Genomic DNA, 144,179 nt, shown 5'->3' with positions numbered 1-144,179 from the left:
ACGCTGAATCTTCCACTTGTGTGGTGTCTGTCTGTGGGGGGGAAGTTATTTATCTGTACGATCGCTGGAGACGGCTCTCCCCGGAGACCTCTCCCCTTGTCCTCGGCCGACCCTCCCGGTCCGTCTAACATTGGTGGCCAGCGGCGCGATCCGAATCAACGCGTAATCGTACAGAGAGTAGCTCACCCCTCGACAAAACCACGATGTCAGCCAAAGATAGCGGTTCCACTGAAAAGTTCCAAATGGATAAGTTGGAAGAATATAGCCACCGCGAACTTAAACAATTCTGCATGGAACTAGGCATTGCTACCACCGGCCTGAGTACCAAAGACGATTTGAAGCGCGCCCTTGAGTCGTGGGCAGAAACTGGGGTCGCCGGATCACCCGACCAAAACAGTGTCGCACCAGAGGGGAACGCCACGGCTCCCGAGGAGCGGGGAACGGGCCTCTCGCAGGAGGAGATCCAAGAAAGAGAAAGAACCAGATTACATGAGTTGGAAATGGCACGACTCAAGATGGACGGTGAACTAAAGTTAGCCGAGCAGAAACTAAATCTAGAACATCTGCGGCTCCGAGAAGAACAAGAAGAAAAACAGAGACAGAGAGAGCTCGAGGAAAAAAGAATAACACTCGAACACGAGCGCAAACTGGCGGAAATAGAACTTCGGAAACAGAATAAAGAACCGGGGGTGCCTGAGCGACCGCACACCCCGGGAGCAACCGAGAAAAAAGTCCACATCCCCAAGGATGTTGTCCGAGAATATGTCCGAGAGGACGACATACAACAGTGGTTCAAAGCCTACGAGATCGCCATGACCTCCCACCGGATCGACCGGAGTGATTGGGGAGCCGGACTATGGGGGAGGTTCGTCAACGAAGGCCGCGATGCCCTATTGCAGCTCCCAGATCACCAGATGTCGTCCTACGACCACATGAAGGCTGCCCTCCTCACCCGCTACGGCCTCACGCCCGAGATGTACCGCCAGAGGTTCAGAGACTGCACCCGGATCCCGGGTACAACTTGGGTGGAGTACGTCAACTATTTCAGCCGAGCCTTCGAGGGTTGGATCAAGGGGAGCCATGTAACGACCTACGAGCAACTCTTTAACCTTATGGTATGGGAGCACCTGTCGAACAACTGTTTCGTCGAGCTCAGGCAACACCTCCTCGACAGTAAATTGACTGACCCCCGGCAAATCGCCGCCGAAGCTGACCGATGGGAAAGCACCCGAGTGGGCCGGAGAGGACCACACGAGCAAAACCGAAACAACCAAGGCCAGCACCGTCCCCGGGGAGGAGGAGGAGGCCAGGGGCGAGGGAGAGACACCACCCCGGCAACACCCGTGGCCAGCACCATGCCCCCGGCCGGCCGGGGCAACCCCCCGATGCGCCCGGGGTTCCGAGCCAACGTCACGTGCCACCGATGCCAGCGAGTCGGCCACTACGCCAATGACCCGAGCTGCCCGCAGAACCAAACACCAAAGCCCCGCCAGGTAGCTGCCGCCGCCCTGGGGGGAGAACGACTATCAGAGGAACAGGAAGAATATGAGCCGGCCCAGCAGGAGTGGGAACCGGCCGAAATGGTTCTAGCGTGCCTAGGGGGAAAAGACATGGTCCCGTGGGCTCCCCTACCCGCCAACACCCGGAAATATGGCCAGTGGGTGACCATTAATGGACGTCGGGCCGAGGCCTTACGTGACACAGGCGCCAGTGTGACGGCCGTCCGCTGTCACCTGGTGAAGCCCGAGCAGATCATTCCGAACATTCTCTGCCCCGTCCGCTCAGCCGACAATTCCGAAAGTCTGTGTCAAATGGCCTGCGTCCCCTTCGAGTGGGGAGGGGTCTCCGGCCTGTTGAAGGTGACGGTCCGGGATGATGCCCCCGTGGACTGCCTCCTGGGGAATGACCTTGAGAGTTCCCCGTGGGCCACCGTCGAAAGAAGAGAGCACCTGGGGATGCTGGGCCTCCCGGACTGGGCCTGCGTAACCACCCGGTCCATGGCCGCCCGTGCCGTCCCCCGATCAGAAGACCCAGAATGGCCAGCACCTCCGCCCCCGGTCGCCCCAGTAGAGGACAACGACGAGGCCAACCCCCCAGAACCAACGGCCGAAGGGGTCGCGCAACCCCCGGACCTTCCCGGCCTGGCTCAGTGGCGTCAAGAAGGGGGGCCCACCCAAGAACAGTTCCGCCAGGAGCAAAAGACCTGCCCCTCCCTCGAGGGACTCCGCCGGCAAGCCAGCGCCCAGAGCGCAGGGGACTCCACCGGAACTCATTGGGTCTATTGGGATAACGACCTGCTATACAGCGAACAAAGAATCGCAGAGCTAGGGGCCAGTCGAGTGCTGGTGGTACCTCTCCGCTTCAGAGACTTCCTACTAACTCTGGCCCACGATGTCCCCCTGGCTGGACACCTGGGCCAGGACAAAACCTACAGTCGCCTAGTGACTCACTTTTTCTGGCCGAAGATGCGGAACGACGTCCTTAACCACTGCCGGTCCTGCCATACGTGCCAGGCCAGTGGGAAGAGCGGCCGTAAGCTGAAAGCCCCTCTGCAACCCTTCCCAGTGGTCACCACCCCGTGCGAGAGGGTAGGAATAGACATTGTGGGGCCCCTGGACCCCCGCACGGCACAAGGACATAGGTTCATCCTGGTACTGGTGGACCACGCCACCCGCTACCCCGAGGCGGTGCCCCTACGAACTGTAACAGCTCCGGTGGTTGGCCGGGCCCTAATGGGGATCTTCTCCCGGGTGGGCTTCCCCCGAGAAGTCGTCAGCGACCGAGGCACGAACTTTATCTCAAAATATATGAAGTCCCTCTGGCAACAGTGCGGGGTCACCTACCGATTCACGACCCCCTATCACCCCCAAGGGAACGGACTAGTGGAGCGATTCAACCGCACCCTCAAGGGGATGATTGGGGGATTGGAAGAGCCCCTCCGTCGCCAGTGGGATGTACTACTCCCATGCCTCCTCTTCGCCTATCGAGAAGTTCCCCAGAAGTCCCTCGGCTTCAGCCCTTTCGAACTCCTGTACGGGCACCCTGTGTGAGGGCCCCTCAGCCTGGTCAAGGAAGGTTGGGAGATGGCCCCCCTAAAGACCCCTCCAGACGTCTTCAAGTACCTCCTGGCCCTACGCAATCAGACCCGGCGCTTCAGGGAGATGGCCAAGGCGAACCTCGAGGCCAGTCAGGAGGACATGAAAAAATGGTACGATCACAATGCCTCCTCCGTCGAGTTCGAACCTGGTCAACAAGTGTGGGTGATGTCCCCCACCGAACCATGTGCCTTACAAGATAAGTGGACGGGGCCCTTCAAAGTGGTCGAGCGCAAAAGCCCCGTCACTTACCTCATCGACATGGGGACCCCCCGGAACCCCCTCCGGGTCCTCCACACCAACAGACTTAAACCACACTTTGTGCGCTCAGAACTCAGCCTCCTGATGGCTACGGACAGTGGGGCGGAAGAAGACTCCGAACCCCTCCCAGATCTCCTGAGGACTCAGGAGAACGACGGTTCCGTGGACGGGGTCCGGCTCTCCGATGCCCTCACCCCAGAGCAACGCCAGGGCTGCCGGGACCTCCTGCTGCGGTTCGCTACACTGTTCTCACTCACCCCCGGGATCACCCCTTGGTGCTTGCACGACGTGGACACCGGGGACAGTCCCCCTATCCGACACCGGGCCTACCGCGTGCCAGATCGGGTACGGGCCTGCATCCAAGAGGAAGTGGCCAAAATGCTCACGATCGGGGTCATCGAGCCCTCGGACAGCCCCTGGGCCAGCCCGGTTGTACTGGTCCCCAAAGCCGCTGCCCCCGGCACCACACCTGAACTGAGATTCTGCGTCGACTACCGGGGCTTGAACGCTGTCACCCGGACCGACGCTCATCCTATCCCCCGAGCGGATGAATTGATCGACCGGCTGGGGGCCGCCCGCTACCTCAGCATCTTCGACCTAACAGCGGGCTACTGGCAGATCGGTCTCACACCCCGGGCTCAGGAACGGTCCACCTTCTCTACCCCCGATGGCCACTACCACTTCAAGGTCATGCCCTTCGGCATGAAGAATGCCCCCGCTACTTTTCAACGTCTAGTGAACCAGGTCTTGTCGGGGCTCGAAGAGTTCAGCGCCGCCTACCTGGACGATATCGCTGTGTACAGCCGCCACTGGTCCGACCACCTCCTCCACCTCCAAGAGGTCCTGCAGGCCCTCCAGCGGGCCGGCCTCACGATTAAGGCCGGCAAATGCCAAATTGGTCAAGGGTCCGTGACCTACCTCGGGCACCAGGTGGGAAGCGGGCTGGTGGCCCCGCTGCAACTTAAAATTGCTGCCATCCAGTCCTGGCAGCCCCCCGTCACCCAGACCGAGGTCCGAGCCTTCTTGGGGCTCACCGGCTACTACCGGCGGTTCGTGAGGGACTACGGCAGCATTGTGGGGCCCCTCACGGGTCTCACGTCCAAAAACCAGCCGAAGCGGATTAACTGGACCCCCGACTGTCAAGCGGCCTTCGAAGAGCTGAAGGCCGCCCTGTGCACCGCCCCTGTGCTCCAGGCCCCCGATTACAGTCGGGAATTCATTGTACAGACAGACGCCTCCGACCACGGCATCGGAGCGGTTCTTTCCCAACTAAACCCCGAGGGTCATGACCAGCCGGTGGCCTTCATCAGCAGACGTCTCCTGGCCCGAGAACAGCGCTGGAGCACAATCGAGAGGGAGGCCTTCGCAGTGGTGTGGGCCCTCAAAAAGCTCCGGCCCTATCTCTTCGGTACCCACTTCCGGGTACAAACCGACCACCGACCCCTGCAGTGGCTGATGCAGATGCGGGGGGAGAACCCAAAACTATTGCGCTGGTCCATCTCCCTGCAGGGAATGGACTTCACCGTGGAACATCGACCGGGCCAAGACCACGCCAACGCAGATGGCCTGTCACGCTTTTTCCGCCTCGACGAGGAGAGTCCCCAGGAAGATGGGTGACTCTCCCCGCCTTCAGCTGGGGGGGACGCATGTTGGACAGGCCACACGAAGGGCTTGCTCCCTCCCCGCACGACAGGGCCCAAGCCCCGGCCCGCCAGGCGTGACCCACAAGAATCACCCGCACCCCGTCCCCCGACGGAACTCCTGCCCCCGGACCTCCATGTATCACGGGACCGAGCCACCACCGGCTCCCCCAGCCGGATCAAGCCGCCATCTTGGGCCCTGCACCACGAGGCCGCGTGGCCTCCACCCGACCCTAGCCCTGGGCCTGGCCGGCCTCGACATCCCGGCACCACCATCCACCCAGGAGGTGAGCGGACCACTTGGCAGGTCAATGGGAGAACGAAGTGTCAAGGGCTCTCCCCCCGCCAGGTGCCGATCGCCTCCAGCTCCCCCAGGCACTGGCTCCACCCCCTGCTGGGTGTCTGGACACCTTCATCCCGGGCCCTCCGACCTCCAAGTGCGAGGGTCCGGACATCAAAGGGCGCCAGACCTATAACTAGGGCAGCTCCGGAGCAGGACAACAGTTGTATCCTGGAGTCGAGAGACACCGAGAGAACTCAGCCTTGACGGACTACTGGCGCTGCCGTAGCCCTACCTTATGAACTAACGTCCTGCCTGCTGGGGCTGCCGCGGCCTTCTGCAACATCCACCCTCGTCGGGACCTGCTGGCGCTGCCGCGGCCCGTTGTAACGACCATCTTCCCGGGACCTGCTGGCGCTGCCGCGGACCGTGTATCGACCATCTTCACCGGGACCTGCTGGCGCTGCCGCGGACCGTGTATCGACCCTCTTCACCGGGACCTGCTGGCGCTGCCGCGGCCCGTCCCAGCTAGAACACCGAGCTCGAGGATTGTGAGCCATCCACCATACCATCTCAACTACCAGACTGGTAACCAGACTGTCCCGCTACCCCCTTTCCCCACCTTGAGAGACTTGAATCGAGGGGACCCCTGAGTCCAGACCTCCTTGTACCATTTCATCGTACCGTAAGAAATTGACTATAAAGAACGCTGAATCTTCTCCTTGTGTGGTGTCTGTCTGTGGGGGGGAAGTTATTTATCTGTACGATCGCTGGAGACGGCTCTCCCCGGAGACCTCTCCCCTTGTCCTCGGCCGACCCTCCCGGTCCGTCTAACAGTAAGGGTTGCAGGAGTGATGGGCAACAGGTCCCCTATTGGTGGGGGTGGCAGTAGTGCTGGGCAACAGGTCCCCTATGGGTGGGGGTGGCAGTAGTGATGGGCAACATAAGCCCTATGGGTTGGGTTGGCAGTAGTGATAGGAAACAGGTCCCCTATGGGTGGGTTTGCAGAAGTGATGGGCAACAAAGTCCCTATGGTTGGGGGTGGCAGGAGTACTGGGCAACATAGTCTCTATGGGTGGGGGTGGCAGGAGTGATGGGTAACATAAGCCCTATGAGTAGGGGTGGCAGAAGTGATGGACGATAGGTCCCCTATGAGTGGGGGTGGCAGGAGGTGGTGGTAGGAGTGAGGGGCAACATAAGCCCTATAGGTGGGGGTGGCAGTAGTGATGGGCAACATAAGCCCTATGGGTGGGGGTGGCAGTAGTGCTGGGCAACAGGTCCCCTATGGGTGGGGGTGGCTCTAGTGCTGGGCAACAGGTCCCCTATGGGTGGGGGTGGCAATAGTGAATGGCAACAAAAGCCCTATGAGTGGGGGTGGCAGGAGTGATGGGCAACAGGTCCCCTATGAGTGGGGGTGGCAGGAGTGATGGGCAACAGGTCCCCTATGTGTGGGGTTGGTAGTAGTGCTGGGCAACATAAGCCCTATGAGTGGGGGTGGCAGGAGTGATGGGCAACATGTCCCCTATGAGTAGGGGTGGCAGGAGTGATGAGCAACAGGTCCCCTATGGGTGGGTTTGGCAGGAGTAATGGGCAGCATAAGCTCTATAGGTGGGGGTGGCAGAAGTGATGGGCAACATAAGCCCTATGGGTGGGGGTGGCAGTAGTGCTGGGTTACAGGTCCACTATGGGTGGGGGTGGCTCTAGTGCTGGGCAACAGGTCCCCTATGGGTGGGGGTGGCAATAGTGTTGGGCAACATAAGCCCTATGAGTGGGGGTGGCAGGAGTGATGGGCAACAGGTCCCCTCTGAGTGGGGGTGGTAGCAGTGATGGGCAACAGGTCCCCTATGTGTGGGGTTGGCAGTTGTGATGGGAAACATAAGCCCTATTAGGGGGTGGCAGGAGTGATGGGCAACAGTTCCCCTATGAGTGGGGGTGGCAGTAGTGCTGGACAACATAGTCCCTGTGGGTGGGGGTGGCAGTAGTGATGGGCAACAGGTCCCCTATGGGTAGGGTTGGCAGTAGTGCTGGGCAACATAAGCCCTATGAGTGGGGGTGGCAGGAGTGATGGGCAACATGTCCCCTATGAGTAGGGGTAGCAGGAGGTTTGTGTCCTTTTCGTCCAACATCATAGGGATTCTAAAGGTACTCAGGGTTTGTGGATTCCCCTGGAGGGGTCACAGAAATGAGCAAAAATACACCAATTTTTTTTTTTTCGGAAAAAACGGGCTGCAAATGAAAGCATCCGGGTTTTTCCCTGCAAATGTTATCAAAAAAGGGTTTGTGGGGTTGAAATCACCATTTTCCCAGCTTTTCGGGGATACCAGACTTTTGTCAGAAACCCAACATTTGTTACACAGTTTTGGCATTTTTCTGACACATAGCCTATTTTTGCTATTTTTTGTGCTTTTGACCTCCTTCCAGTTAATGGTAGAAATGGGTACAGAAGCAATAATGGATCCTGGAAAGCTATACATTTTAGAGAAGTAGACAAAATTCTGAATTCAGCAAGGGGTCATTTGTGTAGATCCATGAAGGTTTCTTTATAGAAAATAACAGTTAAATATAGGATGAATTTAAAATTAGTTGAAAAAAACTGACTTTTGTGTCAACGTTTTCACCTGTAACTTCTTATAATTATGACAGCTCTTTGAAAGCAATATACCATTACATCCGCTGGACATTACTGGTTGTGGGGATATATAGGACTTGTAGGTTCACCAAGAAACCGACGACCCCAGAGCCAAAAACTGAGCAGCAACTTGCAATGGTTTTTTATTATGTACGGGTATATAGTAATTATTCTGTAAAAATGTGTACATGGAAAAATCGGTATGAAAGACACTTATGTATTTCTGAAATGGGAACAAAATATAGAGTTTAGAAACAGTAGATTTTTTTTTTTTTGTAAATATTTTTTATTGAAATTTGAAACATAAAGCAACACACATTGGCATCAAGTTCAGCAGTATACCAACCCATTGAGAGTGAAACGAAACTTTCAGGACATTTTCGAAAAACAATGAGTTCTTTTCGGTTTCGCATGACAGTGTTCATCACATTCTGCAGACCAGTGATACATCGTCTAATAGTGGTCACTTAAGTCAGAGTCTGAAGTATCGGCCGGGGAGAAACAGTAGATATTTGCACATTTCAGAAATTGGGAATACTCATACTAGCATGAGAATTATCAGTCTTTTTTTAGAATGACTTTTTTACACAATATCTTTCATTTGGAAGGCAGAAATGCATCGAAAGTCAATAGATAATAACAGTTCCTATACATATCTGAATTACCCTAAGTCTCCTGATAAAAATGGTACCTCACTTGTGTGGGTAGGCATAGTGCCTGCAACAGGAAACGGCGCAAAACGCAACGTGGTCACAACTCAATATCGCCGTGAAAAATGACCCTTTTTTGGCAAAATGTCTAGCTGTAGTTTTTGAACCCTAGCTCTGCGGGCACCTTGGGAAACCTAGCAAACCTATACATTTTTGAAAACTAGACACCCAGGGGAATCCAGGATGGGGTAACTTGAATGCCTCCCACCAGGGTCTGTTACCCAGAATCCCTTGCAAACCTAAAAAATTGTCAAAAAAAACACATTTTCCCCACATTTTTGTGGTGGAAAGTTCCGGAATCTGCGTGCATCCACAAATTTCCACTCACCCCGCGTTACCCAAAGTCTTACGAGAAAAACGGTACCTCACTTGTGTGGGTCGGCCTAGTGCCCGCGACAGGAAACGGCACAAAACGCAATGTGGTCACACCTCAATTTCGCAGTGAAAAATTACCCTTTTTTGGCAAAATGTCTAGCTGCAGTTTTTGAACCCTTGCTCTGCGGGCACCTCAGGAAACCTAGCAAACCTATACATTTTTTAAAACTAGACACCCAGGGGAATACAGGATGGGGTGACTTGACTGCCTCCCACCAGGGTCTGTTACCCAGAATCCCTTGCAAACCTAAAAAATTGTAAAAGAAAACACATTTTCCCCACATTTCTGTGGTGGAAAGTTCTGGAATCTGTGTGCATCCACAAATTTTCACCCACCCCGCGTTCCCCAAAGTCTTACGAGAAAAACGATACCTCACTTGTGTGGGTCGGCCTAGTGCCCGCGACAGGAAACGGCTCAAAACGCAACGTGGTCACACCTCAATTTCGCAGTGAAAAATGACCCTTTTTTGGCAAAATGCCTAGCTGTAGTTTTTGAACCCTAGCTCTGCGGGCACCTTGGGAAACCTAGCAAACCTATACTTTTTGAAAACTAGACACCCAGGGGAATGCAGGATGGGGTGACTTGACTGCCTCCCACCAGGGTCTGTTACCCAGAATCCCTTGCAAACCTAAAAAATTGTCAAAAAAAACACATTTTCCCCACATTTCTGTGGTGGAAAGTTCCGGAATCTACGTGGATCCACAAATTTCCACCCACCCCGCATTTCCCAAAGTCTTACGAGGAAAACAGTACCTCACTTGTGTAGATCGGCCTAGTGCCCGCGACAGGAAACGGCGCAAAACGCAACCTGTTCACACCTCAATTTCGCAGTGAAAAATGACCCTTTTTTGGCAAAATGTCTAGCTGTAGTTTTTGAACCCTAGCTCTGTGGGCACCTTGGGAAACCTAGCAAACCTATACATTTTTGAAAACTAGACACCGAGGGGAATCCAGGATGTGGTGACTTGACTGCCTCCCACCAGGGTCTGTTACCCAGAATCCCTTGCAAACCTAAACAATTGTAAAAACAAAAACACATTTTCCCCACATTTCTGTGGTGGAAAGTTCCGGAATCTGCGTGGATCCACAAATTTCCACCCACCCCGCGTTCCCCAAAGTCTTATGAGAAAAACGGTACCTCACTTGTGTGGGTCGGCCTAGTGCCCGCGACAGGAAACGGCGCAAAACGCAACGTGGTCACACCTCAATTTCGCAGTGAAAAATAACCCTTTTTTGGCAAAAAGTCTAGCTGTAGTTTTTGAACCCTAGCTCTGCGGACACCTTGGGAAACCTACAAAACCCATACATTTCTGAAAACTAGACACCCAGAAGTTTCGAGGGAGATATGGCTTGCATGGATCCCCTAACGTTTCCTTACCCAGAATCCCCTGCAAACCTCAATTTTAGCTGAAAAAGTCACATAAACTCACGGGATTTCATGGTGATGTCTCTCTTGTGAATTCCAAAAAGTAATTTTATCCACAATGTCCTGCAAACCTCAAAATGTCTGTCACATTTTCCTTGCAATATTGTGCCGAAATTCTCACGCTGTAGAAACCAAAAACGAATTATGTCAAAACAATCTGGTTTTGCAAGGGGGTCAACTGTCACTACTCACACACCACCAGCCGAGCGCCAGTCCACACACACCGCCAGCCAAGCGCCAGTGCACGCACACCACCAGTCCACGCACACCGCCAGCCAAGTACCAGTCCACGCACAGCGCTAGTCAAGCACCATTCCACGCACACCGCCAACCAAGTGCCAGTCCATACACACCGCCATCACATTTAGGATTTTTTTAGACAAAAATAAAAACACAAATAAATCGCAAATAGATACAAATCTACAAACACAAAATCAGAAACTAAATACATTGCACTAACGCCAACCTTGAAACAGAATAACATTTTTCAAAGAATACAGACCAGGCAGTTCACTTTTTGAATGCTCCCCAAAAATATTTTGCGTGTGGTACGCTCTAAAACAAGCAGGGACACACAGCCCAGGTTTAGAAGGACAGTCGGGGCAGTACATACGAATCTCCTTCTGCGTACCTCTTCGCCAACAGACTACATCTCCTACAGGGAAAATCTTTTGAGGGTGTGGGAGGAATGAGATCAGGAAAGTAGCGATCTGTCAATCTAGCAACATCCTCCACCACTCCAAATCTAGGAACACTTGCCTGTTCCACAACAACAAGGCTAGCTATCACAGAGTGCTGAAACTGAAGAAATGTCAAGTTTGACGCAGGAGAACACTCCTTGAACACAATAAAAGCATTGAAATTTGCTAATTTCGGAGAAATGGATGTCCAACTTCTTATACCAAACATAAGCCTTCTGAATAGCAGAGTAAGGTTCCAACCTCTGATCTACTCTGTCAACACCTCCCATGTGCTTATTGTAGTCTAGAATGCACACAGGTTTGCGCACGTCAGCAACCTGACCCCAAACAGCCACAGGTGAAGTACTCTCATCATGGATGGTAGTCAGCATGTACACATCCCTCCTGTCCACAAATTTTACAGCTAGTAGTTCATCACTACGCAAGAAACTGCACTGCCCCCTTTTGCAAACAAGCTCTTTCGGATAACCTTTACGGGTAGAGCGGATTGTGCCATATGCAAAAGTGTCCACTTTATACAATTCCTTAAATGATTGCACAGCAGTATAGAAGTTATCAAGGTACAAATGGTGGCTTCTCTTAAACAGTCTTCTAGCAAGATCCCACACAATTTTCTCTGAAACTCCAAAAGTGGACGGACAACCTGGGGGGTCAATAGTAGAATCTCTACCAGTGTACACACGAAAATTAAAAACATATCCTGTCCTACTCTCAGACAACATATACAGCTTAATTCCATAGCGTGCCCTCTTGCTAGGGATGGACTGCCTAAAAAACAAACGGCCCTTGAACAAGACCAAAGACTCATCAATAGATATTTCGTTCCCTGGAGTATAGATCTCAGAAAATCGATCTACAAAGTGATCAAGAACGGGCCGAATCTTAAAAAGACGGTCACAGTCAGGGTGATCTCGTGGCAACGCCATAGAATTATCAACAAAATTCAGCATATGTAGCAAAAGTAAATACCGATTATGAGTCATAACTGCAGGATATATGGCAGTTGCCAACAAGGGGCTAGTAGACCAATACGAAGCCAAAGTTGGCTTCCTTAACACACCCATCAATAAAGTCAAACCCAAAAACTTCTTAATCTCTTCCCGATATGTGGGAGTCCACCGGGTAGCTCTAGACTGGGGCCAAAGTTTGTCACCGTTGTCCCTCAAAAACTGTTCAGCATACAAATTCGTCTGCTCAACAATCTCACCCAAAAATACATCATCCATAAACAACTGAAAAAACTGTATAGGCAAAAAGTGTTCACAATCCACTGTACACCCTGCATCACCGCTAAAGGCAGGCAACACCGGCTGCACCATGTTTGGATCAACCCAAAGTCCAGCACTTCCAGGAGGAAGCCTAGCAGCCTCAGACTGCAATCCAGATGCCTCTTGCACCATCGGCACAGCAGTTTCCTCCTCTAAGACAGGCACTTCATCCGCACTGAGAGTTGCTTCATCCACACCAAGAGTACCTTCATCTGCACTGAGAGTACCTTCATCATCCGATGATTCCATGTGGAGAGAAAACTCATTGCCAGAATCTTCCCCTCCCTCCTCTCCCTCAGACGCACTGTCAGTCTCATAATCATGCTCAGAGGAAGATTCAAGAAGCATACCGACCACCTGTTGAGCAGTCATTCTACGGCTAGCCATAATGCTTACTAAAAAAGGTAACTTGTCAAACAAGTCAACAACAACAAACACTTTGTAAAATAAGTAATAAACAACAAGCACCTTTATCAAAAACACATATATACTCCAAAACAATACCACTCACTTGCCAGAAGCAGCTAAACTACTCACCACCACCTACTCTGCACAGACACAGTATGGAGCAACAATATCCCACAAAAAAAAAAATTACACATAAGACTATGCAAAACACATCGCAAAGAATTTCATGCTCAAACCACTAACTAAATATGCTGCCATTATGACATCACTTACAAAATTAATTCAAACATTACAATATTACTCATTTGGAGTAAATACAACAAAAAAAAAATTCTTACCAAAACAATGCAACTACACAAAACTGCAGAACAACCACTGTCGAAACCGGAAACAGGAATCAAAAGCTTTAGACTAGAATAAAAAGGAGAAAAAAACATTAATGTCACATATGCATATAATGCTCTAGACCATCACGTACTGTGCAAAATCTTTTGCTTGATCCTCCCACTTTCAAGAAGGAAATATCGATGGCCCAATCCTTTACAGGCAACGCGGCGAGAATCTGAAACTCAGCCTCAGCTCCGGACCATCCCCTCTTCCCAGTCCTTCAAAACTGACCTCAAAGTTCTCCTCCTGCAAAGACACTTCCAAACTTAATTCACGCCCTCTCTATTGTCTGAAGGAAGTCTTTACATTATAGGAAATTATGATCTCCATGCCAATAGAAGTGCCTTCCCAGTGTGTTCCTGTGTTTTGAGTGTCTGCCATTTATTGCAGTATTTTACCTCTACTTGTATTTTGTACTCATTTGTAACATGCACACATCACTTTTTCCTCTTGTAACGTATCTTCTGCTACCTCTTTGATTTTGTTTGCACTTTAAAATATTTAAAAAATAATGTGGCCATGAGGGGAGCGACCCTTGCCTAAGGCGCCGCTCCCACAAACAACCCCAAACCTAAAAAAGGAAGAAAACAAACCTGGCGCTAGTGGCCATTCCTGCTGCACGATCGTGCAGCAGGAATGCATAAAAGAGACATTGGGGGCAGAGGCATGGCTAGAGCTTGTGGTGCCCGGGGCTATCTCTCAGATTGCCACCCCTGGGGAGGGGGGGTTGCTGGTGAAAAAAGACAGCGACCACTTGAAAGAGGTCTGAGAGACACGTAGTATCGCCGCTAATAGTTACCTCGATCATGCAAGTTACATGCACATACATGACACAGTCCAAGGCTACACAGTTGAATACACCGGTGACTGGCAGTACAAAAGAGAACACACAGACTGCATGATCTATCTGGGGGCTCAGAAAAACCACATGTGACATCCGTCAGTGAGCTGCGTGAATAATTACCTGGTAATCCCCTCAGCACAATGCAAACATGCACATACATGACACTGTTCAGGGATCTATCATCTACAGCTGACATTCAATGACCATTCATCATGGTCCCCCCATTAAAGCAGTGCACTTTGTGATCTGCATGGTAGATGTTCTTTGCAGCAGGCACATTAACCCTCTGTGCTACCTTTCCAGGAGTCAACCCTTCCACTAGACAAAACTCCATCTCTCTCTAGGAAGAACATTAATCACCAAAGTTATCATGACATTTTTATTGTTTCTGAAAATTGCTGGAGGCCAGGAAGGAGGCAGCAAGTTTTTTTCAAACCATAATATACTTGCAAACACTACGCACCCACCCAAAATAGGTACCCAGTGAGGTCACACCGTTCGCATCGCCCTAATCTGCTCAAGGTTCATGTGACCTCAGTGACAGAGTCACAGCGACTGGATCACTGTTGCTCTAGGGTGTGCTGCTTTGTAGGCCTGCCACAAGACTGGAGATGGAGTGTGGTGGACAGGCCTTCAAGGTTAACCCACAATAGACACCACTAGGGTACACCTGCTTGTGCTAAGACATCAAGCCTTCTAAGGTCTAGTGGGGCCTTCTACAGTCTAGCATGGGAATGTGCTCCCTCAGTAGAGTGGTCTGGTGGACTGGTCATGAAGGCTGAACCCGGTTCCCCAGTTCCAAATTCGACAGCTCTGGCCATAGTGCCACATCCTCTCCCCCACTGAACACCATACTTCCCCACTGAGAGAAACTCGCACTGCCTTCAGCTACAAACTAATTGTGCCCGCTATAAACACTTGGGTGTGGCTCAAGACAAATTATGCACTTGATAAGAGTAATATGCTGCCTAAAAAAAAGTAAAAGCAACCACTCATAGGGAATGCAAGATTAAGTAAAGCTGTGAAATGTAAGCAGAAACAACATGGTTACCTTAACGATCTCTCACTCACTATTCAGAAATCAGCGAGTGGTTTCACCTGAAAAGTTATGGACATGAGTAGAGGGCCCTGAAGGGAACCGTTTCAATGTCCATTGCTTATATCCTTACAAAACGTAAGCAGTATGGTATAAAATGACCACATCCATAAACACAGAGCCATGGTACACATTGTGTTTTCCAATCCAACCATCAACCAGGTACTGCAGTACCTCCAGGAATGGTACACTCTCCCAACCTGGGAACAACAATGCTGTTCAAAGAAAGAGGAGAAAACGAAAGTAGCGCTTCACTGGCAAACTCTGTGATGCTGGTGTATTTGGATGTAAATAAAACCAATCTAGCCACTTTGCAACCCCTCTGTCTTGCTTTATTTAGTTATGTAATTAATTGTCATATTTCTCTCCAACCCGCTGCACTTTGGAATAGAACAATGTGAGAAAAAGGGCATCTCTCGCAAGAGTGTGTTTCTTTTTTGGATCCATTTCACAGGGAAGCAACTACAATAACGACGAAACGAAACCGAGCCTTCTCTAAATACATTTGTCCTCCCCCCAACATTGTGCCCCCACCCTACCTAACCCACCGATCGCTGAAATCCCCCCTCTCCAGCCCCAAAACTCACCTTTCCTCTCCGATGCGCAGGAAGCAAATGGCTTCCTGCACCTCGGAGAACAAAGGGGAATCCTCCAATGATGTCAGCGCGGCTCGCGCACTAACGTCATTGATGACGCAGGGGTGGGGGACGGGGGGAGGCAGGGGAATGTCTTCCCCTGCCTTCCCAGTAAAAAGAAAAAAGATCTACCCCTCACGGGGGGAGCGCCAGCGCTTCCCCCGTGGGTGGGTGTCATGACGTGCTGGACTCGTCGTGGGCACGGCGCGACTGTGCTCCATGACGAGTCCAGCATGTCATGGGCACAGAAGGGGTTAACAGTAGTGTGTCATGCACCCACACATCTGGTAGCCCAGGGCAAAGATGTGGGATGAACACAGTACAACTCAGCAAGCATCAACAACAGGAACATATCAAGGGAACACTGCCTGTGTATGAAAAGGGATGTGGACACACATACACATGCTCACACAACACACACCATGGGCCCAGGCAATGTCATGGAACAACACACTTATTGAGGGGACTCAACTCCTATGGAAGCTCAGCTGTGCCAAACATAGTCCCAGCAGGTCTCAGTCATGTCAGCAGAACACTTGGTCAGTCAGCCATCAGTTACCACCCAATGAAGGCTCGGGTCACAACAGCCTGCGTACGGGAGTGTCCCTTAAGTCATCGGCACATACTCAATACATATGTCTAGCAAGTTGCACAGAGGACCCAGTTGCTCCTACTCCAATGATGCCCACATCGGCATATCCAGTGGAGATGAGCCCACAGTCAGGGAAATAGACAAATTGGACAATGGGAAGCACATCATATGTGCATGTGTGCAAGCCACAGATGTGACCATGCAAATGAAATGTTTACAGAGATGTTCACAAATTGTTAATCATGACACACCCAGTTAGCTGCAAAGGATGACATGTATACCGACCAGAATAGGATTCATATCTCATGGACCACATGGAGTACCTCACATCAACACCTCAGTATTCAACATTGGAAATCCAGCATTAGAACAGCAAGGTCATGGTAAACATCATCAACATAATGTACAGCTAAATCAAATACACAAGGATAAATACAATTGCTTTATTCAGCCAAATTTCAATGCAAATGTCCTTTCAAAACAAAGGCCAATGGCCAGTCCATATCCAAATGTCAACAATGTGATTTGAGTGACAACTGTCACACGTTGCTCGCCTGCACTGTTGAGGATAGGGGACATCCACTCGGAGGGGCATACATGGGGCAGGCTAGACAACGCAGGGACAGGATCAGGGATCAGCAGAAGGAGGCAGTGAAGGGATGGTGGATGCAGCAGAACCACTGGCAACTGCATTGGAGTTGTCTGACATAGTGGGCGCAGTCACAACTGTGGGGCTCAAGTCAGATGGGGTGGTTGCCGGCAGAACTGCAGTGGGCAGGTCAGATGGAGTGGACTGGGTCCATGGTAGCAGGATGGGGTTCGGGTGAGGTGGGAAGTACAGAGGGGGGGCCACGGTTCCCACATCAGTGGCACAAACAGTCTGACCGTGGGTGGTGGGGGTGGAAGAGCAAGTGGTATGGGGAGGGCTGGAGCATTTCAGGGATGGTGTAGCTGTTGGTGGGCGAACCTGGGGCAGGGTGTGGCAGGGGAACCTCTGGTGTGGTGGCCTGGGTGATAGAGGATGGAGTCTTTTTCATGGAGCAGCTGGGCGGGGGTGAGGTCTTGCTCCTACAGCTCCAGGGGGACTTGCGGCTGGGGGCCTCAGTCTGACTGTGCCTAGGGTCGGATGTCCGGGTGTGAGGGGCACTCCCCTCTGTGAGTGGGGACTTCCTCTTCCCCTTGTAAGCTGGATCTGCTGGGTCGGTGGGGAAGAGGCCAAAGCCACAGAGGAAGAGCTTCTTGGGAGATCGGGTTACAGGTGAGGCAATGGAAGGGGTCTTGGAGGGAGAGGTATCGGAGGACTGTGGAGTGGTTGTGGATGACTGTGTGTGTGTTTGCAAACCATCCCCTATGAGTGTGGTATCAGTCCCCTGAGGTTACTTGTGTGCACGTCTAGACCTTGGTTTGGGTGTTTGTGTGCTGCCCGTGTCTGTTGGTTAGGGTGAATGTGCTGTTGTGTGTGTGCTTGGAACAGGTAGGGTGCTAGGAATTGGGGGTGAGGCAGAGGTAGGAGGGCTGCGGGACTGTTGGGGGAGGGACACTGCTGCCATCATGGAGGAGGCCACGGACTGATTGGTCCTCTGTAGGGCAGACATGCCCAATGAAATGCCCTTAATGAATGACACCAGTTGTGTCAACAGACTGGTATGTGCATGGAGGACACTCAACATTGATGTCTGTCCTACATGGATCTGTCGAAGCAAGTCCACAGACTCCACACTCAGGGCAGCAGGGGACACAGGGGCAGGGGGTGAAGTGCCTGGCACAAAGGAGACATGCTCCCAAACACATGAGTCTCCACGGACCTCTGGGATGGAAGCCGATGGGAGGGTGGTGATGGTGCTGAGGACTCCTCGGTGTGGCTCCACTCGCCTTCCATGCCACTGGGTCCCTCCAACTCCTCACCTTCTGTCCCAGTCAGGCTCTGTGGCTCCTCCTAGTCCATGGAGCTGTCCCCTCCTGTGGCCATGGATGTATCTGGATAGAATTAGGAAAAAAAGAACAACATCAGTCACCTGCACTGACCGCACACACCACAGTGAGTACAGCACATCACAGGGCAAGCCCTGGCATCATCAGCTGAACACTGCTCAAAGTGCTCACACTGTTTATAATAAGCCAATTGTCAGTCTCACCATCAACCATGACACTCATATCCCTCCTGGACTTGCACCCATATGTCTGTTGCATGTTGGATGCTAATACCCCAATGTGCAGACATGCACCACCTACACATTTGTTTTACATGCAAGTGAACATGTAGGAGTATGTCACTATACACACATCACATCTCTTGCCACTGACTCAGTACAGGTGTCAGGATGAAGGGATGGCCAGAGTCTCATTTCACATGCTTGTGATGCATACCAGCAACACACACTATGATGTTCTCATGTCCTGATAGTCAATGCCACAATGGGGTGCATGGAGCACATTTGACCCCAATGCAGGATCACTCATAGCAAGTTAAATGCCATGGCACTGGCATGCCTGGAAAGTAAGTCATCACTGTCTCCTGTCACAGGGGCAGGGCATCCAGACAACAACAGTATGCAATGTGTCACAATCATACACAAGCAAACTCTGCAGCTGAGAAGTGCACTTGTCCATCCACTGCAAACAACATATCCCGGACCCAGATGACCCCACATCATACAAAACAGACATATGAGTCTCTGGAAACACAACTACCTGTGCATGAGCACATCATAGTCTGCTGTGCCTGAAACACAGCTGCCTGAAGTTCACAGTTGCATACACCATTGTGCACTGTCAAGTGATCACACACCTATATGTCGCACAGGTCTTGTCTCCTATAGTCACATCTCAGATGTCCTGCTGACCCTCAAACTCATGAACACCCCAGTTGTCCAGAAAAGTAAGCCACAGCACAATGACACAGAGGGTCTTACCTGAAGGCACATGTCACTAAGCACAACCTGTAAATTGATACACAGGAGTTTGATTACAGAGTGTTAGACCTGGCACCTTGGCGTGAGTTTCCCTTCCACTTTTTGATGGTGTGCCTCGATTGTTTTGCTGGTGTTGTCCGCTCAGGGCACTGCGCCACGGCTAATCCGTGCCGCAGTGCAAGTGCTCCCTAGGTAAAGTGTACCTGTAATTGATGTTCCTGATTGGTTTATTGGATTCACTGTCAGTCCCCAGTAAAGTGCACCAGGGGTGCCAGGGCTCGTGAATGCCAATGCTGCTGGTGGGCTTGCAGCGCTGGTTGCGCCACCCACGGAAGCGGTCTTGTAAAGTGTGTCTAGGGCCTGCCACCGCAGACCCTGTGCGCGGTCCGGGACCGTCGCGCTGACTGCGCAAGTGCCCCCACTTGCCAGTCCCTAAACCTTCCCTTACCTACATATTAGCCACCCCTCTGGTAGGCCCAAGGGCAGGGTGCATTGTAGGCATAAGGTAGGACATGCCCTGATGTGTGTGGCATGTCTTAGTAGTGAATTACAGCCATTTCCGTTCTTCACTATTGAAGGCTACCTGCTCTCCATAGGCCAGAATGGGCTGCTGGGATCCCGCCAACGCTGTGACCCCAGTGGACTCAGAGAGCATGGTAGAGTGTCAAGTTTGGTATGCCTGAACTCAGGATGATAAAATACTTCTTGTAGTCAAGTTTATTTTAATATCCTGGGTTTGTAAATACTACTTTTAGAAAGCTAGTATTTACTGACCTGACCATCTCAGTCCGCCTCTGCTGTGTGTATGTGTTCTGCCTGGCAACAGTAAGGAGCAGGGTTGGGGAATCCCCAGAGACAGGTTGGCTGCCAGGTGGTGGGTAGAGAGATTACACCTGGATGGGTGGGAGGAGTACACCTTGACTCTTGAATAGACCTGTGCTCTGCCACCACAAAGCCGGCGCCACCCCCTGTGGGGCGGCTGATGTCTCTGCCTTGCTGCTGAAAGGAAAGAGCAGAGTCACCATAACAAAGTGCTCCAGAACTGGACTGAGCCAGGCCTAGGCCCCCTGGCGCTAAAGAACAAAAGAATTGGTGTATAAAAGTAGGAGCCTGGCTCCTAAGAAATCAGAATCCTGTTTACCACAAAGAACCTCTGCCCGACTAGAAGGAGAAGGAGACGCTGGAGGAGCTGGCCTGCTGCCTGCCTTGCTGAGAAAGGAGAGGAAGAGACTTACTGAAAAGACTTTGCTACTTTGTGCTTGAACATTCTCCAAGGGCTTGATCTGAGCTTGCCCCCTGAACTGAACCCCAGGAACAGTGGGTTCTCTGTGCTTCTTGCTCATCCTCCAATTCGAGCCGTGTGGGCATCCCGCTGGAAAAGAGACTGCGCCCCTCATCGCCCCTCCTAGGGCCGTGACACTCAGAAGCTCGCCTGCCTCCAACCCGTGAGAGCCCCGCTCCGTCCCGAGCCGCTCTCTGTCCCCGGGCCAGGCCGCCTGCATCCCTGTCACCGCCTGCTACTGGAGCGCGCTGACCGCGCTATCACCCCTCCTGCCGGAAGCCGTCCGACGACTGTGATCCACGCCGGGTCATCCAGCTGCACTGACCGTGCCCTGTGACCCCGCTTCGCTATCCCCGGACATCTCAGGCCGCGCCGCCCCCGTTGTGGAGACCCCCCTGCACCGCCGTGCTAAAGGGTCGCTGGCCGCGCCTGCCTACTTGCCCACACCTGCTGATTGAGGACCCAAGAACACTTCCGAAGCTGAGAGTCGCACCGACCTGTGCCGACTCTCCACATCACGAAAGAAGTTCCAGTATCGGGCTCGGGGCCCGCAACGCCTTATTTCCCCGTTCGCAGGAGCCGATCGCTGTGAGTACTGGAACCACAAGTAACACTTGCAAGAGGCTACAAAGTCTCCATTTGAAGCTAAGAACAAAGAACATTTGCCTGCTTTACAACCTGGTGGCATAGCGAAAACGTTATTGGTCTTGTGATAATTCTGCTGAGATATATATACCTATTTTTACATAAAGAAGCGTATTTTTATATATATCCAAGTCTGGTGTCCGTTTCTGGGGGGATTGATGTATTTACTGTGTGTATGATTGTAAGTGCTTAACCAACAACGCCTGAGGAATCGCCTTGGCTGCTCACGCCACGCACCTAGAGGGTGAGCAAGGGTCATTCGCGAGGGGTTATCCTGCGCCCTGACGTGGAGGAGAGGGTTCCTGCTTGACACAAGGGCAACCTTGCGCCAACCAGAGATCCCCGACTCTAACATTGTTGGCAGCGGGTGGGATTTCGGATTTGCACTTGTAATTTGCATACAGTGAATTATTAATCACCAGATAGTGAGAGCAGACCAAGTAACGCAGCCACAGGTTTTCATTTTCTGAACTTTGTTGAGACATCTGCCATTACTGCAACCATGCCTGGCTCGCACTCCGCTGGAAGAGCACTCTCTGTGATTTCTGGAATAGATGAGGTAGATTGGGAGAGACTGGAAGGCTACACGATGGAGCAATTGAAAGGCTACAGTGTAAAATTCCGAGTTCCCCATGCTGGATTCAAGAGGAGAACCCAGTACGCCAAGGCGCTAAGAGCCTGGAGGGAGTCACGAGACCCACGGAATGCGGGGGACATCGTTCCACCCGACAACCTTGAGGAGCCCAGCAGAGTCCGGTCGCCAGAGGAGCTGGCAGACAGGGCAGCAGACAGGGCGCATGCAATGGAGATGGCAAAGTTGGCAGGACAAATGGAAATGGAAAAGCAGAAGTTGGCCCTGGAGGCACAACAACGCCAAATGGATCACGATATCAGATTGAAGGAGTTGGAGCTGAAGGCGAAAAGTTTGGACACCGCTCCTTCTGGTGGCAGCACTCCACCAGCGCAGGTAGAGTCCAAGGTGTACATCCCCAAAGATGTAGTAAAGGAGTATTTCAGAAAGGATGACATAGGGCAGTGGTTTAGGGCCTACGAGGTGGCCATGTCCTCACACCGGGTCCCTGAGAAAGACTGGGGAGCGGGGTTGTGGGGAAGGTTCCTTGCTGAAGGGCGGGACACACTGTTAGATTTGCCCTTAGAAGTCCAAACCTCATACCCCCATATGAAGGAAGCTTTAATGACCAGGTATGGGTTAACTCCGGAGCTATATCGACAGAGGTTCAGGGAGACCAAGAAGATCCCTGAGAGTACGTATGTGGAATATGTGACCTTTTTCTGCAGAGCGCTGGATGGTTGGGTGAAGGGTAGCAAAGTGAATGATTATCAAGGGCTGCTTGATTTAATTGCATGGGAGCACTTGTCCAGTCAATGTTTTCCTGAGCTACGCCAGCACCTGATAGATAGCAAGCTGTCCAACCCGAGGAAGCTTGCTGAGGAGGCGGACCGCTGGCTCAGCACCAGGGTCCACAAGGGTCAAGTGGGAGACTCCGCCAAAGGTGGGCAGGGTCCCCAGCAGAAGAGTGGGGGGGACAAGGGTAAACAGAAGGGGTTCCAAAAAGGCCCCCAAAGTAATTCCCAAGGGAACCAGCAGAAGGGTTCTCAGCCTCCCCCAACCCCGCAGCAGAACGGGGCCCCGACAGGTAGACCTGTTCCAAAGGGGCCCTTCAATTGTTATAAGTGTGGCGATCCGGGCCACATTGCCTCTGATCCTAAGTGTCGCCTGTTTGGTAAGACCGCACCCACTGGTGCTCCACCCCGGCAAGTAGCTAGTGTTAACTTTGGGGAGGAAGTAGCAGTCCAGGAGGGTGGGGGTCCCGGGCAGATGACCCTAGTCTCGCTAGGAGACAGTGAGATGGTCCCTGTAACCTACCTGCCCTCTAACACTAAGAAATATGGGCAGGTGGTGACCATCAATGGAAAGAAGGTTGAGGCTCTTAGAGATACAGGAGCCAGCGTGACCTCGGTGAGGCAACACCTGGTGTCTCAAGAGCAGATTGTACCCAATGCCTACTGTAGGGTTGTCAATGCTGACAACGTAGAAAGTCGTTGTCCAATGGCTCAAGTTCCCTTTGAGTGGGGGGAGGTCTCTGGTACTCTACAAGTCGCTGTGAGAACTGACATGCCTGTAGATTGTCTGCTAGGGAACGACCTGGAGAGTTCCCCTTGGGAAAAGGTGGAGAAGACCACGCATCTGAGGATGGTGGGTCTACCCGACTGGGCGTGCGTGACCACCCGGTCCATGGCAGCCAGTAGGGGTGTTGAGAGGGTCCTGGAGCCTGAGGGAGAGGTCCAGGAACCGGCCTTAGGGAGAAGGCGCAGGAGGCGCGGGAAACCGGCCCCCGAAGTTCCCACGGCCCAGGAGGAAGTAGACCCTGAGGGGGATGCTCTGGAGCCTACCGGGGAACAGATTGCCGAACTGGGAGATCTGCCTGAGCTGACCCATTGGCAGCAAGAAGGAGGTCCCTCCAGGGAGGAATTCTGCAGGGAGCAGAAAGAATGCCCTTCTCTCATGGGTATGCGGCAGCAGGCTGCAGACCAGGCCAATGGTGTTCAGGCCAAAACACACTACGTGTACTGGGAGAGTGACCTCCTGTATTCCGAGCCTAAGGCTGCTGAACCTGGGTCAGCCCGTGTGCTGGTGGTACCCCAGAAGTTCAGAACCTTCCTACTGGGGCTGGCTCATGATGTGCCGTTAGCAGGACATTTGGGGATGGACAAGACCTATGACAGGCTTGTCACCCACTTCTACTGGCCCCAAATGCATAAGAATTCCGATTCCTACTGCAGAACCTGTCAGACTTGCCAGGCAAGTGGTAAGAGCGGAGGGAAGCACAAGGCTCCTCTGCAACCTTTCCCTGTGGTCGGTACGCCATTCCAACGAGTGGGTATTGACATTGTGGGGCCTCTGGACCCCAAGACAGCCCTGGGCAACAGGTTCATCCTGGTCTTGGTGGACCATGCCACCCGGTACCCTGAAGCCATCCCTCTGAGGACAGTGACGGCCCCCGTGGTGGGACGGGCACTGATGGGAATTTTCTCCCGAGTGGGATTCCCTCTAGAGGTGGTGAGCGACAGGGGGACCAATTTCATATCCACATATATGAAATCCCTGTGGAAGGAGTGTGGGGTAACGTACAAGTTCACCACTCCTTACCATCCCCAAGGAAATGGGTTGGTTGAGAGATTCAACCGAACCCTCAAAGGCATGATCATGGGCCTGGACGGTCCGATGAGGCGTAAGTGGGACGTCCTCTTGCCATGCCTGCTCTTCGCTTACCGAGAGGTGCCACAGAAGTCTCTAGGATTCAGCCCCTTTGAGCTTCTGTATGGTCACCCGGTAAGAGGACCTCTGAGTTTGGTAAAGGAAGGCTGGGAGCAATCTCCCAGGAAACCTCCCCAGAATGTATATAGTTACATGCTGGCCTTCCGAAACCAGACTCGGCGTTTCAGGCAACTTGCTGAGGCAAATCTGGAAGCCAGCCAGGAGGAGATGAAGCGGTGGTACGACCGGAATGCCACTCTGGTAGAGCTTCAACCTGGACAAAAGGTGTGGGTCTTGGCCCCAGTGGAGCCGTGTGCACTTCAGGATAAGTGGACAGGTCCATTTGAGGTTGTGGAGCGCAAAAGTCCTATCACCTACTTGGTGGACATGCAGACTCCCAGGAACCCTTTAAGGGTCCTACATGTTAACCGCCTTAAGCCCCACTTAGAGAGGACCGAAGTGGGCATGCTGCTGGCCACTGATGATGGAATGGAAGAGGAGACCGAGCCTCTTCCTGACCTCTTAGTGGCCTCTGAGAAAGATGGGTCAGTGGATGGAGTTAACCTCTCACCCACCCTGACGCCCGAACAACAGGAAGACTGCCGCCACTTGCTGGGACAATTTTCCGACCGATTCTCCCTGGTTCCTGGTGTCACAGATTGGTGCGTCCATGATGTGGACACAGGAGACAGCTTACCTGTGAAGCACACGGCTTACAGGGTAACTGACAGGGTCAGAGCTTGCATTAAGGAGGAGGTCTCCAAAATGCTTGCGCTAGGGGTGGTTGAGTCCTCCAGCAGTCCTTGGTCCAGCCCCGTGGTCTTGGTCCCCAAAGCTGCTGCGCCGGGAGCCACACCTGAACTCCGGTTCTGTGTGGACTACAGAGGACTCAATTCAGTCACGAAGACTGACGCGCACCCCATCCCCAGAGCTGATGAGCTCATTGATCGGCTGGGGGCTGCCCGGTTCCTCAGTACGTTTGATTTAACGTCTGGGTACTGGCAGATCGCCTTGACCGATGGGGCCAAAGAGAGGTCAGCATTCTCTACACCAGATGGGCACTTCCAGTTCCGAGTCATGCCATTTGGGATGAAGAATGCCCCTGCCACCTTTCAGAGGTTGGTCAACCCGGTACTGGTTGGGCTGGATGCGTTCAGTGCCGCCTACCTGGATGACATCGCAGTGTTCAGTGCCACCTGGCCTGAACACCTGCGCCACCTCTGGGAAGTGTTGATGGCGCTGCGCCGAGCAGGCCTCACGATCAAGGCAAGCAAGTGCCAGATCGGGCAGGGTTCCGTGGTGTACTTGGGACACCAAGTGGGGAGTGGCAAGGTGGCACCCTTGCAACCCAAAATTGAGACCATCCTGGCTTGGGAACCCCCCAAGACGCAGACCGCAGTGAGGGCCTTCCTGGGGCTCACTGGGTACTACAGGAGGTTTGTCAAGGGCTATGGAACGATCGTTGCCCCCTTGACAGAGCTGACTTCGAAGAAGCAGCCCAGGAACGTGATTTGGACTGACACCTGTCAGAAAGCTTTCGACACCTTGAAGACTGCCATGTGCACGGCGCCCGTGCTCTTGGCCCCTGACTTCTCCAAGGAATTCCTAGTCCAGACAGACGCTTCAGAGCATGGTGTGGGGGCTGTTCTTTCACAGATGACTGAGGAGGGCTGGGACCAACCCGTAGCCTTCATCAGTAGGAGGTTACTTCCACGGGAAAGTAGGTGGAGTGCAATTGAGCGAGAAGCGTTTGCTGTGGTCTGGGCGCTGAAGAAGCTAAGACCCTACTTGTTTGGGTCTCACTTCCGGGTTCAGACGGACCACAGGCCCCTCAGATGGTTGATGCAAATGAGGGGTGAAAACCCGAAGCTGTTGAGGTGGTCCATCTCCCTACAGGGTATGGACTTTACGGTGGAACACCGTCCTGGTACAGATCACGCCAACGCTGACGGTCTGTCCAGGTATTTCCGCCTTAGTGACGAGGAACCCCCTGGGCAAGGGTAGTTCTCCCCACATTTCAGCTGGAGGGGACACGTGTTAGACCTGGCACCTTGGCGTGAGTTTCCCTTCCACTTTTTGATGGTGTGCCTCGATTGTTTTGCTGGTGTTGTCCGCTCAGGGCACTGCGCCACGGCTAATCCGTGCCGCAGTGCAAGTGCTCCCTAGGTAAAGTGTACCTGTAATTGATGTTCCTGATTGGTTTATTGGATTCACTGTCAGTCCCCAGTAAAGTGCACCAGGGGTGCCAGGGCTCGTGAATGCCAATGCTGCTGGTGGGCTTGCAGCGCTGGTTGCGCCACCCACGGAAGCGGTCTTGTAAAGTGTGTCTAGGGCCTGCCACCGCAGACCCTGTGCGCGGTCCGGGACCGTCGCGCTGACTGCGCAAGTGCCCCCACTTGCCAGTCCCTAAACCTTCCCTTACCTACATATTAGCCACCCCTCTGGTAGGCCCAAGGGCAGGGTGCATTGTAGGCATAAGGTAGGACATGCCCTGATGTGTGTGGCATGTCTTAGTAGTGAATTACAGCCATTTCCGTTCTTCACTATTGAAGGCTACCTGCTCTCCATAGGCCAGAATGGGCTGCTGGGATCCCGCCAACGCTGTGACCCCAGTGGACTCAGAGAGCATGGTAGAGTGTCAAGTTTGGTATGCCTGAACTCAGGATGATAAAATACTTCTTGTAGTCAAGTTTATTTTAATATCCTGGGTTTGTAAATACTACTTTTAGAAAGCTAGTATTTACTGACCTGACCATCTCAGTCCGCCTCTGCTGTGTGTATGTGTTCTGCCTGGCAACAGTAAGGAGCAGGGTTGGGGAATCCCCAGAGACAGGTTGGCTGCCAGGTGGTGGGTAGAGAGATTACACCTGGATGGGTGGGAGGAGTACACCTTGACTCTTGAATAGACCTGTGCTCTGCCACCACAAAGCCGGCGCCACCCCCTGTGTGGCGGCTGATGTCTCTGCCTTGCTGCTGAAAGGAAAGAGCAGAGTCACCATAACAAAGTGCTCCAGAACTGGACTGAGCCAGGCCTAGGCCCCCTGGCGCTAAAGAACAAAAGAATTGGTGTATAAAAGTAGGAGCCTGGCTCCTAAGAAATCAGAATCCTGTTTACCACAAAGAACCTCTGCCCGACTAGAAGGAGAAGGAGACGCTGGAGGAGCTGGCCTGCTGCCTGCCTTGCTGAGAAAGGAGAGGAAGAGACTTACTGAAAAGACTTTGCTACTTTGTGCTTGAACATTCTCCAAGGGCTTGATCTGAGCTTGCCCCCTGAACTGAACCCCAGGAACAGTGGGTTCTCTGTGCTTCTTGCTCATCCTCCAATTCGAGCCGTGTGGGCATCCCGCTGGAAAAGAGACTGCGCCCCTCATCGCCCCTCCTAGGGCCGTGACACTCAGAAGCTCGCCTGCCTCCAACCCGTGAGAGCCCCGCTCCGTCCCGAGCCGCTCTCTGTCCCCGGGCCAGGCCGCCTGCATCCCTGTCACCGCCTGCTACTGGAGCGCGCTGACCGCGCTATCACCCCTCCTGCCGGAAGCCGTCCGACGACTGTGATCCACGCCGGGTCATCCAGCTGCACTGACCGTGCCCTGTGACCCCGCTTCGCTATCCCCGGACATCTCAGGCCGCGCCGCCCCCGTTGTGGAGACCCCCCTGCACCGCCGTGCTAAAGGGTCGCTGGCCGCGCCTGCCTACTTGCCCACACCTGCTGATTGAGGACCCAAGAACACTTCCGAAGCTGAGAGTCGCACCGACCTGTGCCGACTCTCCACATCACGAAAGAAGTTCCAGTATCGGGCTCGGGGCCCGCAACGCCTTATTTCCCCGTTCGCAGGAGCCGATCGCTGTGAGTACTGGAACCACAAGTAACACTTGCAAGAGGCTACAAAGTCTCCATTTGAAGCTAAGAACAAAGAACATTTGCCTGCTTTACAACCTGGTGGCATAGCGAAAACGTTATTGGTCTTGTGATAATTCTGCTGAGATATATATACCTATTTTTACATAAAGAAGCGTATTTTTATATATATCCAAGTCTGGTGTCCGTTTCTGGGGGGATTGATGTATTTACTGTGTGTATGATTGTAAGTGCTTAACCAACAACGCCTGAGGAATCGCCTTGGCTGCTCACGCCACGCACCTAGAGGGTGAGCAAGGGTCATTCGCGAGGGGTTATCCTGCGCCCTGACGTGGAGGAGAGGGTTCCTGCTTGACACAAGGGCAACCTTGCGCCAACCAGAGATCCCCGACTCTAACACAGAGTATTTCTAAATGACCTTGACTAGGCATGACTGCCCAGGTCTACGTGAAACAGTGAATAGCCATGGACAGTAGTCAGGTGGCTCAGCAATTGTGACACACTTGATATACATACTCCTGAGGCCCACAATTTGGAGTCCCCTGCTGCATGGGTGTGTATGAAATACCCCAGGCGCATGAGGTGAGTCTTACCAGCAATTGGAACACATATCAAGGGCACACACAGATCACATGTCAGATCTCAAGCATTGTGTAAACAATTGACCCACCCATGAAACACACAACAGAGTCACAGTGACAGATGCTGTCTGCAACCTAAAGCATAGATGACTGCAGGGACACAGTGCCCTAGTGATACAAGTCACATACTGTAGGGTCCACACCTGTGGATCAGATGAGGAGGGTGCATCACACAATTGGAGGACATGAATCCTGGACTAAAAAACCTACGTAATGTGGAAGTGTGACCAGGCCAAAAGACTGCAAATAGCATGTCAGACACAGTACACAGATTAGGCATGGACTTACCCCCTCCTTTCTGCTGTCTGGCCTTCAGCTGCCCATCCAGGTCCGGGAAGACCACTGCCAGAATCCTGAGCATGTGGGGGGTCAGGGTCCGGTGTCCGCCCCTCCTGCGAGGAGGTGTCATTTTCAGCTGGACCCCTGTGATCTTCTGGGTCCACTCCCGAAGGTCCTGCCACCTTTCTGGCAGTTGTGGATCCGGCGCTTGTAGACCTCCACTGATTGAACTGCCTGGGAGATGGTCAGCCATATCTCCTGCTTCTGGTGGGCATCAACCTATGAGGATGACAAAGTTAAAAGTCCATTAACACACATGCCCCATATTTGTGCTGCACACAGTTGGATATACATGTCGTCATCACAAAGGAAAATGAGTTACACAGGTAGTGCACCCATGGAAATGGACAAATGCCCTGCATGTCTGACATGTTAACATTGCGTGGGAAGTTTAAGCTTGCACAAATGCACTTTAGCTGCAGAACACCTGTCCATTACATGTACCTACACACTTTGGGGGATAAAAGTACTCAGTGAGTAGGCTTGCCACTGGTGTACACACTGCTAGTACTGCTAGTCACACAACATGCACAATTAGGAAGGCAGTGGACTGCACACTCACCAGCTCCCCTGGTTTCCCACACAGCTTGCTGTACTGTATAAGGAGCTCGTCCAGCAGGGCCTGGTTCCCCTCCTCAGTGAAGGCTGGGGCCCTCTCCAGAGTACGTGCCATAGCAGTAGCCAGAGGATGCAGAGACAGCAGCAGTTGTAGCAGAGATGTGGTCCAGTAGCATGTAGTACAGGCAAGTGAGCTCCTTTGGGGGCCAGACAGCCTTATATCTGTGCTGCAGATGCAGAATCTGTGCCATGTGTCCTAAGTGATAGGTCCAACATGGTTGCATTCTATGAATCAGCCCAATCTATGGAATTGTACGAATCGTCCACGTCTTCAGCATCGCTCAAATCTTCACCTTCATAAAACCCTAGTAATTGCAACATTGTTGCAGGCATTCAACTGAATTTCCAGCTCAGAACTCGTACAAGTTTTGAATTTGCATCCTTCTCCATGACAGTCCAGAGCCCATGGGTGCGCACGGCTCGGTCAACTGACTGCACAACGCATAGTTTGAAAATACACACGCACCCGTCTCCATATCATTCAATGGCCAAGGAGTGCGCAGGTCTCGGTCCATGCCTGCACTACGCGTATGCATGATAGTCACCCGCATTGGTTCGCATTGCAGTCAATGGCCAAGCGTACGCACTGCTCGGTCCTGAACTGTGCAATGCGTATGCATGATAGTCACCCACGTCGGTTCGCATTGCAGTCAATGGCTAAGCGTACGCACGGCTCGGTCCTGAACTGTGCAATGTGTAGGCATGATAGTCACCCGTGTCGGTTGGCATTGCAGTCAATGGCTAAGCGTACGCATGGCTCGGTCCTGAACTGTGCAATACGTAGGCTTGATAGTCACTAGCGTTGGTTCACATTGCAGTCAATAGCTAAGAGTGCGCACGGCTCGGTCCTGAACTGTGCAATGCATATGCATGATAGTCACCCGCGTCAGTTTGCATTGCAGTCAATGGCTAAGCATACGCTCGGCTTGGTCCTGAACAGTGCAATGCGTACGCATGATAGTCACCCGCATCAGTTCGCATTGCAGTCAATGGCTAAGCATACGCACGGCTCGGTCATGAACTGCAATGCGTCCCTGTAGAAGTCATCCACGTCGGTTGACATTGGTGTGACTTTTTGACGGCTTTCACACACAATTACTTGCCAGGGACTCAGGTGCACACCTACCACACTTTGTCCCATGGTGTTAGACCTGTCAGACCTAGGGTGGTCTTACCCCGTTTTTTGCCCTTATCGCCTCATTTTTGCCACCATCTTTTTGTTCGCCCTAGGTCTCTGGGCGCCTTACCACTGCCAAACAGTGCTGAGGTGCAGGTGCTCTCTCCTGATAACATGGCTGCCACAGGCCCCTGCTACTGTGGAGTGGCCATTGCATACACGAACTAGTGGTTAGGATCAGGCTGGGACATCTTGATACTGTATCTTTACCATCCCACCTTTTTGTCCCATAGACAGATATGTGGAAGCTCCTGGAACCTTCCAGCCCTGGGAGGGATTATGCTTTGCCGCCTTTACAGGAGGGTCACCTGACCTGGGGGTATAAGAGGAAAGGAGGGAAACTGAACTAGTCAGTTGGGGCACCACTGGACCTGGGGGAACCTCTGCCGGAGCGTAGGTGGTTGGGCCTAGGGGAGAAACCTACACTACTGGGACTGACTAAGTCTAGGCCCTGCTGTACCCAAGTTAGATGAGGGACTCTGCCTGCCTACAGATCTTGCCCAGTGACGGGGAGCCCAGGGGAACAACTCCAGAGTGCTGCAGGGAACCATCCTGCCCTTCTATGCCTGCCAACTCAACCCCTACTCTGCCCCCCAAGAACCTGCAACTGAGACCAGCCATCTACTCTCCACAAGATAAGCGCTGTGCCACCCAGATGCCGTAAAGAAGGAGGGGACTGCCTGCTGTGGGCGCTGCTGATCAGGAACTGCCGGTAAAGCGCTGTGCCCATCTAGTGCCAAACTGCCAGAACTGTGCCCCCCTAGCGCTTTATGATTGGAACTGCTGTGCGAATGAGGAGAGGAGCGGGCCGCCTGGGGTTAGGGGCGCAAGGCGCTCGCTAGCGCCTGTGCACTAAGGAACTGCCTCAGGCCTGCAAGAGTGACTGGTGAGTGCAAGAGGAGCAGGGGCTGCATCCACGCCCCTGGATAACCGTTACAAGCGGTCACTGTCAAGGGAGGGGGCTGCCCAACTTAGCGGACACTCTGCCTGCATCACCTTCAGCTTGAGGAGGATTTAGGGTACTTAACACCTGCCCAGAGTATGATCCCTCTTGTGCAGGGACTGCTGTAGAAGCTGCACCCCTCTGCCCAAAGTGTTACCCCAGTGATGTTGCCTTGATTGATAACATTTCAGAAAGGTTGCATTAATTTCCTCTCTACCTAGGGGATGTTTTGATGTGATATGCACGCTCTGATGTTCCTAAATGAATTTGTATTTGCTGTGGTGCCTAAAAGGAATTACCTGTTGCCCTGAGATTGTTGGTACTATCCCCTTGAATGAATTTATGCCTGTTTTGTGCCGAAATGAATTCAAAGTTGCCCTGAGATTTTCTGCTCTATTTACCTGAATGAATTCATTGTTATCTTGAGATTTTCTGAACCACTGACTTGAATGAACTTAGTGTTGCCTTGAAATTATCTGCCTTATTCCTGAAATGAATTGATTCGCCATGACTTGCAATAGATATAGAATCTTGTTTTACGAATCAACTTGGTGTGGTGTCCTTCATTGTGTGCGCATTACTGGGTCAGGGTGAGTGAGTGCTGCACAACCACTTTACACATTGCCTTCGGGTGCCTTCCTACCTCACGCCAAGCTACCACGTCGGAATTGGTGACCCCAGTTCTAACGTTGGTGCTCAGCGGTGGGATTGGGACTTGTGCTTGTGCAGCACCCTACAGGGATTCAGTGTGCGCCGCAATTGGACACCTATTCTAACGCAAGCCTAACAATTTGCCCTTCACTGCCTGATTGATTGTATAGGGTCCTGTTTTGAACCTGTTGCCTACGTCCTAGTGTTTTCCCTTAAAGTGTCTGGGGCCCCACCTGTCAGGATGGAGTTTGAGCTGGCCAAACTAGAAATGTATATAGTTGCGCAGCTGAGGGAGTTCTGTCAGGGATGGGGGTGTCCGTCAAGCGAGGCGCCAAGAGAGAGGAGCTTCAAAAAGCCTTGTGGGCATGGGTATTGGCCCACCCGGTGGGGAGGGAAAGAGGGACAGGGGGAGCCGGGCGCTTCGGGGGAGCCAGGCGCTCGAGGGAAGCCGGGCACTCCAGGAGAGTTGGACCTACTGCAGGTAGACATTAGTGACAATGTGCTGCCAGGGAGACGTTCCAGGGCAGGTAGTAGTGTGTCAGCAGGCAGTGTGTCGGTGGAGGAGTACGAGGACAGGAGGGAGGAGAGGCAATTGAGATTAGAGCTTGCTAAAATGGAGAAGGAGAGAGAGGAGAAGAGGCTAGCCATGGAGGTGAGGAAGCTTGCGCATGAGCTCAGCATAAAGGAGTTGGAGTTGCGAGCATTGCAACTAGGGGTGCAAGGCAACAGGAATCTTTTGCAGCGTACCCGCTGAGGCTCCACGAGAACCCAAGTTTTATCTACCGAAGGAGGTTGTGGCCAGTTTTAGTGTAGGGGATGACATAGATAAGTGGTTGGCGGCATACGAGGTGTCTCTGGTAGCTCATGGGGTGCCTGAGAGTTACTGGGGGGGCGGCCTGTATCGATACGTACCTCCAGTGGTAAGGGATACCCTCCTGACTTTAGAGAAGGAAGATCGAACAAACTACCCTGTCATGAAGGAGGCACTGCTTAGGAAGTTTGGTCTCATTCCAGAGAAGTATCGCCAGAGGTTCCACAACAGCCATAAGCTTCCCACACAGAACTGGGTGGATTTTTTTGACTATGCACGTAAGGCCTTAGAGGGTTGGGTGCGTGGCAGTGAAGTGAATGACTATGAAGGGCTGTACAATTTGTTTTTAAGGGAGCACCTTCTCGATAAATGTTTTCCAGAGCTGCGTCAACACCTGGTGGACCGCAAGCTGGCCGACCCTCAGAAGCTTGCGGAGGAGGCAGATACCTGGGCCAGCACTTGGGTGACTCACAAGGGACCTGGGGAAGACACCCCGAAAGGTGGACAGGGCTTTCCCCAGAAGAGAGACGGGGGAGATAAAAAGAAGGAGTTCTTCAAAGGCCCCCAAAATAGACCGCAATGGAAAGGGGTAGGTTCCCCACCCCAATCTGGATCCCAGAAACCCACTTACCCTGACAAGAGTGAGCAGCCCAGAACTGTCCGGTGTTACGAATGTGGGGAGGTTGGGCACTACAAGGGGGATCCCCAGTGTTGCAAACGGACCCCAGCCCCCACAGGAGGTAAGAGCCCTGGGGTGGCTAGTGTAGTGCTGGGGGAGGAGTTGTCCCTTGATGGGGGGGTGAGTGGACAGGCTTGACCCTGGTGTCACTGGGGGATAGAGAGATGGTCCCAGTGACGCAGTTGCCCTCGAACACTGCCAAGTACCGGCAGAGGGTATGGGTTAACGGGAAGGAGGTGGAGGCTCTGAGGGACACGGGTGCCAGCATGACGATGGTAAGACGTCAGCTGGTGTCCCCAGAGCAGGTGATTCCTGAAGTATTCCACCCAGTGGTAATGGCTGACAACAGCCTGGGTCATTACCCCGTGGCCCAAGTTCCCTTTGAGTGGGGAGGAGTCTCAGGCCAGTTGAGAGTTGCCGTAAGCCCTGCCATGCCAGTGGATTGTCTGCTCGGAAACGACTTGGAACATACCGCCTGGAAGGAAGTGGAGTTCAACACCCATGCTGAGATGCTGGGGTTACCAGGGTGGACTTGCGTGGTCATGAGGTCCATGGCTGCCCGGCAACAAACTCAACCCTGGTTGGAGCCTGGAAAGATGGCACAGCCCAATGCTGGTCAAGAGGACGTTGTGGAGGACACACCCTGTGAGATGGATGGGGAGCCCGTGGAGGTGACCCCGGAGTCCGCGGAGGTGGATGTTGTTCCCATGGGGAACTTGCCAACCCCTGCAGAGTGGCATGTGGAAGGAGGGCCTACCTGGGAGAAATTCTGTCGGGCACAGAGAGAGTGCCCCACGCTTGAAGGTATGCGGCAGCAGGCCGAAGCCCAAGCGACGAACCAAGAGACCGGCAATTACCATATCTACAGGGAGGATGGCCTCCTCTACAGTGAACCTAAGGTTACGGTGCATGGGTCATCAATGGCCTTAGTGGTCCCCCAATGTTACCGGGCCTTTCTGCTGGAATTGGCACACGAGATACCACTAGCAGGACACCTGGGCCAGGACAAAACCTTTGCTCGTTTGGTCCCACATTTCTACTGGCCCAGAATGCGAGTTGCCTCTGACACCTTTTGCAAGACCTGTAAGACTTGTTAAGCGAGTGGCAAGAATGAGACTAATTTGAAGGTCCCTTTGGAACCGCTTCCGGTTGTCGGTACCCCTTTTGAGCGGGTAGGCATTGATATTGTTGGGCCCATGGACCCGCCGACTTCTTCGGGACACCGGTTCATCTTGGTGTTGGTGGACCACGCCACCCGGTACCCGGAGGCAATCCCTCTGAGGACCATCACTGCACCTGTGGTGGCGCGGGCCTTGATGGGGATTCCCCAAGGTCGTGGTGTCAGATAGGGGCACGAATTTCATGTCGGCCTACATGCTTGCCATGTGGAAGGAGTGCGGAGTGACCTACCGGTTCTCAATAAGGGTGGGCGTAGTTCGCGAAGTAGCACTTCGCGAAGCTACGCAAAGTGAAGTTCGCACTACGCGAGCTACGCGTAGCACTTCGTGAACTGCGAAGTAACATGTTCGCACTGTGCAAGATGTTGTTTTCAATGATTGCACAGTGCGGACAAGCAACCGGCACTGTGCAATCATTGAAAATGGCATCTTGCACAGTGCGAGCTGTAGTTTTCTGCTGCTCGAGTAGATTTTTCCTCGAGCTGCAGCTTTCTCAACGCGAACTGGTAGTTTCTCATCGCGAGCGGTCGCGAGCATACGCGACCCCTCGCAATGAGAAACCTGACCTTCTCGCGTTGTGAATCTCGCCGGGAGGTTTATTTTCCATGCTCGCGATCGCGAACAAGGAAAAAGTCTCTCCAGGATGTCATTTTGCTTGCTCGCGGTCGCCATCTTGACGTTGAGGACCGCGAGCAAGCAAAAAATGACCGCAGCACTACGCAACACTACGCTACGCGTGTTCGCACTGTGCTACGTGCAGTTCGCGTAGTGCGAAGTAGCGCGAACTTCGCAAACTACGCGAGCGTAGCGTAGTGCTTCGCCCAGGCCTAGTTCTCAACTCCTTACCACCCCTAGACTAACGGGCTCGTAGAGCGTTTTAATAAGACCCTGAAGGGAATGATCCAGAGTCTGCCCGAGAACTTGAGATGGAAGTGGGACGTCCTCTTACCCTTTCTGCTATTTTCCTATCGAGAGGTTCCGCAGAAGGGAGTCGGTTTCATCCCCTTTGAGCTGCTCTATGGCCACCCCGTTGGGGGGCCCCTCAGCCTGGTGAAAGAGGGGTGGGAGAAGTCTTTCAAGAAGCTTCCCGTGATGTTGTCAGCTACATGCTGGCCTTCCGCAGCCAAATGGCCAAGCTGTGGAAGGAAGCCTCAGACAACCTGGAGGCTAGTCAAGCCGTCATGAAGGAGTGGTAAGACCGCAATGCTCGGACGGTGGAGTTGGATGCTGGACAGAAGGTTTGGGTCATGGAGCCCGGAGAGCTGAGAGCCCTCCAGGACCGGTGGACTACACCATACAAAATTTTGGAGAAGAGAGGCCAGACCACTTATGTTGTAGACCTCAAGACCCCCCGACAACCCCATAGGGTGTTCCACATCAACCGCCTGAAGCCGCACCATGAGCGATCAGAACTTGCTCTGCTTATGGTGATGGATGAGAGCGAGGAGGAAGAGAGCAAGCCTCTTCCGGACCTTCTGGTGGCCCAAGAGAAGGATGGATCGGTGGAGGGAGTGGTCCTCTCCCCATCCTTGACCCCTGAGCAACAGAGGGACAGCCGCGAGGTATTGTAGCAGTACGCCTCGTTGTTCTCCCTCATTCCTGGGATCAGGCATCTGTGTACCCATGACGTGGACACAGGGGACAGCCCACCTGTGAAAACCAAGTCTTACTGGCTGACCGACAAGATCAAGACCAGCAGCCAGAGTGAGGTGGCCAAGATGTTGGAGCTGGGGGTGATTGAGCCTTCCAGCAGCCCTTAGGCTAGTCCGGTGGTGTTGGTGCCGAAAGCGGCCCCACCGGGCACCACACCGGAAATGCGGTTCTGTGTGGATCACCGTGGCTTGAACTCCGTGACCAAGACGGATGCTCACCCGATCCCTAGGGCGGATGAGCTGATTGACCGACTGGGTGCAGCTCGGTACCTGAGTACCCTCGACCTGACGTCAGGATATTGGCAGATTGCCATGGCAGACGGAGCAAAGGAGAAAACTGCATTCTCTACCCCTGAGGGCCACTTTCAATTTTGTGTGATGCACTTCGGGCTAAAGAATGCTCTGGCCACTTTCCAGCGGTTGGTCAACCAGGTGTTTTCTGGCCTAGAGGCCTTCTCAGCTGCCTACCTGGACGACATAGCTTTCTTCAGCAGCAGCTGGGAGGACCATCTGGAGCATCTCCAGGAGGTGCTACGGGCTCTACAACGTGCTGGCCTGACCATCAAGGCTAGCAAGTGCCAGATTGGGCAGGGATCTGTCGTCTACCTGGGACACCTGGTGGGCGGGGGTATGGTGCAACCCCTCCAGGCCAAAATCGAGACCATCTTGGCCTGGGAGCCCCCCAAAACCCAAACGGAGGTCCGGGCTTTCCTCTGCCTCACAGGTTACTACCGCCGGTTTGTCAAGGGGTATGGAACCATCGTGGCCCCCCTGACGGAATTGACCTCTAAGAAACAACCACTTAAAGTCATTTGGACGGATGCCTGTCAAGAAGCATTTGACACCCTTAAGCATGCGCTGTGCACCGCTCCGGTGCTTAGAACTCCAGACTTCAACAAGGAATTCATTGTGCAGATATTTTCACGTTGATATCATCAGTCCAATTAAACAAGTTCAGGGACAGAGTTGTATTCCAAGCAAATCTCTGGTCTCTTGAACAACACAGTCAATAATAGCACTAAGTGGAACTTAAAATAAAACTGCAGTTAACTCTTAGTGATAACAGTATGAACATTCCTAGGATTGTACTGAATTAGCTAGTACGACACCTACTGTTATTTATTAGCACCACACTAATTTAGTAGGCTAAGACAATAAATAGCATCTCAACCTGGTCAGTTTATGAGAAGGATCGCACAGTATACCTTTTTAACAATTGTACTACTTAATTTTGACACCAACAATATTGTGGGATACTAATATTGAGGACAGAATGTTGAGGGGCAAAATATTGAAATATAAATGCATATAGGGAAGTATAGATTTACTAATCCGAACTCCACATGTACGTACCTTGAGATACAAGTACCACACAGGAACATATATGTGGAGTTACATATGAAACATTTAGACTTACTTAGCTGTCGATATTTTATTTTCGATATTCTGCCCTTGACAGTCTGTCTTATCGATATTGTTGAGTCGATATTCATCAGGAGGCACACCCTTTAAAGCAACAAGCCTAGCTGTTTGTTATCAGATGTCTGCTAAGGCAGAAAATACTCATGGTACGGTAATGAACGAAAGTCTCAGCACAGCTCCCAGTTTCTGCAGTTAGCTTTCCTATTGAGAGAGGACCTCGATTGGCAATCTGGCTTGACCCCTGTTGATAACCTCTAGAGCAAAGGCCTCTCCTAATTAATGCCCACTGATCCACTCAAATGGTTTAAAATAAAATAGGCTTTGAGACACTGTTAGCACTTACATGGCTAAAAACATGTAAGCTTTCTCCATGTATTTACATTAAGGAAGGTGCCATATTCTAATGGCAAGACAGACAGAAAGCTTTAAAAAGATCAATTAGCTCAAGGACCAAGAGTTTTGGGGAAAAAACAGCGCATGCAAACATCAGTGTCAATTCTATGCCTTGATGGTGCCACATTGCCAAATTAGAAGTTGGATTCTAGATCATGTCATTTAATTTAATGTCAGTAAGGTTTTTTCTTTTGCCAGTTTGTAAACTGTGTTTAATTCCACAAAAGTATCTGCAGTTTGCACTGCATAGTTCTTGGTTAGTCGAACTACTTTTTTTTAAAAATTTTATCACAGTCCCTTAAACAATGACTACCCTCACTGAATTCCTTGATTGATAAATATCCAGTCTTTTTTTCAGTTTGAGCCTTTCCTTCTTTTTAGATTCAGATGTAGATTTTCCTGTATTGGAATCCTCTGCCTCACCTTTGGCTTTGGAATGTGTTTTAACGGCGTGTGAACCCTAGGTATCACAACCCAAAAATGTATAGGTTTCAGTAATTATTTTTGGTGGCTCCATTTAACGTTGTTGACTAGGATCACTGCCAGCCTCTGGCTAATGCCCAGAGCTGCTGCTTCTCTGTGGATGTTGCTCAAAACTATGGAGGAAATTTGTTTCAAAATTCCCCATTAATTTCATACTTAGGTCCAGAGCTCATGTCGTAATTGTCGAAGGTGTACTATGCTTAGTAGTGTAAATGCACACAAACATACTTCAATAAGTGTTGCTCTTGTCTATGGGTGGCACGACTCCAAGGGAAAGACACAAGGTCAGAATCCTATGCTTGATTTGGGATGTGGTATGAGGAGTGACCGCCCCAACTGGTTGGCCTTGCAAGTAATCCAACAGTTAATTTTACCATGTTTTTACAGGTACTTTGCCCATGATAGTGCTTGTTTGTGTGGACTGATTGTGTTTTATGGCAGCTGCCGCTGGCCTGCAGGTTCTATGGGAGCTGTTGTACATTGTGTTAACTGTAACACATACTGTATTAGTCTCCCATATACATTAATGTATAATTTGGCACCCTTACTACATCATTAAGTACTACATTTTCAGTATCTGGATAATACGTATACCCAGTCAATAATGGCCAGCTGGCCCCTTGTTTACTGCGGGAACCCAGTCTGGCATTTTTGTATGTATGCTAAAAACCCACCACATCAATTTTTGTGTTCAAGATAGCTCAAATGAATGTCAAAGTAATGATAAGCTTTATTTTGGCAGATATGTTGCAGCTTTATATGTGTTAAAGTGCCCTGTTGCACCATCTGTAGGATCAAACGTTACCCATAAATAAAATGTCTCAAAGGCATACCCAATACGTGCATAAATTACAAATGTGACACTACCCTGCTATCAGGGACACCATGACTTCTGAGATGTACTTTAACTGCATTTCTGTAGTTTACTCATATAGAAACTGGAGCTGCCATTTTTCATAAAAAAAGAATGGGAAAGATACTTTTGTTCAATATCAAGCTTGATGAACCCTAAGTAAACAGGGGATCCCTTTTTCAACTGAAGTACTTTACCAACATCACAATGGATATCTCTGTGTATTTGTAATATTTGTGTTTGAGTGTGCTAGCAGAAGGCAACAAGATGGCCGACTTCCAATATAGAGTACAGCCTTCCACTAAATATCTTCCACACATACTAGAAACGTAATACTGGCTCTCTAAAGGACCAGCAGTTTGTAGACCTGGTGACACAATATCATCTGTAGAACCTCCATAAAATATTGCTAAATGTGAATACCATGAGCCATTACATCAAATGGAAAAAGGTACTAACATATATGTCCACGAAAATCCCAGTTATTGTGTTACTGAATGAAATGCATCTTTCAAAACAGAATCAGAAAAGCTAAAAAAATATTAACTAGCCAGTATTATCAGTAGCAGCTGTGAGAGTCATCAGGGCAGTCAGTCACATATATCCCCTGATGGCCCTCCACCATAAAATGTTGAGTAACAATTCTATTTAAAATGACCCTACAGCATACAGTTCGGAAAATGTAGGTTGACATGAAAGACCTTATGTGTTTTGCAATGTGACAACAATGGACACCACAACAGTGGTGGGAACTGTCTGTTCACCCAATGAGGATAGGGCCTTTCCACTCTTTTCCACCCTCATCAGACTCTTGGTGGAATAGTATAATTCAAAGGTAGTGGTGAAAGGAGACTGAAACTTGGCCCTTTACCCAAACATAAACTGTTCTAGACCATATGACAAACAGAATGCCAAAGACTCATCATGAACAGTGTCCTTACTGATGATGGTCTGCCAGACCAGTGGTGCTTGCTGCACCCAAAAGAGAGGAAATAATCTTTCCTTTCGTGTGTGCATGGGACATGTTCCAGAATCACCTGCTTTCAATTGAATCACCAGATACTGGAGATGATGAGGAATTTCAAAATAGCAGACGAGGAAATATATGACCATGACTTAGTACTCCTGGAGCTGGATTTTGGACACATCACCCCAGCCATAAAAGGTTGGAGATTGAACATGTCACATTACAAACAATCAACAGACAAACAGAACCTCACAGATCTCAATACTTGATGGATAATGAAACTTCAGTCTAATCACCCGTTACTATGGGATGTGGTAGGTGGGAAGATTACTGGCTGCACACCTTAATGAATGAGATGAACACTCCCCTAATGCAAATGTACAGATTCAGAGAAACCAATTGTCAATTGGTGACTCACCCTGTGGAAATTGTGCAGACCTTTTCACAATTCCTAAGTGCACTGTATACCGCAGAGGCACCCAAGGATATCCAGGGTGATTTAAAAATTTTAGAGACAGGCTGACTACCCACTCTCTCTGAGGAAGGAAGACAGTTACTACAGGTACAGATAACGAAGGAAGATATTTTGTATGCATCTCTAAAATGCCTTGAAATAAAGTGCTTGGGGGTGACTATTACACCACCAAATTCTGCAAATGAAATAAACAACTGATGATCTCTTTTCTATCATGTATCTTCAAGTATGCTGAGCAGACTGGATGGCTATGCACTGAATACAATAACACAATAATGAGCCTACTATTTAAAAGCAAGAAACTACCTACATAATGTGCCAGGTATCATCCAACTTCAGTTATAAACACGGACATGAAGATACTGGCCAAGGTGCTAGCTACCCGACTGAAGAGGGTCATCTTAAGTCTTATCCATTAATCGCAGGTGGGATTTATATCAGGAAGATAATCAAGAAACCAGTCAAGAACATAATAACCCTGGGCGTAGTTCACGTAGTAGTGCTACGCGTAGCTAAGCGAAGTGCACTTTGCACTATGCAAGCTTCGGGTAGCTACGTAAACTGCATAGTGCACTGTGAAAAATGCTGTTCACACTGAGAAGTGCCGGATGCTTGTCCGCACTGTGCAATCATTGCAAACGGAATCTTGCACAGTGCAAGTGGTAATTTTCTGCAGCTCGAGTAGATTTGTACTTGAGCTGCAGCTTTCTTAACGCGGACTGGTAGTTTCTCATAGCGAGCGGTCGCGAGCATAAGGGACCACTCGCAATGAGAAACCTGACCTCCCCGCGTTGAGAATCTCGCCGGGAGTTTTATTTTCCACCTTCGCGATCGGCAACTTGATGTTGCTGATCACGAACGAGTAAAAAGTCCCGCCGGGATCTTATGTTGCTCGCTCGTGGTCGCCAACTTGACGTTGAGGGCCACAAGCAAACAAAAAATGCCCGCTGCGCGTTTTTGCACTGTCCTATGTACAATTCACGTAGCGCGTAGTTGCGCAAACTACGCAAGCATTGCATAGTCCTATGCCCAGGGTTACTCACCAGCATATTGTGGCAGGTGGAAATAGATGTTGATGATAAAATATTGCTATCACTAGGTGCTGAAAAGGCCTTTGATGGGGTTGAAAGGGGATACATATTCCTCAACCTGGAAAGAGCAGGCATGGGTTCCAGATTTGTTGCTCTACAAAAATCACACATTGCAAATAAAGTGAAGTGATCATGCCTTACAGACCTTTACCACCTACAGTGGAACGAGGCAGAACTGTCCTCTGTCCCCACTTCAGTTCCTCCTGACTCTAGAACCGTTAGGGCTACAATCAGGCAAAACATCCAAATCAAGGACATAGAGACAGCAATGTCGCATACCAAAATTATGCTCTATGAAAAAGACTTTCTACTAACAATCAGGGACCCCAATATCTCACTACCTACTCTCATCTCTCTGAACAAAATATTTTCTGTATTTCCTGCCCCTACCTAGCCCACTCGAGATCCTCCCCACCTAGGACCTACCTAATGGTGGCCACTGCCCAACCCCATTGAGCAGGTGCTTAGGACCCAGCTCCAAAGTATCTTGGGCTCGTCCTCCTACCAAGCTAAAGCCCTTCCGGATCCAGTCATCATGCCTGAGTCGCGGCCTCTCTGTACTCTTTCATTGTACCTGTCTGTGTCCTTATGCTAGGCCTTCTGTACCAGTTGTTATGAGTGCCCACTTTGCTGCCCTATCCTTTTTTCTTCTCTGCCAGTTTTCTGTACCAGTTTTTGCCTCGTTTTGCCTCTGTGCTCAATCGGCCTTTTGTCTTTTGTTATTATTTGTTCTATTTCTTTTTTGCTCGTTTTGCCAATTTAGCTCTACCCAGTCTTTGTGCTTCCCCTTCCTTCCCCTCCTGGGCTCTTCTCACCTCCCACCTCTCCCTCTCCTTACCTACTTTTCCGCATGGCTTCTCCCACATGCCTTCTCCTAATGGCTTCTCCCATTGTTCTCCCGCCCTTGCCTAGCTCCATCCCCCGTGAACCTCCAATCGTAGGACCTTCTTAAAGGCTGCCTCTGCACGACCGCACCACTGATGCACCAAAGTCAAGCATATCAGTATCTGTCCACCTATGAGCCACACCCAGCACCACGAACCCTGGTCCGTCTGACCACAAACCCTAAAGCTCCACCAGCCTGCTAACATTCAAAACCGAACATCGCAAACACCACTGCCCCTGCGCTGCATCACATGGTAGGTTCTTTCTCTCACTGCTGCTTCTCCTGCAGCATCTCCCATGACACCCTAAGCAAACACCTCGAGTCATTTTGCCTGCATGCTTTTCAACACCGTATCCCTCTGCAAGGATTTCACTGAGAAATTGGATTTCATAGACACCCAAACCACAGACATTGTCTTCCTCTCCGATATTTGGCTCAGCCAGTCTTCCACCCTGTCATCGCCATGGCCATTCACCCTGGATTCAAGATCATCCACTGCAACAGACCCCACAAGCCAGGAAAATGTCTCACAATCATTCACAAGGATACCATTAGCTGCACCACCTCTTCAGATGAAACTACTGCACTTATGGAATACCTGCTCTTCCAAACGCAGAACAGTCAATCCATGACCATCACTAGCACACTCTCCAGTCAGGACACTACACTTCCTTCAGCAACCTCCTCACCAACTTCATCACTCCCATCCCCATCATATCCAACAACTTCTTCCTACTCGATGACCTCAACATTCATATCAATGACTCCACAGACAGAAACGCCACTGACCTACTAGAAATCCTCAGCAACATTGGTCTCAGGCAGCCTGTACAAGGCCTGCCTCATGCTCCTCGACACACACTTGACCCGATCTTCATGTCCAGCAACAATATGAACTTTGGATGCATCTCCCCACTCACATGGACAGAACACTCCATCATACACTTCTACATAAGCACCCCCACCCAACATTCCCAAACCAACTATCAAACTCAGCCACAACTAGAACAAAAATACAGAATCACACTCGATTCGTGCCCTCAGATCCAACCAACCAACCCTCACAGATGACCTAGAGAAAGACCTACCCACCTTTGACAACTGGATCTCAGACTACGCCAACAACCTGGCCCCCACTCAAGAAATCAGACACACAAGAACTCGCGCTCAAGCATGCTGATACAGAGAGGACCTCAGAGATTCCAAGCACCACTGCAAACAGCTGGAAAGAAGATGGAGGAGCAGCCGAGATGGCACTTCCAGAGACACCTACAAATTTGCCCTCGGAAGATACTATGCACATATCAAAGAAGCCAGGTCTGTGGCTCTTGTGGCAAGGCTAAAATTCTGCACCAACACAGACAAACAAATCTTCAACATAGTCAAGGAATTCACCAACCCAACACCATCACCCCCTCACAGATCTTCGGTGACAACCTTTAACAACAAAATCCTCAAGATCTACTCCAGATTCACACCCCAACCCACCATTGAGGAAATCACTACATAACCTCCCACCTCTACCTGGAGCACCCACCTCCTGACAAACAGGAGCCCACTCACCTCAGAGGACATCACCAGAATCATGCAGGACATATGGAAACACATGGACATCATTGCTCTGTTTAAGAAATCCTTCGACAATCCTAAAGACATTAGTAACTACAGACCCATCCCGCTCCTACCCTTACCAGCCAAAGTTCTAGAGAGGGAGATCAACAAGCAGCTCTTTACCCATTTTGAAGACCACCACCTCTTGGGTTTCATCCAATGAGAATTCCACAGCAAGCACAACTTGGATACCACCCTCCTAGCAGTGACGGGCATTTACCTAATCATGTACATAAGAGAACTCACTGCAATCATCCTGCTCAACCTCTCAGCAGCATTCAACACCATCTCGCACAGCACCCTCATTTCCAGACTTCAGGAATCAGAAGCCAAAGGACTTGCCTGAAGTTGGATCTCCTTTTCCTCTCCAACAGGAAACAGTGGGTCAGACTCTGCACTTTCACCTCCGAAATCAAAAGGTTTATCTGCGGAGTCCCCCAGGGCTCCCCTCTCAGCCCAACCCAGTTTAATGTTTAAATGGCACTTCTCGCCTGCATCATAAGAACCCATGACATTAAACATAGTCTCCTATGCCGATGACACTCAGCTCATCCTCTTCTCGCTGACATGATCAAAACCACCAGGAACAAATTCAACACTTGCATGTCTGATGTAGCAAACCGGATGCGAGAGAACTGCTTTAAAGTCAACACGGATAAAACAGAGGTCCTGATCTTCAGAAGTAGGAATTCCGACATGTCTCCTACACCCACCCCCACAGACCATGGGAGAAACTTCAGCATCATCTTTGATGACGCTTTCGATGAACAAACAAGTCAACATCGCTAACTCATCCGGCTGCCACATCCTCAGAATGCTTCGCAAAATCTATAAATGGCTCCCCAAGCACACTAAATGCACATTCACCCAGGTCCTCATCACTAGCAGATTTGACTATGGCAATGCACAATACGTCAGCATCTCCAGCCAACTCACTCACAGACTCCTATACATCCAGAACACCACAGCTGGACTCATTCTAGACATCCCCATAAGCACACACATCATGCCTTATCTCCCTGAACTGTACTAGATACCCATCCCGAAATTCTGAAAATGTAAGCTTCTCATCTACATCTACAAAGTCCTCTACAATGCGGGACCAGCCTACCTCAAAGACTGGCTACAACTCTACCAACTCTGCAGACACCTATGCTCCTCTTTTCTCTGCCTCGCATGAATCCCCCACATCTACAGAAGCAAGACAGAAGGTCGTACTTTCCCCTTCATCACAGCCAAAAGCTGGAAAGAACTCCCTCTACATATAAGGGTTACCACTCTACTCCTACACTACCACTAGAAGCTGAAGACCTAGACTAGGAGCACCTCCAGGCCTATGCTCCTGCTCTGGCACTTCGATACCCACAATTGTGATAAGCTGTGCCATAAAAATATACACACATAACATAACATTTCATGATACAAGATAAATAGAGGTAAGAGTGAAGCTCTCCTCATAATGAAATATTGATCCAGACACATAGCCAACAGACAACTTCATGTGGAATAATTCTAGTTTGAAATACCTGGGCATACTCATGAACAGAGGTCAATAGCATATGTTAGAGGACAATCTGCAACCTTTGATAACAAAGTCGAACAGTGACTGTTTCAGGTGGTCTTCACTTCATTTGACACTTTGGGGCAGATGGTAAGATGGTAACGGCTTCCATATTTAATTAAGTGTTTGACATGATGCCCATATTAATCAACAAAAAGACTCAAACCAGCAAAGCTCCACACTGACACTCGAGCGGAAAGGTTTGGCTCACCACCTAGCACAACTTGTATACTTGACAGTGGGCGAAGACGATCGACCCGCATGGGTACCCATGGAGTGTGTTGAAATGGTTGCCCCACCAGGAAAGCCGATACTCTATTGCAGTAGACCAACAAACACCACTGCATACTCCCTGGTGATCAATGTGATGTGGTTGACCTGGAATCACTCAGAAAAGCTGGTGGGAGCCACTATGGTCATATATCAGTATCCCTATTGACCATAAACCAGCAAAATGAGCACTATAGGACAGATGTGGGAACAAAGTGTTGCAGGGATTCTGCTTATACACAGAACTATGCGTAGAACCCCAGGACCTCAGTGAGTTGTGGTGTACCAGAAACTCACCTCAGAGCCCAGAACCCAGTATCCGGCTAGCATAAGTGTCCCATTCGTTATCCGAGATTTAGCTCGGCGGTCCCAATGAAAAGACAACCCAGAACACGCGACTCAGTACATACTCAGGAATGGTGGGAATCGGAAATACCTGTTCGAATATTATTCTCACATCAGTCCACAACAAGAATCAACAGAGACACGGTGAAAATAAAAAGAGTTTATTTTTATAGACCACGTGTCCTAAGATGCAGTACTTTGGCTAATACAAGCAGACAAATGATTAAAATCAAAACCATTAACATAGTTACAATTCCATAGAATATAAAAGGGGTGATCATGTTATAATGACAGTGGATACTACCACTTTCCCTTTACTAAGGAGCTAATATTATTATTAGTCTAACAGAAGGTCTCTTAGGCTTGAATAGGGGACCCCATACCTCAAAGATCAGCTTAGTGAAATCACATCACAGGAGCATCAGGAAGGCTCGTCTTCGGTCTGAATAATAAACATGATGTCCGTGATATTAAAAGCACCAACTTTCAGGTATGTGCAGCTGCTCGTGTGTTATGACTAAATAGTGGGTCGATCAACCTAGAGTGAAAAACATGCATTGTCTAGCAACTCAGACTGTTTGTCACATCGTGTGCAGACCAAGGTCGCTTCGCAGAGCTCGGGATGGTAACAACAGATTGCTCTCGTGTGAGGCAAAACTCGAGTCAGCAGTTCGTTTAAGCAATAACATGTAAATGCAGTGTCGTGTGCAAAAGCAGCAAGATGGCTTTCTAACTTCTAACGCGGTTATGCTAACTTAACAATGTATGTACGTATTAATGGAGTCCTTACTACATGCCCCCTTGATCGAAGCACTACTTAGTATGCAAGAAAAGAGAGAACGCAGAGTTCAAGCGCGACAGAGCAGAACAAGGCGTATCCAATTGAAAAAGGAACTGGTCAGTTCAGGCAAAGTTCGAACAAGAAAAAAAAAACTCAAAAATAGAGAGAAAAAACAAAAAAAAAAAAAAAACTCAAACATGACGTGGGAGGTGAAAAAAAATGAAAAAACGCCTCACCGGGCAGAAGTGCAGACGTACAGGGACAGTTCAAGACACGTGAGGAAAACACTGTGGACGAAAGTTCACTTAATCCATAAAAGTATATGCAGCATATGTGGCCACTGCTTCCAGCAGAAAATCATTGGCACGGCCACTGAAGGTTTCAGCCATCCAGTTAAGTAAAGAAAAGGAACATACGTGTTCTTCTATCAGCGGAGCCTCTAGCACCATCAGAGGGCAACCAGCGTGTACTTCCAAGTAACTCATATTCAAGAAGTCATATGCCGCTCTCACGATGTCCCAATTACCCAGGATACCATGTGCCGCACCGCAGGCTATAATCCGAACACCAGAACAGGCAGACTCGTGAGACACTAAGGGCCTCATCAGCCGATCAAAATCCGGGTCCGGAGACACCATGTTGGTTAAACACAAATCCATAGGCCATTCAAAGGGACAATCTAGGCAGTGGAAGACAGGTTGCACGCAGGTGAAGTAGGAATACCGGAAGGATAATCCATATGCCAGGCTCAAAGTCGCCAACGGCAGGACACCATAGTAATCAAGCATCCTGTCACGAAGAAGCTGCAGACGGGACAGGCTGACGTGTGGCACAGAAAGAGCAGCCATTCCGCAAGATGAAAAGTAAAAGGAGCACACCTGCCACTAGAGCCAGAATTAACGGGACACCTCCAAAGACGCTGGAGAAAATAGAATGAAAAAATGCCGGAATCACACCAAAAATAGTTTGGAAAGAGGTCACGAGGCCGGAGCCCACAAGTTTAAAAAAATGAGCCAGGCCGGTCGTAGACGAGGCATTGAAAATTGTTTGGATCAAAGCACCAAAATGCAAGGGGAGGTCAGTATTCAAAAGCGCCTGTACCTCGGTGCGCGTATTTGCTACGTGAAGGACAAATGTTTCCTGGGAGGAAGTCAACGGCACCTCCTTTTGGGACAATAGCGCTCTTATTCTGCTCATTTTGTCGAACTCTGCTTTCAAGGTCATAATTGAAGGCCAGATAGAAGCATCCAGCCTCCCATGCGGGGGTGGAAACAGGACGTTATTGCAGCAGACAACCCTCTGTGTTACAGTGACTATATACGGGATCCCTACTAACATCCCGCAGCAAGCTTCATTATTCAAAATTAAATAACTACCGGTTGCAAGCAGCGTGAAAGATGGCGTAATCACTGGTACCGGGATACCTTTGAGGACGCAGGCCAAATTCGGAGCGTGTACATTACATGCACCGTGCAATTGAATGTGCCTACAAACAACAGAATGATCAGGTGACGTTGTACACTCTTCACCCTTCAGATAAACCTCAGTACCGTCCCTTGTACATCTATACATAAAGGGGAGGGACCAGACTTCATGTATGAAAGCGGTACCCAGCTGTTCATATCTACCCAGAGCATAGTGTTTCATACAAGAGGTAAACTTAAAAAGCGCAAACGGTAGACTTATCAATCCGTGTAAGAGCCACACAGCGGAATCGACTTCCGCAACAGAAAAAGGTAACGGCTCCAATTTCTCAATATGGAGCAGGGAATATGTAGCATCTTTCATGGACATGAACTGCTGTTTGTCAGTAAGGTTAAAAGGAAGAAATAACGATGTTGTATTCAGATAGTCCCAAGGGACCTTCCCTGCCTTCAATGTTTGTAATGTCCAAGCAAACTGCATAACAGAACGCAACTGGTTTTGACCATGATACAACACAGACATATCATCCTGCACAATATCAACAATTGAAGACACTATATTATCTAATGTATAAATGCGAGAAGAGAGAGTGTTAATGCTGTTATCAATAACTGCCAATACTTTTTCCATATTAGCCTGATCAATAGCTCTCAATCTCGAAGCTGCCTCAATTTGCGACAGTTTCCATACTTCGTTGTAAATAGCATACGCCCATCTCTTGGATCTGCCACCCACAGGACCTTTAACAAAATCATTCAAATCTATTTTGTCATGTAACTTTGATAAATGAACTTTGACAGATGCCAAGGTGGAATGTCGCAGCCAGGACAGACATAATTTCCCTACAGAGTATGTAGTTACTGTATGTGACGACTCAAACCGGGGGTCCACTCGATCTTGAGTATACCCCGGTTTCAGTCCTAGAAAACGACGTTGACAGGTATCAGAACTGCTTTGCCAAATTAACCATCCCTCACTATTAAATTTCGAAATGTTGAAAGACGAATTGGAAACCAATAACTGCAAAGCAGGAAGGGACAGATCTGTGTGATTATTCCAATTTGGGTAAGCACCCAGATCCGGCACAGAAGGCGAATTTAGTTTTTTAGAAGTGGCCAATCCGAAACAGGTGGTTTGGAAGATGGTTGCATTTAAAAACAACATATGATTTGGTACTAGACAGGCACGGTGTAAAGCTTCAGTTCCCTGAACCTGCCACGATTTGGAACCCCAAACCGACTTAAGATCAATAGTAGCTTTCCATAGATCATAACCTTTGATTGACAACTCATCCATAAAGGACTTAGAATATAGCAATTTGGTGTGTGTCAGTCTAACCTTGGAGGCAGACTCAGGCTTAACTTTAAAATAAAAGGAAGCCGGGGCTGAAACACTGAAATCAGTAAAATAAGTAAACTTATCAACTAATGTGTGTGAACTGCCAAATGAGGGGGTGGGACAATGTTCCCACTGGGTAAAATTTACAAAATTTCTAAACGAATTTGATTTATGCAAAAAGTGATTGCCATAATGTTGAAAACAATACTGTTCCGCATAATTAGCCGCATTTTCATACAAATCCTCTGCATCAAAGGAGGCATAATATTTCAAATCTGAAAACAGCGCTTCAATGGCGTGTACATCCCAATCATCAGAACGTATGTTCTGTTTAACTACATCACCCATAGAAACACGAAATACATTAGGCACATTAATGACCTCTGTAGGCCCATGAATTTGAAATTTAACAGCATCCCATGCGATTCCATCCATGACGGGCCAGGCAGTAATATTCACAAAAGTCTGGTCCCTTTTCATGATGTGTGATGAGGAGTGGGGGGCCAAAGTTCCATTGATAAGTCTAATTGTCGATCTCTCTTTGAGATAATGGCCATCTACTAAACGGAAGAACACTACAACAAATCCAATGGACATGAACAAAAAAATACCAAAAAGCATCAACCAGATGTATGTCCAAGGAGCTATCAAAAAATGCTTCTTAAACCAGCTCACAAAAACAACAATGTTTGATGGGGGAGGTGAGGGCAAAGAGTTAGTGTCAAAGGAAAAACGGGACTGGCCAAGCGCTGTAGATTGTAAAACAGGCGAAGGTCCACGTGTAGGATATGCATACTCAGTCTCAACGGACAAACCACCAGCCGGTGGCATCAGCAAGGGATCGGTAACTGAATGCATCTCGATTGCAACATCAGACAAGGTGGTAGTAGCAGGAACCATCATTGAATTTCTTTGCATTGTCTGGCACGAAACGGCCGGAGTCATACTAAGAAGTATCGGCCACTCGCTGAAGTTTGACATTGTCAATAGAGATGTACCTGTTTTCTTTGCGACCAGGAAGTGGAGGTAAAATGACTGTTCTTGTACCCTGCACTCCAAGCACTGGAACTGGTGCATGATAAGAGGGGCCGAACTCCTTCTTGTTCTCCACCTTCTCACGGACCAGATCACCAACTCGGGGTAGCCAGCCGACTACCGGAATCTGAACCTCAGCTTCAGACGTGGAGGGCAAATGTTCTTTCGAAAGAGAGTCTCTGGCTTCTTGTAGAGTCTGCAAAACAGCACAGTGATCATCTACGTCAAAGGGTGCAGTCGACGCCGCAATGTCTAGACCATCAAGGTCTGGAACAAACATTCTGATTCCGAAGAGCATCATGTACGGGGTCCGCCCACCCAGAGACCTTCTAGGGAGATTATTTAGCGCACGTTGAACGTTATACAAATGGGCTAGCCAGTTCCGGCCTGTGCCTAAAACACGTGCTGTCAATGATTGCTTTAAGTCACGGTTCATTCGCTCCACCACACTATTACCCTCAGGTCGGTAGGGAGACGAAAATTTGACAAGGACCCCCAAATTTTTCATAGCCTCCTTGTAAGCCTTAGAGGCGAACGCAGGGCCCTGATCAGAATGGAAGGAAGGTACCACACGCAAAAGTTCCCACAAAGACACGCAAATCCCTGATGACAGTCCGCGAGTCAGCACTCCTTTGTGGCCACACCCATAGAAAACGTGTGCACGAATCCACTGCAACCAAGATGTACTTGTACGCAGTATCAGAAGAAAAAGGACCGCAGTGATCCAAATAAACACAACCAAATGGCTTATTAGAGATGTACAGCTGTGTCTGTGGTGGGCGCGCAACAGTAGAAGGTTTAATCTGTTGGCAAATGTCACAATCAAGAACATAAGCGCGCGCTTGTTTATATAAACCAAACCACCAGTAACGTTGTTGTAGCAGAGATATTGTAGCTGACACACCGGCGTGGGCTGACGCCAACCCCTCATGTGCAGCCAAGATCAGTGCTGGTCTGCAGTCCGCGTTGGGAATTATTCTATCACCAACGTCGTTAATCCTCACTAACGGGACGTTATCAGGACTTAAATGATAAATATACCGAGAGGGAAAACCTTTTGGGTAATCTCCTCCCTTCTCTGTAGCAGCAATAGCTGCCAAGATGTCATCATCAATCTTACTTTTGGATCTTGTAACTGCTGCCACTAAGTATGTAGCCACTGCTGTTTTCGCTGCCTCGTCAGCTAAGCTGTTGCCGACAGCATGGACACCAAGCCGCTGGTGACCAAGAGTGTGTATAACACTTACGAGAGGGAGACGTTCTTTAAAGTCTGCCACTCGAACCCAAAGCGTTTTATGCTTAATTGTGCTACCTTTAGTGTCGCGGTAATCATTCTGAGACCAGAAGTGTAAATTGTCATTGTAAGACTGGACACAGTAGAAGGAGTCACTCACTATAAGAGTAGTGACTCGGGGATCAGCAAACTCCAGTGCAAGCACCAGAGCCCGGAGCTCCGCCAATTGTGCGGTACAATCACCCAATGACTGCGTATGCACTGCATCAGATTGGAATTCACCATTTACGAAAGTACCTACGACAATTGCGCAAGCCGCTGAATAAGCGTGCTTCGATCCAATTGCGGGTTGCGCAGACCCGTCAGTGTATATGACACAATGGTATTCTTCGAGCGGGCGCAAAGACAGAGGTGCCGGATGAACGAATTCATACTGCAAGTACTCTTGAGTCTGTAATGAGGCATCAAAGATGTAAGTGACGTCTGGCGACATCAGTGTTGTAGCCCATTGTATCCACCGTGGATGCAAAGCTTTAGAATTGGGTACACTTGCTTTAGTCACTGCCTCTAAAGCAGGATATGGAGTTACAACCAGAATCTGTTTCCCATGCGACAGTGCGCGTTCCTTGAGGATCGCCATCTGCACAGCAGTCAGAACTTTTTCGACCGTGGAAAAACGTAATTCAGCAGAGGTGTACAAGTGGGATTTGTACGCAATGGGGACTGTGTCGCCCTCATTAAACGTCAAATACGTGAACCCCACGGCGCCTGGTACTATTCTTATTACAAGGTGAGTGCGGTGATCACGTGTCAGCAAGTATTGTGAAGCAAGAAGGTCAGCCTGTAAAGACTGTAAAATAGCAGAGTGTTCTAGCTGCCAGCTAGACTTCGAAAATGAAGGCTGTACCAAGGCGTAAAGCGGCTTGATACGCTGGGCATAATCAGGAATGTACGTACGGCCGAAATTCAGAAAACCCAGCAGAGATTGTAATTTCTTCAGTGTCGTAGGAGCACTCAAGCGTGCACACTTTTCCAGAAAGTGGGGGGCTAACCCCTTACCTTCATTGTTGAGCTCGTAGCCCAAAAACAACACCGTATATTCTGCGATGTGTGACTTCGCAAAATTGAATTTGTAGCCATAATCTGCAAAACTCACGATAATATTGTCAACGCGAGACAGATGCGGCATCAGCTCATCATCCGTAAGATAGATATCGTCAACATATGAGTATGCTTCGGGGTCTATTCTTTCCAAAAGAGAAACCACGCGAGCAGAAAAGACGCCAGGGCTATTTTTGTAACCCATGGCTAATCTTGTAAACTGTTTTTGTTTTCCGCCCGAAGTAAACGCTGTCCACTGGCTACTCAGTGTGGACAGGTTGTGGCTAAAAAAGCCATTGGAAATGTCAAGTGTCGTTTTAAATCTTTTACGCACGAGACTGTCGACCAAAGCCGAGCTATGTGTATTTTGTACCGCGCAGGTCCGGCAGTGGGAGTTTAGGTGCCGGTAATCCAAAACTAAACGGTACGAGCCGTCAGGCTTCGTTACAGTGAATAAAGGGTTATTCATAGGGGACACACATGTTTCAATAACACCCTGATATTCCAATTGTTCAAGGATTGCCGCGACGTGAGGTCTCGCTTCACGACGCATAGGATATTGGGGTTGAGGCTGGGGCATAGACCGCAATGGAATCTCATGGCAGGGGGACAATCTGTCCCATCCCACCTGAGTGCGATACACCGCCGGCGCAAGCGCAAGCGCCCACTCCTCAGCATACACTTCAGCTTGGTCCTTAGGCACTGTGTGCGCAAAGGACGGGAGGATTACTTCCTCCCCTCTAGGAGCCTCTAAAATGAAAGCTGGGGGCCAATCTGCCTCCGCTAGGAGGATATCATAGGTGGTGGTCAGATTATCCCAAAAAATCCCCTTTATTGTACGTTGTATGTCACCCTCAATTAATAAGACTATTTCATAAAGTCTATCAGGGGGAGCCACTCTGGTGTCAGCTGTTTCCACAGTAACCGATATATCAGTTGCTGTCACCGCCAGAAATGGACGCAGAGCTTGACGGATTATGGTAATTTCCGCTGCGCTGTCCAGGAGCGTCAGCGCCCATGTCCGGTTCCGAAGCTGTGTCCGCACTATCTGAGGCATACCTTGCCGTCAGAGCCGCCACTTTCTTCTTCTGAAACGGGGGTCTTTGTCGTGCAAATTCGTCCTGCTTGCCTTTACCCTCAGTCTGTCGGGGCTGGTCACGCTGTTGTGGAGCACCCCGACCTTTGCCACCGCCTCCGCCACCGGACTGTGTAGCCGATGTTTCCTGTGAAGAACGAGGAGAGCGCTGTTCAGAAACCTGAAATCGATCAGGATACTTTATAGCAGCACGATCGTGCAGATCATAAGTGCGTTCACTACTAGACTGTACGGGAGAGGCAGGCCGAGAGCCCTGTTTCTGCTGCTGCTGCTTCCCCTGTTGTTTAACCTGCCATTTTTGTTTAGGAAAAAAGGGCCGGTCGTCCTTACCAGACGTTTCTGTCTTACCCTGCTGCTTTAGATCGGGATTCTTTATGACAGGCTTAACTCCTAAAGAGCTACGACCCAAATCCCGATATGCCTCTGCGATTATTTTCGCAAATTCCTGCGGTTTGTCCTCCTCAGAAATTCGTTTCAGTTCATTACGAACCTGGAAATGCAAAGCATCACCCTTCAGGTTACCAATTATCATGGTAGCCACCAGGTCAAATTGCCCGAGGAGCCGCATCCCTAACTCTATCGCAGACTCCGCACCATGGTTCTCTTGAACTCTTTTGATTACGGAGGGCAGCTGCAACATAGACGGAGTGCCATAGCACTGCGCGTACGTCGCAGCAAAGACCTTGCCCCAATTTGTACAATCATCAATGTGGGGGACCAAGTCCTTAGGCAAACTAATGGGGTAACGGGGATGAGGCGTAAATCCGGCTAGTACCGGCCAAGTGGCCCCTGCAATTGACAAAGGGCCCATTCTCGGCGGTATAACCACATGGGGAAGGGCGCCATTAAACCAAATAAGATGCTGCCAAGCAGATATTGGTATTTCCTGTGTCCTATACGGCGTATAGTTCGCCGGCACTGCAGCGGCAGTGTAAGAATGAAAGGTGTCATCATCCCCCACCGCTGGAATCGTCACCCAAGAGTAGAACAACTCATAGGGATGAGCCGCATCGGCTCCCACCACAAAGATGACGTTCATACCAGTGTCCGGTACCCCATACTGCGTCAAATGACGTTTTAGAGCCGCACGGCTATGCGCCGCAATATCCACCGACATTAGGACAACACACGTGAAACTATCAGTAGCACAAGGGTTCACTAACCTTTTTAATTATCAAGCTTGAAAGAACCTATATCAATAGACCTAGGTAGGTTTAAATCCGTCAGACTTGTTATCCGGAAACAAGAATGAGGGTGTTGTGGACAAACGCGAGCACTACTAAGGCGTTTCAACTCATAGACCAAACGTTAGGTGCGCCATGTTGCAGGGATTCTGCTTATACACAGAACTATGCGTAGAACCCCAGGACCTCAGTGAGTTGTGGTGTACCAGAAACTCACCTCAGAACCCAGAACCCAGTATCCGGCTAGCATAAGTGTCCCATTCGTTATCCGAGATTTAGCTCGGCGGTCCCAATGAAAAGACAACCCAGAACACGCGACTCAGTACATACTCAGGAATGGTGGGAATCGGAAATACCTGTTCGTATATTATTCTCACATCAGTCCACAACAAGAATCAACAGAGACACGGTGAAAATAAAAAGAGTTTATTTTTATAGACCACGTGTCCTAAGATGCAGTACTTTGGCTAATACAAGCAGACAAATGATTAAAATCAAAACCATTAACATAGTTACAATTCCATAGAATATAAAAGGGGTGATCATGTTATAATGACAGTGGATACTACCACTTTCCCTTTACTAAGAAGCTAATATTATTATTAGTCTAACAGAAGGTCTCTTAGGCTTGAATAGGGGACCCCATACCTCAAAGATCAGCTTAGTGAAATCACATCACAGGAGCATCAGGAGACTTCTCGCAGGAAGGCTCGTCTTCGGTCTGAATAATAAACATGATGTCCGTGATATTAAAAGCACCAACTTTCAGGTATGTGCAGCTGCTCGTGTGTTATGACTAAATAGTGGGTCGATCAACCTAGAGTGAAAAACATGCATTGTCTAGCAACTCAGACTGTTTGTCACATCGTGTGCAGACCAAGGTCGCTTCGCAGAGCTCGGGATGGTAACAACAGATTGCTCTCGTGTGAGGCAAAACTCGAGTCAGCAGTTCGTTTAAGCAATAACATGTAAATGCAGTGTCGTGTGCAAAAGCAGCAAGATGGCTTTCTAACTTCTAACGCGGTTATGCTAACTTAACAATGTATGTACGTATTAAGGGAGTCCTTACTACAAAAGCAATAGGTGAGTCATATGACATAAGGGTCTTCAAGTCCTTTGACACACTATGCTTGGAGTACAAGATATCGTGCTCCCAGTATTAGAACTACAGTCAGATAAAGCACTGCCTGAGAAGTGGATTAGGGCCACTCCCCTACGGTCCGCTTTTCAGTAGGAAAAGTCCAGCGGTATGGTTTTGAACATCTTTTAGATAATTTTAGAAGCAGTATACTCATTTATTACGATATCTCAGATAAAGACGTACTGGCAGACGAGCCTAACAACAGACTACATTGAGAATGACTGGTCAGCATTAATGGTGTAAGACAATGCACTTCATGGGAGGCTAGATTGAAATACACATCCTTCAAAGTGCTTAACAACTGCAACTGGTCTCCTTATAAACTTTAAAAAATATAAAGCAGCACCAAAGACAAATGCTAGAGGTGCAGAGAACCTGAATGTGTCTTCTCCCATGTTTTATGATTGTACACAAAACTAGACCAATGTTGGAGACAAATAAGGAGTACACTACACAAAACTAGTCTTTGCCACCTCAAAGAATCAGCCAAACTGCCAATCCTGCATTACACCGAAGATGTTGATGACACCGCTTCTTATTGGAGGAGATGGAATTCAACTGACTTTGCTGTTGCCAAATTTTGTGTAAGTAGATGCTTGCTTCCTAGACATGCCCACACAACAAGAAGGGGTGCTACAAAATCCAAGATCAATTGGTAAAGTTCACAAAGGCAGTGTGGAGCCCCTTCACCCATTATTATGTCTCCTAACAGCTGATCCAATATCAACCAGCACTAAGCACAAAAATAATCCACAGACATTAGGGACAGAGCTCCAAGGTTCTCTGCAGACAACGGGGAGAAATAGATTGTTTTGGGAGGGTGGAGGGAACGGACAGGCATCCAGCCTCCCGGTGGGCCCATACTTACTTGAAGAGATGACTCTGGAAATGATTGTGGTACTTAAATATTATTCCTGACATTGCTGTTGTAACCAGTAACCAATAACACAACAGTGAATTTATTGTCATGGCTGGGATGAAGTTGAGCATCCCCAAATACTCTATTATAAGATGTAGAAGATATATAGGATGCAAAAGGGCAAGACAGGAGGGTTCATTTATTAGTTATTGATGTTTGCTTTTGTTAGTTTCTTCTTTCACCCTACTCTTCCTTCTTTCCTCATTCCTTCACTATCTCTTACAATGTGATGATGCACTGAATTGAAATATTATTTGGAATGGATTAGGTGGCTCAGAGTTTTTCAGAATACTGCATTTCATCCTATTGCAGGAGACAATGTAATTTACTGACTGGGAACTGTTATGTTAACTCGGACACAATACTAGTAAAGAGATCATGAAAAAAAGAAGACTACTAGAAAGGTTCAGAAAAATTAGTATACTGGCATTAGTCTAATAAACCAAAAAGGGGGTAGATGGAGGTAGACATTAGGTTCATCCTCCAGACTGTGTATAGTTATTAACAAATCTGTAAATGACAGATCAGAGATTCTAACCAAAGGGAAGGGCTTCCGCTAAATACGCAAAACAACGCCGAATCTAAGAAGAAAAAAGTCTCTTCTTGAGTCCCCTCACTCACCACGGGTTGTCCCTAAGTGACATGCTTCATCATTGGGGCCATCCCAGACAGCTACTATCTGGGGCGTGCTGCAACTTGCAAAACTACGTAGGAACACTTTTTGTGAAAAAATGTGTAGTGCAGTGTATGGGGTAGTGGGGATGGTGATGCTAAAAATACCTAGCTAGTGAGCGATTCATTTATTCTTGCTCCTAGTTGGTATGGATAAAAAGGGGTTAATAGTAGGGAGGAAGTGTAACTGTTATGTGTATACTGCCCTTAGTATTTTGGTTGACATGTTTCAAGGTGTCCCCTAAACCTCTTCAGACAGTACAATATAGGATTTGGTCATGGTAGAAATGAGTTATATAGTTCAATGTCAAAATAGCATTCACCGCTCATTTTTTGTAAAATGCTCTGGTCCTATTTAATTCAAAGTCTTGACAGGCATTAAATGCAAAATAAAATACGGAATATGCTGTTGGCAACACAGTTGCTCCTGAGAGTAATACCAGTGATAGTATTGTTTAACAGTGCTCTCAAAGTTGAAGAAAAGGAAAGTGTGGGATAGGAAGTGTTGAGTCAGTGAGTGAGGGACAGGAAAAAGGTAAGGTGACATCTATACATGTTTAGGTCTCGCCTACGCAGCGCTCATGCGCTGCATAGGAGAGCGACCTAATGCCATCAGCACAGCTTTGGGGACAAAAACGTGCACGCGTTGCATTGCTTGCAATGGCAACGCGTGCACATCTGGCGATTTCCTTGCGGGAGCGGGTGGCACCATATGGTGGCACCATACGGTTGCACGCTCCCGCAAGGGAATCTCGCAGGCCCACTCCCTTGCGCGGAAAGTAAACAAGCATTGACATAGCCAATAGGACTCGCTTTTGGGACCTTATTAGTATGTTTACTTTTGCTATAATCCCGGAACGTAAAGTGCGGGTGCCGCGATTATAGCAAACGTAAAGAAATAGATGTTTTTTCAAATACACAGGACCCAAGTGACACATGTCACGGATGGAAAGGGACACACCTGGGCATCAGATGTGCATGGGGCATCATTAGATTTTGCCACATGGGTGCTGTCTCAGCAGACAGACAACCTGTGAGAGTGTTACCAGGCTCAGGGAGTGCAACATGCATGTCAGACATAGTTCAGCAAAATGACACAAACTTACACCCTCCTTGCTGCTGTCTGGCCTTCAACTGCCCATCCAGGTCAGGGAAGACCACCGTCAGTATCTGTAGCATGTGGGGGGTCAGTGTCCATCGTCCACCCCTTTTGCGAGGAGGTGACAGTTTCAGCTGGATTCTAGCAATCCTCTGAGTCCAGCCACGGAGGTCCTGCCACCTCTTCTGGCAGTGGCAGATGCACATTTGAAGACCCCCACATGTCTCACATCCCGGACGATGGTCAGCCAAATTTCCTGCTTCTGGTGGGCATCGACCTGTAAGGATGACATAGTGCCACACCATTACTACACATGCTACATGTTTGTTCATCACACACTTGGACATATGGGTCATTGTTAGAAGGGCAGATAATGTATTAAAGTAGTTCAACTATCATCAGGGGCAGTTGTCCCGTGTGCAAGGCTGCCCTAACAAAATGAGAACAGTGCATGAAAATGAATTACACAAAATACCCTTTTACATCACAGTACCTGTCCAGAACAGGAATCTACACACTGTGAGACTTACAATAACTATGTGCGAATGCTTGCCCTTGGGGATCAACATGCTAGTAGTGCCTGTTAGGTAACATGGTCTATTGGAAAGTCAGTGCAACCAACAGTCACCTGCTCCCCTGGTTTCCCATACAGCTTGCTGTACTGTGGAAGGAGGCTCTCCAGCAGGGCCTGGTTCTCCTCCTCTGTGAAAGCTGGTGCCCTCTCCACAGTACGTGCTATTGCAGACCCCAGAGGCTGCAGAGACATCAGCAGTGGTAGGTTGAGATGCAGGCAAGTAGCATGTAGTGCAGGCAAGTGAAGTCTCTTGGGAACAGACAACCTTATATCTGTGCTGCAGAGGCAGATTCTGTTCCATGGGTCCAAAGAGATAGGTCTGAGATGTTCGCATTATCCGAATTTGGCCAATCATTGCACTCAACGGACACGCCTACTGCGTCATTCAAATATTCTGCATCATAACACTATTGAGTTTGATACATTGTTGTTGTTATCCAACCGAATTTGTTTGCACGCGATTCATACAAGAAGCAAAACCGTGTCTGTCCTCATGACGACCAATAGCCAATGTGTGCGTCCGGCTTGGTTTCGAATTGTATGCTGCGTCTTTTGAATACTCACCCGCGTCTGTCCCCATGATGAACAATAGACAATGTGTGCGGCCAGCTTGGTTTAGAAGTGTACACTGCATCTTTTGAATACTCACCCGCGTCTGTCCCCATGACGACCAATAGACAATGTGCGCATCCGGCTTGGTTTAGTAGTGCACTCCGTGCCTTTTGAATATTCACCTGCATCTTTCCCATGACGATCAATAGATAATGTGTGTGTCTGATTTGGTTTAGAAGTGTACGCTGTGTATATTGAATGCTCACCTGCATCTGTCCCCATGATGACCAATAGACAATTTGTGCTTCTGGCTTGGTTTAGAAGTGTACTCTGCGTATTTTGAATATTCACCCGGGTCTGTCCCCATTACAGTCAACAGCCAAAGGATGCAATCCACACTATTTTGGCTGAGGCTCAAGTGCCCTACAACAATCGATAAGCCTGTCAGACAGTATAGGAAACTTCATTTCATGCTTCATGACATGTGTGGGTACTTAGATTCACAGGTCATATTGGACAGAGTTCTTCCTAGCTCACACTTCCATGATGAGCCAACCTTCATGGGGACCAAATCCATTTTTTGTGATGCACATCACAACTGTGAGTGACAACTATATAGATCACCCTCCTGGGCCTGGACACAGTTCCAGGGGCCCATTGTGTAACCACAAGTTACATACACCCAGAACAGCTGTAATGGCATGTATGTTACAAATTCTTTGAATGCAGTATTTTTGGGTGAATCCACAGTATCTGAGTATTGTGCAATGCACACAGTCCTTTGTTTGTGTTGTTGTTGAAATTCACTCTGAACATCAATCTGTATTATAATCAATCAATCAATCAATCAAGGGAATTGTAAGCGCACTACTCACCCGTGAGGTTCTCAAGGCCCTGAGGAGGGGGGGTCCGCATGTCTGTTAGCCGAGGAGCCAGGTCTTGAGAGTCTTCTTGAAGGTGTTCAGAGAGGGGGTGCATCTGATGTCTGCCGGTAGCTCGTTCCAGGTCTTGGCTGCAATGTGAGAGAAAGATCTTCTGCCTGCTCTGGCTCTGTAGATGCGCAGGGTTTCGGCCAGCACGAGGTTGGAAGATTAGAGGTTTCTTTTGGGTACGTGAAAGTTGATTCTGTCGTTAATGTATCTGGGTCCATTGCTGTGTAGGCATTTGTAGGCGTGGGTGAGGATTTTGAAGGTGACTCTTTTCTCCACGGGGAGCAAGTGGAGTCTTTGTAGGTGTTGGCTGATGTGTTCTTGCCTGGGGATGCCGAGGATGAGTCTGGCTGTGGTGTTCTGTACGGTCTGGAGTTTGCGGAGTAGGGACTTGTTGATGCCCGCATAGAGTGTGATTCCATAGTCCAGTCGGCTGGTGATGAGCGCATGGGTGACTGTCTTTCTGGACTCATGGCGATCCATTTGAAGGTCTAGCGAAGTATGCGGAGGGTGTTGAAACAGCTGGATGTGACGGCGTTGACCTGTTGGTTCATGGTGAGTGAGGAGTCGATTATGATGCCCAGGTTCTTGGCGTGGTCTGAGGGGGTAGGTAGGCTACCAGTCGGCCACCAGGTGTTGTCCCATGTTGAAGGGGTGGTTCCAAGGACGAGGACTTCTGTCTTCTCAGTGTTGAGTTTCAGACAGCTGTTGGTCATCCAGACTGCGATGTCTTGCATTCCTTTCTGGAAGTTGAGTTTGGCGGTGGTGGGGTCTCAGTTGAGGGAGAGGATGAGCTGGGTGTCGTCAGCGTAGGATACGATGTTGTGGCCATGTTGTCAGACGATGGCTGCGAAGGTGGCCAAGTAGATGTTGAAGAGGGTCGGACTCAGTGATGACCCCTGTGGGACTCCACAGGTGATTTTTGTAGGATCGGAGAGGAAGGGTAGTAATCTGATTCTCTGGCTTCTTCCAGTGAGGAACGATCGGATCCAGTCCAGGGATGTGCCTTGTATGCTGGCATCGTGCAGTCTGGTGACTAGCATGTGGTGAGAGACAGTGTCGAAGGCTGCTGACAAGTTGAGTAGGATGAGGGCTGTGGAGTGGCCTTGGTATAGGAGGGTTCAGATGTTGTCTGTGGCGGTGAGTAGGGCGGTCTCGGTACTGTGTCTGCTTCGGAATCCGGATTGGGACAGGTAGAGGATGGTGTTCTCTTCTATGAACCGTGTCAGTTCCCTGTTGACCGTTTTCTCTGCAACTTTTGCCACGAAGGGGAGGAGCGAGATGGGCCGGTAGTTCTTGAGGTCTTTGTTAATCACCAAGCGCTGAGCCAGAGGAATTCTCACAAGCAGCAAAAGAATTCTATATTGAGTGCATCTTTCAAACTGACCTATACCACAAGGAAGATGGTATGACAAGCAGTGTTCCTATGACACAGTGTAATGGGAGATTGTATCCATGGCACAGCGAAGAGTTCCCTATATACAGTGCAATGTAGACTCCAAAGAAAAGAAAACAATTTGATTCAATTTGAACAATTCGAACAATATGATAGTTCATCAGAGAAACTTTATCATGGCTTCTTTCTTCGTGTGCTGACATTATATTAATGCAAAAACAACAGTTGATGGACAGAATGCAGCACAATGTCATACATTCACCCCAGTACAGATATCTGGGCCTAAATCCATTGTTTTTGTGCTCACCATGCTGTTCCAGTTTGAACCCAGCCAAATGCAAATCAGTCTTGACCCTGTGCCTCATGGAAACAGTCCAGCCCGAACTGCCAAGTCAGGTCCTCCCTGGACTGGAAACAAGCATCCTAGGACCGGTTTAGGGGTTTCACCCCTCTTCAGCCAGGATAGCTTGATTCCAGTGGCATGGAGAGCACAGGACCCACGTCTGGGAATACCCTTCCCACTCGGGGTGACAAATGCAAAAACAACAGTTGATGGACAGAATGCAGCACAATTTCATACATTCACCCCAGAACAGAGATCTGGGCCTAAATCCATCCTTTTTTTGCTCACCATGCCATTCCAGTTTGAACCCAGCCATATGCAAATCAGTCTTGACCCTGTGCCTCATGGGAACAGTCCAGCCCGAACTGCCAAGCCAGGTCCTCCCTGGACTGGAAACAAGCATCCCAGGACCGGTTTCGGGGTTTCACCCCTCTTAAGCCATTATACTATATTATATTAAGACACCTTCATTTATGTAAATATGTGGAGAGCGCTTACGTGTTTTAAGGCATGTTAGCTTAGCCTAAAAAGATAAAAGTGTCTCGAAACCTGTTTACTTTCGAAAACATTTAATCAAATATGTGGTAAAAACCCTATAAAAACCTTGGGATGTGACCACTAATTGAGAGATGACTTTGTTCTCCCAATAGGCTGTCAAGTTTAAAGGACTGTAAGCTTTTGTGACTGAGGTATATGTCTACTTGTATATGTATAATCATATGTGTTATGCAGGGAGGACCTGGCTTGGCAGTGCGGGCTGGACTGTTCCCATGAGGCACAGGGTCAAGACTGATTTGCATATGGCCAGGTCTAAACTGGGGTGGCATGGTGAGCACAAGAATGGTGGATTTAACCAAGATCTCTTGACTGGGGGTGAATGTTTTGATTTGTTCTGCATTCCGTCCATCAATTGTGTGTCTTTTGCTATAAGATGTTATAAGCAAACTGTCATATGGGACAGATAATGAAATGCAGTGTAATTCACTACTAGGACATGCCACACACACAAGTACATGTCCTACCTTTAATCTACACAGCACCCTTCCCACAGGGGTACCTTGGGCCTACCTTAGGGGTGACTTACATGTCAGGAAAGGGAAGTTTGGAGCCTGGCAAGTGGGTGCACTTGCCAGATCGACCTGGCAGTTACAAACTGCGTGCAGACACTGCAGTGGCAAGTCTGAGAACCCTTTACAGGGCTGCTTGTGTGGGTGGCACAACCAGTGCTGCAGGCCCACTAGCAGCATTTGATTTACAGGCCCGACACCCTCAGTGTACTTTACTAGGGACCTTATAGTAAATAAAGTATTCCAATCATGGAAACAACAGTCCATAATATGATTTACAGTAGGAGCACTTGCACTTTAACCCTGAACAGCGGTTAGAAAGTGCACAGAGACACTAACCCGGCAAAAACAGAGTCAAAACAGGGAGGTCAGAAGCATAAAAACAGGAGAGACATGCCAAAAGATGCCAGGTCTAACACTGACTATAAGAAATCTCATGAGTCCTCTATAACTAATTAACCTCTGCCACAAACATCATTAAGAAATTAGAGTGGAGCCAAAGGGATTTAGAATGCAAAATGCTCTCATTTCGAGACATTTAGGGCCTGATTACGAGTCTAGCAGTCCACAGACCACCAGACTTGTGGGGACACAGCGCTGACGGTCTCCTGACCACCCGATTATGAGTCGGATGGTCAGACCACCACAGCCCTGCCACAGCCCCCAGGGAACCACCAATGGTGGTCAATAGGCTGTAATATGCTTAACAGTCCCTCTGCGGTCCCGCCAAGCATGTTACAAGTTTCCGCTCAGACGGTGGTGTCATGGAGGATCTTACTCCAGGAACACTGTAGCTAAGAGTAAGCAAAAGGGGCCCTGCTGGGCCCCGTGTGCCTCCTCTGCATGTGGATGCACATGGGGGCATAACACGTGGCCCCTGTCTGCATGGACATGAGTTCCTCCACGGTATGGACTTCTCAGTCCATGCCATGCATGAACTGTTTTTGGCATTCACACTGCAGTGCCCATTTTCAGGGCAATGCCATGGGAACATCCCAAAAAAAACACCAGACAAAAGAATAACTCCTAACTCTGGAGAGCTGTCTGACCACGACGTTGGCAGTGCGGCGGCAGGGCAGATCCAGAACTGCACTACCAAAGTCGTAATCAGGCCCTTACTGTCTTCTCTCTGAAAACCTGCATCAAACTCAGCACTTGGGAAACATTTAGGACAACTCTGTTTCAGCAAAGAAGCTTCTTAAATAAATGAACAACTGCCTATGTGCTGCATAACTGTGGCTCAAGGGCATTAGCATTATGAAATAATAACAGGTGCACATGCAAATACACTTCAGAATAAAACATACAAAATTTTAATAAAAACTAAAAATATTTCTTGCAGCTGTAGCAAAGTCAAACTCAATCAAAATGAGGGCATGGATTCAATGGCTCTATCTAGCTTGAACTAAATTTGAAGTTCCTTAATCTCGAGTGATGCACACTGGTGGGCAGACAGTCATGGAGTTTTCCCTATTATCGAACATTGGCTTGGCTAATGCTATACTACAATTCCTGCTGGCCTTAACATGCTATAGACACAAATGGAACAGGCATTCTGTTCTACACGACAACAGAAGAATCAAGACCAAAACTTACCACATATCTTTATTTAGCTAAAGTTTCTTCTGACCTGAGCAGATCTGCCCAAACCCCTCCCATTCAAATCAATCATGGAGTATTATAGTGTGGCAAGCTACTTAACAGGACTGCTATACATTTATTAGGAGAGTATGAAGACTGTTCTAAATGCTGGGATACTTGTAATGTAAAAGTTTAAAAATAAGTTATTCTAGAAAACTTTCTTTTAATTGGCTTCCACGCTTTGTACCAGGCAGTACAGACACTACAGTAAGTCTGCTATACTTTTACTGAGACTGTCCCCGCAGTTTTCAGTAAGACTTCTATCCATTTAGTGAAACACTGTCCCTGCTGATCAGCAAAGCTGCTGTACATTTAATGGGCAGCAACAACTCTATTCATAAAGGCTGAAGCACTCCTAATGTGGTTGTAATAACACTGCTTAGTGAGGTTGCAGTGGTGCTGGAAAATTTTTCAGAGTTGGGGGTGCTGGCATCAATGTTACATCAATGAAGTAATAGGGATTGTTGAAGCTTAACACAGAGAATAAGTGTAGAAAATGAGGCACACCCATTTAGCAGGAGAGAGGTAAGGGTTTAGTGTTTAGTCTATGGTAAATTTTTTAACAATCTGTCACACTTATATAGCTAAAGCATGGTGTTTTACGACACTGTCATTTACAGAAAGCACGTGCTTCATTGAAATAGTGACTAATTTGCACAGACACACAGTTTTACCGATTAAACTATGAAGAACACACATGCTAATGCCTGGAAATTGGGTTTCCTGAACATTTATCATTTGTGCTTCAGTAAGTAAAGTGCCTTGATTTCTTGTCATCAAATTAAAATCTTTGTTTCCATCACACTTCAGAATTGCAAAACAAATTTGCTTCATTTGTGCATTCCTAACTGCTGATGTATTCCGAATAAATTATTCATTTACAGGTATTTAAATATTGTGTAACGAAAAAACATGACACCCTGCAGCCTTTCCTTCCACACTTCAAGTTCTTCAGCAAAATTGTCACATAGTAAGTTAATGCCAAACTGCATGATAAAAGAATAAGCAGCAGCTTGACAGAAGACACAGCCTGACATTTGCCTATGTCATTGAAGGCACACCAAATGTGACAACATAAAAAAAATGTAATGGCATCAGTCTCCCCCTGAACTCCAGCATGGTTATTTTGTGGGTGCTGTAGCAACCCACACACCAGTTTACAGTGACTAGCTAAGGGTTCCATACTCTGAATTGGACAGAAACTGACACTACTCAGTGTGGCAGCTATGAATTTAATATGGTAATACTCTCGTTATATGTATTTGGTGTAATTCCCTAGCTTTCAACATAACATACAAAAAACAACATGATTGGCCTTTGCACTGTTTTTTTTCTTCTTTTTGTTCCCTCTTTCTTCCCACTTTTTCCACTCTTTATAAAAAATACTGAGAATTGTAATGCTAAAATCGAAAGATGAACAAAAACAAATATATGAATCGATTTCAGCCTTAAAATATTTTCTTGTTTAGATCTATTTTTATTACTTTACCAGATAAATAAGCTGTATGTTTTTTGCCCTATTTTTGGAGGCCTCTGTACACAGTTGCTGGCGCCAAACTAACTATCATTAATGTAATTCCAGGAGAAGCAGTCGTCTGCACAATCCGGTACTGGGACCAACTTCATATTTACTCAGACCATAATTAAGCACAAGTCTTCAGTCCCTTGTGTATGTGCTTGCCTTAGTTCTGGCACTGTTTGGTAGATTATTTATTCTTCCCACAGGGTGGAATAGAAAATGTACTTAAAACGCATGGTAAGAGGACAGACAACATCAACGTTTGCATCATGATGGCACCACATCAGAAAGGTTCTCATTTTTAAGATTAATGTGAGGGGCAGAAGAATGCCAATTCTAGTACAATTTCATCCTTTGTGATCATTGTACCAGAATAACGCTGCCATTTCAAAGGATTTCATTGACTGGCATGAAGCATGCCTGTCTATTTAAATTACTCGCTCTAAAAGTACACACATATTAGCTAACCTCAGATGCTAGTTGTCTCCTCTTATCTCCCGGGATTCATCTCCTGGCCCCTGATCTTTGAAACTGAGATTTAAAAGGTAGCTTAAAGGTTTACTGTTTGTGGTAAATAAAATCTTCTTTACCGGACTGAATTTCATACGGGATCTTGAAATAAAATAAAATAGCTCAGAATAACAAGAGGCAGAATCCGTGGTATAAGAGGTTTTCTAAATGGGCTTTATTCCATTCAAAATGGCCGACTCGAGTCGCGGCCTTCAGGTTCCGTCACCACGAGGGTTCAGGAAGTGAAGTACAATACTTTATTGACAGACATGCATTTTTATAATAAGTACATTACAATGAAACGAATGTAGAAGGCGTAACATTTGATAAGAAAAGTGACATGACAGGTACGTAATCGAAACTAGGCGTAATAAGGAATAAAAGAAACATGATTGGTTAGGATTATCAGACATAGGTGGATCTATAAGATAATACTTGGCATAGATGCGCGCGCAGCAGCATGACGTGTGAGTGACATGCAACTAGGGGGTGAAGGGACTTGACATTTAGCTCTACATGTGGAGACGAGAAGTCTGGGGGGTCAAGTCAACCTAATCCCAAATCATATCTAACATCCTATGTTTAAAGAACTATGTTATCCACAAGGAAGGACTCTCGGACAGAATCTAGTCTATACTGACTGTGTGCGTGTACAAACGCCTAAGTGTCTATATGAGATGCGAGAGGCAGAAAACTTTCCATGGCAGCAGGGCTATGAATCACTTGCAGGAGGACGGAAAGGCTGAGTCCTTTGCTTGTGAGCTAAAGGAAATGTTTACCTAAATCACTAGACAGGAATGCATCGGCTGAAGAGCAAGATAGATAATTCGAAGGTGAAATACAGCTTCTTGGCAGGCAGGCGAAAACTGGCCGAGGCAGGCACCGTTAGCTGCACAGGGAGTAGGACAAAGTTCATGGATACAGATACGAGCTCAAGCTGAAGCTGTCAGAGACAGAGAGCAGGGAAAGGCTTTGAGGACAGAATCGGGCCTACTTGCCTGAACTGTAAAAATGGAGTAACTTAGCCATATAAAGTCGGTGGCCTTTCATACTTAGGAATCGAATATCCAGCCCATTGATGGCGGATCTGACAGAGAACATGTCGACGGTAGACACACATATGTTTGCGTCTTAGAAACTGGAACTGGAGGGAACATACATGTACTTGTAACATGCATATAGAACCGTTGGGGTCCAAGATAGGGGACATAACTGATCAGGAAAATCCACATTTCCACATTCCCTCCTTGTCCCCTACTTGCCCTTCAAGAGATATCAATCTTCATCATTCCACCGATGTGCTCATGGAGCATCATTTCTTCTTCCTTCTTCTTCCGGCATTTTGAACGAGAACTGTGATATGGAATGCATGATGTGGCACACAGACCACAAATCGCTGGTCCACATTGCAGGCATAAACAACAACTGAAGAGCATAAGAAGGCCAATACCTAGGAAGGATAGAACTCTCCATCCCCAGGCTGATATCACACTCCAAAACCACCCGGACCACGTCCAAGTGCCTGGATTTTCGTGTATCTGGCTTACAATCTTATGAAGGCGTGTTATAGCTTTATATACAGATGGCGAATTTTCTGGTATGAATATGCAGCAGCTGGATCCGATGACTCTGCAAGCTCCGCCCCTATCGGCCAGGATGACGTCAAGGACAAGACGATTCTGGAGAACAACAATTCTCATCACTGATTGTTCCTCTGTCAGATTGCCTAGGGCGGCTATAGTCTCGTTTACTACAGCTTCAAGAGTCTTGGTGAGTCTGCGTATCAGCTTACTATTTGATATTGTACCTATATAGGGAAAGATACCTTTATTGAAATCTACATACTTGTCCCATGCCGTCTCAGTATAATCGACAACTGGGAGATCTCTTCGCTCTCTATTGTGTACTAAATGAACATTTCGATAATAATCAGGGGGAGCTAGAAAAACAGGTGGCAAAAGGAATGCTATGTAACAGGTACCATCCCAATCTAGAGGCAGACGCATATATGCAGTCTGACCACATATAAAGTAAGAATGGCGAGAAGCTCTAAATGAAGATTTACCTTGATCACTATATTCTACTGTAGTAACGCATTGGCTATGGCCCATGTGTATGGAACCAACTTTTCTTACACATAATTCACCCTTAACTGGAAATACTGACATAGTGGGCAGAATTAGTTCAACTTCGGTTTTGACATTCAAAATCATAAGATTAGGCGTAAAATTACCTAATTTATACACTTCATTTTCTAAATCAGTTCCTGTTCTACTGGGGTGACCCTCCTTATTAGGGTGACAGACTTTGAATAAAACTAGATTCAGATTTCCCCATATCCAATGTTGTTGATAAACTGCTGTGTCTGGGTCTATGGAATTTAATAAACTAAACCATGCTCCACAGGAGCCATTGTGTGTGAACGGATGTGGAAAGAAAGGCAGAACTCCTTTGTTATTCTGATAGGGAGGGAGTCGGCCACACACCCAACAATTGGTGGCATTACTAGTCTGATGGGAATGATGTAACATACTAATGAAGGTGTTGTTGCGCAGCGCAAGTCTATAGAACAACTCATGTGGGGGTAATTCACTAAAAGAATGTTCATCAGTTATATTGAAAGCACGTTTAGAAACAGGATAATACATATGCAACAATATGCTTGCAGTAACTATTAAAAAACTCAAGAAAAACAAAATTAATAAAGTCACAATACAGTGGCTACGCAGTAATTTACAATAAGCATGTCGTTTCATTATGATTCTGGACTCTACATCATTCAGACCTAAGGGATACATGTCGGGACAGATTCAACCGCTTCACCTTGGAGAGGACTTAAACAATCAAATCGTCCGACAGTTTGGATCTGGACCTGAGTTTCTGCTTATAGAGTTCGGTGCTACTGGCCTCAGCCAAAGGTAGCTTTGAGTCAATGGGGGAAGACACACGGGGAGTACTGTTTGTGTCAGGAGGAAGTCCATGAAATTTCTTTATATGGCTGGAATGCACCCAGCCTTTTCTCCCTTCGATCTTCACAGCTGTTCTGGTTGTCAGCAGGACCAACTTAGGAAGCCTCCACCTTGGCTCCAGTTGGGTTTTCCGATCAAAATTCCTGACGAGAACATAATCGCCGGGAATTACATCATGAGGTTTCACCTCGGTGTTGTCGGGAAAAGCTGCGACTACCTGTGAACGACAAGATTGTAGTGCAGACATCAAGGAAGCCAGGTAATCTGTCAGCATATTACAGTCAACATCAGTTATTTTACGGGGTATAGGCGTCCCCCACATATTCGGTGGTCTACCAAAGATCACCTCATAAGGGGATAGCCCTGTTCGAGAGTGTGCTACCATCCTCATGTAAAATAGCGCAACTGGTAAGGCTACTATCCAGTCCACACCTTTTTCCTGACATATTTTAGACAATCTGATTTTTAAAAGTTGATTATGTCGTTCCACGAGACCTGCTGCCTCGGGGTGTCGGACACAGTGGAATTTCCACTGATATCCCAACAAAAGTGAGACATGTTTCATTAATTCGGATGAGAAAGGCTGGCCGTTATCTGAATATACAACACGTGGTAAACCGTACCGTGGGAAGAATTCTCGAACTAGCTGCTTGGCAGTAGTCGGGGCAGTGTAATCTGATACGGGATACGCCTCTGTCCAACGGGAGAGAGCGCAGACAACTACGAGAACATATTTGAATCCTCGACAACGTTCCATCTGAATATAATCCATCTGGAGGACTTCAAAAGGATGGTCAGGAGGCTGAAATCCACCCTGCTCTACGGGAACACTCTTTCCTGGATTAAACTGACAACATATCATACAGGTACGAACTTTTTGTTTAGCTGCTGCTCGTAAATGTTTGTTGAACCAAATGTGCTGAATGCTGTCTAGCATAGCCTTCTCTCCTAAATGTGCTGGACTGTGAACTGTAGCTATAATGGCTTGAACCATGGAATCAGGGAGAAACCATACAGATTTCTCCTTCGTCATCCATCCTTGATCTGTCTGGATCCCTCCTAGTTCAGTCCACTTCTTTATTTCTTCTGCTGTGGCATGTGTCTGTATGTCAATTACGTCAAGTGCGGGATCCTTAATTGTCATACACCGTGTTGGTGTCTGAACCATTTGCTTTGTCATGTCTAATGTGCGGTTCTGAGCAGTCTGTTTAGCTGTTCTGTCAGCTAAATCATTGCCTTGAGAAATGATATCAGTAACCTTCGTGTGTGCTTTACATTTCATAATTGATATAGCAGTGGGTAGATGTATTGCATCTAACAGGGCATGAATGAGGGGTCCGTGCTGAATGTGGGCACCATGGGAAGTTAAATAACCTCTCTCTCGCCACAGCACGCCGAAGTCGTGTACAACTCCGAATGCATAACGTGAGTCAGTGTATACATTAACTTTCTTATTTGTGGCTTGAATACAGGCTTGTGTTAGAGCAATAAGTTCTGCTGCTTGGGCTGACAAAGTATCTATACAATTTGTCTCAATAACTTCAGTGTCTGTTGTGACTGCATACGCGGCCGCTAAATCTCCTGTATTTGTTCTCATGCACGATCCGTCTACATACAACGTCAGGTCTGGATCTAACAATGGAACGTCTGTCAAGTCTTGTCTAGGTTTCGTCTTTATTTCAATGATTTCAACACAATCATGAGCTAGTGGGTCTGTTCCAATTACAGGTAATAGTGTAGCAGGATTCAATGTATTACACCGTCGGATCTCTATGTGTGGTTGAAACAATGTCAGTTCATAACCGGTAAGTCTTGCTATGGTCAAGTGTTGTGTTTGTGTTCGGTTCACAAGAACCTCTACTGCATGTGGTACTTGTACTGTCAATGGGTGTCCTAATACTATGGCATCGCTTTGTCTGATTGCTAAAGCTGTCGCTGCCACTGATTTCAGGCATGCAGGCAAAGCCTGAGCTACGGGATCTAATGTACTGGAAAAATAAGCACATGGCTTGCGTGATCCTGCTTGATCCTGAGTGAGTACTGACAAGGCAGTACCTTCGCGTTCTGTAACAAAGAGTGTAAAATGTTTGCTATAACATGGTGTTGCTAAAACAGGTGCTTGACATAAAGCTTCCTTTAGGCTTTCAAAAGCTTGTGTATGTTCCTGAGTCCAAGGGAGAACAGTCGATGTGGCTGCCTCCTGTGTGGTTAACTGAATGAGTGGTTTTGCTAGAAATGCGTACTGAGGGATCCACTGCCTACAATATGAAGTGAGGCCTATGAAAGCCCGCACCTCCTTTTGTGTCTGGGGTATTGACATGTTAGCAATTAACTGGATGCGATCTGGTGTAAGCTGCCTTCCCTCCTTGGACAGCGAGTGACCAAGATAAATAACTCGCTGGACACAGAATTGCAGCTTAGAAGGAGACACCTTGTGCCCCTTGTCGGCTAGGAAATGTAAAACTGTCAGAGAAGCCTTTTCACATTCTGGCTCGCTTCTTGCGGTGATCAGCAGATCATCGACATATTGAAGCAGTGCAGTATTGACTGGCATGTGGATACTGTCAAGTTCTCGTTTCAGTGCTTGGCTGTAGATGCTGGGGCTTTCTGTGAATCCTTGGGGAGCGCGTGAGAATTTAAAGCTGCGCCCATTTAAACTGAATCCGAACAAGTATTGGCTTTCCGGATCTATTGGGACGCTGAAAAAGGCATTCTTGAGATCGATTACAGTAAAGAATGTTGCTTCGGAATCAATTGCTGTCAACAATGATGATATATCAGGGACCACAGGGAATTGTGGTACAATGCACTTGTTTAGTTCACGCAAATCAATAACCAATCGGTACACTGGTGGGGCAGTAGGATCAGTTCGTTTAAGAATCGGAATTATCGGTGAATTACATACATTGGAGTCTGTTTCTACAACTACTCCCTGGGCAATCAGCTCATCAATGATTTTCAGCAAAGCCACTACAGCATCATGCGGTAACTTGTATTGTCGCATTCGTGGTAGTACCACTCCTGCTTTCAGTGTGACTCGATAGGGTGTAATGTTCATGCAGCCAACATCCGTAGGGCCTTGTGCCCATAGATGTACTGGTAAAGTCTGTAGTCGGGGATCCATGTCTCTAGACACATAGTGACCTTTAAAATCACGTAAAAACAACCTTACTCCTTCCGGAGAACAACATATTATGGCTCCTAGTGCTTTCAGAGTTTTAATTCCTAACAGATTTTCTGGGCATGATTTAGTAAGCAATAAATCTGTAGTTCGTGTCAAAGGTCCTATCGTAAGTGGTAGAGGCTGTGATACTTCATTAACAATAGGTTTTCCTGAAAAACCAAGGGAAACATTTTGAGAGCCTGAGAGGGGTGCCCCTGGAACTTCACTACGTTTTATAGTTGTTCGACTTGCCCCTGTATCGAGTAAGAATTTTCTATCCTGACCTAATAATTCACTATGTACATAAGGTCCTTCTTGATCTACAGGAATCTCGATAAGCGGTAAGTCAACTTCCCTCTCTAGGCTGGTTCATGCGTAACGCTGATACTCAGGGTATTCATACTGTGCAGTCTGATACATTTGTCGTGTTGTGGTTTGTGTGGCAGTAGCAGGCAACGGTGGTGCAGCTGGCACAAACTGTATGGGTTGCTGTGAGGCTGGCATGGACTGTTGCTGAACTGGCATGGACTGTCCATGCTGCATAGTTCCTTGTTCATTCTGATCGTGTCTAACTAATCGTGGTCTCTCTTTTGCAATACCTGTAGCTATATTACGTTTCAGGACTGGACAATCGTGTACATAATGGCCTAGTTGTTTACAGTAATTGCAGGTTCCTTTTACAGGAACTGCAGAATCACCAGAATGTGTCACACCCTTTTTGTGACCATCTGCTGGTACTGTCTGAGAAACTAGCATTTTCATTTTTGTATCCTTCATGCGTCTGTGCTCGTGTTCTTGTTCATCCCTAATTCTGTTGTGATGATACTGTAACATTTGTAGCATTTGCGACGGAGTGTTACTTTGCCAGGTACTCTCGAATTTCAATATTCTATTCTTTACTGGAGGCAATGCATTTTCCACTAATTTTGTCACAAATAAATGTGGATATGAGTCACTACTTGCTTTTATACCACTATTTATACCAAAACATTTTTCAAATCGAGCATAATAATCGCTTGTGTCTTCATCTTGCTTTTGTTTGCAGGCTGTGATTGCACCCCAATCTTCCTTTTTTGTAGTTAATAAACGTGGCAGTACCTGTACTAGTAAACCTGGTAACAGTTTAACTTTATCCCCGAGCCCTGAACCTGCAGTTCGGCCCCTTTCTTCCTCTGCTAATGCTGTCCAGTCTATCTTTTGGTCACCCACTTCCCACTCTTTTTCTTTCAGTTTTTCATAAATGCCAGCAGGCAAAAGCACCTTTAATATCGTCATAATATCAGGAAAGGTGTACTCTCCCATCAGTAACATGTCTTTAATTTCTCGGTGGAAACCCGCTGGGTCTTTGTCATGACTAGGTACTACTTTTTTCATTTCTAATAATTCCATTTTTGATATGGGTGTGTAAACAAATACACGGTGAAACTCATTGTCTTCGCCTTTTATTGGGTGCACTTCTCGTAGGGGATTTTGTCTATCCATATAGTACGGCGCTCTTTCTCTGCGGGGCAGCGAGAGAGAATCCGGACTTACAAAAAGGACATACTGCTTACGTGACACTAATATCTCTTTAATTAGCTTGTTACTAGAACCTCTCCATCTGTTCGTGAGTAGTTCCGTTAATATATCAGGTAAAGGACCAGGGTCAGCATGTTGGCTCTTATATAATATGAGGAGTTGCTGAATCATATAGATTCCAGCTAAACGTTGTTCATCTGTACTGAGATTAAAAAACGTGTGTGCTACGGTCTCATCACCGTATTTTTCAGGACTGTCAATCCAGTGAACGGCTGATCTGGCTAATTCTTGCTCATCCATGGAATCGAGGAGGTGGTAACCCCTTCGTTCTCGTAGTATTTTATCTGCGGCTTGAAACGAATGTTCAGGAGACTTCAGATTTATTATAGGCGTCGGATACGTTCTGCTATTATTTGGGCATACTGGGTGTATGGGATCAGAAAAACATCTAGCATTATCACAGGATCCTCCTCTGCCTACATAGGCTATGGTCTCTGACTGTCTTGCGGAATTCCCTGATTCGGACACTTCATCTTGCTCAAACTCGTCTGTTCCCAATCTTTCTTCATGAATACGCTCTATTTCTTTACGGATTTTTCGGCACATGGCTATTATACAATTTTGCTTATCGTGTCTCCCTTCTGATATATTCTGACTCCATCTTGTAAGAATAAGCATTGTATTCGGGTCTACCCCCGGGCGGTCTTGATTTCTGATCACACAGTTTATGAGGAAACGTAACAGTTCCCCCTGTATTTCTACTTTCTGGAATTCCATAGCTCTGTTAATACATCCTGGATCTCGTCCTGTTTGAACAAAATGATATATGTTATCTAGATGCGTAGTCATTCCTGGTAACCTTGCTAAATACTCTGCGGCTCGCCTGATACGTAATGATGCCAGGACCATTTCGTCCTCTTTACCAGCCACTGGGTCATATCTACAATTTACAAGGAGTTCCTTAAGCGTACGTTCACTTACGAATTTAGGTGTACGTGAATGCGCTGACTCTTGAAAAACAAGTTTATTTATTCTAGGTGGTGTAAAGGTAATGCTAGCACCTCCCGTGGCCCCATCTGGGGCGTCGGGTGTGAATGGGTTCGTTGAACGTGACACAGCAACTATGGGTGTTGATACCTCTGTAGAGTCGACTGCGGAGACAGATGCGGAAACAGATGTGCTTGCCGAAGCTTGTATCGGGACTTGCTGTTGCACGGGGACAGATACCTGATCCTGACGTTGAACCCCTTCACCAGACGGTCTATGTGGTGCGGCGTTAGCATACTCGGGAGCTGCGTCGTCTAGATATGAGGAAAGAAAAACATCTTCTGCGGTTCCGGGATGCCCTTTTGGATGTACCTTAATTGGAAATAATGGGGGTGGCAAGTCTTTTGGCATCTCTGGAGCAGCCTTAGGTAGTCCTTCGGCTACAAGGGGATACATACCATTCATAAGAGCATTTCTTTGTCTATTTACTTGTTCTGATTTCACTCGGATACCTTCCTTAATTAATAGATTTTCTTGAACTTTATTTGAACTTTCTTTACTCCTCTCTTCTTGTCTACGTGCTTTTTCTGTTCGTCTATGAGATTCTTTACGCCATAACTCAACAGCGTCTTTCTGTGATTGTCTGACCTTTCTTTTCCATAACTCTTCCTCCACTTTCATGATGCACTCTGCATCCCAGGTTCCCGCTACGGGCCACCTTTGACTTTCCGGCAATCCCTTGGTATAATCTACCCATAGATCAAGAAACAATATGGCATCTAAGCCATGCTTATGGTACATAAAATGCCCTGGAGTGTCCCTAGGAGGAATAGGAACTGCTTCTTCAAGCACCCCTTTTCTGGTAGTAATCTGTCTTAACTTCGAGAAGAGCGGCATATTGACAACTGATCTGATACTTACTCTTGAACTCACTTAATACGAAAAACACAATAATGAACAGTGAACAATGAACACTCATTCATACCACAATATTTGAACACTTTAAACATTAAACATTAAACATTTTAACAACGACCGACAATGATGACAGTCTGCCTAACTAATCACCACGCTGAATTCTTGACAATAACTGCATACTTCGGAATACTTGATATACTGCTAAACAGTACATATACACTGCTAAACAGTGCAGACCGGATTTGTGTACCCAAATCCGTCTTGACCGGCACAACCTATGTGCGCGTCCACACGCCTCCCCGGCGATGGTACTCACCGAGTAGCTCCTTGAAACGGAAGGCCTCAGAGAATGGACAGGACTCGATGACTGCGGACAGCGGACCCTCTGGACATCGGGATTTCGAAATATCTGGTGGGCCTCTGTATACCTCGGATCTTGCTCTCTCAGCTAGGCTCTGGTCGGGATACTTCGCACTTCTCACCGCCTCGTCTGGGTTGATCGCAGCCTCAGTCGCCCCCGCTTGACCGGAGGGAGCTTACAGGAAATCCTGCTGGTACGCGTTTATGGTCCGTCCAGCTGTGGCAGGAGACCGGGCCTGCAACGCACCGCCGGCGCGTGAGATGAGAAAGTGTCCCTGTTCGGGCGCCATTATGTGGTAAATAAAATCTTCTTTACCGGACTGAATTTCATACGGGATCTTGAAATAAAATAAAATAGCTCAGAATAACAAGAGGCAGAATCCGTGGTATAAGAGGTTTTCTAAATGGGCTTTATTCCATTCAAAATGGCCGACTCGAGTCGCGGCCTTCAGGTTCCGTCACCACGAGGGTTCAGGAAGTGAAGTACAATACTTTATTGACAGACATGCATTTTTATAATAAGTACATTACAATGAAACGAATGTAGAAGGCGTAACATTTGATAAGAAAAGTGACATGACAGGTACGTAATCGAAACTAGGCGTAATAAGGAATAAAAGAAACATGATTGGTTAGGATTATCAGACATAGGTGGATCTATAAGATAATACTTGGCATAGATGCGCGCGCAGCAGCATGACGTGTGAGTGACATGCAACTAGGGGGTGAAGGGACTTGACATTTAGCTCTACATGTGGAGACGAGAAGTCTGGGGGGTCAAGTCAACCTAATCCCAAATCATATCTAACATCCTATGTTTAAAGAACTATGTTATCCACAAGGAAGGACTCTCGGACAGAATCTAGTCTATACTGACTGTGTGCGTGTACAAACGCCTAAGTGTCTATATGAGATGCGAGAGGCAGAAAACTTTCCATGGCAGCAGGGCTATGAATCACTTGCAGGAGGACGGAAAGGCTGAGTCCTTTGCTTGTGAGCTAAAGGAAATGTTTACCTAAATCACTAGACAGGAATGCATCGGCTGAAGAGCAAGATAGATAATTCGAAGGTGAAATACAGCTTCTTGGCAGGCAGGCGAAAACTGGCCGAGGCAGGCACCGTTAGCTGCACAGGGAGTAGGACAAAGTTCATGGATACAGATACGAGCTCAAGCTGAAGCTGTCAGAGACAGAGAGCAGGGAAAGGCTTTGAGGACAGAATCGGGCCTACTTGCCTGAACTGTAAAAATGGAGTAACTTAGCCATATAAAGTCGGTGGCCTTTCATACTTAGGAATCGAATATCCAGCCCATTGATGGCGGATCTGACAGAGAACATGTCGACGGTAGACACACATATGTTTGCGTCTTAGAAACTGGAACTGGAGGGAACATACATGTACTTGTAACATGCATATAGAACCGTTGGGGTCCAAGATAGGGGACATAACTGATCAGGAAAATCCACATTTCCACATGTTCACCAGATGATGTTTACTTCAGCTGCGGCCCATGCAGGTACGAGCCATGTGGGGGGTATTTCGACAGATGATGACAAGAGGAAATTAAATATTTAGTTAATTTTCCCTTGTGGTTGTCTGCCAAATCCCCCTGAACCCTGACCCACCACTATTACCTGCACGGGTTGCGGCTGGTTTAGTTACTGACAGCTTTTGTTGAGAATGGTTAAAGACAGTTGAGGTTTTGGACTACTTTATAGCACATATTAACAATACCTGGTATGCAGAAGCCCACTCAGTAATACTCAATAATACACCCAATCTATTATGTACAGCTCCTATGTGTACAAAATCCTTAATCTTTGACTTCCTAACAAAAAAAAGGATTAATTGAGACCAATGCTCCAGTCCCAGTGGATTAGTCTGATCATTTCCTCGTCCCCTTTTCATTTTACTCCCATTAAGTAGTAGCCACATACAAAACTGAAAAGTCTAAACTGTGGGACAGAGAGCTGAAGAACATCAACTATTTATCAATGGCCTGGGAGTAACCGACACCTTGCAAACATCTCATGAAAGCAGGACATCAATGTGTCCACCCATACAATTGTTGAAGTTCACGGTAGAGATTATAGGCATTTTAACCTGATAAAAACCTCTAAATGGTGCAAACCAAATGATCAGAACAATATTACTCCAAAGAACTAAATGAAGAGAGGACATTTCTCAAAGCCACTGAACAAGTTGAGCATAAAAATATCTTCATTAAATGTCAGGTATGACTGCAAAGTAAAAGACAAAAATATAAAGACATAGGAGCTGATTCACAAACTACATTTTGTAGTACATTTGTACTGTAGTACTAAACTTGTACTACAAATGAACTGTGAAATGCTATTCACAAATTACCCTTCTAAAGCACTACTGCAAAACATTACTAAATCCAGTACTACACATGGCCGACATCTAGTACTGCAACACCCTTCCAAAGAAATTAATGGAGGTAGGAATTTGAAATAAAACTCCACAGAGGATGATGTTAAATTAAATTAAATAGGTTAAAATAGTAACAAATATAAATATATTTAATTTAATGTTAAAAGAAAATCTATAAATAATACATATTTACTATCTAACATAAAATATTTTAACAATCTTCTTAGGATTTAAAGATCTATATGCCATTGTTTTTTGTCAAAACATAATTAAATTGCCTTTAACAAATTCAGTACATCTCTATTACTAATCATTCAAGAATAATAAAAATGTGTTTCTTTTGGTGGGAATGTATTATTTAATTTAAACATCAGAAAATAGGATACATTTGATATAAAGTTAATAGTGCTTCAGCATTTTTTTGTTTTGTTCTACATTTACATTTTCTGTTAGCTGCTGTAGGAAAGTACCTCTTTTGGCTTGGTTAACCCCCAAGTTTTGCTTGATGCCTGATGTGAATTCGAACTGTAAGTGCACTGGGTCCCTGCTAACCAGTTTCCTAGTGCCAGATAGATCTATTTCCCCAAAGTGTACCACTATTGGCACAACTTCAGCCACTCTTGTAAGTCCCTAGTAAATGGTACCCCTGGTACCTAGAGCATGGGTACAGAAGAGGGTTCATTGGGGCTGCAGCATGAACTGTGCCACCCCAAAGACCCTTCAAAAAGACCAAAAAGTCAGGGTGCACTGTATCCCATGTATGAACATATCTGCAGTAGGAGATATGACCCTGCAATGTCTGGTCAATTCCTGGATATTTTAAGTGCACAGGGAAGTAATGACAAGCACATTGGTAGGATTCTTATTATTACGAGTTTCCTAGCTCCATGATGGCTTCACTGTACCCTTAGATGTTTGGTACCAAACACCTCATCTTAATGAATCCTTCACTGATGCCAGTGTTGGATTACTTGCACAGAGGAGACCTTTTAGAGGGTCCCCTGAAAACTTACCAAGCATTGGTATGGTCTCTGAGTAGTCATAGACAGGCTGACAACACCAGACATGTTTCTGGCCCCCTGGGGTGAGAGAACCTACGGTCTCGCAGGCCAGAAACAAAGCCTATTCTGGGTGGTGGTACTTCATACCTCCTTCAGGCCGGAATGGCCATCCAGAGTGTGAAGCTTCAAAGACAATGCCACCTGATTTTCACCACCTCACATAGGCACATTGCAACAGTAGAGTGGGTGTTGCATAGCGGAGACATAAGGATCACTGTTCCCACTTCAGTGAGTGCAACCCAAAACTGACCTTCGCACCATAAACCCAACCCAACCATTTACCCCAAATTTCACCCAATTTTTCATATTTTACCCCTAAAATTCACCCCATTTTTCATATTTTACCGACAAAAAAAGTAAATTTTCAAATTTTACCCCAAAACCCATACACACATGAGAAACTTTAATTTAACCCTTTACTAACCTCACAATGCGTTGTGATCAAATGCGATGTTAAGGCACCCGTGTTGCTCGGGTTGCGTTGTTAACGATGTGCTGCCTGGGTTGTAATGGTCATCTCCCATACCAAAGGCAACCCATAGGCTACGCAGTTTGCGTCCGACTGCCCCTGGACTGCACTTAGCAGCAAGGAGCATTCCTCTTGAACACTCCACCACTACAACGCCAGCACCATGCTCTCCATCAACCCTGGATGCCACCTCGCCTACCAGGACCAACCTCTGCTCCATGCCAGACATCGCCTTCACCATCACTGATGGCTGCAGTATCACACGCAAGGAGCACCCCGACCGTCAAGGAGGAGGCATTGCCATCACCTACAGAGGCACACTCCGACTAAAAGCACACTCCAATCTGCCAAGGTTGACCATGGACCAAGTCAACTCCCAGATCCGGCCCAAATCCAAGAACATCCTCTGTTGCCCCCTCATGTACAGGCCCCCGGGCCATGGCCCCCATTCTCCAATGGCACTGTCGACCTCATTGCACCCCAGGGTCTCCCATCCACCAACGACATCCGACTCGGTGTACTTAAGTTCCACCTGGGCAACCCCAGTGACCAGAGCACCACCCCCTCCCGGGAGGGGTCACCGACATCAAACACAAGCAGCAAGTCACCTCAACAGGCCACATAGCAGGACACACGGTCAAACACGTCACCTCTGCCAGTGGGTACTTCAATTGCATCCACAACATCAGGCTCTCCTGGACCGACCATCATTGGTAACATCACATCTTCACCTTGCAACCGGACGCCAACGCCATCATCGTACCCCCTCGCAGCTGGATCAAGGGCAGCGAAGAACATCTTTTCAACTCCCTCTGCACCAACACTCCACCAATGTTTCCAAATGATGACACAGCAGTGCGCAACCACCACCGATAAATCTCCAATAGCGCCAACATTAGGGCCCCCCTCCTGAACAGCGCTGCGTCAGTACCTTCCTGCAGGCATGAGGGTGAGGCAGTGCCACAGGGATAGGCTGGCCCCATGCATTGCTGGAGTTGCGTCATGGTTGTGACACGACTGCAGCAATACTTGACTTTAGCACCAACAGATACGTTAGGATTCCTGACATATCTGTCATTACTTGCGTCATGGAGCACTGTCCAGTGTTTACAGCGCATCCATGCTGTCGCAAGCAGGGCGTAGTGAGAAGTGTTGCAATGCTGCCTTGTCGCAGCGCAGCAGCACCTTTCATGACTGGGGCATAGGTATGCGCACTATCTTATTGATTGTGCGCATTCCTGCACTGTAGTTTTGCCGCAGGCCAGCGCTGCAACATTGCTTGCAGCGCTGGCCAGTGCCAAAACCTGCGGAGATATGCGCCCAAGTTTTATCACCATTTTAAGACCAGCTATTTTCTGGTCTTAAGTAGCTGGCTCTAACTACTGTTAAAGTCAGTTTTTTGGCTCTTCAGAATTTCAAGGAGCCCCTTGATAATATGGGAGTAATGGTGTTTGGGTGCCTTTCTGCATGGGAAGGCCTACTTTGCATGTAATTAGCGATAAATATCGCTAACATGCTTTGAGATAAAAAAACGGGCCGCTATCACCTAAAAACTCACGCTAAGGCCCGTTTGCTGCAGATTGCTAATAGTGAAATATATTTAACACCGCTTTGGCAGCAAAAAACTGCTGCTAAAGTGGCGATAGGCCCTTGAAAATATGCCCCGTAATAATTTCATGTAAAATGTGCTGTTTGATACTGCCAAAACAAAATGGTATAAAGTCACTTCACTGTCCACACCAGCAGAAATAGCTGTGTACGTTTATATGTGTAATCCATGGGTCTCACCATGGGAAATTGATAAGTTCTTACAAAGATACTGTTCTAAAGTAAGAGGAGGGATGGAACTCAAAAACCAATGGGGTGTCTGGAATGGTCGCAGAATGTTCATAGTAACCCTAAAAAGAGATGCATTAGGCATAGGTGGTTATTGCCATCTACCAAACACCTTCGCCATATGACCAAACAATGAGTGTCTAACTTATCAAGGACAGCCAATATTTTACAGAAAATGTAGGAAATTTGGTCACACCAAAGAAGATTGCACACACAATGGGTGTCGCAATTGTGGCCGAGACTCGCAACCCACATATTCGAATGCCCAATCCCTAAGGAATGTAACCTATGTGGTCTGACAAGCCATCTCTACTGGAGCAGCACTGACAAAAAGAAATCCTATGTGTCAGCAGCGAGCAACAAGGAAACCATTTGGGAGACAAAATTTACAATCTTATAAACAGCCAAACAAAGGAATCTCAACCATCAAAAATGGACTATGTATCAATTTTAATCCCAGCTACTACTGCCTCACAAAAACCCTCCTCCCCTACCCAACCACAAGGAAGCAACCAAGTCAATCAACCCAAAGACACTTCTAAGTCAAAGAAAGAAAATGAAAGAATCATACCAGACAATGACACTCAAACAGACCCAAATACAAACCAAATGTCAGGAATTCCAGAAACAGATTAAGTACTGCAGGATTTCCTAAATGACCAACCACAATATGAGAAAATAATAGAACAACAAGAAGATTCACAAACAGAAGATCTCATGGAAAACATTACCCTAAACATCTCCTCAGTCCCAGAGACACAAGAAGAAGGGCTCCCTGCGACTCAAATAGAAATATCATCTGGTGAGACGGAAACCCGAACTCTGAGCCAAGAAAACACACAAGCAACCAACATCCCGGAGGAAGAATTAGATACAGAATCAAACCCAGAAAACTTGACGGCAACACCACTAATGGTCAAATCCTTCCCAAAGAAGTGGGAAAGAAAAAACAAGCAAAAGCAAAGAAGATGATGAAGAAAAAAGCAAAAGGAGAAAAACAAGAATCAAAACGAAAACAGAAAACCAAAAAGAACTCCCCCAAAACACCCCCAACAAAGGGAAGAAAAAAGTAACACATTTGAGTAAGAACCGCTATGAACCCCTAGTCGGCTTCTCAGAGATGGGGAACTTCCAAACAAAGATGAAACCTCCAAAAAAAAACTCCAATACCAGACAGAAGAGATTCTCTTTGTGTCATCCCCTTTCTTGGGAAGCATAGAATAAAAACATGCCCAACAGCAAGGAACACAATCCTGGTCGGAATTTGAAGAAAGCAACAAATAGAACATACACCTTTTTAATCTTCATGATGGATACACCAATGGAATTCACAATAGCAACTCTTAATGTCAGAGGCATAAAGCAGACCATCAAAAGTGCCACCATCCTAGAGTACTGCAAAACCATTAAAGCGGACATTATCTGCCTCCAGGAATGCAACCTACCCCAAATTCAGAACTACCAAAGCTATGCCAAAGGGTGGCACGCGGTCCCCTCCGCATGGTCAGTGGGGGGAATCCACAACGCAGGCGCAGCTATCCTAAGCAAATACAAGGACATCTTGTTCCTCAATGAGATTAACATAAACCCAGGGAGAGCTCTAATGGTTAATATTAAAATAGGAGAGCAACCCCTCCGAGTATGCAACGTATCTGCACCCTCAGATGAAACTGGAAGAATAGATCATTTTGAAAATATCTCCTTCTTCCTTACAGTGACTACCCCCACATTTATCGCTGGGAATTTTAATTGTATTATGCATCCAAAAGACAAGGGGCCCGATATACAGAACTAACTTAAGACAAAATCCTAAACTTACTACCATTTTGGTATTCACAGAAGGCACTTACTCATTTTGGTATTCACAGAAGGCACTTACTCATTTTGGTATTCACAGAAGTTAGGAGTCCTAACTTTAGGACTCCTAAATGCCTTCTGTGAATACCGAAAGTCTTAAAATTAGGATTTTTCTCAGTTTAGTAGTAGTATAGTTAGGACTCCTAACTTTAGGACTCCTAAATGCCTTCTGTGAATCCCGAAAGTCTTTAAATTAGGATTTTTCTCAATTTAGTAGTCCTAAATTTAGGACTCCTAACTTTAGGACTCCTAAATGTCTTCTGTGAATACCGAAAGCCTTAAAATTAGGATTTTTCTCAGTTTAGGAGTCCTAACTTTACAACTACTAAACTGAGAAAAATCCTAATTTTAAGGCTTTCGGTATTCACAGAAGGCATTTAGGAGTCCTAAAGTTAGGAGTCCTAAACTTAGGACTACTAAATTGAGAAAAATCCTAATTTTAAGACTTTCGGTATTCACAGGAGGCATTTAGGAGTCCTACAGTTAGGATTCCTAACTTCTGTGAATACCGAAATGAGTAAGTGCCTTCTGTGAATACTAAAATGAGTAAGTGCCTTCTGTGAATACCAAAATGGCAGTAAGTTTAGGATTTTGTCTTAAGTTAGTTCTGTGAATCGGGCACAGCAAGGGCAACAACACAGATTATAAACTCGACAAATCTTCCAGAAAATGGCTGAAAATAGCACAGGACTTATCCTTAAAAGACCTCTATGGAGATAACAACCCTAAAGGTACAGGGATGACATGGAAGTCAGATAAGGGAGACACATCATCTAGAATAGATTTTGTTATTGCCTCAAAATCAATCTCCTACGCTAGTGCACACACAGAGAACAGCACACTCACAGACCACAAATCCCTTTTTATAAATTGTAAGTTAAATTTAACAACAAAGACCAAGGAATATGGAAGCTTAACATATCTATCCTAGAAGATGAGGAGGTGGTCACAAGCTATGAAAAAGAATACAAAACATGGTGCAACGCCAAACAAAGGAGCATATTATCAAGATAGGCGATAAAATTATCGCCGCATTAGCGGCAGAAAACTGCCGCTAAAACGGCGATAATGGGCTTGATAATATGCTCTATGGAATTCCAATTGAAGGCCATGTTAGATGTGAAGGACATCTAACATGGGCAGACCCCAAAAACCAGTGACAAACCCACCGCCGGAGGACACATCTCACTGCTTATTGACTTAGAGTCCGCCGCTGATGCCATGTGTGACCCGTTATTTCCGGAACCGAACAGGGCTCATTCTTGCTTCCAAGGTCGGTAAACCGAGGACCTTTGCGGAAGAATAACACATATTGTTTATAGCGCATAGGAGCGGCAGAGGCTTTTAAAGAAAATGTTATTATTAAAATAATATGCATGAAATTATCATCGGCTGGTCCTAATGTCTCCGCAGGCACGGCCATTAACCTGGGATTGCTGTTACAGTCAGCTGGTTTGTGACAGCATGACGCCTAGATTTATCACCAAAACCTAGATACTAGTACAACTACTCACCTTCTCAACAGGCCCACACACTGTCACTGCAAACCATCCATCCTCACTGCGAGTGCATTCCATCTCGCTGCAGCAATCTCACTGAAAACACAAACTGCCACTAAAACGCACCACCCTCACTAAAATACAGCCTTTAATTGTGGTGAAGTGGGCCCTTGACATCTCTGCACCCCACTGGCACTGCACCTGCTTCAATATTAACAGGTACACCCCCTTACTTTACCCTCACTGGACTGGAGCAATGCACATTGCAACCATTTTGCCCTCACTTTACCTGCATTCATGCTCACTGCCACCAAAGTAACTGTCACTGTACCCATACTCCCTTCACTATGCCTGCATGCAGACTGAGGCCGCAAACATCTCCCTGCAGTCACATTCAATTTCAGCGCAATGGCACTGTGCGAGCTCTCACTGGAACAACACGTAGCCGCACAGCAACCGCAATTACCCCATTGGACTTGGCCCTTTTTGCAGGGTCATCCCTGAACTTTTTGCCTTCCTCCTATATTTTTTCTGACCTGTTGTTGGCTGTTTTATGACTCTGGGCACTTTACCACTGCTGACCAGTGCTAAAGTGCATATGCTCTCCCTATTGTAAATTGATGTATGAATTAGTCATTCCATGATTGGCTGGTTTGGTTTACCTGTCAGACCCTAGTACAGTGCACCAGGAGTGCTCAGGGCTGGTAATCCAAATGCTGCTGGTGGGCTTGCAGCACTGGTTGTGCCACCCACAGAAGCAGCCTGTAAAAGTGTGTCCAGGGCCTGCCATTGCAGAGTCTGTGTGCAGTCCGGTACTGCCATGCTGACTGGGCAAGTGCAGCCACTTGCCAGTCCCTAACCATTCCCTTTTCTACATATTAATCACCTCTATGGTAAGCCCAAGGGCAGGGTGCATTGTACGTATAAGGTAGGACATGCCCTGGTGTGTGTGGCATGTCCTAATAGTGAATTACAGACATTTTCGTTTTTCACTATTGCAAGGCTACCTGTTCCCCATAGGCCAGCATGGGGAGTTTGAATATTACATCTTATAATCCTAACTGACTCAGGGAACATGGTAGAAATTCGAGTTTAGTATGCCTGAACTCAGAATGATAAAATACATCTTTTAGTGATTTGGTTTTAACATTCTGTGTTTGAAAATACCACTTTTAGAAAGTAGGTATTTTCTTGTCTGACCATCCAAACCTGCCTCTGCTAGGTTGTGTATTCCTTGTCTGGAGTTTGAGAGACAGGGGCTGGGGAAATTCCCGGAGGCAGGGTGAGTCAGCACAGGGCTGAATAGGGCTATCTACATGTAGAGTGGTGGGAGGAGTTGCAGCTGAATAGGGCTGTGCTTTCCCTCCACAATGCTGGCTCCACCTCCTGTGGTGCGTCTGAAGGCCCTGGCCTACACTGTCAAAGGAAAGGAGTCTTGTCAACAAACTGCTCCAGGACTGACCAGAACTGATTTGGACTAGGCAAAGGCCGTTCTGCCTTCAAAGAACAAAGAGAAACTGAGTATAAATATTGGGACCCAAACCCAAGAACTTTAGATCACTTTGGGAAACAAGAAGAAACCTTTGCTGAGGAGAGGAACCAGAAGAAACTGAGGAGAGACTATCCCTAAGTTGATGTTCTGCTTGGGGGGTTGGCCTGCAGTGGTTGCCTGACTGCCAAAGAGAGGAGAAAGGAACTTTGTATGTACTTTATTCAACTTGTGAAGGATCTCCAAGGGCTTGAGAAAAGGGCATGTCTCCTGCTGAAATCTCAGGGACAACAGACTTCACCCACCAGCTCTCCAAGAGTTCTTTGGATGTGCCTGCTGTTTTGCGAGGCTTTCTGAGGGACTGCGGGTCGCAAGGAGCTTGAAGCGCGACTCACGAGCAAGAAGCGTGTCGCCAAACTGCCGCTGCTGCTTCACAACACGAAGCGCCTCGCATCACCGGAGAAGAGGATCGACGTCGCAGCAGACGCCACCGCATCACCGGGAAGCGTGTCGCAGAAGAATCACTGAGTCATCGCAGGTCCACCGAAGCGCCTCACCACCCTTTATGGTCCTAACTGTGACGACCCTGATTTTTTTGCACAAGTTTGGCACCACATCTCTGCTCTTGGTCCTTCTGTGCTCCTTTGGGGTGGGGACTTTAATATAACTCTTTCCCCTTCACTTGATCGGTCCGGCCCCTGTACCCTTCACCCGCGCACCACCGCCCTCCTCAATTCCATTCTCGTTGACAAATCCTTGTATGATGCATGGCATCACACTCGCCCTGACACGCGTGAGGGTACGAGTGTCGCTGGCTCCCGTGGCTGCTGGTCCCCCTTGGACCTTTGGATTACTACACCGGATTCATTGGCTTGGCTCACCTCTGTCAATCACATGGCGCGCACCCTCTCTGATCACTCTCCCATTTGCTTAAGCTTGCGCCTTACCCTCCTTCCTTGCCGCACCTTCTCTTGGCGGCTCCCCCCTAAAGCTCTCCGCGATTCTGTATTCTGCAATGAAATTCAGACGGCAATCACAAACTTCTTCGAACTTAATGAGGGGTAGGTAGATTCACCATCCACGCTATGTGAGAGTTTCAAAGTCATAATCCGTGGCAAGTGTATTTCTAAACAGTCCACCGTTCTTCGATCCATTCGAAGCTGATGGAGCAGGTAAACCTAAAATTTTGTATACCTTCTCTATTTTGCATGAAATTTAAATACGTAATCCTTCTAAATATTAATTTGTACTAATTAGTTTGGAGTGGAAATACTAATCAACCATTTAACCCTTAATAAACACGAAATACACGTGGGACTAAAATGCTAATTGCATGGCTAATAATTAAATGATTAACTATGGTACTCAAACTAACGGTAGGATGTGTTGAAATAGAGAATTGCATGATTTATGTTGCTTTTGTGATGGTTTGTGCTTCCGGTGTTGCAGAATGGTGAGTAATATTGCTTTAAATGTTGCTACAAGCTAGGAAAATACTAATATATATTGGGATTAGTGTGGGTTTTAACATTAGAATCTTCATTTCCATATATTAATTATTGTTCTGTTTGTTTTTGCTTAAGTTGGCATTTGGGCCTACTAGGCCGCAGTACTTAAAATGGAGTTCGGAAATGGCCACCGTCATGTGAACGTGATGCCTACTGTGCAGACTCAGATGGCTCTGAAGATCTCCAGGCGACGCCCGAAGAGAGACAAAATGTTCCTTGTCAAGGATAGGAACGTGGAGGACTGCCAAGACCCAAACTAGTGTGAATGACTGAGAGGACAATAGCGACCTGTACAAGAAGGTTTACATGTTGTTTCTTCAGAACTTTCGCCTGTAAAACTACGAAAAGAATACAATTGGGGAATGTCATGCCCGGTCTCATGGGAAACAGGCAAACCTGGGAATATTGTAAAGTATTACAAAATTCAGAGGATTTAGCCAATCAGAACACTTCTACTCCTAAATTTGTTGCACATTGTCCAAAAGTAGGGAGAAAAAGGTATATAAGGGGGGAATCTAGAAGGGGAAAAACTCCCCATGATGATCATGATGATCAGGCAGTCCGTATCATTATCCCTTTGGTGACTGTTGGTGTGGAGGATCGATTTTCTGGTTCGTTGGCGCGACCGCCTGGTCCCTTGGCTAAATTGTGGGGACTGCGTCGTGCTGAGGGAGATTTCCTGGACCTACCTGGGTTTCTCTTTGATTATAAATGGATGATTCCATCTGAAGGGATTTGCTTTATGCTGTGGGTTAACGGGTTCTTCTGGAAATGGTCGCCAATATTCAAATTTAGGGAAATATAAATGTTCTATAAATTTGTGTTCAAGATCAAAGGTTGGAAATCACTTAATAGAAATCTGATTTGAACTGTAATCCTGAATGTGCTAACAGAGTGACTTAATTAGATAAACTAAATATTGATTAATAAGAAATGAGTTTGTGATTTTTTTTTAATAAGGTAGTTCCGAAACTTTAAATGTGTTTTAGCTGGTTCTAAATCACCATCAACCAGTCCAACTAATTGGTCCATCGACCAAGTGGTGGAGTGCCTTGATGTTAAAGTTAGGATTCTATAGGTACTGATGTATATAATGTATATAATGGAAATAATTTTCTCCCGATAGGTAACAAGGCACCCGCACACGTCCGGCGCTTCTTTTCCTGTGCGCAGATTGGGGTGAGACGTATGAGTGTTGGTGCTATGGGCCCCACCAATGAATGAGTGTATGAATGAGTAAGTGTGATGACGGGCCTGTGACGCAGGGAGGATATGTAAATTTGCACTGGAGCACACATTGGAAAGGGAGATTAAGGATCTCAACTCTTCTCATGCTCAGGACCCCAGCCCCACTTAGCTCGCTCAGATCTTGGGGAAATTGACAGATTACGCCAACGAGGCCAACAGAGAACTTTCCTTTCTCGGCAGGGAGGCTTGGGCACACCGTTTCGGCGGGGGTGATCACCCTGGTAAAACCTTATCCAACCTTCTGTGCCCGCCTCGGGTTGCATCTTATATCAACGCCCTCCGCGTCGGCAGTCCTGATCGTATGACCTCACCCGACGAAATTAAAGTGGGCTTTATTTCATGCAACTTTATACAGCCGGCTCAGTCCCCTCGCACGAGCTCCTTGATCAATACTTTGACACCCTCCAACTGTTATGGCTGGGAAATCCCCACTGGGAGTACCTAGATGAGCCTTTCTCCAAAGAAGGGATATTTGCTGCAAAAAATGGAATGCCCGGGGATAAGGCTCCCTGCCTGGATGGCCTGCCGGCATCTTCCTACAAGGCTTTTGCCCCCATTCTGGTCCCTCACCTAGCCGCCATGTATAATGAGTCCTTCGAGACGGGACAGTTCCCCCATCGCTTCGCGAGTCTTTGCTCAACTTGCTCTTAAAGCCAGACAAATCACCCGAGTCACAGGACTCTTACCCCCCTATCACTAATAAACATGGACAACCTTTTTGCCAAATTGCCCACTTTTCGCATTCTCCCCCTCATGCCGCTTATCGGTCGCCCGGATCAGTCCGGTTTTATCCCTGGCCATGCCACTTCCCATAACCTCCAGACCATTTTTTCTGTTCTTCATCAAATAATCACAGCACTCCTAGCAGTGGCGGCCCTGCTAGACGCCACTAAAACCTTTGATACTCTCGAGTGACCCTTCCTATTTTATCTTCTCCCTCGCTTGGGTTTCAGTCTGGTTTTTATATGTAAAGTTCTGCTCCTCTATACTCTTCCCACCGCCCGCCTTCGACTCAACGGCCAAATCTCCGATCCCATCCCCATCGAGCGTGACACATGGCAGGGCTGCTCGTTGTCCCCAATGCTTTTTGCCATCGCAGTGGAGCCTCTTGCAGCTTGACTGCGCCAACATCACACCCAGAGGGGCATCTGCTTTGCATCTCGCGCTTTGTTCATTTCTATGTGTGCGGATGATGTTACTTTATACGTCCGTCACCCCCAGGAGAACCTCAGGAAAACCTCAGTCCTCTAGTCTACTTTGGCAGATACTCTGGCATCTAGCTGAACTGGATCTAGTCTGTGCTTTTTCCTCTCACCGACGCTATGTTGCCCTTTGATCCGGATTATCCTTTTGTATGGGCAACTGAGCCCACTAGGTACCTCGGGATCTGGTTGAGTAGGGACATTGACGAACTCTGGAGAGTTAACTTCGGACGTGTGGTAGACTGGATGGAATCCAAAATCCCTCTCTGGAGTTGTTTGCCCCTCTCTCTAGCCAGTCGCACAGCCATTGTCAAGATGGTGGTGCTCCCGAAGTTTTTATATTTATTTCTCAATATCCCCATCCCCCTCACCGCTCACTTTTTTCATAAACTCCGCTCTCTAGTGATTACACTAATTTGAGCTGGCCGTCAACCCAAGATTGCACATAATATCTTAACCCTTCCTATGTCGCACGGCGGTCTCGGTGCCCCTGACCTTAAACTCTATGCCATCAGTGCCTAGGCCAGCTTTCTTCAGTTCTGGCTTCAACCCACTCCGTTCCAGCCCCATGTCGTGGTCGAGACTGACCTGGCCACCCCGTGGCCACTCTCCACCGCCCTGTTTGCTCTGGCAAGGCCTCCATGAGTTGAGCTCCGGAAATTTTCAGGTTCAGACATGCTTTCTGCAGCCGCGATGCCCGTTGCTCTCTACACGGCCTTTCCTCCCCTCCAATCTTCGGGGATGGCGAAACACGCCACTCATCTCAGGCTCTCCACCGTATCCGATCTCTATCCTGAGAACACATTCTATGCACTTGCTACTGATTCTGGCCCTTTGGACACTTCGCTTTATTAACAGCTCCAGGCGATCTGCAGGAAGATTCATCCCTCTTTTTCCCAGCCTCCCCCCTCGATGGCTACTCTCAATTTTCCTTACACATCCCCTTCCCCTAAGAAATTGGTCTTCAAAATTTACGCTTCCACACTGGCAGCTTCCTCCATCTCTACTGACAGGGCACGCGCGGTGTGGGAGGTGGACCTTAGGCGTCGAAAATTTCCCAGGACGACTGGCTGTATTGCTGTACTCAGATCAAACGCCTCTCCCCTAACTATTGTCTACTCCTTATCCACTGCTCAGCGCCCACGGCCAACTTTTCCCACCTCGCCTGGCTTTGCCCCAAGGTCTCTGATTACTGGCGTGAGGAATGCACTGTCATTTCTGAGATCACCTCCTTCCTGTTCCAACTTGACCCTCTGCTTTGCCTTTTAGGCTTTGTCAAATTTTGTCCAAATGCCTCCCGCAAACGAATTGCTATGTTACTGATTTTTGCTCGGTGCAGGATTCCCATGTGCTGGCGTCGCCGGCCCGTGCCAAAGGCAGCCCTTTGGCTTGAGGATGCTTCGTATTGCCAGACCCTCCTGTCCGAATTCTGGGACCTTATGCCTGCCAGATCCCGCCCATTGAATATGTGGGGTCCACTCACCTCCTACCTCTTAAGTCACACTTTCCAGCATCCGGCGACCTCTCCCGCACTCCCCCGCACCGGCCACTGGTGTAGGTCAATGAGTCCCCTCCTCTCTGCATCCTTTCCTTTCCCGAAGCTCAATGTTCCCCCTCTTCTTTTTCACACATGGAACAGTGCAAGTCAATTTCTCTTCATTGGTTTTGGTGTCTCCCCACTTATTACATTGACATTGTGTTTATTTATTTATTTATTTTATTTTTTATTTTACCTTTATTGGCATCCTTTGATCTTTTGTGTTGTATCGCATGTATTTTGTTATGGTGCAACACTGTAATTTTGTTTTGTCTCTTCTTCATAAAAAGTTTTTGAAACTTAAGAAAAAAAAAAAAAAATATATATATATATATATATATATATATATATCGCTCCACCAACTCCGGTAACGAACCAGGGGCTGTCACGGGCAGTCCGAGTCAGGATACCGGAACTCCTCATATAAACTCCTCACTGTCCCCTTCAAACCAAGGAAACACTCGGACACTCCGTAGAAAGCAAATTCTTTAATCCAGCAAGCAGAACGACGCGTTTCACCTTTACGGCTTTATCACGCTCGTAAAGTCAACACTACACCATGTTTAAATACACCATGAAAGTAAGTTAACCATAAAAATTGAAAACGGACTTCTCATACTCGTGTAGCTCAATCCAAGTGCTAATGCAGTGGCCATTTTACAATGTTGTATATACATAGAAATACAAGCACGTTAATCCCAAATCCATACATGACATAGAAAATTTGGTAATTATTACTTTGAATTCATGATGATTTAAATAAAATACAGAAATCAGTTTATAAATCAATATACCTTCCAAAAAAAACCGTTTCTTTACATAAACGGAATAATGTGAAAATAGCGTTAACGCATATTAGCTGTAAAAATTTGGAAAGAGGAAAACCACAACATATTCATCGTCCAAGTGGACAGTAAAAAAATATTGGTACATGCCGCATAATAAGCATAGTAAACAATGGCCACACTAGCTGCGTGTACGGGTCTCATATTTTAAGTGTGCCAAACAAACTCTAGAAAATCACTGTCAGCTCAAATATATAAGAGAGGACAGGAGAGCATTCTCTCAGGTTAATCTATCAACATGGTACAGATGCATTGAATAACATGTGTCTCAAACAAATCACGCCCAAGTGGGCTACTGTATCGACAAGAGCATATTGACAGAAGTCCACATACATATAGATCTTAGATAATCTTCAACTAAATAGTCCACACGTGAGAGAAGTATCTGAAAATAAACAAAATCTAGTTAAAATCATGAAAACCTCTTTACAGCAGACAATACATATTCAATTTAATTGTGCAAATGCACTGCCAGTTCTTCACTTAAATTCAACCCCATAGGGGCCAGACTGCCCAAATCAATAATGTACCGAGATTCCAACTTTCTTAGTGACAATTCTCTATTGCCACCCCTTACACCCAGATCAACTGTGTCTATTACCACCATGCGAACCAGTGTGTTATCTTGCATGTGTTTGTCAAAGAAATGTCGTGCTATGGGATATTGCTTGTTGTTATTTCGTATAGCACGAAGGTGTTCCAAAACTCTTTTTTTCGCCTCATGTTTCGTGCTCCCAATGTACCACATGTTACAGGGACAGATCAGAACATAAACACAGTACGTGGTGTTACATGTAAGTTTCTTCTTAATTACAAACTCTCTATTGGAGTTAGGTACCGGTAATGTGTTGCAATCACTGCTGTTTCTGCATGCTTTACATTTACGACAGCACCTGAAACCTGGTGTCCCCTTAGAGAAATTACTCTCCCGTTCAGTGATGTGATTGTGACTTAATAAATCTCGCAATGATCGTCCTCTCTTAAAGGTAATTTGGGGGTTACTAGCCAAGTCCTTTTTGAGATGATCATCAGTGAGCAACACATGCCAATGTTTTTTGAAGATCTTACGTACTTCAGTGGCCTGGCCTGAAAATGTGGTGACAAATCTGAGACATTCTTCCTGTTCATCCTTACATTGGGGATACAGAAGTTCGTTCCTAGATTTCAGTTCTACTCTAGAAATTGCTTCCTGGATAACTTTATTCGTGTATCCCCGTTCTCTGAATCTCTGGCACATAGTTTTTTCTTTGTGCTTATATGCCTCACTAGAGCTACAATTTCTTTTGGCTCTCAGTAGCTCTCCATAAGGGATGCTGTATATCAAGTTACGTGGATGACTGCTGTTAGCACTCAATATACTGTTTCCCGATGTTTTTTTACGGAAAAGTTTGGTACATAGTTGATTATCTACAACCTCCAAAAGTACATCCAAAAATTCCAATGACTTATTACTGACATGTTCAGTGAACTGAAGATTAAGTTCATTGTCATTGAGTTTGTCAATAAAATTTCTGACAGATTTCTCATCACCACACCATATAAAGAATATGTCATCAATGTAGCGCAGCCACAGGGCCACATTGATGAATTCCGCCATTTCCGTGACAACCTGCTCCTCCCACCAGCCTATGAAAAGATTCGCATAGCTGGGGGCGAAGCAGGTTCCCATGGCCGTGCCCTGTGACTGCCTATATATGGTGTCATCAAAAATAAAAAAATTATTTTTGAGACAGATCTCAATCATCTTCAAAATCATCTGGGAATGGTGAGTCAGTGAAATGGATCTGGACTTAAAGAAGTGATTAACAGCCCGCACACCCAGATCATGTTGGATACTGGTGTACAAACTGCTAACATCGAGGGAGACCAAGAGATAATCCTTCTCCCAATGTATACCATCGACAGTCGTAAGGAAATGGGTGGTATCTTTCAAATAGGAAGGTAGAGCCACTACATAGGGTCTTAGGAAGTAATCGATGAATTTAGATGTATTTTCTAGCAATGACCCCATAGAAGACACAATAGGTCTACCAGGGGGATTGCCGATATTCTTATGCAATTTGGGGAGTAGGTATAGAATAGGTATTCTGGGATGAGCACAATATAAATAATTGAATTCCTCCCATTCAATCAATCCTCTCTCTCTCCACTCAACAAGTGTTTCTCTGTACATGACATTAGATTGTAAAACCTCAGCCATATTAGATTTACAGTAACAGGTGATATCATTCAGTTGTCTCATACCCTCAGCCAAATATTTTTGTTTGTCTAAGACAACAACGTTACCACCTTTATCAGATTGTCTGATAACAATGCTCTTATCTCCTACCAAATTGTCGATAGAAGCAATTTGTGCAGCTGTAAGGTTCTTTTTGGTTCCTTGTATCTTTTTGAATCTTAATTTATGTAAATCATGTAAGACACCCTTTTCAAAGATCTCTATGGCGTCACACTGAATGTTGGGCAAGAATACTGACTTGGGTTTGAATTGACTCCCAGGATTGTGATCAAGATCAATGCCCCAAGTATCCAAATCAGGACTAACACCATCACTATTGGTACCAATCTCGGTTGTAGTATACAGGTCATGTAACAATTGAATATCACTCAAATCCAAGTTACAATTACTCACTGTGTTGCTCACGGTACCATGTTGCGTAGGTTTAGTCATAAACCATTTTTTAAGTTTCAATTTTCTAGAGAACAGGAACAGGTCAATTCTAGTTTGTGCAAAATTCATATTAGATGAAGGGCAGAAGGACATACCAAAGGAGAGAGTCTCAATTTCTTCACTGGAAAGAGACCGCTGGGAAAGGTTGATAACAGTCATATTTTCTGTTTCCTCCCCCTTGTTTCCATTCCCATTGGAGCTTTGTCTGCGTTTGTTCCTCCTCTTTTTGGCTTGTTGGTTCCTCCTGTTCTTCCTCTGTTTCCTCGTCCCCGTCCTCTGTACGTACCCCCATCCTGTTGGAACTCTGTCCTGTTTTGATTTATCAGTTGAAATTGTAATAAAAAATTACTCGCTTTTTTCTGAGAATCGTGTGTTACTTCTTGATTTGCTCCTGAGACAGATACATCCAACCGGTTACCAACCGATACATCGCTTTCACTGATATCCTTTGATGTGCTGGTATAGCTAGGTACTGTAACCATCATTGCTGTTTTTGTTTGGCTCTTATCAAACAAATGGTCGTATTTCCTTTGGAAAGTTAGTGTCCGCCCAGTCTGGTAGTCTTTGAAATCACGTAAGAATTTCCTTTGTTTTTTAGCAGTGATTTCCTCCTCCAATTTATCCACTTTCACCATCAATTTTTTCATATGTTCTTCAAGGGTTTCTTTGGACATAAGTTGACTAATTTCCAATGTTATTCTGTCAATTTCTTTCAGAAGCTTGGCACGATCCTTCAAAGCGTATTTCACTAGGATCCTCATCATGGTCATAGAACACGCTGAAGAATTGTCAGACCATTCTTCCAGCATATCAGTGTCGGGATCTTCATAGGTGGGTATCGTGAAAATCCGCAACCCTCTAGGTACCCGTTTCACTTCAATATAACGTTGTAGGGACTCAGCTTCCCACCATTTAGACAACTCCTTCCTGTGTAATTTCTCCAGAGTGTTTAACAGTGTTTGTAAATTAATCTCATCAGTGATACTCGATGCGGAAATCGATACATCACTGCTGGGTCCAGTCTGACCAAAAAATAGTTTGTCTGCTGTCTGTTTTCTACGAGCATCAAGACTGCTTGCCATATTTTCGTATCGCTTTCTACTGGTGCGTGTGTGTTGAGACACGATTGTCTCGTTTAATCACACGCTCCCTTGCCCCCTGGGTCACACGTATCAGCTAGAGAGTCCACCGTACTGTAAACGCACCCCTACGTGTAACAAGAGATCCTGCTAGCACTCGGGAGCACTCACTGCACCCGGCGGCACTCAAACGAACGTGTGCAAATAACAGTGTATACGCTGGTGGTAATGGTATTACAATACCCGTATCCGAAGAAAAGATCCCGGGATCAAACAGTTAACGTATGATCTTCACACCAGCGTCACTTCCCAGTGGGGGTCAGCCCAATGTCCATATAATTATCGCTCCACCAACTCCGGTAACGAACCAAGGGCTGTCACAGGCGGTCCGAGTCAGGATACCGGAACTCCTCATATAAACTCCTCACTGTCCCCTTCAAACCAAGGAAACACTCGGACACTCCGTAGAAAGCAAATTCTTTAATCCAGCAAGCAGAACGACGCGTTTCACCTTTACGGCTTTATCACGCTCGTAAAGTCAACACTACACCATGTTTAAATACACCATGAAAGTAAGTTAACCATAAAAATTGAAAACGGACTTCTCATACTCGTGTAGCTCAATCCAAGTGCTAATGCAGTGGCCATTTTACAATGTTGTATATACATAGAAATACAAGCACGTTAATCCCAAATCCATACATGACATAGAAAATTTGGTAATTATTACTTTGAATTCATGATGATTTAAATGAAATACAGAAATCAGTTTATAAATCAATATACCTTCCAAAAAAAACCGTTTCTTTACATAAACGGAATAATGTGAAAATAGCGTTAACGCATATTAGCTGCAAAAATTTGGAAAGAGGAAAACCACAACATATTCATCGTCCAAGTGGACAGTAAAAAAATATTGGTACATGCCGCATAATAAGCATAGTAAACAATGGCCACACTAGCTGCGTGTACGGGTCTCATATTGGAAGTGTGCCAAACAAACTCTAGAAAATCACTGTCAGCTCAAATATATAAGAGAGGACAGGAGAGCATTCTCTCAGGTTAATCTATCAACATGGTACAGATGCATTGAATAACATGTGTCTCAAACAAATCACGCCCAAGTGGGCTACTGTATCGACAAGAGCATACTGACAGAAGTCTACATACATATAGATCTTAGATAATCTTCAACTAAATAGTCCACACGTGAGAGAAGTATCTGAAAATAAACAAAATCTAGTTAAAATCATGAAAACCTCTTTACAGCAGACAATACATATTCAATTTAATTGTGCAAATGCACTGCCAGTTCTTCACTTAAATTCAACCCCATAGGGGCCAGACTGCCCAAATCAATAATGTACCGAGATTCCAACTTTCTTAGTGACAATTCTCTATTGCCACCCCTTACACCCAGATCAACTGTGTCTATTACCACCATGCGAACCAGTGTGTTATCTTGCATGTGTTTGTCAAAGAAATGTCGTGCTATGGGATATTGCTTGTTGTTATTTCGTATAGCACGAAGGTGTTCCAAAACTCTTTTTTTGCCTCATGTTTCGTGCTCCCAATGTACCACATGTTACAGGGACAGATCAGAACATAAACACAGTACGTGGTGTTACATGTAAGTTTCTTCTTAATTACAAACTCTCTATTGGAGTTAGGTACCGGTAATGTGTTGCAATCACTGCTGTTTCTGCATGCTTTACATTTACGACAGCACCTGAAACCTGGTGTCCCCTTAGAGAAATTACTCTCCCGTTCAGTGATGTGATTGTGACTTAATAAATCTCGCAATGATCGTCCTCTCTTAACTTTTTGGAAACGCCGAACCACCACTGTATCCTGCATACCAGCACTGTTATCTTACAAAGGGAATCCACTTACTGAGGCGGGATCCCTGAGCCAGAAGTGGGGTGCAAGCGGTGAGGTGAGGGTCCCGGGGAGCTGTTCGCCACCCGCAAAGAGATCCAGGCAAAACGTGGAGAAGGAGCAGAGACCGCCCACTGGGGAAGCACTGACGCCGATGCCTCTGCTCCACACGGACTCGGAGTTCCGAGTTCGGGACACTCCCCTCGCTAGCCTGTCATCATGTCCCAACCAATCGCAGCGGGGCATGGTGCTTTAAATGTGGGCTTGGAAAGTACTGACTAGTTTGGCGGCATCTGAGGAAGTCAGTTTCATGACGAAACGCGTCATGCCGTGTGCCAAAATAAAGGAGCATTCTTTCTTGGTGACCCGTGTGTGCTCGAGCTTCTTTGTGTAAAGGGAGCCTGGTCTTGGTATTTTGGTGCAGCCACGAGCACCATTGAGCGCCCACCCCAGAAGCTGTTCGGCGTACTAGTGGCAAACTTTGGGAATCTAAAAACTTTTTGGAAACGCCGAACCACCACTGTATCCCGCAAACCAGCACTGTTATCTTACAAAGGGAATCCACTTACTGAGGCGGGATCCCTGAGCCAGAAGTGGGGTGCAAGCGGTGGGGTGAGGGTCCCGGGGAGCTGTTCGCCACCCGCAAAGAGATCCAGGCAAAACGTGGAGAAGGAGCAGAGACCGCCCACTGGGGAAGCACTGACGCCGATGCCTCTGCTCCACACGGACTCGGAGTTCCGAGTTCGGGACACTCCCCTCGCTAGCCTGTCATCATGTCCCAACCAATCGCAGCGGGGCATGGTGCTTTAAATGTGGGCTTGGAAAGTACTGACTAGTTTGGCGGCATCTGAGGAAGTCAGTTTCATGACGAAACGCGTCATGCCGTGTGCCAAAATAAAGGAGCATTCTTTCTTGGTGACCCGTGTGTGCTCGAGCTTCTTTGTGTAAAGGGAGCCTGGTCTTGGTATTTTGATGCAGCCACGAGCACCATTGAGCGCCCACCCCAGAAGCTGTTCGGCGTACTAGTGGCAAACTTTGGGAATATATATATATATATATATATATGAGGGTGTGAGGAGGAGGATTCCCGATTAAGCTAGCGGCATCTGAAGAAGGCAAGACGCCGAAATGCATTATGCCAAACATAGCTGTCATTAAAGCAAACCCGAACGCTCCCCGCTGTGTCCTCTGGCTTCTTTCACAGAGGGGTCTTTGTTGGATATGTTTACGTGCTAGCCAGCAGCACGTTAAGAGGACCCGTTCAGCCAAGGGTCCTTTGAAGTGTTTGCATCTTTGTAGCTGTTCACCCGAGGTATCGGATATCGCAGGACCGCCACAGAATCGAGACAGGCAAGTGGTTACTGTCAGGCACAGCACGTGACTTCACGGGGAAGCGGGATCACTGAATCCCAGTTTCATGGCCCGGTTTTGACTTTGGTTTTAGGGCTGGAACGTTGGGGACCCGAGGGAATGCTGGACTGTCATTCATGGGAATGTTTCACATCTACAATATCCCTACCGCTTGCCAGGAATTACAGCGTTTATTTTAAGACTGAACATTTTGGCTCCACAAACGGTACTCACCAGAATATTGCATCATGGGAGCTGAAGTTCACAGACATCGAACTTCAGCTGAGAGAGATCAATAGGAGGAGCGAGCTGACCTCCCCTGATTGGGAGGACCTGAGAATTTCAAGGGTGTGAGGAGGAGGATTCCAGATTAAGCTAGCGGCATCTGAAGAAGGCAAGATGCCGAAATGCATTATGCCAAACATAGCTGTCATTAAAGCATTCCCGAACGTTCCCCGCTGTGTCCTCTGGCTTCTTTCACGGAGGGGACTTTGTTGGATATATATATATATATATATATTACCTCCTACCCCTGTAGGACTTTTCTAACAAACTCAGACAGATAGTCTACCTCAACCTAGAAAATGTCATAAGCATTAGACAAGTTCTGCCAGAATATTACTTTTATAGTATACTGTAAATCACCCTCGATTTGGAAGTCCAAATTATAAAGTCTATCAGGAAGGCTCAGACGCTGATCTGGACTTTCAACTTGAATATAGTAATTAATCTGTCTTGCACTAGAAACTCTTGATGAGTCTGGTACACTATTGTGACCTCTGGTGCACTGACAAGCAGTGTTTTTCACCCACGTCTTGTTCAGGAGAGGCTTTCCTGCGTATTTGTGGCATAATTAGAGGATATTCCTGACACTTTCTTCTTTACATCAGAGGATTGTTATGAATCTTTTATGTGTTTCACATATTCCTCCTGTCTATGTCTACTCGTCCTCCTCTCTGTGACTGTCTGCTGAAGAGGCCAGAAAGGAATGATAGGGCTTTGAATCAGAATACTAATACCTATCAGGCTCTTTAATTGTATCACAATTACATAAATTATAGTGTTTCTGAGTTGACTCGTGCTGGTGAGGTCCACTCTATGTTTTGTGTTTTTATTCCAGCATTTTTTAGAATATTCAGGTGTCTGCTTGGTGGTATCTGTAACAGATTTTGTTTTCAGTTGTGGCTTACAAGGCCTGATGCCCAAATTACCATGACCTAGAGAAGCGTAGCTCGCATTTCTGATTCACAGAAAGAACCTCTGTGAGTTGCTGACGTATTACCAATGATGCTGCGTCCCCTTTAATATTACTTAAAATCATTCAGTATACTGTGCCAAAGTAGCCAATTAATTTAATCCCCAAATCTAGGGCAGGGGTCGCTCCTCATTCATTTTGAATTTGCTTTAATACTTTAGGCAAAACAGCAATTGATGGGGTGCTATGTGTTATGGCATATATGGCAACAAAAACAGTACCCCAAGTCACACAATCTTCAACGGTGGTAACCATGCCAAGTGGAAGATACATAGGGCCTAATGGGAAGTCTGGATTCATAGTCATAGGTTAATAGTATGAAAATTCCACTTATCCCTAAATCAGGCAAGGACCCACTGAGTTGTCCTAATTAGAAGCCAATCTCCCTGCAAAATGTCAACAAAAAGATTCTGGTCCGTTCTTTCCTCTCTCATATACAGAAACCAGGTTTGCTTTGTCCCACCTCCTTCCACGGTACCCAATCTCTGTGCCCGAGTCTATGTCCTTTTGGGTGGGGGGTGGGGAAGAGGGGGGAGAGGCTGCAATGATAAGGAGAAAAAACTAGCAGTTTCTCTTGATGCCAAAAAGGCCTTTGACAGGGTGGAATTGAACAACATGTTCCTGGCCCCGAAACAGATTGGACTGGAAACAGTATTCATGAACTAAATTGAGAAATGTTTCACACATCTTGTGGTGAGGGTGACACTTCTACACCTTTTGAAAGACACACGGGCATAAAGCAGGGATGCCATTTTTCCCCTTACTATTCATCCATGTTTTGGAAACCTTGGCCATAGCCATGTGGAACTCATCTGGTATTCATGGCATACCAACACCAGGATGCGTTTTTAAGATGTTTATTGATGCCAATGACATCTTAGTTTCCTTCGCAGAACCAACCTCCTCTTTAAAAGCTCTCATAGCCTTGATTTCACATTTCTCTTCTCTGTCCAGTTACAAAGTGAAGTAAGGATAATTAGGATGCCTCACCACTTACTGCCCACACAACATCAGAAGTTAGTGATGGATTACTGTTCAAATGGTTGACCACTACCCTAAAGTATCTCAGGGTGGAATACTTCCCGGGTATCTCAAAGGTGGTCGAATACAACCTTGAGCCCTTGTATGTGAAAACCAAAGCACACCTGCATCGTTGATCACACCTCAATCTATCTGTCTGGGGAAGGACCCAACTGATTAAAATTAATGTGATACCCAGACTTAAATACCAGTTCATCAGGATTCCGTTGCGTATCCCCAACCGCATGTTGCTGGCCATAGAGATATCTCCGGAAACGTTCTCATGGGGAGGAAGCAAACCTCTGGGAAACTTGAAAAGCTTCATGCTGCAACTGAGAAGGGCAGCCAGAAATTACCGAACTCCTATTGGTTGGCGGTTCACTGAAAAAATATTGTCTTTGGAAATATCGCCATACCAAAATAGCGTCACATAAATATCATTGTCAAAAATATTGTCATCCTATATTTATAATGTAAATGACAAAAATATTTATTTAAAAATATTGTTGTTATTTATATCATTGTACAAAATATCGTTTTTAAAAAGGAACACTAATATAATGCACATTAGAAATATATAATGTTATATATATATATATATATATATATATATATATATATATATATATATATATATATATATATATGTAAACATCCTGATCGTCTCTCCACAAACAGGCACCAACACCGTGAAGAATTATGGCACAGACGGCGATTTATTTCAAATTCAGGTCAGACGCGTTTCGGCGGTGAAACCGCCTTGCTCACTGCATGAAATGTTCTGTCAGTGTCAACCAAACAAATACCTCCACCATTTACCTGTGGTTGCCAAGACAACCAGTACATGTCATAGACATAGAAGTTTTTACACCGTGACTTGGCAAAATACAATTGTGCGTAAATCTATGGACTAACATACATTGGTAATATAAACAATTTGTAATCACATATGTAGGCAAATATAATTCCTAAATCAAAAATCGAGTTCAAATGTCACTCTAGAGGTCAAAAACGAACACAAAGAAAATTAGGAGTGCCGCTCGTAATGGAACGGAACAGCCCGTCTCAGTGTGTACCCCGTGTGATGTGTTCCAAACCAATGTTACAGTGTTGGCTAACAGAGGAGGGGATGTATCTAAAGAATATCTATTAACCATAAGGGCGAGTTTAAGCGGCCTGCTTAGTTTACGTTAGTATATGCAGTATCTGTGTACGAGCCCACAAATACATCGTAATTAAAAGTAAAGAAAGTTATAGCTTCCACTTACAGAAATTTATTACATCCCTATAAACGGAACGCCGTAGCTGACAAGTGCCACTACTAGAAGAAAATAAAAAGGAAAATAGGGGGGGTGGTTCAAATGTCACCACTATGGGAATATCCCGCCCAAGTGGGCATAAAGATACTCACGATCTATAGTGGCAGGCCAGAAAAGGAGTTGAATTACCTATCGCCCTCCTACTGTACATAACCCGAAAATATATTACACAGGGATAGGAACACATAAACAATGGGGTGGTAAATACAGGTAAATGTGAAATGTCATAAAAATATAGGGTTTAGAGCAGTCATGCTCCGAGAAACGGGTTCAAGCGAAGAGGCTAATCTTCTCAAATAACGACTCAGAGATGGACATTAAGCGCTTCATCGGCATTCATCCCATGTGGGATTTTGGAATTGAGGAGAATGATATACTTAGATTCCAATCTCCTCAAGGCCAATTGCCTGTTACCTCCCCTTGGATTTTTAGGGACACTATCAATCACAAAATAGGAGAGGTCCTGGGTCTTTCCACCGTGGCACAGATTGATATGGCGTGCCACTGGGTATGATTGGTCATCGTTCGCAATTGCTCTCAGGTGTTGCAAAATGCGGACGTGAACTTGGTGGATCGTACTGCCAACATACAGTTTTGGGCATGTGCATTGAAGCACGTACACAGCAAAGTCCGTTTTGCAGTTGAAACTGCCACGGATAGCGTAAGGTGAATGTCTGAAAGGCATTATAACAGACTTGGTGTTATTGCCGTGTTTGCAGGCTTTGCATCTACTACACCTAACAAAGCCTCTGGGTGATTGTAGCCAAGTTTGACCCTTCGCTATAGAAGGTGCGTTGCGTACCAGTTCCTGTCGCATAGATTTCGCTCTTCTGTAGCTGATGGCCGGGGTTTTGGGGCATTTTGGTCCCAAAACCGGATCACTGCGGACTGTCTGCCAGTGTTTGTGTAGGATTTTTCTCAGTGTAGTATGATATGCATTGAATCCTGTTATCAATCTCGGGATGCCTGCCTCTTTTTTAGCACTCTGCTCTTGTTTCTTAAACAGAAGATCTTCCCGTGTCTTAGACTCACTTCTGTTTCTGGCTTTCTCTAGAGTTTGTGTTTTGTACCCTCTGCTCTGTAATCTACTAAACAATTCATTAGTAGATTTCGTAAGACCTTCTGATGTGCTGCAGTTGCGTCTCATCCTGAGACATTCTGCATAAGGAATGCCCTCCTTAACGCTGTTGTGATGAAAACTATTTGCGTGAAGGATGGCATTCCCTGCGGTGTCTTTCCTGTATGTTCTAGTCTGTAGACAATTATTCTCAATGTATACTTCAATGTCAAGAAATTGGATGGAGATCTTGCTGGTATGACTAGTGAATGATAAATTCAGACTGTTGTTGTTCAATTCGTTGGCAAAGATTTTTGCACTTTCCTCAGTTCCTTGCCACAGTATGAATATATCATCAATGTACCGTACATAGATGTTCACATTTTCAGTCATGACAGATTTGTGTCCCTTCATGAGTACTTGCTCCTCCCACCAGCCCATATGCAAATTAGCATAGCTGGGGGCGAAGCAAGTACCCATGGCAGTGCCCTGTAGTTGTTTGTAAAACAGTTTATCAAAAATAAACACATTATTGTCCAGGCACCATTCAGCCATACAGAGTATCATAAGGGAATGTTCTTGCATGTGTGATGGTCTTGTGTTTAGATAGTGCTTCAAGGCATTGAGGCCATCCTTATGTCTGATGCTCGTATATAACGAGTTGACATCAAGGGTCATCAAAACGTAGTCTTCCTTCCAGTTTACATCGAATATCTTGCTTAGGAAATCACCAGTATCTTTAATGTGAGATGATAATTCACAGACCAGAGGTTGTAAAAAGAAGTCGATAAAGCGAGAAGTGTTTTCAAATAGACTCCCAATAGCTGCAATGATTGGTCTTCCAGGTGGATTGATTGCGTTTTTATGGATCTTGGGAATTAGATATAGTTGCGGTGTTACTGGGTAGTCTATTTTCAGATAGTCAAATTCTGATTTAGTGATCAAATTCACACTCTTCCATTCGTATAAGGTTTTGTGATATTTTTCCTTAATACCTACTATAACCGTCGGTGTTATCCTGCAATAACAATCCTTGTCATTAAGCTGTTTCATTGCCTCCAGGTTATAGTCCTCTAGGGGCCACAAGACGACATTGCCCCCTTTGTCTGACCATCTGACTACTATATCTTGATGTTCCTTGATTTTACTCATAACTTTCTTGTAGTTTGTTCTGTTATTATTGTTTGTTTTGGCAAATTCTTTATCACTTTTAAGTGCCAATGTCTTAAGGTCTTTTATCACGTTCTCCGCAAAAATGTCCAGACCATCCTTGGGCATCATCGGTGTAAATACGGATTTGGGTTTGAAAGGTGTGGGGATGGGGTTACGCATTTCTTGAAGGGCACTGATCACATCTGTATCTGTTGTTTCATTATTTTCTTGCTGCATAAGTAGAAGATCCCTCAACAAAGTTTCATCCGTTATTGATTCTTGCGTGTGGGTAACATCGAAGACCAAATGTTGTGAGTCTTTGTTGCTGCTATTCATAAAATATTTTTGTAGTTTTAATTTTCTCACAAACTGAAAGAGGTCTATCCGTGTTTGTGAATAATCAAAATTAGATTTTTCGCAGTAAGATAAACCAAGTGCAAGAGTTTTTTGTTCAATTTCGTTGAGATCCATCTTTGTTAGATTTATTACTGTGTTTTCACTTTCTCTGCTGTTCATTTTCTGCGCTTGTTTCTTCTGTATTGTTGTTTGTTTGGTTTCTGTTGTGTTTGTGTGCCGCTTGCCCCAGCGCCTGTTTTTTCTCTTTCTACTCTTTGTTGCTCCTGAGATGTTTCTTTTTGTTTGTCCTGGCGTGTGGGCCGCGGGCGCAGGCTTGTCAGTCTTTCTAAGCGTAAAAAACCCAATTCTTGGATTACTGTCGGTGGTTTACGTCTTGAAGCCATGTCACTCAGTTGTTCCGTTTCTGACTCCACTTCAGAGCTCAATTCAGACACACTCGGGTCTGTATGTTGGTGTGTTGCTTCGGCAGTATTGGATAATTGTTGTCTTCGTATGTTTTCGAATTTCTTTGAGAAGGTGTACACTCTACCTTGCATATAATCATTCCTGTCTGTTTGGAATTTTATTGCCTTTCGTTCTTTGATCGAATCTTCGTGTTTTGTCAGTCTGGTGTTCATTTCCCCCAATTTCTTTTTGATTTCTTCCTGATTTTCACAGTTTTCAAGTTCTTTTAACAATGCCTCGATCTTAACCAACATTACTTTGCGATCGCTCTCAGCATATTTAATTAAGATTTGAAGCATTCTTCGAGAGGACTCTGCACTGTTGTCAGCCCAATCCTTTAGCATTTCGGGGTCAGGGTTTTCATATGTTGGTGCTACCAAAATCCGGAGCCCTCTAGGAATTCTTCCCACATCCATGTATCTCTTTTGGGACTTACATTCCCACCATTTGGCTATCTCATTTTTGCGGAGTTTCTCCAACTCGTTGAGTTTTTTCGCAATATTATTTACTTCCACTGGTTCCGTTCCTTTGTACGCGGACCGCGCTTGTTCCATGCCGTCATCCTTATCATTGAAAATATCCACTGCTGCCTCCTCTCGCGCTTTCACCCATTCCTCGGCCATTATTTGAAATATACAATTACCCTCTGTGCCACTCACTGCCCGTTATTTAGCTATACGGGACTATATATATATATAATATATTATCTACTGGCGGTCGCCAGTAGATAGTTATAGTTACAACCTAGTTTCCATAGGAAATCTCAAAATTCTATTTTGAATAACTTTGGCGCCGGTTGACGAATCCTCGCAAAAGTTTCAAAACTAATGGGGCGCTCCGTTCAGCTCCTACCCTGAAAGTCTCGGTGTGATTCGTCAAGCGGGGGCCGAGAAAAAGGGGGGGTCCCAAAACGCGTTTTCCCCATGCATTTTTCCATAGGACCTTTAGTCGCAGCTACAGCCCGAACGGCTGAACAGAATTACGTTAAATTTAGCAGAGAGGTAGCCATAAGGTCAAGGAAGTGCCTTTTGCAGGTACGGTGTAAATCTGTTCAGTATTTCCTGAGAAAATAGCATTTAAAAGCATATATATATGTGGGCGGAGCCTAACCACACATCTCATCCTGAGATCTGATTGGCTGTCAGCACTTCATCCAAGAAGTGTTGGCAGCCATCTTGGGACCAATATACATGATAGCACCTCATTAAAAAGCATTGCAGTTAATAGAAGGTTTTAAGACTTTAGTTACATTATAAATCATTTGTTGATGGTACCATACTCATTTTAGGAATTGTGGTATGTTCTAAGGTGATTTCACCATGTGAAAAAGCCTTCTGCTGGGATATCATGATTGAGAGAAAAATATTTTCTCATGCTTTTACCACAGAGGTTTGGAAGGTGATCTATAAGCTAAACTGAGAGCTTATTTTCTGTAAATTCACATTATCTTTCTCAGTCATGTGAGAATGAAGTCTGACATTCTCAGTAAAACATGTACATCCAACATGGGCAGAGACTGTCAGTTGATTCCTTTGTGTTCTACTGCAACTTCCCAGAGTGTTCCAAAGAACTACTACAGCGCTAACAGTCCTACTTATGATAAACGTATGGCACACCTGAAGCCATCTTGCTTGGATTAAAGTGGTAACTCTTAAAACATTTAATTTAAAAAGGAACAAAATGAGGGGGTTCATTTTTCCATAAAAAGTATGATTAGTGCTGCAGAAAGAAAAATTAGGGCACATTTTGAGTGACTTCCCAAATCCTCTTCTATTTCATTAAAAAATTCTGACATGCAGACTGAAACATGCACTTTCAATACCAGCAGCAGTTTTCCCTGGTGAGCAGTAGCTTTACTACAGTGATCTAATGAGCAAAAAGAGTGCTAACATTCTGAATTTATGGCAAATGTGTGACACATCTGAATGCCTTCTTGATGGAATCAAAGTAAAAAACTGAAAGTATTTCCTACTGAGGAGACTGCAGTAAATGAGGAAATTAGGAAACTTCATAACAAATAAGTCTCCCAAGATGGCCACCAGAGACAAAAGAGCCCAAATATAGCCCAAATATCACCCAGATGTAGCCCAAGTATAGCCCAATCACAGAATGTCCCAGAATGTTCTTAAAAACAACTAGAGCGCTTACTGTCTTCATTATGACAAAAGTATGGCACACCTGAAGCCATCTTGATTGGAAAAAACTGATAACACTTAAAACATTTAATTTAAAAAGGAACGCAATGAGGGGGTTCATTTTGCCATAGAAATTATGATTAACCCCTTCAGTGCCCATGACGAGCTGGACTCGTCATGGGCTGCGGTGGCGCTGTGCCCATGACGAGTCCAGCTCGTCATGAACTCCGCCCGCTAATGTTAAGCGCGGCACTGGGCGGGGAAAGGGGCGGGCATGCAAGGGGTTAATGCTGAAGAAAGAAAATTAGGGCACATTTTGAGTGACTTCTCAAATCCTCTTCTATTTCATTAAAAAAAGAGCCCAAATGTAGCCCAAAATCACCCAGATGTAGCCCAAATATAGCCCAATGACAGAAGTGTGCAAAACACTTATTATTTTGTGTTTTTGCAGTGTTATATAGTGCAGACTTGTCAGATATTGGAGTGCTTTACATGAGCATTGGTTACATCACACAAGAACAAATTCATTTTGGTTGTAGACATGGGGAGACTAAGTGATTTGACCAGAATCACAGAATGTCGAGCTGAAGCAGAAACTTCAACCTGGTTCCCCAGTTGCAAAGTCTGCAGTTCTGGAAGTAACACCACATCCTCTCCCCTAACTGCAACATTTAATCAAGTGGTCAACTGGATAAAAAAACATAAAGATAACAAATAATTTAAAAGTGCTTTGTCGCTTTTTGAAAACTCAGAAAATATGTCCTTATTTTAGTCTTTTAGAGCACTAACCATAATTTTGATGCCAATAAGACCCTCTCATATATGTAATTTCTAAAGGAAATGCTCTAGGTATTACAGTTTTGATTACATCAAGATGATGTCAGGCGTTCCACACTTTTGTAATAAATATAGAATGTTAGCAATCTAGTTGTTCATTAGGATACTGTTGAGAGGCAGAGGCCAGGGGTACGGACTCTGAAAATTGAAGGCAGGTAGGAGGGTGCAAAGGCAACAATTTAACCACACTGAGCAGGCAGGAAGGGCCGTGGAAGCACAACAGACTATGGAGGGCAGTGGAAAGGGGGGCAGGGGCAACAAACCAACAATACAGGACTTGCAAGAGAGGCTGTGGCAATGTAATAGACCATTGTGGGCAGAAGGAAGAGGCAATGGTAGTACAACCATACATGCCAACAGACCCGATTCAGCCAGGAAACGTCCAATGTTTTTAAGCTCAAATGGGCTTTATTTGATCTGTCTCCTGTCTACAATCTCCTCTTTTTCAATGTAACTCAAAGGGGAAAATCAATACCCCAGTTTCAAAATCTCCCTCTTACCAAGTTCAAAATGTTCACAAGTATGGTACATTGGATCATGGAAGGAAATGGGGTAGGAACATGGACTTGGATAACAGAGGACAGGAGGGACATGGAGAGGTGCACCAAACTGACCCTGCAGGGCAGGCATCAGGGTTTGCAGCAGCACAATACACCACACAGGGCATGCAGGACGGGAGTGCAGTACAAAAATCCATAGAAAGCAAGAGGGAGGGGACAGGCCCATGCACATGGACAACAGAGAGGGGCAAGAGGCAATGGTAGCTAGCTGACCATAATGGACAGACAGGAGAGAAAGCTGCAGCATAACAGACCAAAAAGGGCAGGAGGGATGGATCAGGGGCATTACAATGGAACAGACAAGCCAGGAGGGAGGGAGTAGGGGTCTGCACATGTAAACAGAGGGCTGGGGGCAAGGGGGCAGGGCAGGAGCAGCAAGATAGCCATGGAGGTCAGGCAGGATGGGCACTAGAAGCAAGACACACCATGAAGAGCAACAGTGAGACTGTGATGGCATACACACAGACCATGGAGGGAAGGTGGGAGGGGGTCAGGGGCAGCTAACTGACCACACAGGGAAGGTGGGAGGGGCCATGGCAGCACTGAAGACCATGCATGCCTAGTGGGAGGGTTAGTGGCAGCACAATGGCTATGATGGGCAAGAAGGAGTGTGCAGGGGCATGCACAAAGGACGATGGAGGATAGAAGGGAGGGTCAGGACCTGTGCACAGACAAGAAAGTTCAGGGGAAGGGGCCTCACAACAGACCACACGGGGCAGGCAGGAGGAGCAGTTGCAGCACAACAGACCAGGGAGGGCAGAAGGGTGTGGCAGTACAATGGACCATGTAGGACAGGAGGAAGAGGATAGGGGCATGGCATGTGGACAGGCAGGGTGGAGGTGGCAGGGACAGGTTACAGTCATCTGACAATGCTAGGCAGGTGGGAGGGGAGTGGCAGCTCAACAGAACACTCAGAGTAGATAGGAGTGGCAGGTCCATGGAACATGGTGGGCAAAAAGGATGGAGCAGGGGCATGCACAAAGACATCGGAGGGCAGGGGGAAGGAGAATAGGGGCAGCATGCTAAGCACAGAGTTTCAGCAGGAGGTCAATGATGGGGCATAGAATTGGGCAATGGAGGGCAGGAGGAGTGGACTGGTACATCATACTAAATTGAGGGCAGTGGCAGCACATCAGACCATGCATGGCAGGAGGGAGGAGGCTAGTCCATGGATTCACACAACAGAGGATAGGGAGGAGGGGGATGGGGCAGCAAGCTAACTGTTCAGAGAAGGCGGGTATTAGGAACTTTATTGTTTTTAAAACATTGTGTCTGTGCGAACTACTTAAAATATGAACAAGTATGCAGCATAATCTCACTTTTATTCAGGAAGAAGAGGACGTTTGTGACTGTGACTCTGGGGTCACTTGGCAGAAACACCCCCTGACCCACCACCCCCTATCGCAAAATGTAATGCCCGTGAAAAGGGTAGGTGAACACAGTGTTATATAGAACATAGTCCTGAGAGCACGATTGAAAATGAAAACTAGATATAGTGTATGGTATAAACTATGCACCAAAAAGTGTGATATAAGATGAACCGGGCGTGAAATATAATATGCAATACATTGTGCGCAATGACAGATTCATTGGAGAGTGCGAGATAGCACAGGCACTAGCGCGTGCTATGCGATATGCGCCTTGGAGTGTAATATGCACAGGGCAGTGTTGTGTAACCTAACTAGTCTCTAAAGTTGTAATATAAAATATGTGCTGGGGAGTGTAACATTGCATATGCACTGTGACAAAGATATGGATGTCAGATTGTAATATGTATGGCATAGCACTGTGCGTTATAACATAGGCATCGAGGAAGGCACGTTAGATGGGGCAATATAACCTGTGCGAAGACAAGTGTGGCATGACATATTCACGGGGTGGTGTTACAATGCACATGGGCTAGAGAGTGTCATAGCATATGCACTAGCTAGTGGAATACAACACAGAGGTGTGTGGCACTCGGCAGGCAATGGTGGGTGTAACACAGCATTGGGCTCTGTCAGGAGCGCGCTGTGACTCTCAAGTGATGTTCGTCCCCTTTCCAGAGAGTAAAATAAAAAGTATTACACATCCGGCAGTGGATGTGTGTTTTATTAACCATGAGGGGGGTTTCTTGCATAGTTTTGGTCGAATATTTGTCGAATCCCCTTTGAATGGCTTGGTGTGCATGTGTATTAAATGTGCCCGTCAATAGCTACCCATGTTTGTATAAATAAACGACAAGGGTGTCTACCGGGATTAGGCACGGTAGGGCATCAGGCATGTCAGAGCTTCACTAGTGGTGTAAATACATTCCACGTGGATTCATTGTATGCATAGTCGCCTTTTAATGAATATCACGCAAATCGTCATGGTGATAGGTACGTACGGTTTGTCCAGCATGTCCTAGGTGTGTCTATAAATATATATTTTTTAAAAATAATAAAAAACAGTGGCCGGCCCTGAGGATTGGGGTCAAAAAAATATAATTAGGAGACAGGCCCTGGGGGATGGGGTCATCAGGGCCAATAAATTAGAATAAGAAGGGGAACCACACAGCCCCCCTTCTTAAAAAATTAAAATAAATAAAAGACTGGCATCGTGCCGGAGGCCATGCCCCCTCCGTGCAGCACTCTGCAAACGCGCCCCCAACAGGCATCTCCAGTATGCGCCAGGGAGCTGCGCTGCAGACAGGTGTTCTGAGGCCAAGCCCCTTTTTACACCTCTCTGCAATGCAGCTCTGTGGCGCTTACTGGAGGTACCTAGTGGTATAGTTTGACCCTAGGGACCCTTAGGATTCAAGGGGACTTAATCTCTCAACTTAGAACAGCCACAGGGCGCGTTTACACAGTGGTGAAGGGAGGGGACGGGACCTGAGGTGACGTGTGCAAACACGCACTATGGCACGTTTTAAATTGGGGATATAATTTCCTTCCAATACTGAGGGCCCCTGGATTCAAATTAACTTAATCTCCCAACTAAAAACGGCCACAGGGCGTGTTTACACAGTGGTGAAGGGAGGGGACGGGGCCTGAGTTAACGTGTGCAAAAACGCCCTGTGGCCTGTTTTAAGAGGTAGTTTTAATCCCCATGCCCTATTATATACTAGGTCCTTACAGAGGAGGTCATGCTAATCACAGGGGGACCCCAACGCATAATGTTCCCTAGTGTATGTAGGTGTTTTCACTGTATTCTAAGTGTCTCTTAACATAGCACTGGCTCTAGGACTGGTTAGTCAGACTCAGTTACCACCAGCATCCGTCTGAAAAAGTTGAGGGTACAGGATGATTTTGCAACAAGGCTTCTTTCTGCTCTTCTTTTTGTTCTTTCTGCACGTTATCCTTCTTCCTGCACTTTTCTTCGTCTTTGAGGACTTCTGTTGCTTCTTTCTGCACTTCTTTTGTTTCTTTCTGTGCATTTTTTCTTCTTTCTTCACATGTCCTATCTCTGTAGGCATAGTTAGAAATTAGCATTTAAAAAACCTTTGAAATTCACAGAAAAAAACATAGGTTTTAGGCACGTTATAGTTAGGAATTAGCATTTAAAAAACCTCAGAAATTCACTGAAAAAACCATAGGATTGTCATGAGTGATGTCATGAGTGATGTCACTGACCATGTCATGAGTGATGTAATATGTGACGTCATCAGCAGTGCATTGCGGGCGCGCGAGTTATAGTTAGCTGAACTAACTATAACGGGGGAATTTCAATGGTTTTGTACAAGTGAAAAGTCCAGCTAACTATAACACCCCTGAAACCTATGGTTTTTTCAGTGAATATATATATATATATACACACACTCCACACTTCAAAGTTCACTGCCGCCGCACGTCATGTCCCGGGTGCATTACTCCAGCAGTGGTGAGCCGCGATACGTGAAACCGCAAGGATGAAAATTCATTTGTCAACCAAAAACAAGTGCACTCACAGGTATTGAATCAAAGTAAAACTTTACTGTGCAAGCCTCCAAGCACTGACAGATGCGTTTTGGCACATCGCCTTTATAAATGTCAGTTTCCTTACTGTCGAGGTTGCCATTTTAAACAAAATTCAACAGAAATTAAAAGAGGTTAAGTTCATCAACAGTAAAGACATCTTACAATGGGTAAAACAAAATATAAGTCAATACATATCTAATTCAACTTGCAATCAAAGTATATTTACAATTCATGAAGTAAGGCGAGGAAGTAATAAAGTAGCAAAGCGTCATTTAAGACAGTTATTTTGCCCGGAATGGGCAGTGGAATCAAAGGTTTCAGCAGAAAAAACACCTAAATACACTGTCAGTTAATCCTCCATAAGTGGAGCAGGTCTGATAGCATGATCGTCATTGCTCAACCAACACATATATATTTCTCGGGCAAGAATCAACCTGTACAAGAAAAAATCATCATAATTATAAAAAATCTATATAGACAGGTGGGCTACATAGTTATCATAGATCCCCACAATAATCTTGTAGCCAGAGAGGTCAACAAGCGCCTTAGTTCTAAACAATGACCATTATTCTAGGTGTACCCACATCTCCTCATCATTATTGAGGCCTATCGGGGCCATTGTTTGGAGATTGATGATGTATTTAGACTTGAAAACACACAATTTTCTGACCATGTCTCCCCCTCTTTCATTCTTGGGTACCTAATCCAAGCAGAAAAACTTCAGGAGATCACGATTACTGCTATCTGCAGTTTCAAAGTGGTGGACCACTGGATAGGTGGGGTCATTTTTTGTGATGGCACACATGTGTTCTAGGATTTGTTTCTTGGTTAGGTGAATGGTACTCCCTATATATTGTTTAGGGCATGGGCATTCCAGACAGTATATATGCTGTAAAGTCTAATTTACAATTAAGTAACATGTTGCTGCTTCGTGTCTTTACAGGGCCCTGTCCTGTAACATTATATTTGGTTACTTTATTACAATATTTACAGGCCTTGCATTTCATGCAGGGAAATAGCCCCTTTATCTGTTCTGCTCTGTTGATGTTAGAGGGAGTTGTGCGTAAGTGACTGTGTGTCAAATGGTCACTCAATGAAGTGCAACGTCTGTATGTGATTTGTGGTGATGCAGTAATGGTGCCCTTTAGGATGTTCTCTGTTTGTAGGATGTGCCAGTTTTTCTTAAAAATCTGCATTACTTGGTATGCTTTTTTACACTAAACTAATCTATTCTATAAATGAAACTGTTCCCGTTACAATTTATACAACAGTAGGAAAAATGTTCGACTTCAGAATTGTACAATTTACTACACTCACTCCACGCAGTGCAACAGTATGGAAAATGTTTAATTGTGTAGGGCTTACATTTTCTATTCCTTCTCCAATCAGTGCAACAGTTGGGAAATTGTTGGACTCATGAGGGGCATATTTAACAATAGGCACTTCACGCAGTGCAACAGTAGGCCAAGTGTTGGATTCTGGAGGGGTAAAATGTACTATTCCCACTCCAGTCAGTGCAATACTAGGGAAAGTGTTGGATTGTGGAAGGGCAAAAGTTACAATTCCCACTCCAGTCAATGCAACAGCAGGGAAAGTGTTGGATTGTGGAGGGTAAAACTTACTGTTCCCACTCAAGTCAGTGAAACAGTAGTGAAAGTGTTGGATTGCAGAGGAGTAAAATGTATCATTCCCACTTCTGTGTATACAGGAATAGAGAAAGGGTTGGATTGTTAAGGGGGTCAAAATTACTATTCTCACTTCAGTCAGTGCCTCAGTAGAGAAAGTGTTGCATTGCGGAGGGGTAACATGTATTATTCTCAGTCCAGTGTATGCAACAGTATGGAAACTGTTGGATTGCAGAGGTGTAAAATGTATTATTCCCACTCCTGTGTATATAACAGTAGGGAAAGTGTTGGATTGTGGAGGGGTAAAGTGTATTATACTCACTCCAGTATACACAACAGTAGGTAAAGGGTTGGATTGCAGAGGGGTAAAATCTACTATTCCTACTCCATTTAGTGAAAAAGTAGGGAAAGTGTTGGATTGCGGAGGTGTTAAATTTACTATTCCAACTCTAGTCCATGCAACAGTAGGGAAATTGTTGGAAGGCGGAGGGGTTACATTTACCATTCCCACTCCAGTCAGTGCAACAGTAGGGAAAGTGTTGGATTGTGGAGGGGTAAAACTTACTATTCCCACTCAAGTCAGGGCAAAAGTAGTGAAAGTGTTGGATTGCAGAGGAGTAAAATGTATTCTTCCCACTTCTGTGTATACAACAATAGGGAAAGTGTTGGATTGTTCAGGGGTCGAATTTACTATTCCGACTCCTGTCAGTTCCATTGTAGGGAAAGTGTTGCATTGTGGAGGGGTAAAATGTATTATTCTCAGTCCAGTGTATGCAACAGTAGGGAAACTGTCGCATTGCAGAGGGTTAAATTGTATTATTCCCACTCCAGTTAGTGGAAGAGTAGGGAAAGTGTTGGATTGCGGAGGTGTAAAAATGATTATACCCAATCAAGTCGGTGCAAAAGTAGTAAAAGTGTTAGATTACAGAAGGGTAAAATGTATTATTCCCACTCCTGTGTATACAACAGTAGGGAAGGTGTTGGAATGTGGAGGGGTCAAATTTAATATTCCCACTCCAGCAAGTGCCACAGTAGGAAAAGTGTTGCATTGTGGAGGGGTAAAATATATTATACTCACTCTACTATACAAAACAGTAGGGAAAGTGTTAGATTGCAAAGGGATACAATTTACTATTCCCATTCTATTTAGTGCAAGAGTAAAGAAAGTGTTGGATTGTGGAGGTGTTAAATTTACTATTGCCACTTCAGTCTGTGCAACAGTATGGAAATTGTTGGATTGCGGAGGGGTAACATGTATTATTCCCACTCCAGTCAGTGCAACAGTACAGAAAGTGTTGGAATGGGGAGAGGTAACATTTAAAATTCCCACTCCAGTAGCTGCAACAGTAGGGAAAGTGTGAATGGCAGAGGAGTAAAACTTACTTTTCCCACTCCAGCCAGTGCAACACTAAGGAAACTGTTGGATTGCAGAGGGGTAAAATGTACTATTCCCAGAGTCAGTGCAACCCCTATACCCCTACAAAACCTCCAACCTGCACCATTAAAAAAGTTAAGAATACAATTAGCATAATTAATGATCAACTACTAAATTGATATTAATTCAAAAATAAGACTGGGCGGAAAACTACGCTACGCTCACGGAGTGTGCATAGTTTGTGCACCTGAGCTACGCGAATCGCACGTAGCACAGTGCAAAAACGCATAGCGGGCATTTTTTGCTCGCTCGCGGTCCTCAACGTCAAGTTGGCGACCGCGAACAAGCAAAATCAACATCCCGGCGAGACTTTTTCCTCGTTCGCGATCGGCAACATCATGTTGGCGAGCGTGGAAAATAAACCTCCCGGCGAGATTTTCAACGCGGGGAGGTCAGGTTTCTCATTGCAAGAGGTTGCGTATGCTCGCGACCGCTCGCAATGAGAAACTACCAGTCCGCGTTGAGAATGCTGCCGCTCGAGTACAAATCTACTCGAGCGGCAGAAAACGACCGCTTGCACTTTCCATGATGACGTTCACAATGATTGCACAGTGTGGACATGCATCCGGCACTGTGCAATCATTGCAAACAGCATTTCCCTTCCGCACTACACAGTTCGCATAGCTACGTGTAGCGTGCATAATGCAAAGTGCACTTCGCGTAGCTACACATAGCTGCACGTAGCGCGACCACGCGAACTACGCCCAGGGTTACTCAAAAATACATATTAATTAATTAATTTACTTCCCACACTCTGCCCACACAAAATCCACAGCTTACACCTGAAACTTAACTTTAAAAAAAAGGCATTGCACAATTTACATAAATGTTTATAAATTAAGTAACTAATAATAATGACAAATGTAATATTAGTTAATTACAATTAATTTACTTCCCACCCTACACCCCTACAAAACCCACAACCCGCACCTAAAATTTGCTTTTCTAGCAAGATCGGAATCGGGCCCTAAAAATTTAACAACTACATTAACAAACATGAATAATAATTATACAAACATATATTACATATACTTTTAAAATATAAACTAAAATACATAACATTAATTTAAAAATGATAGCAACAACTATATTTTTGTAAGCAATAATCAATATTACTTACCTTAAAACGGATATTCTTAACAATGATATTCCTGCAGCTGATATTTATATATCATGATGTTTTAGACATGATATTTTGGTATGATGATATTTTGTTTTGATGTTTCGTCTGGATACCCTGGTTTGCATCACAACTTGTGCACCTCCGGTACGTCCTTCAAAATTCTGTGGATGCTTTGAGGTGGGTGCACATAGAAACGTCCCTCCTTGGATGGAGACTATGGGGGTGTCAAAATGCTCTACTTTGACGATCCTGACAATTTGATTAAAGCACATTCGGGGCTGGACTACTCAGATCACACCTGGCGGAAGGCAAACATACTATTGAAGGTGAACCCGATGCCACTGGTCGCTGATATACCCAACAGCAATATGTTGGAGGTGAGAATCGCTAACAGGGGACTTTGTCATCCTACTATAGGAATCCCCTGCTTTGAAAGCTTACTGGGCCTCAATTAATTCTACACTTAGAAAGACAGTCTAATGCCTAGGCCTCAGAAAGCATAGACTTTGAACAATGTCCTTTTGTTGGACCTGGCCCTTTCTGCAGGGTCACCTCCAAACATTTTGTCTTTTTCCCTCAACGTTTTGCAGAATTTTTTGTTGTTGTCCTTAGGGCTCTGTGCACTTTAACACTGTTAACCAGTGCTAAAATGCTTGTGGTTACTCCGAAAAATATGGTTTGATTGGCTTAGACCTGATTGGCATATTTATTATACATATACATCCCTTGCAAAGTGGCGTACAATATACCTAGGGCTTGGAAATTAAATCCTACTAGTGGGTCTGCAGCACTTATTGTGCCCCTCACTTAAGCAGCACTTTAAAACATGTCCCTGGCCAGCCACTGCAGGCTGAGTGCAGTTTTAAACTGTCATGTCAACTTGACATTTAAGCCCCATTGCCAAGCATTACATTCCCCTATTATTAGATGTAAGTCACCCCTATGGTAGACACTAGGGGGCCCATTAGGATGTCAGGCGGTGGCACCACCGTGGTGCTGGTGGTGCGGAAAAATGCCTTTTTCCGCCCGCGAGCAGCGGCCCTCCCGTCCGCCATATTAGTATGGCCAAACACAGCCAATTTCCCAACCGCCGCGGTGCGACGCACACTGCCATCAAAGTGCACCCGCCACCGCGGCAGTGGGAGCCAATGGAAACTCTCCACTGTGCGGAATGACGTCCGCCCCACTCCACAAATTAGAATGACTCAAACAAGCAGACGTACCGTAGCGAAGATACCGCCCAACCAGAGACGGCGGAAGCTCGACAGTGGAGCGCAAAACCAGAGTCGCAGTCATGACCGCCATGGACCCAGCTCTACATGTCTTTCCGGTGCTTGCTACATCACCAGGGACTCATGGACCGCCACGGACGCCACCACAGGTACGCAATAACACAACCAACACACAACACATGGGCAGACACATCCACAAAGGCACCCACACATCACCCCCCTGCCACAAAGTCACCCCTCTGCATCCCGGACACACAGCTACCGCCACCATGCAGCAATGTCCCGGTCACGTCACTGCAGCGGCGAACACAAGGGAATACATGCACACAATGCAGAAGGCAGGGCCAGCACCAGGCATGGGCAGGGCACAAAGAGTACAGGGCCACACCTACACCCACCACACACAAGCACACCCCCTGAAGGCACTTCCCATGTGCCCCTCCTGTGGACCCCATGTACAACAACAAGCCAGGTCAATACACACCCTGCACCACACAACAAACAATCATTGAGACAGACACTGCAGGAGTGGCTGCACAGGAACACACAACACACAGCACAGTAGCACAGGGCCAGGGAAACACACACACCACCACAACACCACACTCAGGGAAATAAAAAAGAGTACAAGCAGCAAATGAACACATACAAGGAATCAACATCCAAATGGACACACAGCCTGCACAGTCACACATACATACCACAGACTGACACACATACACATACACACCCCACATGCCAACAGTAATGGGGCACAACAAATAGGGAAACCAAAGGACTGCACACAAATTGAAGGCCATGGAGATACACAACAAGCATGTGTATATCACATCTACACAAGGAACAGGGAACAACACCCTCACACCATCAAAGCACACAAGGCTGGCACAGAGAGTGAACTCAAACCACAGACAGCTCATTGCAACAAACAGTGAGACAGCAAGGCAAACCACGTATAGGCACAAGGATGAAAGGTATGCCCTGAAGTCTGTGAGAAGATGGCCTGATATATGCTGTCCACTAGTTCTAGTGGGCACCTTGTATCAGTCCAAACAACCCCTTATGGTGATAGGTTAAAGACAACCTTTATTGAAAGCTATCCTAGTGGTAGCTATGGAGAGCAGCATTCAGGCTAAGTCTTGAAGGAATGTAAAGCAGCTTGCTTTACCAGTCTATAACCTCTTGAATGATCAAATGAAAGGACAACCACACCAGGAATATATTTAAAATATATGTATTTAGGATAAAACACACCCCTTCTAGTCTCTTTATGAGACTGGAGTTTGAAGTATTTAGGGGCGTGCCAAACCATATACAAAAAAAGTGGTATAAGAACCACGGTTGAAATAGATACAAGGCCTAGAGCCTGTAGAATCGCTGGGTCCCCAAGGAACCACCCAAGGTAGTGACACAGTTGACCCACGGGGACTGTGTGCAGTGTGTAAATACAACTGCAGGTTCCCGTTAGCTTCTCTGGGCAATGTCGCGGTTGGAATTTTAAAGATTAGGGACACTTAGAATCGAGTCAGGACCAAACCCTTTTGGACTTAAGAAGTTCTAGGGCTAGCACCCAAAGGAGCACCAGAGTACTCGAGTCACCTCACCCAGTGAAGCCGGGTGCATAGGTGACTTTTAGTGTCGGGTCGTCGATTGCAATGGAAGCTGGCAAAGAACTGCTGCTGCCGTGAAGAGGAGAAGTGTCCGAAGATATCCAAGCCTGTATCTAGGATGGAAGGAATGGGAAAGCAGAGGGGACACAGTCTGGGTCACTAGCCAGTAACCGAGGGAAGAATGGACCAATGCCCACAGATGTTGGGTGCTTCAGGTGAGTTGATGGGTATCTTGACTCCTCAGCCACAAGGTCCAGGAGGTATCGACAAAGTCCACTAGCTGGATTTGAGCTGTCCCACAAAGTCTGTCGAGTGCTGCGGTGTCGGTGACCAGAATGGACCCAACAAGCCTTGGCAACGGCAAGTCACTGGAATTCAGAGAAAGGACTGCGGTGCAGACCAGCAAGGTCTGAGGGACTCACCCAGCAAAAGTAAGTCTGGGCACTTTTGGAGCAACCAGGAAAGCCCAATTAGAAGAGTAGTTGCCTTTGTGGGGACCTGCTAGCCAACGGGCCAGTGATAGCGAAGGAGCCTCAAGCGGTCGCACTGGAAACTGGCCCATGGGTCACTCTTGGAGTGGAGGCCAACAATCTTTGGTGCAGGAGGTTCTCAAGGCTGGGGATACTGGGAGCCCAAAGCACAACTTTGAGGAATTACCATAAGATAGTGTTGCTGCAAAAGTTCACGGTGTCCAGGGGTCACAGTTCCACGTCACCCACCATAGCCACAGGCCTCAGCTTTGCCGTGGATTCAGGGTTGCCTCGGGGAAGTCTGGAAATCCACCTCTGATGATGCAAAGACGTTGGCGTCCGGCAGGAGCTTCAGCGATGCAGACCAGTCAGTTGCTTCTTTGGTGTCTGCCAAGCGGGGGAGTCACTCCTTGACCCCAAGGGAGAATTCTTCAGTCTTCTAGTCAGGATAAAACATTGAAGTTCCAGGATATATGATGCAGAGTTTTGTCCAGGGTAATCTAAAGTCACAAGGACTGGGTTCCCATACTTATACTAAGTTTGGGGGTTGGACATACTCTAGGGACCCACCTATGGGAGGTTTTGGAAAGAGGGGTGGTTACACCCATTTCCTTTGTCCAGTTTCATGCCAGAGCAGGGGAAGGTATCCCCTGCAGCCGGTTTGAAGTGGACTATGCACAGGGACACCAAGTGTGCCCCCAGTGCAGGACTTCAAAGCACCAGAGAGTGCTCCCACCCAGCCCCAATACACAGCTGCCTGTCTGGGGAGGTGGTTACACCTCCCTTCGACAGGAAACCTATTGTCCAGGACTCCCCTGCTGGAGTTTCGGTCAGCAGCAGGAGGCCAGACCCATGTCTGTGGCAGAGACATCCATTTTGTGATGCCAGGGCTCAGGAATGTCCTACCGGGTTAGACCAGTGTAAACATATCTCTCTCTCTAGAAGGGTGGAATGCTACCCCTACCACCAGAACTGGTGGGGGGGGGTAGTATTCCAAAGCGTTTGACACCAAACAAGACATGTTTCAGTGCAGCCATCCGAAAGATAGCATTTACCGCGAGGTTATAATGCACTTAGGAGTATATGGTCAGGCTGCACCACAAACAGCATCAGAGGAGGTACTCTGAACGCTGCAGAGGGGGTCTGCTCATGCAGGGGCACCCTCTCACATAAAAACCAAGCACTCTGCCCTCAGGATTGTTAAGGCCTGCCATAGGAGTGACTTATATGTTTTATATGTGTGTGCAATGATAGTGATATAGGTAGCCTATACCACAGTAAGGGGTGCAAGCACACCCTTACCCAGGCTGCAGTAGCAGACCTGTGGTACCATTTTGGAGCGCTCCCTAGGGGTGGCATAATACATGCTTCATCCCCTGGTAGGCCTCTGAGGTACCTATGCCCTAGGTACATAGTATACCATATAATAGGGGCTTATAAGGCATTCCAGAATCCAATTAGATATGTACCTAATGTACATGCAAACCATTTTAGAGAGGAAGCAGCTAGGCTGTGGTCCTGATTAGCAGGGCCACAGCCAGACTAAGGTCGAAAAACAGTGAAACACCAGCAAAAAGTGGGGGTTCCCAGGTGAAGCAGATCCTACTCTCCTACAAAGTCAAACTGTGAACAGACACACATCCATACAACTACTTCACAGGAGTACACCAGCAGCACTACACACAGGGTCCATCTACACACCTCAGGACTGACAAACACCAGTAGTAATCTACACACATACCCCCTCACACCAGCAGCACACAACACCAGTGACAAACACTGAAGGCTGGCAACACTTGCCAGTCAATACACAAACAAACAACCACACACCCTGGGGCAGCCACAAACATCACACGCACACACAGGAATGCCACAACAAATGCCTAAACAAACACAACAGACAAACAAATAACCCAACAGAAACACACACAGAACCACAACAACAACAGACATGTCCTGTGCAGCTAAACTGTGGAAAGGCAATGGGAGCACAGGCACATCAGGTGTGCACAACCTCATCACTCAGGAACAATGCTCAGACAACATACCACAACACACACAAGAAGTGCACCATCACAGAATAACACAGCCACAGCAACAAACAACAGATGCACAGGCAGAACAATCACATAGCAAACACAGCAGGACATCAGGGGATGTACACCAGGCAATGACAATGCAACATACACACACAAAACTGCATGCACAACAAGCAGTGTGTGCACACCAAGCATACCAGCCACACACAGACATCAGTGACAGAATAGTATCCCACACAACACCATACAGCACAGCACAAAGACAACATAACACCCAGGAAGTGAAGCAATAACACAGCCAACACATATACACCCAACACAACACCCAACAGATGCACAAGTCTGGGATACACATGTGGAAACAACTTGACCAAAGGACTGGACAGCACACACAGTTGAACTGCATAGGAGCAACCACAACTGACAAACAGCACCAGAACATCACACACTACCCATTGGGTAAATGTCCTGAGTGACACATTGACCCTGGCCAAAGAACTGCACCACAAAGCACAGTGTCACAAATGAAGTCATGGGGAGGCACACACACATATAAACCAAGGGGACAGCTGACACCAAAGTGAAGTGTACTGCATGTCAGAAGGGGTCATGGCAGGAGTGTACCATATACAAGGAGAGGGAGTGCAGACCCACAATGGGTAGGCAGCTGAAACACAGATAGGGGATGGAATGACAACACACACAACATGCCACACTGGAGGCAAGAAGGCACCATGGGACAGCAATGCATGAGAAAACACAACCACAATGGCAGTGTGGAACAGCAGGTCTGCACAGTCTCCACAAACAGCAACAAGACACATGGATGTGCAACAAAACACAACACTGACTTGCCAGAACACACTCTGCATACTCACAAGTGATAAAAACAACAAGTAGGAGTCAGACAGAACTGCAAGGACACACCAGCACACTGCACAGTGCACAACATACAACTCACACATGGGCATACAACCACATCCACAGGGATGAACAACCAAAACAACAGGCACACAACTCCTGGGTGACACATGTGTGTAGTTGACAGTGCAGAGGCATGTACACATCAACTCTCCCCACATACTCACCCCCTTTACACTGCACACTACCTGGCCATCCAAGAGCACAAATGGACAGTAAGCCATGGGACTAGAATGACTGGCCATCACAAGATGACCACACACATACACCACTGGGCACACATAAAGGAAGAACACACAAACCTGATGACCCTGGCCAGCCTGGCTGCAATACTGTGTGCAGAAACCCACTATGTGCCGGCAGTGCCCCCCAACCTGACGTGTGTACAATATAGCCAACATTAACTAATTAAGTAAATGACTACTTTTATCCATTGTAAATTGACACCATTGCCCACACAAGTATCTGGGTCAAGAAGAACTGAAGACCCTGTCACCGCTGAAAAAAAGAGAGTAAGTGAGCCCAAACATTGACTATTTTGAAGTGGCACACAGACCATGTGGCACAGTAAACCATATACACACAGCAAAATAACTTTATTCAGTAAGGACACTGCCAAAATAGACAACAGGAGCAATTGCCTTTATTCACATATTTCACAGATAGGTACCATGAGAAGAGAAGAGCAAGGCACAAGATGCAGAGCATGTCCATGAGAAGCTGCACAGGCAGGGGGCACACAGCAGTGAACGACAAGGCCAGTGGGCAGGACAAAGTGCATACTGAGTCCATGAGAAGCTGCACAGGCAGTTGACACACAGCAGTGAACGACAAGGCCAGTAGCCAATCCAAGGTGCAGAGTGAGTGCATGAGAAGCTGCACAGGCAGGGGGCACACAGCAGTGAACGACAAGGCCAGTGGGCAGGACAAAGTGCAGAGTGAGTTCATGAGAAGCTGCACAGGGAATGTGTGCGACTTTTCCATTCCATGGTCAGCAACACAGTCAGGGGGAAACAATGTGCAGTACAGGCACACCTGTGTGAGAGACAGGTGTATGAGGGTGACTACCACTCAGACTTGACTTCCAGGCAGACTGGGAGCTGGCTGTGTCTCTGGGACTGTCGGGGCACTTGACCGGGGAGAGACTGGAGCAGCTGAGGTAGAGCTATCAGTGGCTTGGCAAGCCGGAGGGCTCCTTGGACCAGGTGGTGTAGTGGCAAGTGGAGGTTTGAGACCCCAGAGCTCACACCTTCGCTGCAATGGCCCTCCATACGGCCTTACGCTGGTGTACCTTGAGCTGCAGGCATGGGAGACAAGAGGGGGAAATGATAGTGACACAGTGTTATGTACTGACATCTATCAGTATAGCAGCAAGATACAAAATCATCACATATCCAACAATATGTCAATCAGAGACTATAGTACAGCTTACATGGTACACCTGCATGGGAAAAGCTGATGTTAAAGCATGCAGGTGTAAGGGGGAACAAAGTCCCTGCACATCTCATGCACATGCAGGATGCCAGCACTGAAACACCTATGTAGCCTGCCCACATCTCCAGTCCACTGTTGGCTTGAGCAACACATACATCATGTGTCAACCTGTGTTTGGGGTGAACTCACTGTGTCCAAGACTGCACAGCCATCAATGTCCCTGTCCTGTGAATATATGAATGTGTCATGGTGGTCACATTAAGGGACTAGATCTCACAAATACAAAATGCCCTTCACAAGGGCAGTTGTGTGCAAAAGACAGTGCTGAGATGGCCCATAGCTGGAGTGCAATTTGAAAAGACTGATGTCATACTCTATAAATTAAGTGAGGTGTCCTTGTCTTTGTTGGCTGGGACTATGCAGACCAGCTGAGCTCACACTGAGATGGACTACAGGGGCACACACAGCCATCCAGCCAAGAAATCACTATCCTGACTACAGCATGAACAACCTTCTGTGTCACTGTATGGCTGACAACACAACACAGGTCACTCATACATACATGTGTGGGAGGGAAAGCTGTGGCACACACCCTCCCACTGGAGACAGCATGTCAGGCAGTGCATGACACTACCCCACACTCCCAGGCACATACTGCATCAGTCCAACTACATGTGTGGCCCCCCTGCCCTACCACACCACTGTCAAAGACTTACCACGACATTTGAGGCACCATATAGCCTTGGGTACTGTTTGAGCACCTCATCCACCAGGACCTCCAGCTCCTCACTCGTGGAGGGACTGACACGGATCTTCTCTGGCCTTGCCATCACTGTGGACATGAGACAACAGTGGCAGAATTGGGTGGTGAGGGGTCTCAGGCAGCAATCCCTGGAGGAAGCAGCAGGTGAGGGGTCTCAGGCAGCAGTCATTGGAGGCAGCAGCAGGTGAGGGGTCTCAGGCAGCAGTCCCTGGAGGCAGCAGCAGTTGAGGGGTCTCTGGCAGCAGTCTCTGGGAGCAGCAGCAGGTGAGGGGTCTCAGGCAGCAGGCTCTGGTAGCAGTGGAAATGTGAGGCTCATGCCCACACATGTATAGCCCCCTGGGGTCATTTCAAAGGTAGCAAGCTGCAGCAATTGGTGGTCCAGGTCTGCCTCTTTTAAATGCATCCAATGACCGCCTCTACGGTGGCAGAGCACGCCTACCGCGATCTTCAAAATTGCATCATACCACCGCTATCGATCTTCACATTGGCTCTAGGGCAAGATCCATGGCGGTGACTCATCGCAGGTACCCGATGTGCGCTACTGCGATTTTAGCGGTGGAGCATGCCATCCACCATTTCCACATGTCTCCATTGCTATCAGTACCGCACTTGTGTGAATGGGGTGCTGGTAACACACTGCCGGGGCCAGGCAGTAGCTTCCGCGATTTGGGTGCCATACATTGACATGAGGCTCCGCCATTCATTCGGCGGAGCATGCCAACTGCCATTTCCACATGTCTCCATGCCTATCAGTACCGCACTTGTGTGAATGGGGGTATTGGTGACAAACCGCTGGGGGCAGGTGGTAGCTTCCGCGATTTGGGTGCCATACATTGACAAGAGGCTCCGCCATTCATGCGGTGGAGCATGTCAACCACCATTTCCACATGTCTCCATGCCTATCAGTACCGCACTTGTGTGAATGGGGGTGCTGGTGACACACCACCGGGGCCAGGCGGTAGCTTCCACGATATGGGTGCCATATAATCACAATGGCCATCTGTCAAACATCAACAGGGCCCAGTGCCAACATGATCAATGGAACATCATCGTGCACATGATGCCAATTTTCCATTTACTCCACTGATGTCTACACATGCCATGTTTGTGTGTGTGTGTTTCGTAGATTGGTCTGTACCCATTCACATGTCACTTATGGATTTGATGTTGGTGTAGGCAGAACAGTGTTGTTCTGGACTCTACAATGTGTACACATGTCAATGTGTTGAGGTGCAGTGACAATCACAGCGATGCTCATCTCAATGAATGATAAACTATGTTGCATTGCCTCTCATGTCTGCTCATGCACACATTCGTCATTCCAGCGCCGACTGTTGTCATTGTGTGGTGGATGTGTGCTAGGTTGTAATGGCACATTGAGGTGTGACAGGTACAGCAGCTAGGTATGAGACAGTGGGTTTGATTAGTTACACATATGCTGGATGCTATACTCCCAGGCGTGCCCATTTGAAATGTGGCCATATCCTTATGTGCATTCACATTGACCAAGGTGGTGTTTGAGGTACTTGTCTTGTGTAAGTTGACAGGTGTGGCCTTTGTGTACATGAAGGTGTCCCTACATGTGAGCTGCTCTGTTAGTCAAGATTGATGTCAGTCATTGTTGTCGTTGTGTAATCCAGAATGTGTTGTGCTGTGCACATCTCATGATGTATTGCATTGACATGTGTTCACTATCATCTCCAATAGGAGGAGGACAAATTTGATTTAGCACTTGACGGTGCTGGAGGACATGGAGAATGTTGCAATCATATGGAAATGCCGAATGGACAGTGCCACCCTGAAAACCCTTTGTGATCTGTTGGAGACCCACCTGCAGCCTCGCAGGACATATCCAACAGATTTCACCCCTACTTATAAGGTGATGGCGGCCCTGCATTATTTTGCCACTGTATCGTTCCAAGAGACAGTGGCCAGCGCTGGTGGGATGTCACAACCGATGCATCCATTTCCCCAGGGGTGCTGAATTGCCAGCTATGAAGGGAGACTTTTATCCCCTTGGGCACATCCCCAATGTTGTTGGTGCCATTGATTGCACCCATGTTGGGCTTGTGCAGCCACAAGCAAGTGAGCACATTTACCGCAATGGCAAGCATTACCACTCCATAAATGTGCAGGTGGTGTGCCTGGCAGATGTAACCATATCCCATGTGTGTGCCAAATTCCCAGGCTTGGACCATGACTCCTACATCCTGTGGAACAGCATTGTGCCCCAGCTGATGGCTAATCTGCTTCCCGAGCATGAATGGATGTGGGTGAGTATGCCTAGTTGTGTGGCATGCTGGGTGTGTGACCTGCTGCCCTCAGCCTCTGTGACATTGCAATGTCTATTTGTGTTTGTCATACCTAGGTGACTGCATATCCCAACCGTCCCAGGTTGCTGAGCCCACTGAGGAATCCCAGGACCCCGGCTGAAGTCTGCTACAATGAGACCCATGGGAAGACACGTCATGTGGTGGAGCGTGCTTTTGGTCTGCTCAAGTCACATGTCCGCTGCCTGGACAAGACCGGAGGTGCACTGACATACTCGTCCGGGAAGGTGTGTCGGATTGTAGTGGCATGCTGCATGCTCCACAACCTAGCCATTCGTAAGGAGATTCCCCTGCTCCTGGATGATGGTGAGGACCCAAGGCCCCAGCCTGCAAACCAACCCGTGTCCAGTGATGAGTACAGTGGAGAGGAGGAAGGTGTTGACCTGCGTGAATAGTTCATCACAAGCTACTTCACTTGAAGGTGCGTGACAATGTGCAACATAACCATTGTCTGCTGATATTGCTGTTGTCATGAAGGGGCATGTGAGAATTGTAACAGCAGCCAGTTGAAGACTCAGCGGTGTTTGGCAATGTTTCTGGGACAGGTCCTTTAGGAACATCTACAGGACATGTATGTTGAAACTTGTTGCCCATTGTGACGTGTGCATGTTGGGTTATCCTGATGGTAGGGGTTGTGTGATGTCTGTGATGCCACACCCAGACCAGTGACAGTTGTTCTGTTGTGTTTACCTAGGTGCCTACAACTTCTCCTTGCCTACATACAGCCCATGCTCCTGGTACATTGTGATCATGTTGAAGACTGTACATCCTGCAATAAAGACGGAGCAGACACCACAACATGCGTGTAAGGATATTTTATTTGCAATGGTGAGATGCGAGGGGGGGTGTACATTCCCACTGTGGGGGGATGGAGCAGTGAGTTGACAGCTGTGGTAAATGAGATAATTGAGTAGTCAGCACATTGATGTGGTGACCCAGTCCAACAGACAGATGCCATTCACAAGGCAGTGTGGGGAAGGACAGTCCAAAAAGTCAATGCAGTGATGGAGAGGGTTGCCATCATGGCTGGCTCCATGACTGGCGTCTGGCAGGGGCTTTGGCTCCAGATACTCCCAGGGTCTTCTTAGGACAGCCCCTTATCGTTAGGCAGGGGGGCCCTGCTGCAGGGCCAGTGGGGTCTGAGGAGTCACCCCTGTCTGTGGGCGCAGGGAAGGATGGTGAACTGTAATCCTGCGGCCCACCAGAGGGAGGTGGAGGTGTTGTTTGTGGTGCAGACCTGTCCCTCAGTACCGTCACTTGCTGGCCCAAGAGGTCCCCAATTTGTTCCATCCGGGTGTCGATGGACCTCATCAGCAGGATGAGCTCGTGCAACAGTTCGTCCGACCAGCCCGTTCGTCCATGGGCCTGTTCGTATGCACCAAGGACTCTGGTGATGTGTATCAGGGATTGGGTCACAGCCTCCTGGTGTCTGTAGGTGAACCTGCCCCTCCCACCTGCCCTGCTGCCACGGGTCAGAGAGGGTGTTCCAGGCAGGTCTGGCGGTGGTGGTGGTGGTGGTGGTGGCAGTGGCCACACAAGCCATGACAGCAGGGGTCTGCAGTGAAGTTGTTGTTGGCGCAGACGTGGTGGGGGGACGATGGGGTCCTGGGACCTGTTGCTACCTGGCACACCAGATGGGCCGGCTCCGAGCTCATCGTCCATGGAATCCTGGGAGTCAACATCCGAGAGTCCATGTACTGGGGGGAGACTGGCTCTGCAGGTTGCTGGTGTTGTCCTCTGCAGTGAGTTCTTGGTCACCTGTGGGTCAGATGGGAAATGGTCATTGTAGTGCACCCGGCAAGCTTTGTGTTAGCTGTGTGTCATTCACTTTTTGTACACTGCACAATTGACAGATCATCACATTGTTTACGATGTGCACTACTGTGCTTCCTGATATGATGCAGTGGTACAGGCATTACATGTCCATGGTGTGAGGTGTCAAGGCATACCATGCGACTCATGCACAATTAATAATTACAGGGACTTGTTGCCATCTAGGGCCTGGCACAACATGTTTTTAATTGAGGACTCACTGTTGATTTGTGTGACCTGGCAGGCATGACATATGGTCATGGACTGGCCATTGTCATCTCCTGCATACCTTTGTCCTGTCATGTGCATATCTTGATTTGTACCACCACACATGCCTTCGTATTTTTCAAATGGCCCTTGTTGCACTTGCCCCATGGCGATGCACATGTAAATAGGTGCTGTGCATGATTGTGCCCTGACTTCTACTTGTGCATTGGTGTGTCACACTTTGGAAGCTGTGACAGTTTCCTTAGCTAACCTGTGTGCACACTGTGCTTGGCAATGGGGTAGGTGTGCCTCTTTGTGCAATGAGAGGGCTGATGTTGTCATATGGCACCATTGAATTTGTGACGAATGGGTGGGTGCACGTACTGGCTACTTACCTGTAATGTGTTTGTGATGTCACACATGTGTGTGTGTGCATGGTGGTGGGTTGCATCCTGCTCAGTGGGGTCTCAGGGCAGATTCATATGGCTACCTACCTGTAATTTTGTTTGCTGTACTGAAGTGGCTTCCAACTGCTTCTGGGTGGAGTGGGGAGAGTGCTCCATCCTGCTCAGGTGTGGGACAGGGGGCATGGTGGGAGTAGTGGTACAGCCCTCCCACTCCCAGACACCCTCATTGTGAAGATGGTTTCTTACCTGTAAGTTTGTTTGGTGTACTGCAATGGCTTCCAACTGCTTCTGGATGGGGTCGGGGGAGGGCTCCATCCTGCTAGGGTGTGGGCCAGGGGGCATGGTGGGAGTTGTAGTGCTGGCCTTCCACCCACAAGCACCCTCATTGTGAAGATGGCTACCTACCTGTAAGTTTGTTTGGTGTACTGCAATGGCTTCCAACTGCTTCTGGATGGGGTGGGGTAGGGCTCTATCCTGCTGAGGTGTGGGACATGGGGCATGGTGGGAGTTGTAGTGTTGGCCTTCCACCCACAAACACCCTCATTGTGAAGATGGCTACCTACCTGTGAGTTTGTTTGGTGTACTGCAATGGCTTCCAACTGCTTCTGGATGGGGTGGGGAGGGCTCCATCCTGCTGAGGTGTGGGAAAGGATGTGGGAGTTGTAGTGCTGGCCTTCCACCCACAAACACTCTCATTGTGAAGATGGATACCTACCTGTCCATTTGTTTGGTGTACTGCAATGACTTCCAACTGCTTTTGGGTGGAGTGGGAGGAGGGCTCCATCCTGCTGAGGTGTGGGACAGGGGGCATGGTGGGAGTGGTGGTACAGGCCTCCCACCCACTAACACCCTCATTGTGAAGATGGCTACTTACCTGTAAGTTTGTTTGGTGTACTGCAATGGCTTCCAACTGCTTCTGGGTGGGGTGGGGGAGGGTTCCATCCTGCTGAGGTGTGGGACAGGGGCATGGTGGGTGTAGTGGTACAGGCCTCCCACTTCCAAACACCCTCCCAGGGAAGATGTCTGCCTACCTGTAAGTTTGATGAGGGTAATGTAATGGCTGACATGCTTTTGGGTGGGGTGGGTGGAGAGCTCCATCTTGCAGATGCTGTGGGACAAGGGGGCCTGGTGGGAGTTGTAGTGCTGTCTGTCTGTGCACATGCCCCCATGGTAATGTTGGTAGCTATGTTTGGGGAGAATGGGAGTGGGTGAATGTTGGATCTTTGAGACAGGTTTTTGTGAGTGTGTGGTGCAGACGGATGGGATTTGTCCTAGGTGGTGTAGCTTTGTAGTTGTGCGAGACAATACATAACAGAGTGGTGGTTGTCATTTGTTTGTACTTACCAGCCTCCACTCCCCCGGCTACTCCTGTGAGACTCTCTAGATGCAGTATGGCAAGCACCTTCTCATCCCATGGTGTGAATGGTTTTTGTGGAATGGCAGGGCCACCACCAGTCCTCTGAGTCAGCTCACGGTTGTTGCTCCTCCTCTCCTTGACAACCCTCTTCAGATTATGCCGCCGTTTCATGATCTCCTTTTTGGATCTTGGGGTGGTCCCTACTGCATTGACCCTTTGGACTATCCTTGCCCACATTTGTGTCCTTGTGGCTAATGGTGTCTGTTGGACCAGGCTACCAAAAAGCTGTGGTTCCACTCTGACTATCTCATCTACCATGACTGTTGACTCACTCTCAGTGAATTTGGGCATTTTCTGTGTGGCCATGGTGTGTGGTGTGCAAAGTGGTTGTGGGAGAAGGAGTGTGAGTGGTGGGTGTGGTTGTGATGTGTATGGTGTGTGTTGTGCAGGGGGGTTAGTTGTGCAGGTGTGGAAGTGGTGGTGGTGCTGTGTGTGGTATGGCTAGTGATTTTGTGTTATTTACCTCTCCTTTCAGCTAGGGGGTGTGTCACTTCTCTCATGGAGTATTGCAAAGGATTGTGGTCAGGGAAGGGGCTGTTTTTATACTTAGCTATGTGGGTGTGTCCAATTGGGGTATTGCTGTCAGGTGTGTTGTGCTTGGATTTGTATATTTCTCTTTTGCCATGTGATTGTGTCAGTGGGGTGTGTTTTGTATATTTGGGGGCCATGAATAGTTTGCTGTGTTTACTTTTTGGTCTTGTTGTGGATTTTTTGCTTCGTCTGCCATATTTGTCACGGTGCGTCCGCAGCAGTGGCTGTGCTGCAGCTCTTCCGCTGGCTCTCCCATTCATCCCATTGTGTGAGCGCGGCAGTTGGAGACAGCGGTACGTACCACGGGACAATTGGGGATATCCTAATTTCCCATGCGGTGTCTCCGCTATACTTGCGGTGGGTTGGTGTTTTTCCACTGCGGATCTGACCACCGCGGACGGATTTTGGCCATCTCTGCAAAGGGCGGGTTTTCTTGGCCCCGTTCCGCCGCGGTCAGTGTTTTTTGGTGGTTGATCCTAATTTGGCCGCCGTTTTGCCACGGTGCCGGCGGGCGGTTGTTTTCCGCTTCCATGGCACAATTCGTTTCCCACTTCTCTGAGGCCTACACTTCCCATAGGCTAACATTGAAGATTCCTCATTACATTTAATAAGCTGTAATTTCTAATTGGGTGCATGAAGCTATCTCATGTTTGGTATTTATTGAAATACAAGGATACATCCTCTTTATTGGTAAAGTCAGTGTTCTCATTACAATTTAAAAAATGGCACTTTAAGAAAGATGGTATTTTCCTGCCCTTAGCCCTCCGTGACTTCAGCCTGTCTTGGGTCACATGAATGTGTGTCACAGACAGTTGGACTTTATGAATTCCTCTCAGACGGTCACACAATAGAGGTATTATGTGTGCCCTAATGGGCCATTTGTTGACAGGATGAGGGGGGAGCTGAGCAAAGCCCCATTTGCAACTGAATTGGGAGTGACCTGCCCTCCACTTCCACCTTTTCACTACAGCCAGCTTGCAGCCAGAGCAAGGGAGTCCGAAAATTCCATGCACTTCAAAGGCACTGTCTAGAAGCTTATCGCACCTTCCAGAGAAAGTGCAACAGAGTACAAAATGGGGATTTCAAACCCACTCTTCAGCTGAATACTGTTCCTGCAGAAGGACTCTCAAAGCACAGTCTGCATCTGTTACCTGCTGTGCACTCTGCAAGACTACTGCTGTACCAGGAACAACTGCTTTGCTGTCTGGAGCCTGCATTGAACCCTCAGAGGCTATCTCGGTTGTTAAGCCCATCACCTTTACCTGAACCTAGGTATGCAGCTCACAACATGTGCTGTTCGCACTGCAATTTAGCACTGGTAGTGCAAGCAGTACTGTAAAATCAGCACAAATGGCACCATGCATTGCAAAAGAATGCTCAGAAAATCTACTCAAATGGTAGCAAATCTATTTGAGAGGCAACCCTCTGACAATGACTGCTCGCAGCCATCCATGTTAGAAAATTACACTAGATGATGCCAAAACTCCCTTGCACTCACCCCTAAATCTGACTCTACATCTAGAAGTCTTTTTTTACCAAACATTTTTAGACAATTTAGAATTGGTGTGTCACACTTAGAAAAAATATTTGTGAAAAGTATCCCATTTTTATTTTTGGATTGTGGAACACTACTGACTCTAGGCTAAAGTTTTGATGTGGATGTTAGGTGGAACTCGCAGCAGTAAATGATAGAATCTTTTGCATTCACTGAAGGAATACAACAACACTTCATTTTGTAGTGCAGATGTAACCTGCAGTATAGATATTGTAGCTTGATTGGAATTAACACTTTCACACCTATACTGTTAAATCAAAATTTACTTCAGTGAAACTTTCAGAGGTTCATTTTGTAAAGGCTTTGTATGTTTCTGTGTGTGAAGCTTGGTATCTTTCTTTTTTTTTTACATGGAGTTGACTTTGTTTTTTAAAAGTGTTCTATTTCTTACTTTTCTCATCTGAGTCGGTTGGTAAATATTTTTTGGGAGGAGCAAGCTGCTCTTTGAGATAGCTACACATGGCTAGATTGTTGCTGATGTCTTACTTTGGCTGCAGCCTGATCAGGTATACGTTCTTATCACAAGCCATGATTTCCAAGTGTGGAGGGTGAGCAGAAAAAATACGGAGTAAAAAATATCGAGTTGCACAAATATCGAGTCATAAATGTCATGGTTCAGAAATATTGACATCAAGAATATTGTGGTAAAAAATATCAACTTAAAGTAAGTGATAATGATTTTAAAAATATCGAAGTGTATTGTTGGCAAAAATAAAGTTCTTAAAATATCGTTATTTATTTTAGTATATATTTTATATGTATGTGATGTATTTTTTTCTATAAGAATTGTTTGTATTTTTAATATATTTGTTATATTTTCTGTAGTTATGATTTTTTTCATTAGAATTTTGTGTTTTTAGTTTCGTAGCGGGTTGTGGGTTTCTAAGGGAATAGGGTGGGAAGTAATTTAATTATATTACCTTAATTGATTATTTTGTATGTATTAATATTTGTTTAATTGAGATGTTTTAGTGTTAAATGTGGAAAGCAATTTTTGATAAATTAATAAATGGTTTTGAATTAATTTTAAGTATTAGTTGGTAATGAATTATGGTAGTTGTGTAACACATTTTAGGTGTGTCTTGTGGTGTTTATAGGTGTAAAGGGTGAGAAGTAATTTATTTTTGAATTGATAATTGGTTGTTAATTATTTTTAATTAATTGCCAATGTAATTGTGTAATTAATCTTAGGGCTGTGTTGTTTATAGGAGTAAAGGGTGGGAAGTAATTTATGTTTAATTAATTAATATATAGGTAATGTTAAATATGTGATATTTATTTTGCGTAATTATTTATTTTTTGTGTTTTTTTACTTTTAATGGGGTAAAGAGTGGGTATCAAATACATTTTAACTACTTTATTATTAGTTGTTGATAGTAACAGTTTTTAATTTAAAAATACGTTTTAATTGTGTTTTAATATTTTGTAGTTTAATTTAGGTGTTTGTTGTGGATATTATAGTATTAAAGTGTGTGTAGTCAATTAATGTTTATGTTTTTTTTATTAATAGTATTTTTTATTGATTATTAATTATGTTAATTATGTAAGTACATTTAATTTAAATTTTGAAGTGTTTTGTTATAGGGTAGGAAATATAATATAAGCATTCATGTATTAATTCATTTTTTTGTTTGTAAATATTTTCTACTTTACAAAGAACGATTATTTTTTAAATGTATTTATGATTTTATTTTATATAAAATTTGTAGATTTTTGTTATATGTAATTAATATTATAATATACTTTCTTTCTATATATTTAATATATTTGATTTTTCATTTTTTCTAAATATTGTTTATTTATTTTTATGATTAAAAAATATATATATATGTTTGTTTTTTAAGTGTTTGATTGTGAATAGTAATGTTTACCTCTCCCCTATCGAGCAAATTTCCTACTTTTTCACTTACTGGTTTGGAAATAGTCATTTTTACCTCTTCACTATCCAACACTTTCCCTACTGTTGCACTCGCTGGAGTGGGAATAGTAGTTTTTACCCCTCTGCTATCCAACACTTTCCCTACTGTTGCACTCTTGGGAGTGGGAATAGTAATTTTTACCCCTCCGCTATCCAACACTTTCCCTACAGTTGCAATCTTTGTAGTGAGAATAGTAATTTGTTCCCCTCTGCTATCCAACACTTTCCCTACTGTTGTTCTCACTAGAGTGGGAACAGTAATTTTTACCCCTTCGCTATCCAGCACTTTCCTTACTGTTGCACTCACTGGAGTTGGAATAGTAAATATAATTTCTTCGCTATCCAACACTTACCTTACTTTTGCACTCACAGGAGTGGGAATAGTTATTTTTACCTACTGTTGCACTGATTGTATTGTGAAATGTAACTTTAAATATTTTTTAATAGTTTGTTTTAATTTATTATAGATTTCTTTTTGCATTTTAAATCATTAATATATATTTAATTTTTTATAATATTTTAAACTTTTAACATCAATTAAAAATAATAGTTTATTAATTGTAAATATATATGTCTAAATTATTATGTTGGTGTGTTTATTTTTTTATTACGATTATTTGTTATATTTTATTAAAATTTATATTAAGTGTATTTTATTTTGTTTAAATTATGTTTAATACTTAATATATATTATTTTATTGTATATCTATATAAAAGTCAATAAATTATACATCTATATATTTACATCTATATTTTTAGTCCATATTTTTGTACTTTTCTGTTTAATTATAGGAGCCGATATGTTTGTTGTCTATATTTTTTACTAACACAATAGGAGCCACGGGGGAAAGAAAACGAGAACGGCAGCCCTCCACTCAATCCACTATAACAACCAATGGCCTGCTCTACGATACACCAATTTATATACTGATCAACTGTATGTTTCCTATCACTATTCATATGTTTGTGGTATATCAATTTAAAAGTGTTAAAAACCATCATAACACCAGTTCTACCCCAAAAGTGACTAGAAAAAGGTGAGGAAGGAGAAAGAGCACCTCACTGTAGTAACACCAAGGGGGTTGCTGGTTGGTTGGTACTCACCAGCATACCCACTTATCATCATCGGTTGCTCTTACTCCATGTGAAAAACAAAGAAATTATAATATACTAATGTATAATTTCAGTGTATAAAAGTGGTGAAAATAATAGTGCCAAGTGTTTTTATATGAGTCCAATGAACCCCAGTGAGAACATAAAAGTTTTAATTCTCACAATTAAAAAACAGTGGTGCTTACTAGCTTATCGTGACTTTATTGAATACTGTAAGCTCCCACAATAAAAATGGTTTCAATCAAACCATACCCAGTTCTATAATGCCAACATGTTTCGTTGCCGACCCATCATGCAACTTCTTCAGGGCTAAGGGGTTCCAAATCACCTTCACAGATGGTTCACCTAAAACCTCTGATGGTATAATACAAAAGACACAAGAAAAGCCAGTTTAAAACAGACCGTCCAGCAATCCGGACGCAATCATGAACTCAACGATTTTAATTCTGTTTTTACCAGAAGGTTGCGAAGTCTTCTCATACCCGCAACCGTCTTCAAAGTGGAACACGTGTCTTCTATTCACGTGCCCCTGGGGTGACTACCAAGTAACTCATCCCTTATACATATAAAAACAAGGAAACATTCCTTTCATCTTTACTGTTGTTATACATTCTCCAAAACGTAATCCATTCAAGACATTACCCTGGCATATATATAGCGCATCTATTCTTGGTACCCAAATGCGGAGGGTGGCCTGAACACATAGTGCTCAACCCGCTAATCATCCGTAAATCGTGTGGCAATGCTCATGTGTAAATATGCCACTAATCAAGTCACGGCAAAAACACGTTCTTTTAATGCGATCTTTTCTTCCTTTCGCTCTCTTGGTATATTTTAAACCAATCTAAAAAACTCATGGCTTCACCAAACATCAGCTGCTCAATCAACAACTATACCTCATTATCTCATAACATTTCACTTCAGTACTTCTAAATCTACAACGTACTGAGACAGGGTGATATTTCAAAACACACCGCCAATCCATCAATCACTCATCTCACCCGTGCCGCGTCCCACCGGCGTGTGTGCAGCTTCCTCAGTGAGCTCACACTGTGCACGACTTAAGGGACGTGGTGGACCACGCCCACTTCTGGCGCATCATCCATTTAAAATATGTGTAAGCTTTCCCGATTGGGTGGCCATCTTAGAATAGAGTAAATGCCGGGAAAACATCCATATCCGAATATACCACCATGAGACTCGTACTCAACCAAGTCTCTAATTGTCACATATCGCAAGGGTGTTTACCTAAAGATCATTTACCACGAAATATCCACTCTTGCATTACCAATGGATATTGTATAATCCATGTTCGTATCAACAATTAAAACTAGTGGCCATTTTGAATTGGGAACGAAACAGAAACAAGACCCATTCGAGATTGTCAGATTACATCTCTAAGATATATATAGAGATCAAAACTACATTCAAAAGTATATTTTTTTAATAATCATGCGTTTCAATTGTAAATCCTTGATATTTTGACACAGGCCACCAATCTCCAGCATAACTGCAAACCTTTCTCCCTTAATCATTCCGTACATTGATTCAGCGGTTCAATCATCCAATATTGGTCTCTTATATCAGATATTCTATATTAAGAAGATCTTTACACCCATATCTTCTGCATAAACCCCGGTGGTAATCACAACAGGCATCCCAAGATGTACTGTGCCTGACCCCACAACATTAATCCTCGGGGGAAATCATATGAACTCACACGGAGTCAAATGATAATTTCTATATACAATGACTCCTCAATAAAATTCACTGGTCTTTTACATTTGTCACCTGGACAAAACATTTCATCGTCTACTGATTTTATTCCACTCAATCGTTGTCTGGTCTGCCTTCTCTGAGAAAATCCATTTTGCATCTTTTCTCGCCAGAATGGAATTAATATTATATGGTTCACCCATCACTCTCTCCAGGACAGTCCATCTCAAGTCCCTCAGATCATGATGTTTCTCAATAAAATGTTGCACCAGCCGGGTTGTTAGCTTTTTCGCCCTGAGGGTGCTCAAATTTTCTTGTATACGTACTTTCACCTTCCGTGATGTCTAACCAATATAATGCAGACCACAACTACAGGACAACCTATAGATGACATTAACTCTATTGCAATTACTAAACTTGTTTAACAACCAAGTTTTGCCATCTTGCAGAATTACACTTCTGGTGGCTTGAGTGAGATTGCAAACTGAACACCCCCCACACGGGTGATGGCCCGATGGAAGATTGGCTATTTGTGTTGTCATGAGTGTACGGGTATGGACAAGTTTGTCTTTTAAATTCGGTGCTCTTTTAAATGCAAACCGTGGTGGTGGCATCTTACTGGAAGGCGTGTCAAGAATGGACCAGTGTTTTCTTACTATCTCTCTCATTTTTGTTGAGAGGGGATCAAACGTCATTACTACAGGCAGGCATTCGTTTTTTTCTTTTTTGTTTATCTCCAATAAAACATCACGTGGAGTGTTTAAAGCACGTTTCCTCGCCTGTTTAATGATTTTGATGGGATATTCCCTTTCTTTCAACTTTGCTGCCAGTTGTTTTGATTGTTCAGCAAATTTACAGGTTGTGGAACAATTGCGGCGATATTGCCAAAACTGTCCCACTGGGAGGTTATCCCTCAGAGCTCTGGGGTGGAAAGAGCGATAGTGAAGTAAGGAGTTCCTATCTGTGGGTTATTGGTGTACACTCGTTGTCAACCTCGATTCAACAGCCATGATGTCTACATCCAAATACACCGCTGACGTATTACTGAATGTCCATGTGAACCGGAGACACTCGTCGGCCTGATTTAACCATGTGAGAAATGCCATAAGATGGTCCTCTGTACCTGTCCAGATACAGAGGACATCGTCAATGTAACGCCTCCAGAGGGAGATACTCTCTCTGAAGGGATGGAGGCATGATATACAACATTCTCCTCGAACTGGCCCACATAAATGCAGGCCAGACTAGGAGCAAATGTAGCCCCCATTGAAGTCCCGGCTATCTGGAGATAAAGTTGGTTTTTATATTTAAAAAAAATCCTTGTAAGTGCCAGTTCAATGCACTGCAGCACAAACGATTGGGGAGTAATGTGGGAACTTCTCTCACTCTAGGAGATCTTACATATTGCAGCAATGATAATTGATTGTGAGCACGAGTTGAGTCTACACTCATTAGTAGGCATTATCGTTTGTATTGAGCGCATGATTTGCGCATGTGTTGGGGATTAGTTTGCCCTACCTATGCACTTGCGCGTTAAGCTCATAAACTCGAGCATGCGCACTAAACTTTTCGACTATCAGGATTTACCGGATGGAGTTAACGCCCTGTACCTGACCCCGGTGATTTGTTATAATTGAACCGCGTAAAGCTTCGTTGCTTTCTGGCATATGCAACGATGGGGTAGGTGCACTGGCGGCAGTATCCG

Source organism: Triturus cristatus, chromosome 8 (assembly GCF_964204655.1).
Source record: "Triturus cristatus chromosome 8, aTriCri1.1, whole genome shotgun sequence".
Lineage (NCBI taxonomy): Eukaryota > Metazoa > Chordata > Amphibia > Caudata > Salamandridae > Triturus > Triturus cristatus.
Note: the sequence above shows the minus strand (reverse complement) of the source record.